General features: G+C 43.0%; 2 protein-coding genes and 1 long non-coding RNA gene across 8 annotated transcripts; 1 reads left to right on the top strand and 2 right to left on the bottom strand.

The window, feature by feature from the left end:
* Window positions 1-11,920: 11,920 nt before the first annotated feature.
* Window positions 11,921-33,862, top strand: SIAH1 (siah E3 ubiquitin protein ligase 1). Of its 4 annotated transcripts, none has more exons than XM_081870291.1 (2): window positions 11,921-12,240; window positions 31,797-33,862. In XM_081870291.1, exon 2 carries the CDS (start codon window positions 31,799-31,801, stop codon window positions 32,645-32,647), a length of 849 nt encoding a protein of 282 aa, XP_081726417.1. In that variant the 5' UTR covers window positions 11,921-12,240; window positions 31,797-31,798; the 3' UTR covers window positions 32,648-33,862. The 4 variants fall into 4 exon arrangements, with proteins under 4 accessions (XP_081726417.1, XP_081726415.1, XP_081726418.1 ...); XM_081870289.1 differs by lacking the exon at window positions 11,921-12,240 and adding an exon at window positions 22,782-24,925; XM_081870292.1 differs by lacking the exon at window positions 11,921-12,240 and adding an exon at window positions 22,802-24,593.
* A 9,591-nt stretch (window positions 33,863-43,453) lies between these two features.
* Window positions 43,454-93,841, bottom strand: LONP2 (lon peptidase 2, peroxisomal). 3 transcript variants are annotated; one of them, XM_081870204.1, is made up of 15 exons: window positions 93,810-93,841; window positions 88,079-88,313; window positions 86,240-86,371; window positions 85,033-85,155; window positions 84,399-84,562; window positions 83,782-83,876; window positions 83,359-83,617; window positions 76,059-76,200; window positions 65,090-65,240; window positions 64,718-64,844; window positions 63,870-64,003; window positions 53,807-53,949; window positions 50,141-50,348; window positions 47,913-48,103; window positions 43,454-44,653 (listed from the first exon to the last, which is right to left on the bottom strand). In XM_081870204.1, the coding sequence occupies exons 1-15, from the start codon at window positions 93,824-93,826 to the stop codon at window positions 44,432-44,434; spliced, it is 2,343 nt and encodes a 780-aa protein (XP_081726330.1). In that variant the 5' UTR covers window positions 93,827-93,841; the 3' UTR covers window positions 43,454-44,431. The 3 variants fall into 3 exon arrangements, with proteins under 3 accessions (XP_081726330.1, XP_081726329.1, XP_081726331.1); XM_081870203.1 differs by lacking the exon at window positions 93,810-93,841 and adding an exon at window positions 89,617-89,887; XM_081870205.1 differs by lacking the exons at window positions 43,454-44,653; window positions 47,913-48,103; window positions 93,810-93,841 and adding exons at window positions 48,126-48,280; window positions 89,617-89,889.
* LOC309346525 lies at window positions 74,721-76,046 on the bottom strand. Its single transcript, XR_014158669.1, has 2 exons — window positions 75,770-76,046; window positions 74,721-75,525 (listed from the first exon to the last, which is right to left on the bottom strand). It is a non-coding gene; the product is annotated as an uncharacterized lncRNA (long non-coding RNA).
* Window positions 93,842-101,326: the final 7,485 nt, after the last annotated feature.

Below are 101,326 nucleotides of genomic sequence, written 5' to 3'. Positions count from 1 at the left end.
CAAGTTAAGTACTTAATTTGTTCCAGAGGTCCTTTCTTAACCTGAAACTGTTCTTAACCTGAAGCACCACTTTAGCTAATGGGGCCTCCCGCTGCCGCTGCACCCCTGGAGCACGATTTCTGTTCTCAACCTGAAGCAAAGTTCTTAACCTGAGGTACTATTTCTGGGTTAGCGGAGTCTGTAACCTGAAGCGTATGTAACCCGAGGTACCACTGTAATATTTTTGTTATCAGATGTGGCCAAGCTCAAAATAGGAGATGATGCCAGACAGCTAACAACATAGGACTTCCTTGTTCCTTTATTTCATTTCCCTTCCTTCCTTTAAAATATGTACACTAGAGGTTGTGAGCCGTAGGCCTAGGTCCAAATATGGAACTCCAGGCCCCTTCATCTGACCCTCAGGTATCTCATCAGGCAATGCCCACTCCCCAGGCCACACCCTTTCTCTCCAGGCTGCATCCCCACACTGGCCTAGATGATGTGTTTCTCCTCAGTTTAGATCAAGGGTAGGCAACCCAAGGCCCGTGGGCTGGATCGCCACCTCAGTCCAGCCCACGGATGGTCCGGGAATGAGTGTGTTTTTACATGAGTAGAATGTGTGCTTTTATTTAAAATGCATCTCTGGGTTATTTGTGGGGCATAGGAGTTTGTTCTCCCCCCCGCCCCCCAAAAAATATAGTCTGGCCCACCACATGGTCTGAGGGACGGTGGACCAGCCCATGGCTGAAAAAGGTTGCTGACCCCTGGTTTAGATGGATGAATGGCCTGCCTCAGTATCAGGCAGCTTCCCTAGGCAGAGCCATGCCTCATTAGTAGAGCAAATGCTTTGTAGAGAAAAAATCCAAGGTTCAATCCCAAATGACATCTCCAGGTATGAATTGGAAAGACTCTGTAGGAAGCCCAGGAGAATTATTGCCAGTGTCTCAAGATAGTAGCAGACTTTGGTAATATGGCACCCTGAGCGAGGACAAAATTTGGCACCCTCCCCCAAAATACTTCTCATTTTCACAATAATTCCTTTTAAAAAAATTATTATTATTTTGTGCCCCCTTGGCTCAGTGTCCTCTGTGCCCACACCACCCTAAATCCAGTACTGCTCAAGACAATACTGAGTTAAATGGACCAACCGTCTGACTCACTTAAAGGCAGCTTCCTATCTTCCAAAGTCATCGCTGACAATTACTTCTCATCTGCCTTCAAGTACAGAGTCATTTTGTCCACATTATTCTCTGCACTCCCAAAGTGCTGCATTAACTTGCTTGCTATCAGCCACAGACACCAGACGGGCTCTTTTTCTATTAAAAGACTGCTCATAAATGTGAGATATAGCATCATTTAAAATCCATGCAACATCTTCCTACCTGGCAGTTTAAATTTAGAATTTTATGCCGTCAATAAAAAACAAACAAAAAAACCACATACAATTGTTTATCATCTGCCTTGCTTCAGGCATTTGTAAGTCAATCTCAGATGTAGCAGGTGCTTGCCTCTTAAATTTGGGAGTATAAAGATATAGTGGATTTTTGCCACTCTCTCTCTCCACCCTCCACTGCAATCAGCTATCTTGGTAGTTTGGGTAACTTTTTCACTGTAGCAAATAATAGCAAAGTTTTGTGCAGCAACTGTCTTAGTTCTAACACTTAATCTACAGTGTGTAGTCTCTCTTTCTTGGAACACTAGAGATGGCAAAATAAGCATACTTTCCTACACTCTAGAATTTTGCAGGAAGATCATTTGTACTCATTCGCCCCTACAAAAAACCCTCAAAATTGCTTCTAAAATGTACTGTTGCATTACAACAGTATTGCAGTATTTTACTCTACAGTAGTGGTCTCTAATTTGGCACCACAGTGCCTTTCTTTGTGGCTGCCAAGGCCCCCTGCTCCTCTCACATTTTAAGAATTGTGTCTTGGTTTGGTTAGGGAGGGTTGCCTATTGTTTTTGGGGTAGAGTGGCTGTTTATGCCTGTATTTTGTTTTGGCACATATGTCTTGCCTTGTGTAATTTTGGTTCCCCTCCTTTTCGGGGGTGGGGTTTTTTGAGCATCTTCTTGGAAACGGGTATTTTGTGGTGTCCATGATAGTTTCTTAAGATTTCCAGATGTGCCTCTAGTCCCCAAAAGGTGGGTGTCAGGGAACTGCCATCAGGGCCGGAGGGAGAGAGCAAAAGCCAGAGGGATTCCAGAGAGCGTCCAGGGATCGGGAGAAGCAGCCCATCTTCTGGGGAAGGGAATCAGCGTAGCACCAGTGGAGAAGGGGGGCAGGTGGGGGAAGTGGCGAGGCGGTCCCATGACTCCTTGCCTGGGACCAGCGGGGAGAGTAGGGGTCCTCCGTTGCCCATGCCCTCCTTGCGCAGAAGGCTTTCGCGCAGAGAGAGTAGGAGGAGACTAGGCGTCAAAGAGCTTCTTTGCTGGAAGAAGTTTAAGAAACGCCCACTGACGGATGCTGGCAGCGACTGAGACAGCCACGGGTGAGTGGCTGTCCGGACAGAAAAGGTTCACTTTGGCAACCCAGCCAGGTGTTTGCACCCAGCCGGGGAGATAGGCACCTGCTTACGCACGAGCAACCCCTAGAACCATTACAGTGGGGGACTGATTTTTACACACACACACACACACACACACACAGTCTTGTTGCTGAGCAATGTGCAGGGCTCAGTGGAGTGCGAGGCCAGCCAACCAGAAGAGACTCTGAGGTGAACTTGCCTGGAGGCAGAATCCACATCCAAAGTCAGGTCCAGTCCTAGGGTCGGGCAAACAGTAATCCACGTGGCAGTAGACACTCACACATATACACTCATACACACACACACACACACACATATATATATATATATATATATATATATATACACACACACACACACACACACTCATATACGCTCACATATACAGTGGTACCGCGGGTTACATACGCTTCAAGTTACATACGCTTCAGGTTACACACTCCACTAAGCCAGAAATAGTGCTTCAGATTAAGAACTTTGCTTCAGGATGAGAACAGAAATTGGGCTCCAGCAGCATGGCAGCAGCTAAAGTGGTGCTTCAGGTTAAGGACAGTTTCAGGTTAAGTACGGACCTCCAGAAAGAATTAAGTACTTAACCCGAGGTACCACTGTATTGACAATGTGTGGCCTCCAGGCATTGTTGGACTACAACTCATAGAACCATATAATTGTAGAGTCTGAAGTATGGGGGTGATAGGAGTTGTAGTCCAAGACATCTGGAGGGAATGTGTTTGGAGAATTTATTATTATTATTTATTAAATTTGTATACTGCCCTTAATCTAAAGATCAAAGGGCAGTTCACAAAATAAAAATATAAATTAGGAACACAAAACACATTTAAAAAATAGCAAACCAATAAAACCCTTCCTACAAACACATTTAAAAGGCCATAGGTAAGGTTACCAGATTTTTTTTCAATGAATCCAGGGACACTTTTCAACTTCAATGGATTTTGTATGGGGACTGATTTGTAAATCTGGGGACTGTCCACGGGAAACGGGGATGTCTGGTAACCTTACTATAGGGAACCAAGTCAGAGGGGCAGCATATAAATAAATTATTGTTATTGTTAGCAGCCGAAAGCCTGGTTATAAAGTAACATTTGCACTGGGCACCTTAACATAGCTGTCAACATTTCCCTTTTTTAAAGGGAAATTCCCTTATTCCGAATAGGATTCCTCTCAAGAAAAGGGGAAAGTTGACAGCTATGCACCTTGAGATATGTAATGAAGGCTCCAAGTGAGTCCTTCCGGGCCCTGGTGAGCAAGTTACGGTACTTTATTCAGTAGTTTACTACATGTGTCCCCCTGCCTGCCTCTGCTGCCAACCAGTACAAACTCCTTCTCATACCTCTTTCAATGGGAATTAATCAGCAGAAATTCTCTGTATCAATGGTTAATAGGGTAAGGCCGTGGCCTGATGACATTTTCATTTCCCAGATCCATTTACTCCTTACCCCTACTAATTCATCAAAAGTGCTCTCTGCTTTCTTTTCCCTTCCCTTTCCTACTTCTTTTACCCCTGTGGAGCATCTCATTAACATGAGGGCTAGAAGTAAAGAAAAGACAAATCATGCAATATCAGCGAGACTGAATTTACAGCCACTTCAGCGTTGGGCTTTATTCCCTTTGTTGTCCTACAGCTATTTCAGAGAAAATTTGGGATCCTACATATAAAATTGAAGATATTCAATTCTAGTTAAGAATCTTTCTTTCTTTCTTTCTTTCTTTCTTTCTTGTTGGGAGATTCAAAGTTGGGTACTAATTAAATTTGTCTACTAGGTTCAAGGAACTCAAGGCAGAAATGTGGAGATTTTGACATCCATCATCTCCAGGCTTTACTCTTCTGAGGGGTTTCCAAACTGAGCTTCTGTAATAATCAGAAAGGTGATAAAAGGAATGGTGGGTGGACATCAGTTATTTGCAGACTCAAGCTGAAGGATCTGCTTGTCAAAATGACAGCTGAGGAATTACATTTGAGCAGACAGGCATTAAAACGGATTGACTTCCTATCTTGGAAGTGCAAAACCTCCCAATGACTCACAGAGGAAACTAGGGACATACTGGTAAAATCCTTGATCTCACTGGAAGCGTTACTGCCCTGGCTGCCTCATGATATATTGCCGAAGGCTCTACTCTCTGTTACTAGCCTGCAATGATAGGTCAGAGATATACTAGAAAAACATAATCAGGTCCAGCGTCAGGTAGGGATGTTGGAGAATTCAGACAAAAATGGAAACAGGAATGAAAATGTTGCTGATGTTCACTTATTCATCCCATGCCCAGAACAGAAATGAATCCAGTGAATACGATTGGTATTTGCTGCTGTTGTTGCTTTCAGTCCACAAATGTTAGTAATTGATTCCACACACCCATTTGCATCGCATTTCCTTAGCACTGAAAATAATAGGGTGGAATATCATCAGTTACATTTTGCCAGTGTGGAGAGTGAATCAAATAACAGAGTTTTTGGCGAAAGATGAACTGCAACAGAACAGAAACTGTTCTGCATGTGGCAACTATGGGGTAGAATGGGAAATGATGCCTTCTTGCATCCCTAGCACCAGGGGCTGGCATAATTGGGAACATACTAAGGCTAAACCACTGGAGCCTCACAGTCTTGCCTTCTGCTGGGCAATGGTGCAGATCATGCCCAGAAGGAATGGAGAACTCAGTGAGCAGTGATGACAGTCGTGACTTGTGAGCAATAGGGGCCCCATTGAGCATTTTCTAGAATAGTCTCATGTCCTACTTTATAGAGGACAATCTACTGTTTGAAGAAGCGTAGGAGGGCAGTTCTCTGTTTGAAGATGTCCTTGATTTGAAGGGCTGCCCAGTTCATGTCCATTTTAAAGATAAAATGACCCCTAAGAAGGGAGATCAGGAGTCTTATTGTCAGCCAGGAGCAGTGAGTAGCTGGACAGCAGACTGAGCAGGCACGTGTGCTACCTGGTCAAAGTCTTCCTCACTGTTGTGAGACAGGCTACATTTCTATTTGAGCTGCAGTCATTATTTCTAAATTTGCACATAGTCCTTAGCATATGCTGATTTTATGCAAATGCATGCCCTCTTTTCTCTATGGTATGTTTCCTTTGGGTGGGTAGGGGGGAAGCTAACGCATAAATGGTTACCCTAAGTCCCTGCACACCTTTGAGCTAGCACTGCATCCAACTGTCCTACCGTCTGTTATTAAGAGTACAAAATGAGCCTCACTGGCATAGGAAAAAGTAGGCTATCTGAGATGTAGCTGGGGCTTTTGGTTCACAGACACAGCAAGGCGCATTTGTACAGGAGCAACAGTGCCTCGGGCTGCACGGCATAAATTGAAAGCATGTTCTCTCTTCATGATGCAATCGGTGGTGTCCAGATCTGGCTGGCAGGAAAAGTGCATGCCCCATCCCTTGCTTGAGGATGTGCTGTGTAATGCTTCTGTTTATCCCCTCCAGGCCAGCTCGAGCAGGATTTATTCCATACATTATTGAAATGGATGTTTATTTTACTCTGTGCAGATGTCCGGACAATGCGCCAGCTTTAGCTCGTTTATAGAGAAAATTCACTTTTCAGCAGTATCCACCAAAAGCACTGACAGAGCTTACAAAAGGATTTCAGTTGACTGCCTCACTGCACACTGTGGTCATGTCATTTCCTCATGTGTATACAGGCAGACATACAGATCAAAATACTTTGGAAGGAGGGTATCTTTATGAGCTGATGAGTGATAAATTTTCTTCCAGGCAGAGCTCTGAATGTATCATCTTCCATAATACTTTTTTTGTTTATGTTTTTCAAGAAGAAGGTGGTGGTGGGGCAGGAGGCTTGAGATTTATTTCAAACAGAAGAGCTTAAGGGATTTTTGTATTTAATTTTGTGTTTACTTTGGGGCATATATTTAACCTTGCACGGATGAAATCTAGAGCACTTTGGCTCAAAATCAAGACAGCATATTTCCTATTTTCTAAGGAGGACACTGGTCACAGAACCAACTCTCTGAGAACAAAGTAATAGAACACCACAGCCTATCATGAATGCAGTGGTTTTAATAAATAGAATTAAGGAGACACTGCTGGCAAAGCTCAATATTACCATACCAAATTGGATAGCTAACATAATCCCGCTGTATTAACTTTCTTTGAATGATCCTGCCGCAGAGGAGACAACCCTTTCCAAATGCATCTCATGAGACTCAGAATAATATGATTATGGTGACTTCACCAATGAAAAAGAAGCTTGTAGGCTCCAAGGTTTGTTACGTAACAGTAGAATAGGAGGAGGGAATCTCAAGCCCAGGGCTAGAATGCAGTGTTCAAGCCTTTGTTATCTGGCCCTTATGACTCACCATAGGCCCAGGAATGGAATGTAGTTCTCCAAGTTTATGAGGCCCTTGAGACTTTTCCCAGGACACGCCCCCCCCTTGAGTACTTTGCCTGGCTGGAATATGTCTTTGAACTGTGATAATGCTTCTTGTTTGCCTGGATGAAGAAATGTGTGTGTATATAGGGACAAGTGAGTGCATACACGCATGGAAAGCTGATTTTTGCATGGTTGAAGCATAGCTTACTGTACAAGATCATATATTTTGCTCAGTTCACTTTTGCCTCTGGCACCGCCCACCACTAGCGTGGACCCTTGGGAGGTTGCCAACAAGGAAATGCAACCTTCATATTGAAAAAGGTTCCCTAGCCTAAAAGCAGAAGTGACAGGCTTCTAAAACGAGATTATCTTCCTTGAATGAACTATTGTCACTGTAGGCATTCATCTCAATGAACATCACGCTTCTTTGGCACTCAGATGTGCAACATGACACAGCCTGCATTCAGACAGTACCTTATTCCATTTTCCTGATGTTTCCTTATCTGATAATTTACATGTTTTATGTGATCTTTTGTGTGACTTAAACACTACTTCTAGAAATCTACAGGAATATGGTGGAAGTTTAGCCTTCATTTCTGTGCTAATTGCTTCCAGAACAAAATCTGTTTGCAACCCCATTAACCCGCAAAATCGTGGGAGGTTTGTAAGATGCAAGATCCCTGAGGTTTTCATGGATCACACACTGGGACGAAATTTGGGGTTGTATTCCGGCATACAGTTCTTTCCTGTCGTTTTCTTGGAGAAACCGTAGGGAAAACAGAAGTGCACATCTGCATACACAGTGGCAATATGCCCAATGACGCTGGCTGCTGTGTCACACCATAGTCAAGGGTGTGAATGAAATTTAGGGGGACATGGTGATACATCAGTAAAAAAGCCACAGTTCCATAATGAAGCAGGTAGTGAAGTGTAAAAGGAACATTAGAAAATGGCACAGCATTAGCATTATAACTAGGAAAACTAATGCAATAATCCTGTCTGGATGCAGCCATTAATGTCTTTTTTACAGTCCCCTCACTGCTCTGTAAAATCAGCCGCATTAGGGTAATACACACACCTGACTCCTCCCCCCCCTCCTTCCTGCTCCTTAACCAGAGGACTGTTCCTCTTATCCTTTGACTCCTAAGTGTACTCAGACAGCTTTAGAGTGGGACTTTGTCAAAAGCTACTTGGAAGTCCAATGCATAATGGACCATCACTATTACATTCTCAAAGTAACTCTAAAAGGTTAATGAGAAATCAGTAGACTTTGCACAAGATTTTTCTTCAGCAAGACTTGCTCTGCATCTGCATTATACATGTAAATCAGTAGCATAATATTTTAAACTGTCATAGCTTCCCCAAAGAATCCTGAGAACTGTAGTTTGTTATGGTCTGTATTCCTCTCAGAGAACAATAATTCCCGGAGTTCCTTGGGAATACGGATTGACTGTTAAATGACTCTGAGAACTGTAGTTCTGTGAGGGGAACCAGGGTATCCTAATAATATTCATAAACTATCTTTTCAGTTAGAACCCATTTCCATTTTAAGTGGACTGCCTTGAGTGGCCACCCCACTCTACTTCAAAAACACTTCCAGGGTCCTGGGAATGTGGTCTTTCAGAATATGCAGCTCAGGGAAAAGAAATGATTGGGAATCCCAGACACAGTGATTCAACAGCATTGTAAAGATGCTTAGCATGAATGGCAGGGAGCATTAAGAGTATTAATGGCTGTGCAGTCCAAGGTAAGGTCTTACTTTCCATAGTGCAGGCTGCATTTCATCAAATATTGGGAGCACTGCTGTCTAGTTTCCCAACAATTCTCAACCTCAGAATGAGTGAGGAACCTCCACTCATGTCTGCCAAATCTCAGTCACAGTTGGAAAGAGGCTCATTCATTTGGCCTCTGTTTCTTGCCAATTTCTGAAGTGTTGTACTCTCATGATAAAAGGTTTTGCAATTGGTCTCAAGCAGGGGCATTTAAAACATTGCCTAATTTTGTAAATATTTCCCCTCGTTTTACACTTGTTGCCCAAAGCCATATTACACTAGGGTGACTAGTGAGCTATAGCGGAAGGAGAAGACAACAGCTTCGCAGGAGGTTTTGGAGGAGTCATAGAGGTTAGTCCAATTATGAATATGCAAATCAGATAGGCTAAATGAACAGGCTATTTGTATTATAGCCAACAGGAGAGCAGGGTTTTGTGCATAAAACCCAGATTTCTAACACAATAGTTCGGATAAACTGGTGGGATGAAAGAATGATGGGTTGGATTGGAAGAAGAAAGAGGGTGGAAAAAGAAGGGAAGGAAAGACAAGAGTTGTGATTATTGTCAATTATAGCTATTGTTTATTGCCAATCATTTATATCTCACTTTGCCGTCTAAAAGAGGAGTCCCCAAACTGGTTTGCAGACCTTCAATGGTCTGTGAGTTTCATTCAGGTGGTCCGCAGAGCATCTGTGGATTTATGGTTGAAGATGGCACATTTATCACATTAAATATTCCTACTAACTTTTAATTCATATTTTTATTGCTTCTTACATCGAGTTTTTATTTTATTACAATTTGAATTCAAATTTGAATCCAACAACATATGGAGGCACACATCCCCTACCCCTGACAAGTAACCCATGATCTGCTGTCATCTTGTCCAGGAGAGGCTAGTCCAATACATGTAATCTTGTCCGGAAGAGGCTAGTCCTGACCCTCTCTGGAGGGTGGCAACATGAGAACAGGCCTTTTAGGAGAAATGGAATAAATTGTTGTGTGAATGCATTCCTGCAGGCATGTAATACATGTATTGGACTAGCCTCTCCTGGTCAAGATGGCTGCAGATCATGAGTTACTTGTCAGGGGTAGGGAATGTGTGCCTCCATATGTTGTTGGACTATAAATCTCAACATTTCTGGCCGTTGGCCATGCTGGCTGGGTCTGATGGGAGTTGCAGCCCAACAACATTTGGAGGGCCACATGTCCCCATTCCTGCTATTGGGAAAGTGATCTAACAACTGTTAAGTGGCGGCAGAGAAGCAAAACAAAGCCTTGGGGCTATTGCTCACCTCCAGAAACGCTGTCAATAAGAGAATATTTAAGTACATGGGAAATCAACATAATAAATGAATTATATAGCTTAGATTGTAGAATTTAATGACAATAAATTCATTATCACGAATACTGATTTAGCAGATAAGCAAACAGTTCCTTATCTAATGAAATGGCACCCAAGGTAATTGGCACCCAAGGTAATTAATGACTGTATCTACTTTACTGCACCTAATGTACTGGAATGCAAAAGTAATTGTCCTCCAGTCTCAGGAAATTATAAATCATCAGAGTTGATTTACATTATTTAGTATTACTAAATTTAAGAGCAGAATTTATGAAACATTTCCATAATTCAAAACAAATGTCATTTATTACAACAATTAATAGATAATCTAATACTTAAAACAGATAGTTCACTTGAATGTTTCCATTACAGTACTTTCATTCTGGTTAAATGATAATTTAAATCAGGAATGGGGAAATTTTTAGGCTAAGAAGCATGGGAAGGCATATTCCATTGGGCAAGGCCAGACCAGCACACACGAACACATGCCCTTAAAACACAGTTATTACAGCAATGGGGTTTGACTATAATTCCAGCCAGTATGACCAACAGTCATGGATTATGGGAGTTGGAGTAGTCCCTCAGTGATTATGAGAGTGGAGGGTTCTCTATCCCTGGCATATAATGTGGGTGGGTTCTTTGTTAATGCCTGATTGGTGGGTGGGAGAGAGAGAGAGAGAGAGAGAGAGAAAGAAAGAAAGAAAGAAAGAAAGAAAGAAAGCGAAATAAGGTGGTGTGGAATTCTAACTCAAGAAGATAATATGAAGCACCCAACACATTATGCCAAATTGTGGTTGGTTGTGGTCTGTTGTTCAGTGTTAGACACCCAGACCAAGACGTGAGCCAAACAAAAATATGATAAATGTATACGATGTGTTCTGGAGCCTGATATAATAACAGTGTGTGTGGATGTATTCACTGGTGCAACCACCTCTTTTTCCACTGCCCATGTCAACCATTTTGTGCTGTATCTTGTACCAAGATACAAGTACTGTACCAGCACATTTTATTTTTAATCAAAAAAGTACTGTATGTACGCGCACGCACACACACATACACACACACACAATTATGGATCATATCCAATGTTAATCCAACTCAGGACTACTCAAAGTAGGTTCACTGAATTTAATGGACTTAATGTTACCCATGTTTATTGATTTCAATAGGTCTACTCTGAGTCAAGCAAAAATGGAATATAACCCAACATAATAATCATTTCAGTCCTCTTTCAAAAAGCCTTTAAAAATATTTCTCAGTCAGTATGCGTTCTTTTAAACTGTTTCTAGATTTGCTGCTGTTGTCCCTAAAATTGTTTTTATATGCAGATGCGGTTTCTGTATACATAACTTCTACACACGTCATTACTGCACATTGCAAATCGCTTCTAGAGGCCTCATGGGAAGCAAATAATAATAATAATAATAAATAAATAATTTTGAAAGTTTATTAAAATTAGCTTGAAAGTTAATTTCGTAAACATTTCTGCCTTAAATGGTTATTTCCTGTTATTTAAATATCACAGGACATTATCATTATTATTATTATTAAAGGAGATCCCAAGTTAACAACCATATATTTCAAGATTAACTAGGTGAGAGGAATAAATCTTGTCTCACCTCAGTGAAGGATGAGGTACATCCAAAAGCTGAGGAGGCGGCGCCACAAATCCATCTAATTCCAGCCTCCCTCCACCTAACGCCGCTCATTCCCCGTCAGGCGGGCGAGGTCTCGTGCGCGTGCGCAAGGAGAGCGAGCCAGCTCTCTCTTTCTGAGCTGCAGCTGCTGCTGCTGCTGCTGCCCTTAGCCGGGGTGCGCGCGCACGCGCGAGGGAGAGGGCAGGGTAGGGTGTGTGTGCGAGCGCGCGTGCGCGCGCAACCGCTGGAGAAAGAGAGCCGAGCGCGCTCCCCTCCCGGCCTAGCGCTGGTGGTGGCGGTAGAGGGAACGAGCGAGCGAGCGAGCGCGGGGTCGCTCGGCCGGCCGCCTATTTAACTCCCCCCACCCCCACCCCGCTTTCTCCCAAGGCTGGTTCTTCCTCCGTTTTATTTTCGTGTGTGTGAGTGAGTGTCGTTTTGGCGGCCATCGTCGAGATAAGCCCGCCCGCCTCTTTTACTCCTTCTTTTAACCCCCTTTTTTAAAAAATCCCCTCCATTCCCCCCCCCCCCCGGTGCTCGCTTCGCCAGCTCATAGCGCCCTCCTCACACGGTCCTCTCGCGGCCCGTCCGGGGGTGGGAGCCAGGCCGCGGCTCGCCGCCCAGCCCAGCGCCCACAGGTGAGGAGGCAGAGTGAGAGGGAATGTGTGGTGTCGCCGCCGCCGCCTCATGCCGGGCCCGAGCAGGCCTCGCCGCGGCCTAACGGGAGTCTGAGGAGAAGTGGCGGCGGCGGCGGCGGCGGCGGGCCGGAGTGCGAGCGGGTGGGGGGAGTCCGGAGGAGGGGAGGCCCGCGGCTCGCCTCCTCGGAAGGAGGGTGGGTGGGCTGACTGGCTTGGTCGGATTCCCAGGCCCCGCCGCGCGCAGGCCCCGCTCCGCCTCCCTCGTCTTCCTCCCTTTGTAGTGGAAGAGAGAGGGGCTGGCTGGGCGGCCGGCGTCGCCTGCTTGGCCTCGGGTGTCCTTTTGTGCTGAGTTCGGAGGGGAGGCAGGCCTCGGCGGCACCAGAAACAACAGCCTGGCTTCGGCGGCGGCCTCCTCGCAGCCCTCAGCCTCGTCTTCCACAGTCACCGCTTCAGTGGCGGGGAGGAGGAAGTGCGAAGGGGGGGGGAGCGGCTTCCTCGGGAGCAAAGCCCCGCAGCTTTCAAGAAGCGGCGCTTACTCTTGAGGAAGTCTGACAGCCACGGTGTAGTCGTGTTGCTGCTTAGGGAGCAAGCCCCGCTGCCTTCAGATGTAGCGCTTGCTCCCGAGGAAGGCCGGCAGCCACAGTCTGTTGCTGCTGCTGCTGCTGCTGCTGCTGCTGTTAATGTTTCTAATAAGGACTAACAACTAAGTAGGACTGACGCCAAAAGGTCGTGCAAAGCCACGTGCAAAGTTTTCAGGTTCCCCAGAGCTCTTCCTCAGTCAAGATGTTAAAAGGAAACAAGTGGCAGTGGGTGAGAAAGGGGGAATGGTGATCCCAATGATGCTTGCTGCCCAAAACTTGTGTGCAATTTGTAACGGTCTTTCAGGTGGAATGCACGTGGTGGCTAGATAGATGTAATGATATTAGCCACACTTGCCACCGTACAAGATGGCAGCATGCACGGGGGGGGGGGGGGTACTTGGGACAAAAGAAGCAATGAAGATAGTTCCCCATTTTTGGGTGTTTGGAAATACACATTTCACTTACTGGGTTCTGTCTGTAGCCCTTATTAGAGCACACTGGTTCTTTGGTGTGTGGGGAGAAAACAAGAAGAAAGAGAAACAGGTTAATTGTGGATTGGAACGTTAAATGATGAGTGTGACACTGGAGGGTTAAGCTTCACTTTCTCTCTTACCTTTCTCTCTAGTTTTCAAAACTTATTGGGAGCTGATCACATCTCTCCACCCCCACTTCCCTGATCCCCAGATGTTTGACATCCCTTATATGGAAAATTCCTGACATCAAATAAAATTGGAAGGGATGCTGATCCCCTTCCCTTCTAACAAAAATGCAAGATCTGCTGTACAAGTGTTTACTTAAAACTGCCATTATATCCTGTATGCCTTACTCTCACTCTTACTGAAGTGTGATTAGGATGCAGCCCAATATCATAATCCACTGTGTTCAAAGTAACTCCCATGGTTTTCAGTAGGACTTAGTCCCAGCTAAGCATGCATAGGATTGTAGCCCCAGTTGTAATTGCTGCTCAACTTTATAATCTCCCTACCTCTCCTTACCAATTTATTACACCAGAGATCTTAAGAGGTAGGGACATTCCTCATCTTGTATCTACAACTCTGTTGATCTGTTTATGGCACACTTATTTTCCCTGTTTAAATTCCTAGTTTGTGATGTTTCTGCTTGTTTGTCTCCGCCCTTTTTTTGTTCTACAATGCATCACCATGCATTGTTATATGTACATAATGATATGTTATTACTTTACCTGTGTAGAGTGAAGGCATTACATAAAATATGGAAAGGGCTGTTTATGTTTAGTGTACATTTTTTACTGCAGAAGTGGTTCCTGTTCTTGTGTAGTGTGGGGAAGTTCAAGACTGGTTTTGAACTGCGGAAACTTGATAAATTAGGGGCAATGTGGCCTTAGAGAAACTGTGTGCAAGTGGTAAAGATAGGAGTATGGAAATATATAACACATCTTGCCACTTTCAATTTCATGTTTCTTTTTTTAAAAAAAATCTTTAATACATGTATCATGAAAATTGCCTGCGTAGGCTTCCTAGCTGTATACCAGGGGTTGGCAACCTAAGGCCCATGGACTGGTAGCGGCCCACGGGGCTCGTCTATCCGGCCCATGGTGCTGCCTGCTCTTACTGGCGCGGCGCGGGGACCGACTTCCGGGTTGATGGTGCCTGTGCGCACGGGCTCTCCTCCGACCCGGAAGAGCACGCGTGCGTGCACACACTCTCCAGCCCATCTGACAGACAGAGTGTGGACCGGCCCATCATTCGGTAAACTTGCTGACCCCTGATGTATACAGAGAAATATGGTATTTTCCAGAATAAAGAATAAAATCATTATTTGCTTTAATCATATATGACAGAAGTGGACAATTGTGTAATAACACTCTTTAAAATGCAAGGTTCTATGCTGTTTGTGGGTTTGTTTTTTACATGTTTGAGCCATGACCTAGTTCTTCATCTTCTCCCTATAGATGCTGTATGCTTACTTTTAAATCACTGCTTTTTCGAGTACGGAATAGTTGATTTGGTATTGTGACATCAACCTTGCATGATGACTTGGTTCATGAAGTTAAATAACAGTTGGAAAAGCAGAAAGCATTGGGCCACCTGTGTATAAGCAGACTTCTTGTGAAATAGCTAAATAATATTAAACATTCATGTAGTTTAATTCACCTGCTCAAAACACCTGGCACATTATTTGATAATCCTTAATATAACATTGCAGGATAGTATAGTCCCAATATTATTATCCCCATGCTGCATATGGGTCTGAAGCTATGAGATAGTGGTTTGCCTAGGGCCACTTTTTAATCCCATGGCAGAGGTCAGATTTGAACCTGGGTCTCTGACACTTAGTTACTGAACTAAACTAGTCCTCTATAATTAAAGCTTGGATTTGTGAGGGTCATTGTGATGAAAGAGTTGATGATTTCTTAAATTTAGTATAAAAGAAAGGTTCTAGAGAAAGATAGATAAGATTGGATGATCACTAAGCAAATATGGACTCTGCATACATTACAACAATTTTAATTGCTTCTTTTCATGTGTCTGAATTTTTCCCCATCTCTTAATTGGGTTTAAAGAAGACTGACATATTGTTCCTTTCCTGTGTTGAAATAATCATTATCTAAGAAAATAGGAATTTGTCATCATGTGTGAAACGGTGCTGTGAGTAAAAATATGAAATGTGCCAGAAACAAAAAAAAGTCTTCCAAATGCCATACTGCAGTTACCGGTGGTAGTATTGGCACGTTTGCTATAAAATATTTTCATTGATTACAAAATAGTTCAGAAGCCTAGGGCAAGATAACTGCAGTCCTGTACTCTGTTTTTCTTGTACTAAAATTATAGAGAAACTGAACTTTTGGTAGTCCAATAAATTAGTTGTTTGTACTAATCAAGAACTGAACTAGCCTAGCATAAGATGGTTAGGATAGTGTAACCTAAAAAAACTGTATTTAATGTGGGTCTTATTACAGGGTTAGTTACAAAACTTTCTTTAACTGACATCAAAGTGATGAACAACCTTCACTCAAATCAACACTTTCATGTAGTTCAGAGCAATATGCAGAGATGCTATGATTTTTGCTATATTAGGTGAGAGAAGTAAATATGTGGTACATGTTTCCCACATCCCCTAGTGATGATAAAAAAAACTCTGTGGCAGGACTTATCTGGGATCACTGGAGATTTCTGGTGTTTTCTGTAATAATTTGATTTATTGTTCAGAGACTGCAAACAGAATAGGTGAGTGCAGATGGCATAAATGTTTCCAACAAGCAGAATATGCACTATCCCATTAGTCCCCAGTGAGAAGCACCCCTGCACCCCAATATACTTTCAGCTCTTAACAAAGTGCTGTCAGATAGTTGTAAATATCTTATTTAAGTGTTTATACATTTATAAAACACTGATTTAGCAATATTTTTTTAATTGCAAAAGGGCACCTAGAAACTCCATTGTGGTGACCATAGCCTACGGTTAAGGCGCCATTTGACTTTTAGCTTACATATCTGAGTTTCTAACACTGCTGGAAGGGGAAGGGTCTGCTTTGCCACCACAGGAAAGACGCTGGTGAAGCAGCACCCAACAGGATTGAACCCTGCTCATCTGATAATAGGCAGATGTGGTTTGAGGCAAGTGGCCTTGCTGGTGAAATTGCATCCCTGACAAAGATTTGGCCCATGGGCCAGAGGTTCCCTACTTCTAAAGTAGCTCTTTTTCAATTCAAGGCTTATAGTTGCCTTTTAAAATACTTTAAAGTATATTTTATGCAAGTCCCTTTTAGTTTTTTTGATTCATTTTGCCTTACTAGCCCTGCTTTTTCTTGGGGAGATTATGGCATGAAGTTACATATTTTCTCCTAATTGTTTTTTCTGTTTGTTTGGTGTATGTCGCATTTGCTGCTCACATAGCTTAAAATGAGAAAAGCCTGAAAAATCCTAATGGAGCAATCAAACTATGTTAGATGGACAAGGGACCATGCAGGCAGTAGTGGGGATTAAAGATTTCCCAGTGCCTCTGCCAATTTTTTCATGAGCAGCATTTGGTTTCATGACATTACTTGCACAGGGGTAAAGAAAAAATGTTTCTGATTTTTAGGTACCTGAGGAACCAGGCACTCAGAATACTGAGATTTTAGTCCTGACTTAAGTTCATTTCTGATGTTAACCATCATACCTAAGGACAGATAGTTTCAATAATAGATTCATGTAATAGACGGTGATCACAGAAGTTCAAATACATAAGCCATATTGGGATAGTTGTGTGACTGAATTTGAGCACAATTTTCAGCGCTTGAAAATGTCGTTGAAAATATTTGCTATCCCATGTTAAAATGTATGCACAACTTTAAAAGCAAGTAATCTGGTGCTCTTGGGGGTCTAATATGAGAATGTGTATCGCCTGCTTTTATTCCACAGTGCTAAACAAACGTAACTGGGAGGAAGTTGCACACAGTAATGGAACTTGCTTGGAAACAAGTGCAGTTGGGATGAAAACTTATTGAAGTGAGCACTTATAAAATGGCATTCTAAGCACAAAAAAACCCAACAACCCCACCTCCAAATTATTTAAGAGCCCTGGGAATTGTTGCTTGTAGTCATTGTAGTGAAGTGGATAGAGTATCTGACCAGGAGCTGGAAGAGCAGGGTTCAAATCCCCACTCAGTCATGAGGTTCACTGACCTTAGGCCACTTATTGCCTCTCAGACTAATGTACCTCACAGGGTTGTTGTGGGGTTTGTATGAAGAGGGGGACAACAACATAATCACCTTGAGCTTCTTGGAGAAGAAAAGGTGGCCTTTAAATGCAGTTTAAGAAACCGCAAAGCTGCCTGAGGGTTATTTTCAGACCATTGTAGCACTGTTTTTCATGATTTCTTGCTGCTGTAAAAATGAAGTTACAGTTGTTGAATCTGTGAATCCTGTGCATTTAACTGAACATAATATGTCTAACACCAGAAACCACTTGAGCTCACGTGTCTCTTGAAATCTATCCATTTTTTAAAATTATTATTAGTAGCTAGTCATTTTAATGATCTGTACTGCTTTTAATACAAGGGACGTGGGTGGCGCTGTGGGTTAAACCACAGAGCCTAGGACTTGCCGATCAGAAGGTCACGGTTCGAATCCCCACGACAGGGTGAGCTCCCGTTGCTCGGTCCCTGCTCCTGCCAACCTAGCAGTTCGAAAGCACATCAAAGTGCAAGTAGATAAATAGGTACTGCTCCGTCGGGAAGGTAAACAGCATTTCCGTGCACTGCTCTGGTTCGCCAGAAGCGGCTTAGTCATGCTGTCCACATGACCCGGAAGCTGTACGCCGCCTCCCTCGGCCAATAAAGCAAGATGAGCGCCACAACCCCAGAGTTGGTCACAACTGGACCTAATGGTCAGGGGTCCCTTTACCTTTACCTTACTGCTTTTAATTGCTTTTATTTTACTATTCACAGTCCTGATACCTTATGAGAGGGTGGTATAGAAATAAATAAATAAATAAAATATGGTGTGGGGAGAATTCTAAGCTCTTGGAGAATGCTTTTCTGCTAGCTCTTATGGTTTTGGTTTTGATACATAGATGGCATAATTCAGAGTTTCTTGTTGACCTTAAGAGGTTGTGGTTCATGCTGGGCCCAAGCTGTTTAGGACTTCAGAAGTCCTAACTAGCTCTTTGAATTGGGTCCCTGTGCTCTCTATTATCTGTTAAGTCAGTTTGTTTATCATTCTAGCTGTGATGCAAGGCGAAGTAAATACTTCTTGCATCATGTAAGCCACTAGATTAGACTAATAGCATTAATGTAAACACTCTTGGCCCCAAGTACTGAGAATTTCATGTTGCATTTCAAGAACTTTTCACAGAAAATGTATTTATTTTAGGAAAGGAGCATTCCAGAAAATACATGCAATATTTAAATGAGTTCTCTTATTCATAAATCTAGTTTAATCTTCTTCTTTTTTGTTCACTTAGAATACCCATGCACTTGTATAACAATATGGGGCCCTTATTGCATCTTAAGTTTTGAAGTGAACTAGAATAGACTTTTAAGATTCATCTTGGGATTCCTGAAAAGGCATCATACCTTTAAATGAAGAACTGAAATAACTATTTTACATTTTTAATTAAGGTGCCTTTGAGAATTTAATAACCCAACCACAGTCTTCAGTGGAGAAGTTGGTGAGAGACCGCAGATTAACATGATTGGTGTCAAATCTGCATCATGCTTGATATTGTAAAGATATGTAATATCCAGTCATGGCTTTTTCGATAGGTGTCATCTGTATCGTATTCCATACTTTTTCAAAGGTGCAGTAGTTTTTCTAGGTGTGGGTGGGCTTAAGTGGGTAGGACAGATTGGTGAAAATTGGGTGCTACACTTTGAAGATGTGTTTCCCAGGTCTAGGGTTGCAATATTTTGAAGAGCGAAAAAGAGGACATATTTGCCGACTTCTGCTTTTAACTATGGATCACTAAAATGAAAAAGAAGATGTGTCCTGGAAAAAGAGGAATATGGCCACCATTAGATACTATCCAAGATGGATGCAAATACAGTGGTACCTCGGGTTAAGAACTTAATTCATTCCGGAGGTCTGTTCTTAACCTGAAACTGTTCTTAACCTGAGACACCGCTTTAGCTAATGGGGCCTCCCGCTGCCATCGCCCCGCCGCCACATGATTTCTGTTCTCATCCTGAAGCAAAGTTCTTAACCCGAGGTACTATTTCTGGGTTAGCAGAGTCTGTAACCTGAGGCGTCTGTAACCCGAGGTACCACTGTAAGGTGTGTGCCACTGATAGGCAAGGGAAGAGTCCCCACCCACCTCCCCAGTCCTGACTGTATATCGTATCTAGGCCCAAACTTCTGCCTGCATCTGTACAGCTACATGTACCTTTGGCTCAATAGGCTAGTGGTATAACCAATCAAACAGTGCTCTTGGGATCCAAATAGGCATTGCAGTGTACACTAGAAAAAGTCTGTCTTGTACTCTGAACATGATTTATAGCAAGCTTTCCAAAAAGGTTGGACACTTCTGTGCTATAAATTGCTAGCAGTCTGTTGGAGTTTGAAGGTTCTTTGCAATGGCTGTAGTCCTGCAAGCACTGCTATAGCCACCATGCAGGTGTAATTCTCACTAACAGCATCAAGCTTATTTTGTACTTTGTATATGCAGGGCTTGAAAATGTTGCCTTTGCCCAGGCCTATGCAGGCAGAGCATTGCTGCATCCAGAGAAAATGCAGCAACACTACTGTGACATAAGTCACAGAAGGAATAGCATGTCCTGCCCTGGCACTGTTGTGTCATTTCCCCTGGGGTGGGATAATGGTGTCTACATTGCTCTGTTTTCCCACCCTGTCTCGTCTCCTCCACCCAGAGCTTGTCCTCACATGCAGGGGATGTACCTAACTCACCAAGGGTTTGAAACCCATCTGCTAAGTATTGCCCTATGTATTTGAATATTATGATATAACTTTCCTTTTTGATCTAATGCATGTACTGAAAACTGGAACTTGATGCGAAGTTTCCTGACTGATAGGAGTTCAAGAAAACCCATAATTATCTCTCCTGAGGCTGAAAGGAAAATTAGTAGGATATATAGTCTTAAATAAGACATGCATTAAAATTTAAGAGTTGCAACAATCCATACCCATTGTAGTCAGATCTGTCTTGGTCTATTATTATACAGACTTCTGGATAGTAGGCGGATTAAAAAGAAATCATTACTATTTTGGCAAATATTTCTTACTTATTTTCTCCATTTCACTTACAGTGTGTTGATATATAAGTCAAATACATTTGGACTAGGTTTAAAATATTGGCTTAACTTCTATTTAAGAGTGGGGGGAAGCACTTAAGATTGTTTTTATCTAGTGGTATACATGGCACCCCTCCCCGATCAAGTAAAACAATAGAAATACTTAACTAATAGTCCAATCATGTTAGTTCTGCCCCCCAAATCCTGGCTGCACCCATGGTGTTATTTTCATTTTGTTAAATATTTTTTTCTTTTTTAAAGCCTGCACATGAATAATTGTGAGAGTGTGTGTGTGCCAGTGTGTATTAGTGAGTGGATACTTGCATTTCCTAGTTCCATCTTCTTGAACGTCCTCGGTTGTGTTTTGATACAGAGTTAAGGTAGTTAAATGTAGTTGTTTTTATTTTATTTATTTAACAAAATGTATCTACCACTTGAATATTATGAAACCTCTAAGTGCTTTAAAGTAACTATTGTTTTTTTCAATTATAAGAAGCCCAAGATGCCCTACATAAAGAATGCATTGCAGTAATCCAATCTTGAAGTCACCAGTGCCTGAACTACTATGGCCAAGCTCTCCCAGCCCAGGAATGATCATAGCTGTAATACCAGGTGTGGCTAGTTAAAGGCACTTCTAGCCTTTGAGGCAACCCAGACTTCCAGTGACAAAGCTGGATTAAGAAGCCCTCCAGACCCTCCATCAGGAGGTGTGCAATCCTGCCTAGAACAAGCAGTTGACAAATTTCTTGGACACAGGAACCATGTTTCCAATTTGTCAAGATTAAAGCCCAGTTTATTGTCCCTCATACTTGGTTCACTTTTTAAATACCTAAGAGGTGAAAAAATATACAAACAGTCACAATTTTAAATTATCCTAAAAGAACAAGATAATCAAAACTCCTAGTATAGAAACATTATGACTACAACTATTGAGCTCTTTGATGTAGAAGATTAAATTGAATTATTTATATAATTATACATTGTGTCTGCAATCCCAATGCCACTTATCTGGGAGTAAGCTGCATTAAATTCAGAAGGACTTACATTTATTATTATTATTACTAGTAGTAGTAGTAGTAGTAGTAAAATTTGTATTACTGCCCTTCATCCTTTGATCTCAAGGCAATTCACAACATAAAAATACGAGATAAAAAACACAAAATAAAGAACAAAAACAAACCTTGTCTTGTGTGGGGAAAGCCTGCAGGAGACTTTTGCTCACATTTGCTTGAACACAAACAGCCTGTAAGGCCTTGTGGTGGCAGCCTGCAAGGCCATGTCGCAGCGGGAGGCAGATGCAGCAGCGGCCTGCAAGGTCATGTTGTTGCGGAAGAAGTGGCGCCAGCCTGGCACTAGTGGCACAATAACCAGCAGCCTGTGAGGCCTTGCCCAGCAGCAGGAGGAGGAGGCCTGTGAGGTCATGTTGCTGTGGCAGCAGAAGCAGCAGCAAGAAGTGGCAGCCTGCAAGACCTTGTGGTAGCAACGGGAGGTGAAAGCGGTGGTCAGGCGGTGACAGAATCAACACTGCCATGGCAATTCAGTAGTAGCGGTGGCAGCTTATGAGGCCTTGCGTCAGGGGCGCAAAAGTGGCGGTTTGCAAAGCTTCTCAGTGGTGAGAAATGGCAGTGGCCTTAAAGGCCTCACCAAGGCAGGCCGCTTCTGCTGCCACCTCCCACCTCAGTGACATGGCCTCACAGACTGCTTCTGCCATCACATCCCATCACCATCATGAGGCCTTGCAGGCCAACCCCAACTTCTGCCACATCATGCTGCCACAACATGGCCTCGCAAGTCGCCTCCATTGCTGCTGCTGCCTCCCACTGCCATGAGGCCTCGCAAGTTCCTGATTATTGTACCACTGCTGCCAGGCTGCCACTGCTTCTACCACCACTTCCTGTTGCCACGACAAGGCCTTGCATGCCACCACAACTTCTGTCGCCACCTCCCACTGCCATGATATGGCCTCACAGGCTGCTGCCACTTCTGCCACTGGCTCCCTGAGGCCCTGCAGGCCACCTCTGCAACAAGTAGTAGCAGTTGCCAGGACATTACCCTGTTCGCCTTTGCATAGTTCCATTCTTATTTCAACATCACAATATATTGGTGTATCACAATTTTTAGCTAGTGATATATCACAGTTTTGAAAACCAGATATCCTCTAGCCCTACTCATTAGAAGAAAAGAAGAAAAGCATCTCTGCCCACTTTCTCTACACCGTGCATCGTTTTATACATCTCCAACATACACCCCACTTTTTTTCTGAAGCTCAGTATCTCAAAACATAACATTTCCTTGTACTGTAAATGAGTTGCTCCAGTCCCCTGATCATTTTCGTTGCCATTTTTCACACGCAGAAGTCCTTCATTATCTTGCCCAGCTTCTTGAAATAGGTGATCAGAACAGTAAATGGCAGCACAATTTGGGAGCTAGACAGACACAGTGAGCAGTATGGAGGTCTGAAGGAGGAAATGGCACTTAAAGCTTTATTGCCTTAAAAGGAGAGGGAGTGTGGCTATCCTGATCATTAGCTGGTTGCTGGGAGCCCTCAGCCCCCTTTTAAACTATGTAAAGAGCTCTCTAGCAATTTGTAACAAGGCCTGAAGTGGCTTGCTAGCCAGAAATGTGCTTCTAGCCCCTCAAATCCTCACCATGCTGCACTTGAGCTTGCAAGACAATTAACACATTCGTTAGCTGTTTGCCAATTTTCTTATGACTTAATTAGTTGATCATATACATTCCTTAAAGTGTTTAACTAGGCAGGAGTATAGGCCTAAAGATGAACCTGTTGAGCTTGGAGTGGTTTCTTCCATGTGTCATTGCTGTGCAGCATTGTGGTCAGTACTATCCCTGGCATTTTGTGCATAGTAATTGTCCTGTGTTGACTACATGGTCTGTGTCTCCAGGCTGCAGGCACTATCCTCCCTTTCCTTGGTACAGAATTTGGGTTAAGGCTAGACACTGGAATTTTGTCAGCAGAAGTTCCTCAGTTTAGTTTAGGCTCATTCCTCTATTGGTATCTGTTAAATCTCCGTGGAGTTTCCTGCTCATGCTATCCCAGTTTTTTAAAAATACTCAGGGTGTATATAAAGACCTTTTATGGGAAGGTCCATAGTTCAGTGGTAGAGCACATGCTTTGCATGCAAAATGCTTAGGGTTCAGTTCCTGGAATCTTAGTAGGGCTGGGAAAGATTCCTGCATCAAACCGGAGAGTTCTGCCAAGCAGTGTGTAGACAATATTGAGTTAGGTAGACTAATAGTATGATTTGGTAGACGTCAAGATTCCTTTGTTTCAAAACATCAGCTGTGCAAATTACCAACATTCTTAAGAGTTAAAGGGGCAGATCCAAATCAGATACGTAGTAAACTGTTTTACTAGATGGTTCAAGTCCATTGTTTTGACTCTGCCTACCAGCCTGTCAAGTTTGACTCATTCACTCGAATTTTGCTCCATATTAATCCTGCTGTGCAGGAAGGACATTAATTGAACTCTGTCAGCTGCTTTTGGAGACAGCTTAATCGCTGGAGAGGGAGGGGCTGGGGGTGGCTGGGCCGGCGCTCGTTTGCCTCCCGCCTCGAGAGCGTCTTCCGGGCGAGCAGTGACCAGGATCGTCCCTTCGTAGCGAAGGAAGGACCAAGCCTTCTTTTCCCGGCGCGACCTTTGCTGCGCTAAGCAGTCTCCCTTGGCGGATGCTTGCTTTAGCTGGCTGCAAACGGAGTCCGGCTGATCATGTGAGGCAGATCTGCCCGCCCAGCCTCCTTCCCTCTCTGGGCCCAAGCAGGATACCGCCTCCTCGATCTCACTGGCTTTAGGAGGAGCTGGCGGAGAGTGAGCTCAGGCTTTCTTCGGCGACCAATAGCTTTGCCACACGAGGCTTCGGACTGAACTCGGGAGTTGCTGCTTCTGCTTTTGGATGTGACCGTGCGCCTCCCTCTTGGGTTTGGGCACAGTTGTTTCCAGTTCAGATTCGCGGGGGCTCCGGAGATCGCGCAAGAAAAGGAGTTGGGTGGGGGTCGAAATTCGGGTCTCCATCTTAGGAGGCTTCCTAATCAAAGTGGATCTAATTGGTGAGACTTTCTGCAGCTTCTTCACACTAGCACGTCTTTCACTTTGGATTACTTCGGAAACTTTCATGAAAGGAACGCCCTTCCCTTGTTCAGGGAGCTGTCTGCCTCGCATGGATTTGTGCCCCCTTCTGGGTATTGTTTTCGCGCTGGCTGTCTCTAAGCCTTGGCGTTTCCAGGAGGGGCCTCTGTTGTGGATTGTTTTTGTTTCTATGGAGAAACGCAATGAGCTGTTCTACTCCTCATGACGGGGAAATCCGCCTTCAGTTTTTTATACGCATGGAAAGGAGTCCTTGATACATGCCTGCCAGGAAATAAAACCAGCAAAAGAAAAGGTAGCATTTCTTACACTGGCATTGTTAGGCGCTGGACCTCAGTGAGATTTGTGAAAGCCAGCAGTTGCTTGGGATATCGCAAATGGTCAATTTCCCTTGTTTGGCACTGTATCATAAACATCTTTAGTTTTTCACTTGATGAGTACACTAGCTTATCCTGTAATCTTAAAGAGCTATCAGAAATAGGTTTGTTGCCCATGTTTTATTTTTCTTTATATTCACTACACGTTTGGAATGTAGCTCCCCTTCCCCCTCAAAATCCAACTACTACTGGGGGAAACATACTGTAAGAATGCTCATCATATAATCCATGCAGGTGTTTGCCCTCTTTTCATTACCAAGGCATCTGTTAAGGAAATCAGATTTGGAGGCTGGATTTGAATGCATTTTCCTTCTTGAACCCCTACCAAGTTTTGATCCAACATTCAAATGCTTCTGTTTACTCAGCATGATCAAAATATTTTGGGGAAACAAGGTACGGAATTTGTTTGTTTGCCTGCACCTGAACTTTTTATAGAGTTTTTCCTTTCAGCTGGAGCAGACATTGTAGAAATACTTTGCACAGTGGAATTTGGGGGTGTACTAGTGAGAAGTTGGGCTCCTCGTGATAATCTGATTCTGACATGGATTTTTGTATTGCGGGTATCAAGACACAATATGAAACTTTAGTGCAATCAAAGAGCCACATAAAATTTATGGATGTTAGAGATTGTTGCAGAATTGGGCGGGATCTGGCAGGCTCCATGATGGTGGGACAGGATCCAGCACTTACCCACGTGTGTGTGTGTGTGTGTGTGTGTGTGTGTGGTGTGTGCAAAACATACTTAGTGACTCACAGGCTACCCTGGATTTCCTTTGTTGTGTAGAGATCCACTTTCTACCCCAAGCACCCCAGGCTGTTGCATATATCTCCACTTCATATTTATCTGTGTTATTCTTGAAGATGTGTGTAAAGGTTTATGTGGGTGAAAAAGACCTTGGTTGTAACTTCAGCTGTAATTAGTTGGTGTGAACACTGCTCACTTTAATTTTTATTCTATGGAATTAATGTAGCAGAACAATTAACATGGCTTTAAAAAATAGACATAATGAGAGTCAACTTGAATGTCTTTTTCCTCTTGCACTATTTGCCCTGTGTTAATAAAGGAGATGGTGACAAAGTAAAATAGGTTTTATTTACTTCTTTGAATCACAATATAGTGTCCAAGCCTGCAGCCAGAACTTTGTCAAGAGCGAGGGCTATCATTCCAAGCTGGTGCTGATGAAAATAGCTATCACTACTACTTTTTCTTTTCTTTTTTAAAACAGCAGCCTTGTGCATTGTAGTAGAGTAGCAGAGGTGAATAAAACTCTCAGATGGCTATCAAAAAGTACAGCAAACTCCAACATCTGGTTGTGTTCCCTTGGTGACTTCAGGATTAACTATTTCACTGCAGAAGCATCTGTACACACAGTTCTGTTGCAGTTTTGTTTATGTTGTTCTTTCCCTCCCTCCTCTACTCCATTTTCTTCTGGTTGCTCACTACTTCACCCTGCAAAAATGTTGTGTTTACTATGCAAGCCCTTGTAATGCAAAGGAGGCATATGTACTTAGAAAATACATGACTGTTGGTCAGTAGCTTCAACACTTTAATTCTGGTCTCACAGGGATGCTTACAACTAATTCAGATTTAACACCAAATTACCTGTAGTAAAGTGTGGACACTGTGATAGCTGTCAAACAGTGATAAGGTATTCTTGTGAGCACAGCTGTAGTTTAAAAAATGGGTCATTAAGGGGGGGTGTTTTTTTTTAAATCAAGCTTTTAGATCTTAACAAGTGACAACTCAGACATAGGTACAGTATACCCAGTAGAAATTGAGAAAGGTGCATCAAGGTCTAATACTTTATGACTGAACTGTTAGTTCTTTGGTTCTTAGAGAACAAAGGAGACAGGCTCTATTAATTGAATTGCAGTACATTTGGTGCTACTCAAAGAGATAATTTGAATCTTTCAGGCTTTTATTTTTTTTTTTGTGACAAAATTCATACGATTTGAGTTTTGTTTGGGGTTTACAGATGTCTTATGAAACATATAACAAGTCAAAACAAATTCTCATATTAACTCAAATTGGAGGTAAAGTTTGCACAGTACACTTGGTAAAACCAGCAGTTTCAGTTAGATCTTGCCTAGTAGTCAGAGCATTATGGTGTTGACTTCAGTGTTCACAGAACAAGGCTGCTTCTCTTCTAGCAAATCCTGCCAAAAAGGAGAGATGAGACATTCTGAGTAACTGTAAGCAAAAACTCGTAAACCTTTTGTACTAATATATTCAGTATAAACTATAGGTGTTTTTGGTGTTCTGTTGTGAGGGACCACCCAGATGCAACATTCTGAACTGGCATAGGGTAAATTTTGATTATTTTTTGAGGTTGTGGGTTTTAAAAAAATAAAAAATGAGTTGTCCGCGTTAATATTATAGGCTCCTGTCTTATTGATTGATTTTATATATCAAATAATTTCAAGCATATTCATTTCATATCATACCTTTTGTCCTAAATCCCAGGATAAGTTGCAACAATGAATACATAAAACAATCAACCATGAAAAAAAGAAAGTCAACTGTACATAAAATAGTATTATGATTATATATTTATATAATTATATATGATTATATATATTATGATTATACTTGTAACTTTTTGCAATGCAGCTTGCAGTACAAGAACAAACATTAAAACCAAACAGAAGAATAAGACTAAAACAAGAACCTAAAATGCTCATTCATAAAAATATATAAAAAGGACATATCCAACCTACCCCACTAAAAGGATGAGCACAAAAGTTGGCTAAAAACAACCACCACCTTCCAATTTAAGAGTCAAAAGCCTGGGCAAATAAAAACAATGTGATAGTTCCAGGCATAACCCCCTGGGGAGAGCATTTTACAAGTGGAGTCTCTACTGAAAAGGCCCATTCTTTGTATCTTCACTCTGCATCTCCCTTAGAGGGACACATAGTGAAAGGTGATGGAATGCAGGGTCCAGGTTAGTTCATGTGGAGAGAGGTGGTCATTGAGGTATTGGGGTACTGAACTGCCTAAGCCTTTATAGGTCAAAACCAGAGTTAAACTTGGCCACCAGTGCAGTTGTGCCAAAATTGATGTTATGCTCAAACTGTCCTGCAATTTGGCAGCTGAATTTTGCACTAGCTGTGGTTTCCAAATCATTTTAGAAGGAACTCAACCACACAACACATTGCACTAATCCAGCGGTCAGCAATTTTTTTCCACTGTCCCTCAGACCTTGTGGGGGGCTGGACTATATTTTGGGAAGCCCCTCCCCACTGACTCCCCTCCCTTCTCTACAGCACTGGATGAGCCCCAGTGGCTGCTTACCTATGCCTTGCAAGCGGCAGGGGCTGGCGGCAGGACGATGAGTGGCGCGAAAGGGCTGGCTTCGGAGAGGGGCTGCTTAAAATGGTGTTCAGCCAACTGCGGCTCAACAAAGCCCAGCCCCCTTCCTCCTCTAGGCAGGGCGGGGAGAAGCCAGGAGGAGGGAGGGAGGAGGCGCCTCCGTGGTGTGTGTGAGGGGAGGGAATGGCGCAGCCCGAACGATCAGAATCCCCACCCCGATCCACTTGGCAATTCCCAGACCGTCCATGGGCCAGATCCAGAAGACAGTTGGGCCGAATCCGGCCTCCGGGCCTTAATTTTGCTGACTCATGCACTAATCTAACCTAGAAGTTACCAAAGTGTATGCAAAACAAGTTAGCCTATCTGGCCAGAGAGGGGCGTAGATAGTTCGCACCACTGAGGCCACTTGTGCCTCAAGCTATGTTACTGGAGCCAGAAATACCCATGAGCTACATGCCTCCTTCACTGAGAGTATATCCCTACCCAGATCAGGCCAAGCCCCACCCATGCAATCTGGGAACAGTCTGTCAGCATTAGCATGTTCTGGGTCCTTGTTGGATATTGTAATTTTACTCGTATTAAAATGTTGTGAGAGTTGGCCCATAGTGAAACTAGTTGATTTCTCTGGTCTTCCAGGAATAAGTTCCATAGATAACTGAAGGTTCTGATTGGGCCTGTAAGATAGTTGGGACAGCCTGGTATTTGTCAGTGGATATATTTATTGCATTGCAGATTAATTTGGTAAAAAGTGAAGCAATGTGCTTATGTCTAAATGGTCATTCAGAGTTGAATGTGAATTGTTCAGTGGTGTATTCAAATGTGTGAGGTAGCTGAGCTTGCCTGTTCTGGTGCCCAGCTTCTAAGCATATGCGTAGTGGTAATTACCTTGCAAGGCTTACGAGATGGGAAGATGGGGATGCCGAAATGAACATTTGACTCTTCCCACATTGGATTATCTACATGTGTGGGCTGTCAGGTGATTTAAAGGTTTAAAATGGTTTGGTCATAAATTGTAATCTGTTGGTTACACCTGTGTACAAATAAATTATTCTGAAGGAAATGGTATTTTGTTTTTAGATGCGTACATGTGTCACAGGGGGCAGCATATGGAAAGAGACATTCCTTACTATCTGAGATAGAAGAAATGTCTGTTCCAATATGTTTTTGTCAGCAAAAATAATTAGCTCAGTGTGCCTATATGCATGTGTACACAGAAGCAAGGCCCACTGTGTTAATGGGCATTACTCCCTACAAAGTGTGATTAGATTCTTGAAAGAATCTGCCTATCAATTAATTGGTGGCATATTTTTATTCAAAATATTTTAATTGCTTGATCCATACCATTAATTTAAATACTTGCAGTTCTATGTTCACTAAAAATGCACCATAAGCTTCTCAGTTCCCAGTGAACCTTTTAGCAGGCTATTAAGGTTAGCTATAGTCTCTAAGGTATGTAATAGCATTGCAACCACACACAAAAAATGTAGCCAGATGGTTAGAGACTTTGTGAAAATATTTTGACTAATGTGAAAAACCAATTGTAAGCTATTACCATACTTGAAGTGTGAATAGTACAAAACGTTTCTATTTTAGTCTGCTTATTTATTTTTTTTAAAGATGTTGTTCTCCTATCTTTAAAACAACACTATATGCAAAGTATGTGTCGATACATACACCAGGAATTTTGTCATTCTTTTTCCTTGTAACGTTACCGCTTGTCTTTATGTGAGGTAGAGATTTCTGTGCTACAAATGGCTAAGCAAAATTGCTAATTGCTGCCCAGAGTATATTGAGTAAGAACTTTGAATGTATCAAGGATAAGGTTTCCTGAATAGCACAAAACTTAACTAGAGAAGCTGTTATGTTTTTAAGTAGACACTAATTAGTCTGATTTTTGAGATGGTGGAAAAAATCACCTCATCTCTGAGATCATTAGCAGTTGCCCACTGTTGCACGCCTCAGGGATTTTTCTTTGTGGGGTAAATATATGCAGTAAAACAAACCATCTTACTGGTCACTTACAGGTTTTGCTTGCAGTTGTTATGACAGAAGGATTGTGACTGCAGTCCTGTGTTTTTATACATTGTTCAGGGTGTGGCTACAATCACAGGTTTGATGTATCCTACATGTAGAGAAGCTCTCTTGGCATTTGAGTATCAGGAGCATTTTAACTCCGAGATACTAGTTACAGATAGGTAGCCGTGTTGGTCTGCCATAGTCAAAACAAAAAAATTCCTTCCAGTAGCACCTTAAAGACCAACTAAGTCAGTTCTTGGTATGAGCTTTCGTGTGCATGCACACTTCTTCAGATACACATCCGAGATACTACTTACTCAAAACAGACTGTGTTACTCCATACAAAACCAGCACCTGAATGTCTGTACTACTTATTAACGCCATATGACTAGTTGCTATATAAGACTTTTTAATACCCTGTTTAAACTTCATTGGTGCTTTGGCTGTAGTCCAGACACAGTTAAACACACTTAACTTCCACTGCTTCCACTGAGACCTAGACGCAGACATGAGCATGAACTTGATGGTGGGTTTTATGTTTTAAAACAGATCACATCAGGTTCTGTTTTCAGACATTGTGAAATGTGGTAATATTTAGCATTTATTGGGTCCCCTGGTGAAATTAATTTCAGGGGAGACAAAAGAAAACACTTTTCACACAACAAATTAATGTATGGCATTCCCAACCACAAGATGTGGTGTTGACCATGGCTTAGATGGCTGTTAAAAAATAGATTAAAACTCATTTACCTTAAACCACCTTATTAGATGCTCTAATTAAGCAGTATTCCTTTACAACTATCTCATCCATTTCTTTAGTTACAAATTATTAATAAATATTTGTGGTTAAAATGCATATTCCAATATATTATATATAGATTGCAATTCAAGTAACATGTGATGGTATTATTATTATTATTTATTGAATTTATATACTGCCCTATACCCGGAAGTCTTAGCAAAACCTCCCCAACATCCATCCTCTTAGATGGCTTTGAAAAAGGATTGGAAAATTTAATGGAGAATTGGTCTAGCTAAGTGGAGTTTTTATGATCAGAGGCAGTATCACTGTAAATACCAAGTTTCTGGGGAAGTTGGCATATAGGATGGGTTGCTGTCTTCATGCTGTGCTTGTTACCCTTCTGGAAGCTGTGAGAAATAAATGCTGGACTAGATGGACCTACAAGCCCTGTTGAATTAGACCAAGCTTTCCTAAACTTGGATCTCCAGCAGTTGTTGGACTACAACTTCCATCATCCCCAGCTAGCAGGACCAGTGGTCAGGGATGATGGTTCAGAAACCACTGGAGACCTAAGTTTGGGAAACCCTGGATTAGACCATTTTTACATTTAGTAAATGTGTCATATTCTCCCCCCCCCCAAAAAAAAAATAGGCTTGGTTGTTTTCTTTTGAAAGAAGGGGCTTTACAAATGTGCTCATTTTGTTTTGCTTTCTTACAGAAATGAGTCGTCAAACTGCTACAGCGCTTCCCACGGGTACCTCCAAGTGCACACCATCACAGAGGGTGCCTGCATTGACTGGCACCACCGCTTCCAACAATGACTTGGCTAGTCTCTTTGAGTGTCCTGTCTGTTTTGACTATGTACTGCCACCTATTCTGCAGTGCCAAAGTGGCCATCTTGTTTGTAGCAACTGTCGTCCCAAGCTCACATGCTGTCCGACTTGCCGAGGCCCACTGGGTTCAATTCGTAACTTGGCTATGGAAAAGGTTGCCAACTCTGTACTGTTTCCTTGTAAATATGCCTCCTCTGGCTGCGAAATCACTTTGCCCCACACTGAAAAAGCAGACCACGAAGAGCTTTGTGAATTCAGGCCTTATTCATGCCCATGTCCTGGTGCTTCTTGTAAGTGGCAAGGCTCTCTAGATGCTGTCATGCCTCATCTCATGCACCAGCATAAGTCAATAACGACGCTACAGGGAGAAGATATAGTTTTCCTTGCTACAGACATTAATCTTCCTGGTGCCGTTGACTGGGTTATGATGCAGTCTTGTTTTGGCTTTCACTTCATGCTTGTATTGGAGAAACAGGAGAAATATGATGGTCACCAGCAGTTCTTTGCAATTGTACAGCTGATAGGAACACGGAAACAAGCTGAAAATTTTGCTTATCGACTTGAGCTAAATGGTCATAGGCGACGATTGACTTGGGAAGCAACTCCTCGATCAATTCACGAAGGGATTGCAACTGCCATCATGAACAGTGACTGTCTAGTCTTTGACACCAGCATTGCACAGCTTTTTGCAGAGAACGGCAATTTAGGCATTAATGTGACGATTTCGATGTGTTGAAACCGCGATCTGACGTTTTCAGGCCAGTGTCTAAAAACAACCCACAGCATTCAGTTTCATAGAACAAAGGTAAACATCTTTGACTGCCAGATGTGAACAATTTGGTAGGGAGAGGTTAGCATATATGAAGGTAAATTAATAGGAAGGCTGTTAAAGTACAGGAAACAGTTGCATGTAATAACACTAATATATTTAAAATAAGTCAGCAGTAAACCACTGAAAATATATATATATGCGTGTATGTGTATATATATATATATTCTACCCAAAATGGGCATCTTTTTGTATTAAGAACTGATTGAATGAAATGTGTTGTAAAATAATTCTAAACTTGTTTGTAGATTGATTGTATGTTTGGAACAGATACTGTTTTGTGTTTAATTTGTATTCTTTTCCTTTGACTGACAAGCCATGCAAGGCGGTCCAGTCTCTGGCCGCTACTTCCCCCTATTCTTCCTCCCCTCCCACTGCGTAAGTCACTACATAGTATTGCTGCTGTTCTTGTGTAAATTTTCTGTGTATTTGCTAATTTTTATTAACTTCTAGTTTTTCATTAAATAAATGATTTTTTTCTTTTATGTAATTCAGGTTTTTCCTTTTTCCTTTTTTTTTTTTTTGACCCTTTGAGATTAATTACAGGTGTCCATTTCCTGATACTTATAATTACTTATGATAAAGTGTATACTTCTGTATGTTTGGTATCATTTTTAGGGGGGTGCAATCCTGCCACTGGTTATATAGTACAGATAAGTCCTGTGGACCTATATGGAACTTAAACCTGAGTAACTCTGCAAAGGATTGAAGTCCTTAGTCTCTTTCCAGTAGTTCATTCAATGATACTGTTGTTCATTCAGCTATTTTTGTGAACATAACAGTGTCTAAAAAGGGGCAACATTGAACTGATTCCTAAAACGGCTTCTTTTAAATTGTAGATGCCATTGTATTTTGAGTTCAAGCATAACTGCAGATTTGTTTGAGAATGTTCTAATTTAAAAAAAAGTGGAAGGTCAGGCACATTTTCAAATGACTTTAGAGACCTTTAGACATTTTGAAGTCATTCTTGTATTTATTGGTTGTGCAGTACAAGAAGGCATTGTCTATACAGTATTTGTAACTATAAATTACAGACCATTTGTTTAAATGAGGCAGTTGAAATAAGCTGTTTTTGGTCTTTTTTAAATTCTGTCATTAAAAGAATTCCTGGCAAACTGAAAACTCTTTTAAGTGAATTTTTTGCCTTAACGGAATAGAAGCTCACTTGAATGCACCATTGCTCAGAATTCCTTGTTCCTTTGTCCAAGGATATGCTGCCTGTTCTTGCACAAGAGGAACACTAATAGTGTTCCTAGCTCCTAGAGGAGTTCTCAGTGGTGGTGGTGGTGGTAGTAGCAGCCATTCTTTGACCTGACCTTTTTTCTGGAACATTAATGGTTGGGATTTCTGGGATTCAACGTGCAGGGCTTAGTGCTGCATCTACTTTTCAGAAATGTCAACCAATGTGATATTTCTTTTGTGTATACTTTTGTTTTGCCAATGGGATCTGTGCCAAGGCGCTCTGCATGTCTTAAAAGTTATCCTGAGGGAAGTGCTTGTGAGAGATAAGAATTCCTTTAATAGAAGGGTTAGGCAGGAATCAATGCAAGAATGGGAAATATTCTATCTATTCAACAGCTGGAATAGCACTGTGGTGGGAAGGGGGTCTAGAAGGCTGCTGGATGCAGATAAGTGAGGCACAAAAAGAACCTCATTTCACCAAGACCCACAAGGCATGCTTCAGCACAATGAATGCAGATACGGAACTGGGAGGAGAGAGGGTTTGAATACACTGTATGAGGGGTACTTCTCCATGTCTGCTGTGGCTGAATCAGTCTTGTAACTAAGCTCAGGAGAGTTACTAATCTGTCATAGGCTAGCAGAGGGCGGCTGTAGAGCTTTCTGTGCTAGGTGAGGTGGCAGTGGGATTTCCTTTTTCTGGCAGCCCAATGATTTCTATACTTTGTGTAGAGGAAGAATGAAGCACTCTCCTTGGTAATCAGCCCAGTCACTCTCCCACATGCAATTCCTTGGTTATCAAAGTACTTAAATACAAGGCTGATCCTGCCCATTTCCCCCCCAAAAGCTGCTATGTTATATGTAAATATTTAGTTGTAATCTAGAATTAAATAGATTGCAATTTGCTTTAACAGGATATTGACTGCTACTAATTAGTTTTGACTTCAAAGCAGGTGTGAAATGAGCAGCTGCATTAAGGTAAGTGCCATTCAGCCTGTTGCCTATTAAGCTTGCTTAAAAATACTATCTTCTACCTAAAATACTCAAACCAGGAAATCCAGGATACCACATCATCTCAGGTATTGGCACTATTACTGTGGGTGTTTCCGGTTATATGGACTCTGTTCTGAAACAATATGCCATCAGTGCTCCCAGCTACGTATGTGACACCACAGATTTTATGAGGAAAATACAATCTTTGAATAATCTTCCTAAAAATATATACTAGCCACTATGGATGTGGAATCTCTGTATACCAACATCCCACACAACGATGGTTTACAAGCTATAAGGAACACCATTTCAGATAAAATCACAGCGGACTTTGCTACCAAACTCTGCCATTTTGTCCTTACCCACAACAACTTCAAATTTGGTGATGACCTGTTCCTCCAGATCAGCGGCACAGCAATGGGCACCTGCATGGGCCCACAGTATGCCAACATCTTCATGACAGATTTAGAACGTTTCCTAAACTTGTACCCACTCAAACCTCTCTTGTACCTGCAATACACTGATGATTTTTATTATCTGGACACATGGTCAACAGACTCTGGACACCTTCCTCCAGACATTCAATGACTTTCACCCACCATCAACATAACAGTGAACCAATCTATGCAAGAAATACATTTTTTGGACACTATTATAAAAATACAGGATGGGTGTATAGACACCACCTTATACTGTAAACCAACTGACCGACAAACATATCTACATGCTTCTAGCTACCATCCCAAACAATCCATTGTATATAGCCAGGCCCTACGTTACAGCAGCATCTGTTCCAACTCTACAGACAGAGACTCTCTAGAGCAAACCCTTTTAGAACTAAAATACCCACCTGATGAAGTTAAACAACAGATCAACAGAGCCAGACTGATACCCAAAGAGAACTTGCTGCAAGACAGACCCAAAAAAGAAAATAACAGAACACCACTAGTAATCACATAAAGCTCCCAAGTTAAAACAGTTCAATGCATCATCAGAGATCTACAACCTCTCCTAGACAATGACAGTTGTCTTTCTCAAGCTCTGGGAAGAAGACCTTTCATTGCCTACAGATAGCCACCCAATCTTAAACAACTCCTCACTCACAATAATACAACAACCAGACTTAACATGGGCACTGGTACCAGAGCCTGCAATAAACCCAGATGCCAACTTTGCTGCCACATATACGTGGACCACACCATTACTGGCCCCAACAACATCAAACATACCATCTCAGGACTATTTAATTGCTCATCTAACATTGTGTATGCCATCAAATGCCAACAGTGCCCTTCAGCTCTCTATATTGGACAAACAGGCCAAACCCTATGCCAAAGGATAAATGGACATAAATCTGATATCAGGAATAACAAGACAGAGAAACCAATAGGAGAACACTTCAATCTCCCAGGACAATTCTATACAAGATCTCAAAGTAGCTGTCTTATTACCAAGAATTTTAGAAATTGACTGGAAAGAGAAGTTGCTGAAATGCAACTTATTACCAAACTTAAAACCATGGAGAGACCTGGTCTGAATAGAGACATTGGATTCTTATCTCATTATACCTGATAAAGCTATTTTTAGCCATCTCACCCCTTGCTTTTTCCTGTAAGACCAATTGCAGTCGTTAACAGGTTTACCACACCTATCAGCCAATCACCCATTCCCACCACCCTTCTGAGTAATACCCCTCCCCACCCTCTCACTATATATCGGGGTCTGGTGACTTCTGTTTCAGTGTATCTGAAGAAGTGTGCATGCACACAAAAGCTCATACCAATAACAAACTTGGTTGGTCTCCAAGGTGCTACTGGATGGAAGGAATTTATTTTGTTAAAAATACTAGTCACTATTGCTTGGTTCTGTCTCTGATGTTGGAGGCAGTATGTCTCTGAATACTAGTTGCTGGGAATTTCAAATGGGTAAAGCACTGTTGCATTTTATTCCTGCTTGAAAGTACTGGACTAGTTGGGAAATTGTCTTGATCCAGCAGGGCTCTGCTCACTTTAAGGTGTAATGTACACATAAGCAATCAATGTATTTGCATAAATACTTTTTTCTGATTTTTTGTTTTTGTTTGGGGGCGTCATTTAACTCTGAAGTTTAGTTCTGAATGTTTGCCCCTCTTTCCCCCTTATATTTAAGGAAGGGCATTGAAACTGAGTAAGAATTATGCAGATATTTTAAGATAACCTTGCTTTTGGACAGTGATATGTTTCAGGGCATCAGTGAAATGGCATGCAATTTGGATGGCATGCATCTTGGCAGCTGTATGTTTTCTGAGAACTGTGCCCTGCTGTTCTCTGTGATATTGCAAATATACTTAGAGAGCACCTTGGAGCATTGTGCATACTGCAGCCAATTATGCTGGATTTGTTTGTTTATTTAAAGTATTTCTATTCCACCTTTCCGCCAAGTTGGGATTCAAGGCGGCTTACAACAGTTTTAAAAACATTTTAAAATGTGAAGTAATAAAAGCAATCTAGTTAAAAACAATAGTTAAAATACGGTAAAACACACTTAGAGCCAGTATTAACCTACTGATTGCCCTGATAACAAGCAGCCCAGTAGTGAACATAAACTGCACCTGGTTTTTAAAGCTCTGACTAAATAGGAAGTTCTTAACCTGCTAACAGAGATCTGGTCTAACCCCTTTTGTGAGGGATTCCCACAATATAGGAAAAGGCTTGGCTCTCCTGTCACCACCAACTTTGATGGGACCAAGAGAAAATGCTTACCCACAGATCTTAGCACCAGGGCAGGTTCAGAGAGAGAGATAATAATCTTTCAGGTAACATGGATCCAAGCCATATAGGATTTAGGTGTTGAACTGCTGCACTACTGACTTTGCAAAGGTTTTTCTTTGACTTACCTGAATTATCTTGTGTTCTGGGAATGTTTGCAAATCCACTTGGCAGTATAAGTAAGGTTACATATATTTTTAATATGTATATCTCCCCTGTCCTCCGGGATGGAACTCAAAGCAATGAACATGGAAGCTTTTCAGACCCTGCCCAGATCTAAACTTGCTTAGCGTCAGCAAATTAGCTGCACTATGTGCCTTCAAACTATGTGCCAAGACACAATGAAGCTGCCCAGAGTCTGTCTAGTGTATACCCTGATCACCAGCAGCTCTCCGGTGGATTTTTCTTTTCTGAAAAAAATTTAAAAATCCAGATCAATTGGGGAGCAATTCTAGTTGACATGCACAGACATTTTTTATTTTTTAAAATCTTTTTAAATGGTCCAAGATGAATGCCACACGTTTGTTTAATGAAACAGAAAGTAGCTGCTGATTTGTTCTTGTTGCCCTGTGGCTTCTCACTCTCATGCAGCTTGAAGTGAGAGCCTTTGCTGCAGCATGAGAGGCAGACTACTTACCAGGTTTATAAAAATGGTTTTGAGGAGTGAGGCAATATTATTACTGCCTTAAAAAAAAAAAAAGCTGAATGCACTGCAGTCAGATCCAGTTTGTCCTCGTGTGCCCTTTTTAATGGAGAAAATAGACTGCCTATGTAACAGTTTAAAAAATGTGTGCAGCCCTCTTCTTCACATCTTCACCTGTAAGTAAAACCAACTGTTTTCAGTAAGAACTACTTCCTAGTAATGGTGTGTTTAGGGTTGAAATCTTCGTGCTTAGAAGGTCAGAGATGTGAGAGAACAAAAGAGGTAAACAAATCTCAGATCCTTTGTTCATACACTACACTTAACATCCTGGCTTTTGATGTGCAAGTTAGACTGGTTTGAATCTCTTTTGTTACTGGAGACTCCTGTTATACTTGCTGGGTTAAATTCAGAAATGGGCTATGGAAATGAAATATTAGCATATGGGTGTGGGGCTTTGTAGGAGTCTATGTTGCTATGACATGTAACGAGAGAATGAAAAAAGTGGGTTTTTCCAGAGCATCAATTTTATTCTGTGTCACAGTGTTGAGGGCAGTCCCTAGGCCCCAACCTTGGCTGCTTTCAGCTCATGTATACATGCAATAATTGGAGGGAAAGCATTATGCATGTTTCCCCCTTTGTGAAATACCAATTTCAAGACAGGACAATGATGCATCCTGGCTGTATTAAAAAGGAAGTGTTTACTTGGTTGCTTTTCATTCTTGAGCCCCTACAGTGGCTGCCTGCACAGGCCTTTGGAAGAATAGGGTGGAAACAGTATTATGGCATCAAATCCTGCTGAAACAGAATTATGACCACATATTCAATAACCAATGGGACAGGAGATGTGTATTCATTCTTCCATTTTGGAGTAATATCTTGGAGCCGCCTCCCTGGTTGGAGATGTCTCCCTATGAACTTTTGGTTGTAATGTGGAATTTTTTGGGGGGTTGGGGTAGTGAAGTGTTGATCCCTGCTGCAACCTTCCTTTACTGAAATTCCATTTTGCTTTCTACGAAGCTTACTCAAGTATAAGACTGTAGCTTGGCATCAGTGACAATTTAACTACAGCTCTGATATTTCAGCTGCCTTTTGTAATGTGCTGTGCTAGATGCTGTACCATTCTTAATCTATTTTTATTGCTGTTTTTATTTCTTACATTGTATTATACTGTACAGTGGTACCTTGGTTTGCATAAGTTTTGGATTACACATGTCAAACCCAGAAGTGCATGTCCCGGTTTGCAACCTTTTTTTGGATTGCAACCCATTATTATTTTTTGGGGAGGCCCCATTGGCGAAAGCGTGCCTTGGATTACAACCTGTTTTGGTTTACAAATGGACCTCCGGAACGGATTGTTGTTGTAAACCAAGGCACCACTGTATTATAGTTTGAATCGTAGAATTCAGATTATAATACAATAAAGTGCATTTAGGATTACAATAAAAGAAGCAACAAAAGTATAATTAAACACATGATATCAAATGGGACTATACCATGGACCACCTGAATGTGGCTCATGGACCAGAATTTGGAAGTTAGAGTTGATGCACTAAGGAATACTTCCCTTCTGGTTCAAGATAATTTTTTCATGCCCTGGATTTGAAGTAGATGGAAAGGATGGTTTCATAGCAATCCCCAGCAGCTTGCTTTGAATCATGACTCAGTGATGTGTTGGAAGGGGAGCTTAGAGAGCTTTTTCAAAGGGGAAGTTCAATCAGTTCTCCCTCCCAGTTCTCCATTAACATTTCCTGCTTTGGCCAGTGGCTTCCTATAACTTCAGGCGGGGTAACTTCCCATTCCAGGAGAGGCAAGGGATGCCTGCAGGAATTTCTCATCAAGTGTCTCCAGACTGGCTAGCAGGAAGACAAAGGGTTGCATTCCTTAGCAGTGAGGGTCGGAGGGCAAAATTTCCCACAAAGCTTGCTCTACAGGAGCAAAGGAGGGAAAAGATTAGCTGAGGAATCTCTCCGCTTCTGAGCCAAGGAAGAATCTCCCACTGACAAATACAAATTGAGCAGGGTTCAAGAACAATAAAAATAAGCTGGTTAACGGTAGCCAAGGGAAAGGAAACTCCAGGAATGACGTGTGTGTCCTCCCCTTAGGGTTTCAGTTATCTGGAGAAAATATATTTAGGAAGAGGAGGGCCTTCATCTATATGAATTTGCTACCTGGTGCCCGTATTGGATACCCTGCTTTCTCCCTTTTAAATAAGACTTGTCTAAAAAGTTCTAGTGAGGGCCTTTTCTGCAGTGGCCCAATACAAATTTAATCTGATGATAATGGAGCATGGTCAGCAGTCAGTATGTTGACTGTCAGCTGGGAAGGAAAAATAGGGCAAGAAGTGGGGACTTGAGTACCTAACAGCTTACAGTATCCTCACATGGCTGTCTAGGTTTTTAAGCATCTGTTAGAAGGTGAGGATACACTGCATAAGAAGAGCCCCACTGACTTGGTCCAAAAGGCCCATCTAGTCCAGCAGCATCCTGTTCTTACAATGATCACCAGATGGCTGTGGGAAGCCTGCAAGCAGGCCCTGAGTGCAACAGCACTCTCTCCTCTTGTGATTTTCAGAAACTGGTTTTCTGATTGCTGCTGACAGAGGAGGTAGAATATCACGGCTTGCCTTGTCTCTTATCACTACAATAATCAAATGCCATCCTCATTTTTGTTTAGTGTGTATGAGAACTAAAGCTTTTAGCATCATGGTGCTAGTACTTTGGATAACTGTTCCCATGGAAATTAAACAGGCAGTTACAATGTTTTGTTGCCAAGTGTTTTGTAGAGAATTACTTTGATTCAAGGTTGTTTGTTTGTTTTGTGTTTTAAATGATTTTTAAATGATTTTAATCAGCCGCCAAGTCAGATAGATGCGGTACAAATAAATTATTATTATTATTATTATTATTATTATTATTATTATTATTATTATTTTACACCACAATATATATTTTTTTAGTTGGTGGTTCATCAAACACATCTATAAATGAACATGTTGAAAAGCACAGATTGCAATACTGAAATGAAGGGGACTTCACTATCTCACTCTCCATTAGGAGGTCCTCTTATCCCATAACTACGAAGCTTACTCAAGTATTTTTGGTGAAGGGTTTTTTCAAAGTATGAGTTGTTGCCAGTGTTTTTCCTACTTAGAGCAGATCCTTTGAAAGTAATGGATATACCTAACTTACGCCCATTTATTTTATTGGGTCCACTCTTGAATTGGATACAACCCTATGTACACAGTGTTGACTGGATCACCTCTATATGTTGGTTGACACTCAAAAGTAAAATATTTACTAGGAGTTCTAAAACATCTATTGTTCTTTTGCAGGACTTAGTTGTCTTAGGGTGAGGGTTGCTGTACTTGACTAGATTGTTTTCAGTTGATGTCATGATAAACCTGCAATCCTACGTTTGCCTGCAGAAGCAAGCCTCATTGCTTCTAAGTAAGTGCACTGCACTGTGCAGCCCTAAGTTAATAAAAATTTCCCATTGGCTTTGAAAACGTTTTTAAAGAGCAGTACTGAATATATGAACCAAAAGCTGGGCTTGTGTGGGGCAATTATGATAGCTTATTTTGAGAGTGAACAAAAGGAATTGCAGCTGGCCCATTTAAACACACAGTTTGCAACAGGGAGCATATTTCCAAGAGTGTCAAAATAGTGGGTGTGTCAAAAATGGTTTAAGCAAGCTGACCCCTAACAGTATAGCTTGCAATCTTGCATTGATCAAATACCTCTGGGTGTGATGAGGTTGTGACTTCAGAAGCCCTGAGCTATTCATGACCAGAATAGATTTGCCCTGCTTGATGTGGGAGAAGATGGGGGAGGGGCAGGAACAGCTGAAAGAGCAATAAATAAAATGCAGTGGAAATTGATCCAACACCATACTGCGTATCTGAAGTGCCTGCCTGTAACTTTGTATGTTTGTAAAACAAAATTCCCACAAATACTAATTGTACCCACAACTTTGTACAATAAAGTAGTGCTGCTCGTGTGTTCACATCTATCAATCAAATCAAAGTGCCTGTGGCCTGTGGTGGGTTGCAGAACCCCATGTCCTTTGTGCACCGGGTAAGAAAGACCCCCTTCCGTCTGTATGGTATGATTTTGTACACTAGTCAAGTAGTGTGTTGCACATGGAGTTCTTAAAATCCAAAATTGCAGCCATATATTAAGCCCTGTGAAGGATGTGTCTCTCGCTCACATGCCCAAGCTACATTCCATGGAACAAGGCCAGGGCTAGTGCTGTCTTGCATAGAATCATATGACATTTAAGCACTGTCCTTTATTCATGCCATGCTACATGGATGGACGTTTACTAGAACTTCTTTTATGTGAAACAGAATGCTGAAAATGTGTCTGTGCGAAACGTAAGGCTATATAACCTTTAAAAGGTTATTTAAAATGTAATTTAAACGGAAGTCATTGTGTGCGGAATCTGTGAAACAGAAGGTTTTTAGACAAGCAAGAACTTCAAATAACCCAGGGGGTGGGGAACGTGTGGTCCTGTGGATGGTGTAGGACTCCACCTCCCATTAACTCCAGCCAGCAAGGTCAGGGATAATGGGAGTTAAGAGTACAGTAACGTCCAGAAGGCCACAAGTTCCTCATCCCTGCAATAACCAATAAGCATTATTTAGGTAACTGGGTTGTGTAAACGACCCATTTTGTATTGCACGCAAATGGACTCCTTTGTGGAAATGAATGAATGTGCTCTGAAAACACCCTATGATGACCATCCACAACATATTTTGGGACAACAGCTCCCATTATCCTTAGCCATTGGCCATGCTGGCTGGGGCTGGCTGATGGGCGTTAGAGTCCAACAGCCGGAGGGCTGCTCAGGGGGAACAGTTGCTACAGCTCAGTCTGGGAGACCTCGTTCTCTTCTGTGTGTCACATCTCTCACAGCTGTTATGTCACTAACAAGCCTCTGTTCAGAAATGCCCCTGTGAGCCAGCTGGCATCTTGAGATACTTCAGGCAATCAATAGATAATTATTTTTCCCCTTTTTTTACCAGAATGATCTCCTCTCTCTTTCATATACTTGTTTCCCTAACTATAACCACTGCAGATGTGGCTTTCTCATTCCATGTAGAAAGTGTTATCAGTGCTAGAAGAACCTTCAGCCTGAAAGGAAAGTTGGCTCTTGTGTACCATCAGCTCTTTATTTTGTGTCTGATCTCATTACAACTTTTCAAGGCAATAAAGTCTTTTATAATAATCAAAGTTAAGTTTCCGATATTAAACACTATTTTAACAGCACTATTATTAGCAAATCAGCCAGGCCATATATTGTCTAGAAAGGCTTTGCTTCTTCCTCTACCATTTCAAATGAATCACTTCATTAATTTAAAGCAGTCAAAAGAGCAGCAGGGCAGCAGACTAAATTTGATGCAGTTACTCTCTAAAGCAGGAGTGGAGGAGCCTTTGGACCCCAAATGTTGTAGGACTTATCCCAGCCAGCAAGGCCAATGGTGAAGACACAACTCGCCACCTTTGTGGCAACACTTCCTAGACTGTTCTAAATTAGACTCTTCTAGTTTCAGAGACTCTCCTATGATTCAAAGCTGCAAGTCCTTGGTCTATTGTAAGAATGAGACCTCAGGACAATCCCATGTGCAAGACCAGAACTAATTAATTTGCATACCCATTCAGCTTAAAAACCCGAAGTGAACAATACTGTAGCTTGGCATCAGTGACAAGTGACAGTTTAACTACAGCTCTGATATGAAAGCAAGGTAAAATCTCAACATTTGCATCAGGCTCTTGGTGGGTGGGGGTGGAAGAAAGCAGGCTTCAATAAATTAACAGGCAGATTTCATGAAGGCTCATGTGATTGGATATTCTGCTGCTGTATCAGTCTACCCCTTAATTGCACAGGGGTTTAACAATTAAGAGCTTAGCATTCAAATCTATCTCTCTGGACTCCTGTCCACTAATGCACATAAAGACCAGTAAGAATGGGCAGCAAGTTAGTACCGCCAAATGAAGAAGAGCCCTTTCACACATTCTAATCTCATCCCAGTGTTGGCCACTTTTAAACACTCTCACATTTTTTTTTGCATCCTGCCAGATGAACATCAGCTTTGCATTTTGTTCCTTGAGTGAGCCCAAGTCAATCTGCTTAGAGTTTACTGTTGAAGTGATCAAGTTTTGTCTTGGCTGAAAATCCCCCATCAAAAGCGGCATTAAGAACTTCATCCAGGCAGCTTGTCATCACAAAATTCAGATCCTGCCGTACATTGGCGGCAATCTCCTCAAGATCCTTTTCATTTCTTTGAGGAATGATAATTCGCTTTAGTCCAGCTCGGTGTGCTGCTAGAACTTTGTCCTTAATTCCTCCAACCTGTTTAAATACACAGAATGAAATGGGGAGAGCGGAGAGAGTTTAAGGAAGATGCTACTGGCAGAAATAAGGCATTGTGTTATTACTATGCTATGTGCAAATAATTTTCTCAACTTGTTTTGTTAATGTTTTCGCAAACCACTGCATCAGACGCCAGTGTTTTCTTGCCAACTCTCTTGTCTCCATGTCCATTTGTTCCCTTCATTCCTTCCTTAAAGAATCCAAGTTATGTGAATGTTTGTCAAACAGATAAAATGTATTAAACATATACATAATTTGGGTTTGCCACGTGCAGATTTGAAAGGGGGGGGCACACAAAAACACATGTAACCCTGGACTATGTGTTATTTAATCAAATTTATATTCCACCTTTTCCCATCATTAAAGACAACATACATGAGTTTCCTAGATGGTCTCTCACCTAGGAACTGAACAGAGCTGAAGCTATTTTGCTGCAGAAGGCTTGCTTTGTGATGTGTGTGAGCCTTCAGGTCATTCCCTGGGATCATTAACCAACAGGATTGCCTTTAACCTGAATCACAAAGCAAGTGTAACAGTTATGCAGATTCTGGTTTTTGTTTCTTGTGTGTATTGGGGATGAGAGCAGTTAGCCATATTGGTTCAGCCACGCCATTTTGGCCCCAGCCTGCAAAATGAGAACACTTAAGACTACAAATACTGGATTTGCACAAGACCTGAAACCAACCTCAAGGGAGGGAAAGGAGCAGAAAAGCCCCATCATCAGTTTTAGCCCAATGACCAATCCTGAAAAGGTCTCGATTGGAATAAGGGCTGAAACTGGCAAAGGACTAATTCCTGAGATTAGTCAGTTTCTGGTCCAGTGCAAACTTGCTCTTTGCAGGCTGAATGGTGCCTTGCGATGTCACATGGAAGAGGGAGTGTTTTCTTGCTTGCTGTTGGTGACGTCAACCAACACTATGCACATTCCATAAAGCACTTCAGATCACAATGGCCTGGGCTAGCTGAGGCATGAGTCAGTTTTGTATTTTTATTTTTGTAGCAAACCTATGATAGATGATTTTCAGCAAGTATAATGAAATCCCTGCAGAAGTAGTGCCTTTTTAAAAGGAATATGATGATTAAAATTTCTATACCACCCTTCCATCTGAGGTTCAGAGTGGTTTACAGTTACATAGATTGTTTAATTTTGCCTGGCATCTAAATCAAAGTTTGATTTATTACGGCCATTGGCCCATATCGAAAACAATACATCAAAATTTATCCATAAACAATACAATTTAAACAGTATAAAATCCAAGTTAAAACACCCATATAAAACCAATTTTACTTCAATTAAGTAAACACTATACACAATAAGCTCCCTGAATGTAAACCGCAATTCAAATCCCTCAGATTTTGGGAGATATGCGTCTTAGTTCTGGCACTTATTGATGGTTCTTAAGTTTAGCTAAGCTGTCAGAGTCATACACTGATCCATTTCTCCTCTTTTGAAATAAGACATTAATCAGGTATCTAGCGACTGCAAGGGATCTACTTGTGTCTTCGTCGTTTAATAAGTATATTATTTGGGCTTCCTGAGGTCTGTCAGCAATTTTCGATAAATATGGGGCCAGAAACTTGGACCGTGAAGCCGAATGTAATGGACAACAGAAGATTAGATGATATAACGATTCTATAGATCCACTTTTACAGTCACAGAGGAGTGAGATCTGTCCGTTGGAGAGTCTGTTACCCAACACATTTGATGGGAAAACATTGAATCTAGCCTTTATAAAGGCATACCTGTGCATCACCACAGATAAGGTAGTTAGATAAGATGGAAGTTTCGTTGGAGGTGTTAAGCCAAGGTTTATCGGCGAACAGGTGCCACCACCTGTCGCAATATTAAATTGTAAATCCATCTCCTCTAATTTGTGAGTTATAATTCTCTTGGCAGAAATTAAATCCAATTCTAGTAGTTCAGATGGAGATAGTCCTAAGGACACAAGTTTCCCATGTATTATTTTTACCCAAGGGCTAGGGAAGTCATCTCTCCAGAGACACTGTATCAAGTGGAGATTTGGAAGTTTATGCCATAATGCCAACCAGTGGCATCTAAATATATGTAACAAAGGTGCCAGGTGAGTCCCCCTGGGGAGAGCATTCCACAAGTGGGGAGCCACCACAGAAAAGGCCTCTCATATTCCTACCCCCGGCACCTCGTGGAGGAAGCACATGAAGAGGGGCTGAAGGTCGGTTCATGTGAAGGTCGGGGCTGAAAGGCAGTCCTTGAGGTATTGTTGTCCTGAGCCAATTAAGGCTTAATAGGTCAAAACCAGCACTTTGAACTGGACCCGGAAACTAACCGTCAGCCACTGCAGTCAGGCCAGGATTGGCATCATATGTTCAAACCATATTGCCCCAGTGAGCAACACTTCCAGTTCTTGGAAGTGGTGTTTAACCAAACATCTAGGGCAGGCACATCCAGCTCCCAAGGGACTGCGATCTACTCCCATCGTAAAAAAAACTGACTGTGATCTACCCATTGACATTAGAGGGAGGAGGAGCCAGAGTTGTTGAGCTTTTTTTTGGGAAATGCCATACATCTCTCACCAAAAAAACCCATAAGAAAACAAATGCACGCACTAATTAAGTCAATGATCATATCCACGATCGACAGCAACAAACGCCAAACATACGAACACTTTACGTGACGGAGGAACAGGGGGAGGGTGTTGGAAACATTATTTTAATCCCGAGATCGATAAGGGTCCCGCGATCAACCACGATCTACCAGGAGCACCCAGGGATCTATCTGTAGATCAGGGTCGACCGGTTGAACATGTCTGATCTAGGGGTATTCCTAGCTGTCATCAAGACAGAAGTGGGAAGGAAGTAAAACTGGCTGAATCTGGTAAAAGAATTGCTTCTTCAACAGCTCCCCAAAGAACAAAGTGATGATGCGACCACAGTTTTCAATTAGGCAATATCTGACAATATAAGCCCCACCCGCTGGAATAAATTACTATTATCTTCTCTGTTGTCTTGCAAATGTCGCCTGTGGCAGATCTCTAATGTAGAGCAGATCTGAAAAATAAAGTATGTGCTAACTGTTTGCTTTGTAGAACTGTGCTAACTTTACCAGACAACCTTCAGTAGCGTGACTAGATTAAAGAATTAGAACTAGTATTGGAATGTGCGGTGTGTTGGGTTTTTTTGTTTTGCAGGGGGTGGGGCAGGGGATGAGATAGAGAGATAGAAAGCCTCAACAATATGGTTATCTGCAAAGAATACTTACTGGAAGAACAAGGCCTCTTAGTGTAATTTCTCCAGTCATGGCTACATCTGAACGCACGAGCCGCCCACTGAACAAGGAGGCAAGGCAGGTTACTATGGTAACACCAGCAGATGGTCCATCTTTTGTGACAGCTCCAGCTGGGAAGTGCAGATGGATGTCTGTGTTGTCAAGGAGATCAAAACTTCCAGAAGCTTTAAGAAAGAGAATTGGGGAGGGGGGATGTTCAGTGTGGAAAATTCAAACCTGCGGTGCTTCTGGTCTTTTGTTCTTTGGGGAAAAGCAAACAAACAAATAAACAAACCACATCACTGGAGGACTTGCATTCCAGACGCTTGTTCCACTTGGCAGCAGAGCATTTGAAAGGAGATCTGTGCCGGGTGGTGGAGGAGGGGGAGGAGGAGGAGGAGGGGGAGACAGAAGGATTAAGGAAAAAAACACCTGTGTCAATATACTCTGCTACACTTTGAATCTGGAAACACTTTCCCAGATAAACCGGTTTAACAGCAGTAGGGAACACTTTCCATGGTACTAAAATGAATTGATTGGATTAAAAATGGTGCCCCCCACTTAACTGGGCAGCAGATTATTATTTTTTTAAAGTTACTTTTAAATTTTTTAAAGTGTTTATAAGAACTGTAGCTGAATAAGGTCCATCTCAGCCCTTCTGCACATGTGAGAGGAGAAATGCTTCTTAGGTGATAATACGGGGTTGCAGGCAATAAAAGCACTGGTTTCTTTCAGAATTGCTGGTTTTGATCAGGCAAAAATGTATGCTGTTCGAAGTAGTCAATAGTAAATTCACTTGGATAAATCTGAATGATAAAATTAGTTAGGACTGTTATCTACTGTGGCTTGCAGAAGGTGGGACACCCAATTTTTGCCAATCATACCTACCTGCCTAGGCACCCCTCCCCTCAAAATTCCTTGTTGCTGAGGTTGGGGGACACTGAAATAGTATGAGCTATGGCACAGAGGGCTGCACTAGGCAGGGCCCCAGTGGTGAAAATCAGCTGCCCAGGTGGAGATGCTTTTTGCTAAGCCTAAGGCAAAGTTGGATAAACACACTGAGCATCGCTAGGAAGTGTCCTGAGTTTTCAAAGCATACTTTGAAAACACACACCACCTTTGGGATCAGTAAAGTGGATCTGGACTGTAACTCACGAGTAGAGCACATGGTTTTGCATGCATTCAATCCCTGGCATCTCCAAGCAGGACTGGGACTCACTATAAGGTAGCTTTCAATGTTTTCATGTGCCTAGTATTATCTCCATATTACAGATGAGGGGCTGAGGCTTAAAGCACATCTTTAAAAAGCAGCTAGAGGGAAAACAGCATTCTTAGCCTTTTGTAAAAGCAACCTTAAGAAACCAAGGTGCAGTTCATTCACACGAAGGCAAGTCCCTCAAAGCCAATACCGTGCTGTTTTTAATAGCTGCACTGTTCTTAAATATGGAATTTCCAGCTGAGGCCATTTACAAATTCTTCGTTTATTTGGAAACATTTCTATCTGCTTTTCAGTTTATGTATGTCCTGAGAACGGGAGTTAAAAAAATACAATCAAAGCAATTACTGCAGCAAGAAGAAAGAATTCCCAGACTAATTTAACCAGACAGCAGTTTCAAAATATACAGTACTAATTCAATTCCAAGCACTCTTAAAGATCAAACCCTTGCCCAAAAGAGAAATTTAAAAAGAAAAGCTTCTGTTTTACATTGGCTTGCTATAAGGCTCTTTGGGTTAACCAAAGTGGTGCATTAAGATATTTAATATAATAAAATGGAGACATGTCAGCGCCTTTCTTAGCCAGCCTACTGTGTTTCCAGCCTGCTAATCATAAGCCTGATTTTAACTGGTAAAGGGTTGGTAAAGTTGGGACAGACTGCCCTGTTTGTTCTCTGCCAGTTCTTCTTATGGGTAAAAAGTAGGCTAGTAAAAAACTGAGCAGGCTAGTATTGTTTGGCGGCTTATTTACATGGGGTGTGCTGAGGCCCAAACCTGGGACCTTTTCCATGCAAAGCACTTGCTCCCCCACTACTCAACAGTCTCCTTTTGCAACTTGCCCCAAGCTAAAAATGCCTTCCACCAAAAATGTATGGTGTCTGCCAGAGGCTTGATGGCCTCCACTTCTATAGTCCGAGGCAGGCAGCAAAAGCCAGACATGTTCAAAACCTATTCTATGCATGCATGAAGCATGCACCAGATCTTTCCATTCATGCCTTCTCACATACCATTTGTCAGTAGGTATTTCTTTGCGTTGCTGCGCAGCCAGCTGATGGCAAGATGTGCCGACTCCTTCATGACATCGCCCAGCTGCCCGGTCAGAGTCAGCTGGCCTTCCCCATCCATGCGGCTGGCTTCTACAAACATGATCTCCCCTCCTAAAGGAGTCCAAGCCAAACCTATTGCTACGCCAGGTTGATTCAGCCGCTCGGACACCTGAAAGAAAGAAGCACAGTATTTCTATTGAAAAGGACAGCTCGGAGACGAAAATAAGGCTCCCACTTGAAATAGGTCTTCTGATTTCAGTACTGCAGAAAGGCCAAGATGGGTTTCTCCGAATGACCCTAATAAGTGGTTTCATGTAAATGTTAAATAGCATAAGCATGGGTGAAGCTGCCCTCCCGAATCAATGAAAATACATAGCAAACTAAGGTTCTGCTCCCCTTAACAAAAGGTCAGCCCCCCTGACAAAAGCTAAAGAGCATCTTGAACTGAGCCCAGAAACAAAAAGGGAGCCAGCAGAGACAGTATGCCCATGCTATTAGATAATTATTGATAATTAATAAAAAATTATCAGAAATGGTTCCTAGTTCACAGGCATTATGGACAAGCTTCTAGGAACATTTCTAAGAGGATTACAAGAGGGAATCTCAGAAATGACTTCTGCTTATTGACTTCTGCTTATTATTGGGTGCAAAATAACAATAATAATAATAAAGTTTTATTTATACCTCGCCCTCCCCAGCCAGAACCCGGCTCAGGGTGGCTAACACCAATAAAATTACAATAAAATGTAATGGGGGGGGACAGTTAATTAAAATACGGCTTAAAATACGGGTTAAAATACAATTTAAAATGCAGCCTCATTTTAGTAGTAGCCCATAAATCAAAACCATAAGGGGAGGGAAACATAAGGGTTAGACTGAGTCCAAACCAAAGGCCAGGCGGAACAGCTCCGTCTTGCAGGCCCTGCGGAAAGATGTCAACACTTTTGCAGCATGGATCATTTCCAGAATCCTAGCTTTTAACAAACAAAGCAAGCAAAACTTCAAGTGAAATGTTACCCTTTCACTACACACATTAATATTTTCCGGCTACACATATTTTTTCTTCCCTGCATCAGGCCAACGAAGCTAAAGATTGAAACAGCACTGACAACAGCTTTTTGAAAGGGTGGAGCTGCAAACATATACTCTGAGGAAAGTTTCCTAAGGCTAGGGTGCATGTGGGTGGGGGCTTAAAATGGGTGCTTCATAGAGCAGAGAATAGAGTACTGTTTTTTTGTGTTTTTTGGTAACAGCAAAAATGAGTTAAAGTTTTTTGAAGTTGGCAGATGGAACTTTTCATTTATGCAGCAACCCAGAGATCTACCCTGTTCTTCAGTTTCTCCAAGTAAGGAAAGGTCAGCTCTTATACCTTCAACTTTAACTGCTATACAGGAAGATGCTTTTTAAAAAGTGTTCTATCAAACCTTCACATGGGCCATGATCTAGCCAAAGCTAAGTGCCTTTCCATCTCCCTGAATTAATGGGAGAGTTCTACAGAACTCAATGGGATTCAGAAGTGTTCCAACTCTGGTAGGTAGTGTCTGCACCCACAGAACTTCAACTGGCCCAGGCAGCTGTTGTACAGCTAGCTGTGAGACTGTTGACTGAGGCTGGTTGAATAGAACACATCTCACTTACAGAGCATCACTGCCTAATAGTTTGTCTCCAAGTACAATTTGAAGTGCTGGCTTAAAACCATTTAAGTCCCATATGGTTTAGGATGTAGATATACAAAGGGCAACCTACTCCCAAATATAGAAGCCATATTTAGAGGCTCCCCACTACACACTTCTGAGACAAAGGGCCTTTTCAGTGGTGGCACCTCAAGTGCGGACTTCTCTGTGAAATTCTCTCCCCAGAAGGGCACACCTATTGCCAAGACTTGTGTCCTTCTAGCACCAAGTGAAGACTTTCTTATCCACCCAGATAATTCTATCTTAAAATTTTAGTGTTAATGCTGCAGACAAACACCCCACCCTGATTTTTAACCTGTTTTCTGTTTTGCTACACCAATGGGAAGTTTAGCTTCCAAATGGTGGGATGAGCTGCCACTGAATGCTCAGAGGAGTCCATTGTTGTAAACCTAAGGCAGCATTTTTCAAGCAAAGTGCTAGGTGAGTCAGCCTTACCCCCCCCCCTAAGTCTGGGGGTAAAGCCTGCGGCTTCCCAGCTGCTGTTGGGACCCCCATCAGCCCTAACCAGCATGGCAATGGTTAGGAAGAATGAGATTGGGCTCCAGCAACATCTAGAGGACTACAGGTTTCCAACTCCTGCCTTCACCTACAGCTTCCAGGTTGTCAACAGTCCTATGCACCTGCTGTTTCCAGTGGCTATTAAGCAGCCCAGGATGCATCAACAGTGCTGTAAGAAAACATCGCAGTTGGGACCAGGGCAGCAGCAGCCCTTTGGAGCAGCAGAGACAGATGTGAGAAGAGGCAGGCCACAGGGTATTCCTAGGCACACAAAGGGGTTTCGCATTTCAGGAAACCATCATGAGTTAATCATCCTCAGCCAGCACTGAGCCATCTCTCTTGAGAGAGGCAAAAGGGTGCTTTAGATATACACACTCAGACTCTGCCAGGATCGGATTTCGAAATTCCAGTGAGTGACATGTATCCGTCTGGGGTGTGCCATATTCTGATTCCACCAAAAGAGGTTTTGACTCTAAAAGCGAACTGTGACTTTGGAACAGCTGATTGAATTGATTCTTTCCAAAGCACCCTCGCTTATGAGATTATAGGCCTAACTTCTCTCTAATATATATATTCATTTGAAAAGGGCCTTCCCCTTCCGGAAGGGCCAGTCAATTCAATTACAGGAGGTTTTCAATTTCTCTCTGCCGGGCCTCCTCGAGCTGAGCGCTGACATGTGACTGGCCTTTGCAGGGTCTTGATTTCCAGCTAGTTATTGATGGCAGAGCGAAGGTTAGAGGTGAGGCTTTCTGAGCCCGGGGTGGGGTGGGGAGGGAGAGAGGCCCCACTGCAGACTGCAGCAAAGAAAAACAAACGGAACCAATCTGGAATGTTTTTCACAGAGACGGAAGTTCAGCGCTCCTCACTGCAGAGAGAAGGGCAGCAGCAGCTTAAGAAGAAAGAAACCCCTTCAAGCATGCCAAAGCCTCGCTTCTTTTATGAGGCTGCCATCCGGTAATCTTGGTCCCTGGATGTGGCCAGATCCTGGTGACAAAATCGCAAGGAAAAACACCCCAATGGTTCAAAGTTGCACACACAGCTACTGGAGGTTTGACATTCCATCCCTAGGTCTTTTCACTGGCCTTATAAGACCTACAGTTCAGTGGGAACTACCTGCTACTGCATGTAATAAGAGGGGTTTTACACTTACGCCTGAGCAGAGCTCAGAGGCTTCAGATGTAGTCTGGATGTAACCAAGTAGCTTCTGGAAGAGCTTAGATTTCGTGCTACTAGAATAAGGTGGAGAACAGCAGGCCTGGGACCCAAATTCAGGCCCCACCCCAGCCTTTCTATCTGGCCCATGGGACTCTCCCCAGAAGTCCCTTCCCAACCTGGCTGTTCTGAAGGTGGGGAAGCAAGCAAACCACCACCAACAACTAATTTATACAAGCTACAAAATAAAAAAGAGCAAAGATATAAAATAGTCAATAATTACCTCCAGTTCGTACATTGGTGGCCCAAGAATGTCCTTCAAGGCATCTAAGTCAATTAGAATGGGCATTTCAGGTGGTAGAGCCAGATCGGCAGTGTCGCTGAGAGAATCAGGTTTCGCATCTTCCGCAACATGCTCTCTACACTCTTAAGGTTAGAAAAAAGGTCACTTCACAGATATGATTATAAGAAACATTTTCTGGCAACTTCTAGAGCAGGTATAGGCAAACTCAGCCCTCCAGATGCTTTGGGACTACAATTCCCATCATCCCTGACCACTGGTCCTGTTAGCTAGGGATGATGGGAGTTGTAATCCCAAAACAGCTGAGGGCCGAGTTTGCCTATGCCTGTTCTAGAGCAAATCTTGACTGGCTCCACTAAATGGATGGGCAATCACTTGATGGAGCTACTCCTAAGGATCAATAATTCAGTCACATCACTTAACACAGCTACACACACACACCCAACCATTGTAGGGAAGCTGCATCTTCTCTCAAACACATATTCGTCCGAATGTGTGCGCATGAAGACTGTGCAGAGTGCGCAGCCTGCCACTACTCCCACAGCAGCTGGTGAGGTGCAAGTGAACACAAAGCTGTTTTACACCAAGTCAAGACCACTGTTCTCATTGAGTCTATTACCATCCACTTTGATGAGCAGCAGCTCTTCAGGGTACAAAAGGCAGGGGTCTTTCGCAACACTTGCTACCTGATCCTCCTTTAACAGGAGATGCCAGCTATTGAGCATGGGACCTTTGGCATGCAAAGTATGTGTTCTGCCACACAGCAATAGTCTCTCCCTCACGCATGTTTTGAACAATGGATAACACATTGTAGGAGATTTTAAGTTCTTCGAGAAAAGAAGCGGAGAACCTTTGCCCCTGTTGCTGGACCAACTTCCCTGCTCCTTGCCCCCACTGGTTGGGCTGATGGGAATTGGGAATCCAACAACATTTCTGTGTGTGTCACAAGCCCCCCCCCCCCCATGTTCTAGATCAATATTTTTAACCAAAAGAACAAACACGTTCTTTGTATTTAAATCAACAAGGGAGAGAATATAAGTCCATGAGGAAGACCCTATGGGAGAAAGAAGCAGCTAAGTGGTTGGGCACATGACTATGCTTGCAAAAGCCCCCAGATTCAGCCCTGACATCTCCAGGTAGAGTTGGGTAGATGGAGAGCTGCTGCCAGTACGTGTAGACCAGGATAGACAATGTGCGTTGTTGTACTCCAATGCTCATCAGCCCCAACCAGCATGGAAGTTCTAGTCTAACAACATCTGCAGGACCCCACATTCTCTTCTCCCTGCCTAGACGATAATGAGATAGATGCACTAAAGATCTGTAGAACAAAGTTTCCTGTGTTCTTAGACCAATAGAGCCAAGATGGGAAACCTGTGGCCTTCCAAATGTTGTTGGATTCCAACTCCCATTAGTCATCTCCAGCATGGCCAATGGTCATGACCAATGATGGAGCAGGAGTCTGACCACATCTCCTCCACCACTGCAGCATAGCACACAGAGTGAGTAGAGTCTACAGCAAGGGGTACTGGCAGCAGGAGGCAAACTTTGCACATGGATCCTTAGAATGACAGAATGTATGTTACTACTGTGTCCCGCAGTGTCCCTCATCAGTACAATGGTGGAAGGCATGGGAAGGAAAAGTGCGCAACGAAAGACACCAACGCATACATAACAACATAGGAATACTCTCTAAGTCTTTTGCCGGAAGACTTAAGAAGCTAGTTTATTTGGAAAACCCATACATGCCTACTCAACCATTAAGATAGGAGGAATTAGCACTGTTGCAGGTGTTACATAATACTCATTCCACATTTATAAGAAATCAATCTTTTAGTGTGGCAGCACCTACACTCTGGAACTCCTGGTCTATTGACGTCACGCAAGCATTTCACTGTATTCTTTTTGGCGCCCACTAAAATAATTTTTGTTAGGCAAGCCTAGCCAGACATGTAGAATGTTGACATAAGTCTTAATCTGTTTTTAGTTTATTGCTGGTTTTACACCAAGAGTTGTTTCTACTGATATTCTCATTCTTTAACTCTCTTTGTAAACTGCTTTGAGGGTTTTCTTTTTTTTTTTACAATCAAGCAGTGTATAAATTTTATGAAATAAAAATAAATAAATAAGAAACCAAAAGCATACAGGAAACTATTCATATTTTAACTGGGACTTAGTCCAGTTTTATTTCAAACTGCTCACTCTGCAGACAGCAGTTGGCAACATGGGAGACTTGTAAATGATTCTCTCCTGAATTTGTGAGGGGCATCTGTCCTATTGAGAAAAACACGTTTCTTTCTTTCTTTTTTTTGCTTTATACTCAAATAACCCAATTAGGAAGGCCTGTTTCATAATACGTCGCAGTGACAAACAACAGTGTCCCGTCTTTCAGCAAAAATTTATTCCACTCTCTGACCCCCTCCCCTACTGCCCCAAATCTGATGCAACACAAAATTTGCAACTTTGCATACCAAGTTGTGCAATTACAGCTAGCCTTGTGGTTTCTGCTTCAAATAATAAGCTCTCTTAGCTCATTCTGATTACAATAGAACACAGGCCGGACTGAAGCATCAAATAATCAGATTGGCGTTTGTTACATAAACATACAAACCTCACAAGAGGCTACAGAACCAAGCAGGCTGAAGCATAGTAATAAAAAAAAATCACCTACAAAACAGGTTGGCTTCTTTTAAATTAGAAAGATAACAACTAGATTAAAAAGTATGATGTTAAGATTTCACAAGAGTCCAGTGAGGGCAGGAGGAGACGATCCTAAATTGTCCATTGAACTAAATTTGGTCCTGAATGGATCTGTCCACGAGGAAGGCTTGGATAGGACATCTTTCAGAGGATGGGGAACCTGTGGCCCCTTCCACATGTTGATGGACTTGAACTCCCATCACCTCTGACCATTGGCCATGCTGGAGGGGCCTGATGGGAGCTGGAGTCCCAAGACAACTGAAGGGTCTCAGGTTCCCCATCTTAAACTGTGTGGGGCTTTTGGTCTGAAGGGAACCTAGAGAATCTTCTCAGAAGATTTGGGCTCAGAGAGTCTTGTCTCTGAGGGTCCCAGTTAGCTGTGGGGACCTGCACTTGGATATGGTACTTCCACAGTCTGTGTTGCTAGGAAAGAGGGGCAAAATACTGTGACCCAGATTCTTGGAGGAAGCCCCACTGAACTCTGTGGGACTGACTGCCAAACATGCAAGCACAGGCTTGGGGAGCAAACTTATGTATAGTTTGGGGGAGTCGACTGGGTTCCCTTCCTCCAGTCCCATTCAGCATTCCAGGAGTTGCATTCCATGAACATCTGGAAGGCACCAGGTTGCCTGCCCCTGCTGCTGATATTACTCCTTTACACAGAGTGTTTGGGACATAAGCTCTACTCTTAACCAACTCCTTGCCATTTTAGTGGGCCCAGCACCAGATAATTTTCTGGGCAGATTGTGCCAGTAGACTTCAACTTTTGCAACAGGGCAGAGTGAGGATTCTTTTGCCTTCCAGATACTGTCAGACTCCCATCATCTCTGATTGCTGCCCATGTTGGCAGAGCTGATGGGTCTTTGAGTTCCACAACATCTGGAGGGCCACAGGTTCCCTTCCCCTGCTTTATAAGCGGCGGCGGGGGGGGGGGTTGGAGAGAAAAGAGAAGGTGCCAGAGACTGGGGGCCCCATCCAAGTGCTACATTTTTGCTGACATTCCTTTAAGTGTGTTAACCACAGTGCAGCTTTATTCAAAGCTCACAGCTGCCTGTAGCCGTATCACCTTGGGATTTGCTCTCATCAGATTTTCGTTAATGTTTCTGCAGCAAGATTGGCTGAAGTTGAACCCTGTGCTCTTTAGAAGGGAAAGGGGGTAGAAAGCCCCAAGGCAAATAAGAGAGACTGGCTACTTTTTGTTAAAAGCCCAGGTGTTTTAAAGCCACATGCTTGCTATGCAAACAAATGAATTTAATAATAAAAAAATGAGATCCCGGGATTTTATACCCTTCTCATAAAATTCCACATTTTAGCCAAAGCAGACCTGAGACTGACAGCACTTTAAAATCCTAAATATGAGGCAGTGTAGGTTATTAAGAATGGTGCCTAACTCGCTAGAGGATTTTTGCCTGGAATTTATGCTTTTCAGATTTCCTTTCAAATTAGTCGGGTCAAAAACACGATTGCAACAAATAATTCAGATCTATATAGTAACTACTTTGTTATATTTCTCTGGCACACCAAACAGGGAATCTCATTTCGTTAACTTTTTGTTTTAGTCATGCAAAGCTAAGGGTAGTTTGTGATATGAGGGATCTGGCATTTGGCTGGCTTGGAAATCCTAACACTCTCATTCATCTGGGTCAGGGGTGGGTCCTCCAGATATTGCTGGACTACAGCCCCCTCCCCCATCACCCCTAACCACTGGCCATGGTGGCTGGAGCTGGCGGGAGTTGGAAGACTATAGATTAGCTACCCCACCCCAGGGCCTGCTTCATACCATCTGATTTTAGGTAGCTGAACCCACTTCATCCTTGGATTTATCAGGGTTAAATGAAAGTAATGATGATAAATTCCACACCTTACATTTTGATAATGTAGCTTAAATAGTAAAAAAAATACGATATTTTCAAAAGAAAAGAAAGAAAACGTTGTTGTTGTTGTGTCTGACTCTTTGTGACCCCATGGACCAGAGCATGCCAGGCACTCCTGTCTTCCACCCACAGTTTGGTCAAACTCATGCTGGTAGCTTCGAGAACACTGTCCAATTAGAATCATAGAATTATAGAGTTTGAAAGGAACCCCTGCGCAATGCAGGAATTCTGCCTACAGCTGTCTCTGGGTGGTGCTCTGAATTCTGCGCTACACAATTTAAAGTGTGCCATTTGTCCAGTTTCCTGACCTCTCTATCATTTTAGGAGAAGGACAGGCACTGTATAAGAAGTCAGGCAACCTCTATTTGAGCTTGAATACTGTATGATGATATTTTGAGAGTCTCTTACAGAAACTGCAAGGTTTGGCCCCTGCAACTGGGGGCCTGAGCTGAAGGCTTCCTACCAACTACCTAGTACATACTGTTGGGTGGGTGGGCTTGATAAATCTCCTGGCTTTTGGCTGCTAGGTCAACGAAGACTGAAGAAACTGAAATGTCGCCAAGGACCCAACAAGTCACAATACATGGCGGGTGGCTTGCATTGGGCTAGGTGTTTTGAAGCTGGGCAGGCCTGAGCAACGTTTTCCAAGACGGCTTGATTCATTACAGCTCCTTACAATTGCAGAGCTTGCATGCTGCAAAGCATTTGCCCTCCTCCTCTGTCTCTCTTTTTTTTTACAAAACAACCCACCTCCTTCTGGGGCTAAAGCAGTGCCATTCTAATTCCAGCGCAGCCAAACATCAAGCCCTTTTCCCATTTGTCAGGCTCTCTTTTATTTTGCATTGTTTTGCCTGCTGTCAATTTCAGGCCACACAAAGACAACTGTTCACAGATTAGGATTTCTGGGTTCTCTCCAGACAGCCAAAAAAGAAAAAAAGGAAAAAAGAAAAAAGACAAGCCTTAACAAACTGGAGTTTTACACCATTTGGAAGCACTCAGCTTGCTATGACTTTCCTAGCTGGCAGCAATTGCCAGCTCTAATTTTAACACTGTAAATAACTCCTTCGCTGGATTAGCTGGAATGCTGAAGACAGCCTCCCTTTTGTTCTGCGTTTAATAGTAAACAAGTCACTGTATCATGTGAAGGGAAGAGCTTCCAAACTGCTCTGCTAGAAACACAGGAAGCTGCCTGCCTCATAATGCTTCCGACCATTGATCCACGTTGCTCAGTGCTGTTGTCTACACTGTCTGGGAGTGGCTCTCTGGAGCTGCAGTCAGGGAGTCTCTCCAAGCCCTACCTGGAGATGCTGGGAACTGAACCTGGGGCACCTTCTGCAAACAAAAAAGATACTCTACCACTGAGCTTTGGCCCTCTCTCTAGTAAAACTAGATAACTAAAATGTTATCTTTCCTCAAGTCACAAAGACTTCAGGGCTCTTAAACTGATTACCAACACTACATGTGAGTTTTTTTTCTTTATGAAATATCTTAGTTTCTTTATCTTCTCCGGGGCTCCACATTTTAAACTAATTAACTGGGTAGATTAATTACTTATATTAAAAAAAACCACTATAACAAAAATCAGTACATAGGCTACATAAAACCAAAAAAGTACAAATAATGGCATTCAGTAAAATCTTCTGAAAGCAGTTAGAAACAGAACAAAACTCTATCACCAATAAAACCAATCAATTACTCCATTTACATTATTTTTAAATGGACTAAAGAATCCCCAAACAAGCAGCATACTTAAAAGGCAACGGTTTTAAAAATGGTTAATGTGCTTTAATATGCATGCTTCATCATAGAAGAGTCACTCTCTCATTCTCACCTAGGAGAAGATGCCTTTTTCTAAGATGACACCCATCTGTGACTTACACATCAAAGCAAGCATGTTTACCCACCTTCAAAACTTTTTTTTTGTTATATGTAGATTTAATTTAATATTTGATTAACACATACTTTTTATTGACTAGGATTTCTTTAGACAAGATGTAGCCCTTGCCTTGCATTATTGGAAAGCATGTGGGCATTCAATGAAATCTGAGATGACTGCAAAGATTAAACATATTTGAGGTTTTCCTGCCTCTCTCTTGGGAGTGCTAAAGAGTACACATACACGGGGATCCTCCAATGACAGCATTCTGCAACTTAATACCAACCAAATTGTTTGGACTACAACTCCTATCAGCCTCAGCAAACATGACCTTTCAAGGGAAAAAACTGGCCTTTTTAAGCAGGGATCATGGAGCCAAAAAAGCCACACAAACAACTTTTGACTTGAGCAAGGATGCACTAAAAAGGTTTGACAATAAGCGTTCTGTATAGGTAGTATAGTTGTATCAGTTGAGACTATTTGTGCATTTACCTAGCCTCCAGTATCATCTATTCTGACAGTTAGGGAATCTCAGGTGGGAGGCCTGTTCCACTACTTGCTGCCAAATCTCCAGGCATGGCCAAACTTGGCCCTCCAGATGTTTTGGGACTACAACTCCCATCATCCCTAGCTAACAGGACCAGTGGTCAGGGATGATGGGAATTGTAGTCCCAAAACATCTGGAGGGCCAAGTTTGGCCATGCCTGTAGACTGAACTTGGGACTTTTGTCATGCAAAGCACGTGTTCTGCCATTGAGCCATGATCCCTTCCAGAGTCCAGGCTGCAAGGGGAGAAATGTGATGGTGAATGCTGCTTACCAGAGCTAGGTCTGTATGTGCAGTTCTGGACTACAAGGCCCAGCTATCATATTCCTAGTCTGCTCTAGCAGGCACTTTGGTACCTGGGAAAAACCAAGCACTGTCATGAGCTGTGACTTAATGTTCTCCGAGGCTCCAATGCACGCAGAGAACTTCAGATGAGCCTGCGCTTCACTTCAATTTTGGGAACACTAAAGAGAAGAGAACAGTGTGCGTAGCAAACTCCTGATACAGGAGCTCCAGCGTACAGGACAAAATTTTGCAAATCAGCATCACTCTCTTGAAGCAGCCCAGAATATCAACATGGGCTACCAAATACCAAAAGGTTTTTACTGTATGCCTTACATAGGTCATCCTGCTGCTATGGATATATGGCCTGTATTCAAAACAAATATATATATATATATTAAGCACATCCACGGACTTGTTCCCACATGGGGAATTTTCTATTTTTCCCCTACCAGCTCCTACTATGAACTGGTTTTTTTGAAACACCCCTTGATTCTAAACAGAGGTTTGCCATGTGGTGGTGACAGACACAAGTCCAAATGGTTTGGGACCTTCTGGAATTAGTTGCATTGTTCTTTGACTCCTGGTTGAGGTATTCATAGAACTGAAGAGCTGGAAGAGACCCAAAGGGTCATTTAGTCCAACCCCCTGCAATGTAGGAATCACAGCTAAAGAACTCTGACAGATGGCCATTCAACCTTGATTTAAAAACCTCCAGTGAAGGAGAGTCCAGCACCATCCAAGGGAGTCCGCTCCACAGCTCTTACTGTCAGAAAGTTCTTTCTAATGTTTAGTCAAAATCTCCTTCCTTGAAATTTGAAAACACTGTTTCGGGTCCTACCCTCTGGAGCAGCAGAAAACAATCCATCCTCCATGTGACAGCCCTTCAGATATTTGAGGGTGACTATCATTGCCAAAATACTTCTTGTTTTACATATCTTGTCTCGAGGCACATACAGGCAGCCCCTGGATGTCAGCTACATCCTTTCTTAAATTACAATAGTGCAGGGTTTCAGAATCTGAATGCACCAGCCATGTAAGATGTCGGTGGTACATTATCTTTTTAAAAGGTGTATTAACTGTTCAATTTTATTTCTGATTATTAATAATAAAACAGTAAACAGAGGGCTGCTTTGGGGGGGGCGGGGGAAGAGTATGAAAAGCTTGTACAGACATCTGGGTCTCCCCTGTTCTCAGATCTGAAAAAAAGAAATTGGCATAAAACCCTTAGCTGGCAATCACTGTATCAACAACTCAGCTGCCAATAGAGCCCCCGCCACAAGCTGTTAAAGAAACCTGGAAATGAGGTAAAAGTTCAAGGGCGTAAGGCTATTCTACACTGCACAGATGCCTCAAAAAACATGCCTTTAAACTGCCATGTGGTAGGTAGAATGGTGAAGAGTTCTCCATAATGTCTTTTTGCTATCACCCAGACAAGAAGCGAGTGCTGGATGATCATATTTAAGTCAGCCAACCAACACAGAAGCATCTGACTCATCAGCAAGACTGCAGTCCCTGATTATGTTTGTTGTGTAGGCGGTTTATAGCAGGTATGCCCAATTGTAGTACTAATGGCCTCCTCCTTGACAACAGCACGTCGGTGATTTCATGCAAGCTTTTAAAGGATTTCTGAATGGCAGCATCATAACCCACAAGTAAATATCCACCGGAGTCAAAGTTAAATATCTACTGTCACTGATCACTTCTTGTTGCTTTCATTACTCTAGGTCAGGGATGAGGAACTTCAGGTCTGGGGCTCAGCTGGAACCTGCCCTCAGGACTCTCCCAAGCCACACCCCTCACTGCCCTGCTTCGCACCCTCAAGTGTTTTAGCCTGGCTAGAACGCATCCTTCAGTTCTGATCATGCCTCTTGCTTGTCTACACAGAAGACAGAGAAGGGTGTGTGACTGTGTGTAGGAAACTATCCCACTATACCAAGGTAAAATTCATATTCATTGCTCCACCTACTTTTGCCGCTGCACCCACCCACCACTGGCATGTGGCCCCTGAAAGGTTGCCCAGAAACAAATCTGGCCCTTGGGCTGAATAAGGTTCCCCACCCCTGCTCTATGCAGAAATCCTTTTGGTGCTACTGTTACAGGAAATGATCTGGCCACATTGCTCTGGCAAAAGGACTCAGGGCCTCTTTTTTCACATGACCGCATCACAGCATAGGTGATGCTTCTGTTATTGCTGGAACCTTATTCATCACACTGGAGGGGCCTGGCGATGCTGGTTTATCTGCATCCTTAACTGTTCCTTCCCATGTTATCTCCAAACTCCCAACATCACCCAAGCAGCAAAGGGTGACTGCTCAGGCTCTATAGTGTATTCAGGTGTTCAATGACTGCGGATAGCTCTCTGGAAACTCCTCTTTTTCTCCCTGGCTTTTTGGATAGCACTTGCTATGGGGGAACATAACAGGATACAGGACAGGAACAGCTTTATCAAGGATGCTAGCCCCAAATTATTAACGGCTTCACAGTTTAAAACATGGTCTGAGCAGCCAGTCCTCACTGTGCGCCCATTTCTCAGCCACAGACTTGGCTTGAGTTTTCCTTTCTCCCCAGAGATGCACTGCAAATAATTCTATCGCTCATCATGAGCGATCGAAATGAAAAACAGTGCATATTTATTTCAGTCGAGGACAAAACATATGCAAATCTACAAACTCGGAAATGTTGACGGCCCCCTTCCTTGGGCAACCTTCCAAGCCAGAGAGCTGGCAAAGGCTTGCGACTGGCAGAAGGATATAAAAGGCACACAAACCTCCTCCTTCTGTCACTTCAGAGCGATCTGGCTTTGCCTCCTTGTGCTGGCCTTCTGCCACTTTCACGGCAACTGCTCGGCAAATGGCTCCAAATTTGCGATCCAAAGAGCGGACTCCTGCCTCCCGAGTGTATCTAGTACAAAGAAGCAGCCAAGATTGTCCTTTTCAGTGCCCGTCTAAACTGACACAATCCTGGATCTGTCTAAGGGCCCTGTTCCACAACAAGGGAAGTTATCTCTTAGTTTGGGGAACATATTTCTATGAATTTGCAAAAAGGTATGCGGGAAAGGCTTCGTTGGACATTATTGCATCCTAATGAGGGGATGAGGAATCTGTGGCTCTCCTTGTGTTGTTGGACTCCAACTCCCATCAGCCCCAGCCAGCTTGCACAATGGCTAGGGATGATGGGAGTTGGAGTCCAACAACATCTGGAGGGCCACACAGCCCCCATCCTGGCAGGAATGAATCCAGGTGCCATGGAACAACATTTTCAATGCAAACCTAAATTTATCGATTTTCCTAGGCAGCTGCAAGAACATAGCAGAGCAACTAAATATACCAAACAGAAAAATAAACACATACAGTCGTACCTTAGAACCCAAACGCCTTGGTACTCGGACATTTGGCTCCTGAACACTGTAAAACCAGAAGTGTGTGTTCCGGTTTGTGAACATTCTTTGGAACCCAAATGTCTGACGGGGCTTCTGCAGCTTCTGATTGGCTGCAGGAGCTTCCTGCAGCCAATCAGAAGCTGCACTTTGGTTTCCGAACGTTTTGGAAGTGGAACTTCTGGAACAGATTCCGTTCGGCTTCCAAGGTACGACTGTAAATACCTTTTTAAAATTACCGGGTGATGATTGCCAGGGTTGCATCTTGAGGAATCTGAATCTGCTGAGGAGTCAGTCCATGTTGCTCAAGCTGCTTTGGAATCAAGTGGCGATGTGCGATTTCTATCTTCTCTTCTTGCGTGTATCCTTTGAAACAAGACACATCCTTTAGAAGAACTAGGATATAGAACTCAGATCAGAAGTCACATACAAAGCCAGATTTTTAAAGGAAATGAAGTTTTAGCCTCAGCTGGAAAGAGAGCGAGATGGGAGAAGATACCGGCAGTGGCCATCTATGATATACAAGTATGGCAGGCAGTGCCGACAAGCAGCAGGAATCATTGATACATTCTGCCTTAACATCACCCACACCCTGGTCAGTTCTACATCACCTGGAACTTGGATGATCTCCATTCTATCCAGCAAAGCAGGTGGAATGGTGGCAGTTGTGTTGGCTGTGGCAATGAACAGTACTTGGGACAAGTCAAAGGCTACATTTAAGTAATGGTCTGTGAAGCTGTGGTTTTGCTCAGGATCCAAGACCTTAGAAAGCAAATGAAAAAGATTTGCAAATTTAATTCCTCTCAGAAAGTATGACCATAGTTACAGCTATATAAGCAGTTACATTCTCTAACAGTTATATTTAGTTACATTCTCTAACAGTTATATTTAGTTATATTTTAGAAGACAGTTGGCGGGAATTTTTTTTATATAAAAAAAAGATAACGGACCCCTGACCATTAGGTCCAGTCGTGACCGAGTCTTGGGTTGCGGCGTTCATCTCGCTTTATTGGCCAAGGGAGCCGGCGTTTGTCCGCAGACAGCTTCCGGATCATGTGGCCAGCATGACTAAGCCGCTTCTGGCAAACCAGAGCAGCGCACGGAAACGCTGTTTACCTTCCTGCCGGAGCGGTACCTATTTATCTACTTGCACTTTGATGTGCTTTCGAACTGCTAGGTTGGCAGGAGCAGGGACCGAGCAATGGGAGCTCACCCCGTCGTGGGGATTCGAACCGCCGACCTTCTGATCGGCAAGTCCTAGGCTCTGTGGTGTAACCCACAGCGCCACCCGTGTCCCATAGCTACACTTAATTATTATTATTTATTAGCGACCATCTACACAACAGTCTGAAGGTGATATACAATAAAAACAGTAAAAAACAACAACATTTAAAACACAAAGAACAGCCAATACAGTTAAAACAAAACTGAAACAATGCAAAATAGATGCTCATGGCAAAGACCCATTTCTCCAACTGGGAGAGCCTGTCGGAACAAAAATGTCCTTCCAATTGTTTTCAGGAAGTGTAGATAGACGGTGCCTTCGTATCTTGATGGGAATGCTATTCCACAGAACAGAGGAAGGCGCACCAAATGTATACAGGTTCTCCATTTGTTTCACTGCCGTTATTCCCTCACGCCACATTCCTCAGAATTTCAGTTTTATGAGGATGGGAAGAATTCTCTGCTAGAGCTACCTAAGTGCCACCACCTGAACTTCAATTCCCAGAGCTCTCAAGGCAGAAGAGTGGCTCAGGGAGAAACCATAGATCAGTGGTAGATTAGTAATGGAACACATGCTTTTCCTATAGAAGGTCTTCCAGCTTGATGTCTAGCATCTCCATTTAAAAGAATAGACATGCATGGTGCTTTGAACAATTGCAATATGCCATATAAATGCAAAGTATTATCTTAATCTCTAATTCTAATATTCCCTGGGTTGTAGCCAATGTTAGCTCCACTCCAAATAAATCCATTCAGATGAATGGACATGGGCCATTAATTTCAGTGGGTCTACTCTGAGCTGGTTACCTCCCATTATTATTATTATCATTATCATAATTGTCATTATTATTATTATTATTATTATTATTATTATTATTATTATTATCCTCTCATGGTCGAGAGCAGGAGAATCAACAGCCAGTGAGAAGGTAGGAGTGAAACTAAATTGCACTTGTGATTGGACGGTAGAGCTGCCCATATCAAATGTAACCCCGCCCTATTTTCTGAGTGTGGTCAACTGAAGGAAGTGGGATGGGCAGAAGCCAAATGAGCGGAGTAAAGTGTGAGCAACAAAATCCAAGTGTCAATAATCAATTGCTGTTTTTTAAAATGACTTTTCAATGGGTACATGTGAAAATTTAGGGTGAAAAGGGCAATTAGAGAGCATCGGAGAAGCTAGTTTGACTGTACACAGCTAGGAGGGATGCATTTAAGTCACTAGCTCTTATTCTGGCTGAGTGCTCGCAAGCATGGATCTCTGTTGAGGCTATCAAGAAGGACACAGCAGGGTAATTTACCATCCATTAAAGGATGAGTTAGTGTCACTGATACAAACACTTACACTCCAAGCACCTCCCTTTGCTTATTTCTCTGTCAAACAGCCACCAAGCAAAATTGCCACTGTCACTTGAGCAACAGGATGTTAATTAAGGATAAATTAAAATGGGCACTCCACTCTGGTTCCTGCTGCATTTCAGGGTGAACACTGGAGCTTACAAGCGCTCACCATATGACACTTGTTTCAAGCGGTCACTTGGTGAATTATTTAGGAGTGTGGGGCCATTAGGTGGCCGATGGCACAAGGGCTTGCCCGTTTAATTCTAGGCACGTTCTCAGAGCTGACCTTCACATCACAGGCGATGTTGGGAGTCTAAGACTCCTGCGTGGAAGATATGTTGCACCTTGCAAATAATTAGCAGATTGCTCTGAAGAGAAGTGCCACTTCCGTAGGGGTAGTTGTGGTTGTCTGTGGCAGCCCAAACATGAAAAAGTGTTGAGGCACCTTAAAGAAATGCAGCATCTGAGAAACTGCAAGTTATGTGAGCCTGCTTTTCTGGAAGTCTTTGCACTATAATGTTTGGATCAGTCTCAACGTTGCTGCAACCCAGTGATTTGGTTCTGTTTTCAGCATGTGTGTTAGCCCAGACTTTTCTCTTTTATTTTCTCCCCTCCACCGTTCCTTCTCTCTCTTTTCCCTCTCTCGTATCCTTTCTGCTGGGAGGGATAAGCTTCAGGCTGGGTAGGTAAATGAGCATATGCTGGTGAGAGGGCAAGGATTGGGAATTTTTTTTTAAAAAAAGTAGATCCTTTTGTTAAAAAACACTGATATACAATTTAAGTACATTTTTTTTTTTTTTTAGAAGAATGGGATAGTGGAATTCTGTACTATTCCTGATGGGAGCAGAGTTTTGTTAATGTATAAGGGCTTATTTATGCAGAGGGGGGAAAAAAACAACAAGGGACACGGGTGGTGCTGTGGGTTAAACCACAGAGCCTAGGACTTGCTGATCAGAAGGTCGGCGGTTCGAATCCCCGCGACGAGGTGAGCTCCCATTGCTCAGTCCCTGCTCCTGCCAACCTAGCACTTCGAAAGCATGTCAAAGTGCAAGTAGATAAATAGGTACCATTCCAGCAGGAAGGTAAACGGTGTTTCTGTGCACTGCTCTGGTTTGCCAGAAGCGGCTTAGTCATGCTGGCCACATGGCCACAAGCTGTACACCGGCTCCCTCGGCCAATAAAGCGAGATGAGCGCCGCAACCCCAGAGTCGGTCACGACTGGACCTAACGGTCAGGGGTCCCTTTACCTTTATGCAGAGAAAAAGGACAAGTAAAAGTTAGGTTTGCTGGATAATTTGGGGAGTGTTTGTCCTGCACCTGCAACTAGTTTAGGGTTGCCATGCACCCAGAATTTCCTGGACATAGCCAGGATTCGGCCGTCGGAAACTGTGCCTGGGTGGGAATCACTTAAATGTCTGGGAAAATCCGGACATATGGCAACCCATGTTGGCAGTGTAGATTTTGGCAGCTTTCCGTTAAAACAGCTCAAAAAATTCCTCTTTTTTTGAGATTTTGCTCAACAACTTTTGTGTCCGAATTTCCACCTTTCGAAATATGGCAAACCTAAACCAATTAAGCATGTGAGAGTGACTCAGCACAATCTAAAGCACGGGTGTCAAACACAAGGCCCGCAGGCTGAATCCGGCCCGCCAGACCTCGTCATGTGGCCCGTGTAGCCGCCGCCGGCCGCCAGCCTTCACCTTTTATTCTCCCCCCCCCTTTTTTTGACACAAGAAAGCTGCCTCTTCAGCGCATGCGCGGCAGCCTACAAGCCAGAGAACGTCTGCCCTCTAGCGGCGCCGGCTGTTCTACACAGGAAACCTCCACTTTACATGCATTCAGGAAACCTCCACTTGTTTTTATATTGAGCGCATGCCATCCTGTGATGTGACAGATCCAACGGCTGCCTGAACCCTTCTCTCCTGTACTGTAAGTACATATGATGTATAGTACTACAGATACAACCGGCCCTTTGAGGGTGACCAAACTGCTGATGCGGCCCCCCGATGAATTTGAGTTTGACACCCCTGATCTAAAGTATAAATATACTTGTGTTTGAAGCAAGCTTGCTCTTGGCCCTTGCCTTTGGCCAGAGCCTAGTTTGTGCTGGAAACCTGCAAGGAGACTGGAAAGACTGCTATAAAGACTGTATACTACACCAGTAGGTAACTGCTAAGCTGTGAAACTGCATTATACTGTCAGTAACAGAACCGACCCTACCCAAACTAACTGGTGCTTTTTTCTGTTCCATTGACACACTCCACTGTCGTGTTGAATGGGCACTCAGTACACGCCTCAACAAGTTTACATTTTCAAAGGCTCTCCCACATTAAACATTCCCTGCACATAGTAAATTCATACACCGGAGAAGAAGCTTTAGCATAGGTGTGGGGAAACTTTGGCCCTTCGGATGATGCTAGGCTAAACTTCCATCAACTCCAGCAAGCACGCCAGGAGGGCTAAAGATTCCCTGCATAATTCTCTCTCTGGTTAATTATTACTAACCATGAGGACTGTATTCAGTATTAAGAGGTGCCATGGATCTAAATACCAGTTACTGGGAAACATGGGAGAGTGAGTGACATTGTGCTCATGTTTTGCTTATGAGTTTACCAGAGACGTCTGGCTGGCCACTATGGGAACAGAAGGCTGGACTAGATAGGCTTGGGCCTGATCCAGCCTTCCTATGTTCTCTTATGAGGCAAGTTGACTATAAGGAGTTTTTCTCTGCAAAGGAGCATCCAAGATTATTAGCAATCCACACACACATAAAATATACCTGTAATCAGAGTGGATACTACTCAGAATACTACCGCCTCACTTTACCACCTCATGTCAGGTATTGTGCAGAACTGCACTAAGAATCCCAGGCTTTGGGGCACCAGGATAAAACACTACCGTACATGCTTCTGCAACTGCTTATGCCCACCTAAGGGCAGGTGGAACACAAAAAACTTGAAATAAAACGTTAAATCTATTCATAAGGCACTGCTGTTCTTCACGGTGTTGGCAGAAAGGAACTTCTTAATCATTTCCAAGCTTTCTTTTGCTTTCCTGAGTTGCTGCCAGAAGCATCAGTTAAAGCAGAAGGCAAAAGCCCAACTAATGTAGTACAGAGGAAACAGCAGAATGATGCTGAATGAAGGAAACAAACTGTCTTTATGGAGGTGCATGGCACCAGTCATCTTTAAAATGAGATCCGTTTCCTAAAAAGCAGCACAGCTTTCCAGAAAGCAGCCTGCAGTATCCATTACATTCCAAAACAACATTCGAACTTGAAGGAGTAGGGCTGGCACTCAAAGTGAACATGCAGAGCATAGAAAAGAAAATCCTGTAATTAATGTAATGAGGGAGGGGGATTTAATTTGTGGGTGTGGCTGAAGCAGAGTTCCAGCATGTCTGAAGTCGAGCACCCTCCATTTCACCAAAACAAAGACTCACTAATTTCTGTATGCCTCGGAGCGGGTTGGACAACCCTTGAGTTGGTCCATGCCGTATACACTGGGCTGTATATTAAGATAAGGCTTCAAAGGAAAACTGATTTTAGTTTCTTGCCCTAAAAAATAAGGAAAGTCGCTTGCGTGTGCAAACCTAATTCAGTTAGTGAGATACTTGCATAGTCTAGTTTTACTATATGATAGTGCATTTGAATGGAAGGCAGTTCTACAGTACTCTCCTATAAATGATGAAAGACCAGTGCAGAAAGGACAATGTGATGTTGAGGAAGAGTTACTCAGCAGGGAAGAGGGCTGGGGAAGAAGGAGTGTGAAGTACCTCTGATCCCACCCACTGCCATTTCTGGCACAGGCTGGCAATTTTCTGAAGATTAATAACAGTACGGAAGAGCAAAACAAAGTTAATATTTATCTGGAGGCCTCCCTTCCTGCCCCTTCCTGCTGCTTGGCTGATCAATGACAGGGTAGGTTGTTGGCCATGTAAAATTAAGCAGTGGGCCAGAAGCAGCCCAGGGGGTGTATGCTGCACAATTTCTGAACAAGAAATGCAGAGTGGGGAAACATGTTTTGTGGAGACTATGCATATTGACTGGAGAATATTTGCATGTTACCCAGAGAATGTACAAAATTCAGCTGAGATATGCACATTCCTCGAGGCTATTCCATAGCTGGAAAATGTACAGAATTCAACTGATAGATACACATTTCCCAAGGCCTGCTGGAGATTATGTATACAGATGGGGAAATGTGCATGTTTCCCTCTTCATGGAAGGATTATATGCATATTCTCCATGAGGGCTGGTGAATGGGCACAGCGACTGGTTGTTGTGCACATTAACTACTCAACTTGCATTCCCCTTAACATATACACTATCTAAAATTAAGGGCAGACAGAGGATCATACAATGAAGCTCTTGTTATATAAACCTTGATATTTGTGGTTTCCTAGGTATCGAAAGGCAACACAACTCCCCTTCCTTAATCACCTTCACTCCATCTACAAAGAATTCTGTGATCCACACCTGTCGGCAACATCACACTCAGCTAGCACCTTTCTTCCACCACCCTTCCCTTGAACTCTAGAGCTCTTGCTTGGCGCTTGATAAATTATCAATGTGGCTTTGACATGAAAAGTTCTCACATAACACATGACAGGACCTCTGTGATGCCCAAGCAATTGCATGCTGCTGTCAAGATAATTTATCCTTTCCATTATGGCATGAATACATCCCTTTTGCTTTAGCGACTTGACTTATGGACCCAGAAGAGTGCTGCTAATTAAAATTATATATCACACGTACACACAGAGAGTTTGAACATTTGTCAAGAATAGAAAGCCATCTCACTTAGCTTTCATTGCTGAAACTTAAAATATATATATTGAAGAATGAGGTAAATATGAGTGAGAGAGTGAGTGGGGGGGGGACCTTTAACCCCACGTGAATCTAAAATACTGTAGTGTGGAAGCTTCTACTAAGGGAGTTTCTTCTTTCTTGTGCTGCTGCTGACCCATTTTGAAATCAGAGATAAAGCTATAAGGAATGTCTACAGCCTGCTTAACAGAAAAGGCTTGTTACATTCACTGACGGCTGGTGGAGGAGAGGGTGGGGGATTAATTATGAAAATGGTGCTTGGATTTCAACAGGTAAGACTGGGAAGGATCATCATTTAAAGCAGGTAGCCCATCTGTCGTAGGAAAGCAATAGGCAGCTCCAACAGACATCTGTTGGCATTGCTTAACCTCTTCATGTCCTCATTTGAAACCAAAGCTTGAACACTTCAGTCCTCGGTGGATGGAAGCCCTCCTCTACATCCCAGTCCTGACGCAAGGGCCTCCAGCAATATGGCCCCAGGCTCTGGTATTAACTGCTGCAAGATGCCTGGATGACCCTTCTTTGGTGATAGAACATCAAACATTATTCCGTCAGGCCTTTGGTGGCATTTTTTATCTTATGTCATTTGGCCAAGGGTAGGGTGTTTGTGGCAGCCTAGATATTGTTTGCACTGAAACAAATGCATTGGAGGGGGCTGGACTAGATTACCTTGGGGTTCCTTCCACCCCTGCAACTCTAGGGTTCTGTACATTGCTGTGAGTTGCCTTGGGGTTTTGGTCAACAGTTTCGTCAATAAACGAAACTTACCATATCTGGTGAAGATTAAAATGTAAAATGATCAAAAGCACCAAAAAGGAGAGCATACATGGTAATGGTAATGAGACCCCTGACCATTAGGTCCAGTCGTGACCGACTCTGGGGTTGCGGCGCTCATCTCGCTTTACTGGCCGAGGGAGCTGGCGTACAGTTTCTGGGTCATGTGGCCAGCATGACTAAGCCGCTTCTGGCAAACCAGAGCAGCGCACGGAAACGCCGTTTACCTTCCCGCCGGAGTGGTACCTATTTATCTACTTGCACTTTGATGTGCTTTCGAACTGCTAGGTTGGCAGGAGCAGGGACCGAGCAACGGGAGCTCACCCCGTCGTGGGGATTCGAACCGCCGACCTTCTGATCGGCAAGTCCTATGCTCTGTGGTTTAACCCACAGCGCCACCAGCGTCCCTTAAGAGCATACATAGTAAGGGTGAAAGGGAGAGTTTTTATGTATTAAAAACCTCTTCTGTATTACATTGTTAGGGAAAGTACATTATGTGCAAAGGAAAAAGATATTTTCTCTGGGGATCGCCTGATTGCGGAATGCTTTCCAGAGGAAGATATGCCTGGCATTGACCCTGTATTCTTTTCAGCACGAGGTTAAATGTTTATATTTGCTTAGGCATTTTGTATTACCTTATCTTTCCCACGTGACCCGGAAGTGTCTGCGGACAGCGCTGGCTCCCGGCCTCTAGAGTGAGATGAGCGCACAACCCTAGAGTCTGTCAAGACTGGCCCGTACGGGCAGGGGTACCTTTACCATTACCTTATCTTTAGCTGGTTGAATGGTTTTGATTTCACTGTACCATTGGTTTGTGTTATAATGTTTTTGTAACTTTAAATTTCTTTGTATACTGACCTTTGCACTTTTATGGAAGAGTGGTTTCTAAAGTTTTTAAATAAATTATTATTACTATTTTAATTAAGCTCCTTCATTTCCACAACATACATAAAAACCCCAAGAACACTTAGTGGCCTGCCCACTTGCTTTTTGCTTCGTATCTGCCTACCAAGGTTTTCCATCGAGACACACTTGGAACCTTTTCTGTCTACTCCGACCTTCAGTGGGGTCATCCAAATATAGAACAAATGTTCTCTTGTTGATGGACAGTAACTGGAAATAGGAAGACGTTCTGCTTTGCTCAAGCAACACGGCACCTCAGTCCCACCATCTGAACTACCAACATTACCCAGCAATGGACAAACTGGGTCTTTCTCCCTCCAGTGTATAAGGCAGGGAATATTTGTTTTATCACAGAGGGTTGGAAAAAAAGGAGCCCCAGGCAATGCTGGTGCCAACATATCTGGGGGATCTTGTTCAATGCTGGTGTCTACAAAATGAAACATTTCTTCAGCCCTAGAATACGAATTTGTTCCTCAGTGAGAAATATTTCAGCACAATTTAAGGAATGGCCCAGCCTGAGGCATGGAACTTTGAGCTGATGGTGGACTCCATCTCCCATCAGCACCAGTAAGAACGTTGATGGGAGTTGCAGTCCAGCAAGATCTGGAGGGTCACAAGTTTCCCCAACACCAGGCCCAGCCCATGTTAACCTGCCCTGGGAAGCTTTAAGGATAAAAGAAACTCAGGGATGTCTTGAGATTGTAATCATAAAATCGTTTCATTCACAATCAAACTAACAATCATCCAAAGCTAGGTAGCAACCCCAGGTTACACAAAGCTGGCCTTCTCTTGTCTTCAGTCACACTAAAAAAACAAGAGTTTTGCCACAGTACTAGTACAATGCAGTCACAGCGCTTGGGGATCTCCATACTATATGAAGACAAATTCCTTTGCACAGCCTCTGCCACGGCAAAGCATTTGCCATTCTGCAAATGGAGCCGGATCGTTCTGCCTGACTTCCTTCCTGTTGTTGCATGTTATAAATAAAAATGCCTTTTTGTAAGAATGTCAGCTAGTCCCACGGCAATCAGATGAAGGATCCAGCAGCTGCCCAAGGACTCTCCCTTGTGTTGTTGTTTTATTATCTCAGTGCTCCAAAATAGCTACCAATCTCAACATTCCAGAAAGTATCTCTGATATCATCATAACACACACACACACACACACACACACACATATCGAAACAAAGCAGCCACTTTACTTTCAATAGCTCTTCAAACACACAGGGCCCAACATATGGATGCAACACTGGCTTCATGTTAAACTTGGTTAAAGGACTGGAAACCAGCCTCAAGAACACAGTCGAGTCGCCTCATATGATGGGGTTATGTTCCAAGGGTAGCATGCCTATGTGAAAATTGTGTATTGCCAAAATGACCTTTTCATGGCTGGTTACTGTCTGGCAAGCTCCACTGGGACACCCTTTCCTGGTGTACCCACTGCCTCTCCTCACTCCTCCACCTGCAAGGGAGGAGGACGGAGAAGGGCAGAGAGAGAAAGCATGGCAGATCAAAATGGCTGGAATAGATCCTGGAATGGAGATGCAGCCAAGGGCATACAGTTGAAATTGTGTATTATTATTTTTTTAAAAAATGAATTTATATACCACCCCATACCCAGAGGTCTCAGTAAGTTTATGCACATTAAGATGTGACCTGACTATATGCCCCTGTCCCTACAGCACCCCCTTTACCTGGAGCAAATCTCCACCCCCACCCCCTTAATGGTAGTTAAGCCATTGACTCCTGATGTTAACAGCAATGGGGCTAACCGGAGTTTCCCTTTACCCTGGATCTGAAGCCCATATCAAACATTCAGATTAATATGCTGTCAAAAAGCAAGTCACTACTTTAGTTTTTGATGCAGAAGCACACAAATCCCCAGTTGTTAATACAACAGTTTTATGACTACCAGAACCTGGGGACAAAACAACATGAGATGGTTCTTGTTCACTCCCTGCTAATGCATCTACAGTGGTACCTCGGGTTACATATGCTTCAGGTTCCATACGCTTCAGGTTACAGACTCCACTAACCCAGAAATTGTACCTCAGGTTAAGAACTTTACTTCAGGATGAGAACAGAAATTGTGCTCTGGCGGCGCGGCAGCAGCAGAAGGCCCCATTAGCTAAAGTGGTGCTTCAGGTTAAGAATAGTTTCAGGTTAAGAACAGACCTCCCAAACAAGTTAAGTACTTAACCCGAGGTACCACTGTACTTGGTAACTGAGGGGAAAACAAGATGCTGAGCTAGACAGACTTTGGTCTGATCCAGGAGGGCTCTTCTTATGCTCTTAATCATTAAATACCACAGTTATTAAGCAACTGATGGCTCCACATACACAAATGGAATTGGCTTTCTTATTTTTTTGTCCAGTGTTATTTCCATCTCCAAAAGCCCTACACTGTGATCAGGAAAAATGATATCTCCATTTGTCAAGCTCAGAATTAGACAGCTGATCTGAAGAAAAAGGTGAGCTACATGCAACAGAGAAGGAGCTCGTTTTACTTCTTACCTCAAGCAAAGCAGCCGCAGGATCCCCCTGCAGGCTCTTTCCAAGCTTGTCAACCTCATCGAGCAGGAACACTGGATTGTTAACCCCAACAGTCTTCAAGCCATTGATGATCCTCCCAGGCATGCTGCCAACGTAGGTGCGCCTTGTGGGGAGCAAGGGATGAGGTTGAAATACGGAACAGCAAATTGGAAGCAAATTGTTTTATGTTCTCTTTCCAAAGTCACCCAAAAAACCCCAATCAGATAATCATCAGCCTTCTGCAACCTGTTGCTCTCCTTCGTCCCCAACCATTAGCCATACTGGTTGGAGTTGATGGGAGCTGCAGTCCGTCTGGAGGGCTCTAGGTTGCAGAAGGCTGATTTAGATATTGGCTGTGTTCTGATGTTTAAAATCAACCAAAGCCAAAATACAAAGAAGCTTCAGACACACACATGCATATGGCTCCCTACACCTTTTGAACAAATAGGGAAACAAATGGCAGGAAGTCACAGTGAGCTGCCCTGTTATGTCTGGCTTGAGAAGGTGTTTAATGGCTTCCAATGAAACCTGGAAGCCAACTTCAAACTATGGTTTCCCATTTGGGATCTTTTAGAAGCCATGAACCATATTTCCTGGTTTGGATGTGCGCCAACAGAAAAAGTGGAAGCTGTGCCTGCAGGGAGGAGCCAACAGGGGGTGTAGAAATCCAAAACAAGGGAGGGGCAGAGTTGAAAGGAGGGACGCCCCTGCTACTAGCCCCAGGTGAGCAGGCACACGGCAAGCTCTGCACCTAGTCCTTCTATTTCAAATTCATCGCTGCTAAATTAGCCAGTGTCACACAACCCTCAAGGAGTTTTACATGATACCGCGGTGCCTTTGATGATTCTCCTCCTACTACTGCCCAGATACTGCTCAAGGCACCTATGAATCAAAAGTTTTTAAATAGCATTCGTGGAGCATTGTTAGGGAAAGGCCCTTAATCAGCAAAACATTTCGCCTGAATATCAAGTAGCTGGAGAGAAGCTTCAGCCTCCAGCGTTGAAACTAAGGGGGCAGAGGCATGATCCCCATGACTTCTTCACTCACCCTTCCCTCGGGCCCTGGATTCTCAGTGCTCTGCCTCCTCCCTCCTCCCACCACCTCCCTTGCCATGGTGAGTCCTGGAAAATGTCAAGCAATAAGGAAATAGGTTTCTTTCTGCACTGGCCTGGCTGTTTACAACCACACACACACACCAAAAACCTTTGCTTGGAATCTTCATGTTGGTACTATTCCCAATGAAAAAATAAACTGTTCACCCACACTGCATCCAAACTCTAATATTTCCACTGTCTCTCCAAAATAAATAAAAGTATTTAATACATTTAGACAATTTAAAGGAACAAACTGTGAGCAAGTTTCTAAGCTCAAAGCAAAATCATTTAGTTTCTGCTTCTGCATGGAGGTGGGAATTCTTTGATCTGGAAAACAATAGTAATCAGAATTAGACTCAGTAGCCTGTAATGACACTCTTATTTGCAAGAGATCTCCATAAATGGATGGCATCAGCTCTCTCTCTCTCTCTCTCTCTCTCTCTCTCTGCCTGTAATTATTCTAATCTTGAAGACTGGTACTACTCTAGCCATATTAAAGCACTACATTGGCCTGATTCAGATGTTATGACTAAACCAGGGTTTGGTTTGTAGGAATGTGCTGGGGGTTCATTCTCTCCATTTGTCTCCATACCAATTCCCTGCTCCGTTTCCTGGTTAGTGGTAAACACCATTTGCCAGGGCATCCAAACTGGGAAAAGTATGGATACAGCTATTATTTACCACCAAACCAAATCTGAAAACCCACTTCAAATTACTGTTTTCAGTTTCTGGTTTGTAGAGAAACTCTCTGTAGCTTGCTTGATTTGGACATCACGGTGAACTACAAGTAAAAAGGGTTGGGGGGTGAGACAAACGAAGCCAGCCTGAGAGTCTGCTCCAGCTGGACAGCTCCCCTCCCCATCACAGGACAAGTCTACCATCAACCACCCAGTGGGAAGGATCCTGATCACTATTCACGTATTGCTGCTGCCTATTGCAGCTTTTAAGAATAACAAATGCCTTGGAAATATCTGCACCATGAAAAGCGAGAAGGTTGGGTAGGCCTAAAGGGGGTGTACAGGGGGTGGGCGGAAGACAGATGAACAGTGGGCCCATTGGCAGTCATTCACAGAACAACTTTAGCACACACAAGTTCAAAGGAATTTGCTCCCTTAAGTCAGTTCCACAAAAAATAAAAAATCAATGGGACTTCAAAGTGCTTAACATCAATAGAACTGTGTTCCTGGAAAGTCAGCAGGATGCAGTGGACACAGGGTTGGACCTTGACCAGGGAGATCTGGGTTAAAGTCCTTGCTAAACCATGGGTTACCTTGGGCCAGACACAGGCTCTCTGTCTCTCGGTGTAAATTACTTCGCAGGATTGTTACGATGATAACCATTTAGGAAGGGGAAATAGCAATTTTGTAAGAGGTCTCCTTAGAGGCAGGGTGGGATAAAAATGTATCTTCTACGTTTATACAAAGCTGATTTGTTGAATCAGAAATTTAAATAAGGAGTCTTAATATATTGGCACAGTGGACTTGATCTGTATCTTAATTAACCTATGCTGATTTCACTTTTACCCAGCCAAATAAGGAGATGCCTGACTGTGTGGCTTTCTTCCAAAGCCTCTAAATCTGCCCCCAGAGTATTTCTTTTTAAAGAAGGAAGATATATGCTAAGAATGAAGCAGAAATTCTGAAGCTGTCGCCAGTTCTATTTTCCCAAATAAGCTTGGTCTCTAACATGATGGGGCAAACTTTTCACACACAAGCACGGAACAGCTGCCCAGCGAAAGCAAAGGACAGCTGGAAAGTGTCAGTTTGGGTTCTCTATTATGAGACTAACTTTGTTTGCAGAATGGAAAACAGTAGTGAATCCTCGGAGCCCAAATGGAAGGCAGATTCACATGCACGGCAAACTCTAAGCACGTGAGCTGCCCTTACATGGCAAGTTCTGGGTGTTCCCTTCTTTCCATATCTGAATATCACATGAGATGGTACTTAAAAACACACACACACACACACACAACTTCTGTGCAACACAATGCTATAAAGAGCTCTCATTTCCTTGTTGATACTGTCATTCACAGTGCAGATTTAGGAATAGACCTCATCAAAAATGCTAACTCAGTGAAGATCCAACCTATCTTTTACACAAAAGAGGGAGAGCAAGGAGAAAGCAAGCAGATATCATGTCTTCATTAGCGGATGAGGGAATAAACACTTTGTTTTTACTTTATTTATTTTGTTTATATCCCACCTTTTCTCCAAGAAATTTAGGGCAATGTGCACGATTTCTTCCCAGCCCCTCCATTTTATCCCCATAATAATCCTGAGAAATAATTGAAGCTGAGAGTAATTTTCCCAAGGCCACATAGTGAATTTCACAGCTGAGTACAGATTTCAACCCAGCTTTGCTTGAGAACTATCCCAACACTTCCAGGAATCTGGCTTATGCTGGTGTCAGATCACTGGTGCACTTAGCTCACTACACGGATAGACCTAGCTCAGCTCCTAAACATGTAAACTTCTCTCCAGGGTTCCAAACAGATGCCGCGGACTGAACCTGGATCATCTGCATGCAAAGCATCTCCTCTAACACTGAGCTACAAGTCCTTCCCCAAATACAACGCACTGGCATGCCTCTGGCAACTCTTCTTTCACTTTTGGCAGAATCAGCTGGGTTTTCCTAGAGGCTAGCTTTGCGCAGGAGTGACACACATAACAAAAACAGGTCGAAGGGTATCAGCTGGTCTTGCTGCTTATCAAACTCAGTTCTAAAGAGGAATTCTGGTGCTGTCAGAGCACTGGGTCACAAGCCAGAGACTGCTGTGAAGAGATCAATGGTGCACAGTGAAGCGACAAAGTCTTCTCCTGCCATCCCCCAACAGCAGACTCAAAATTGTTTGCTGCTCTTAAAGCTGAACATTTTTTTAAGGGGGCTTAACGAAACCCAAGAGGAACGCGGGTGGCGCTGTGGATTAAACCACAGAGCCTAGGACCTGCCAATCAGAAGGTCAGCGGTTCGAAACCCCGCAATGGGGTGAGCTCCCATTGCTCGGTCCCTGCCCCTGCCAACCTAGCAGTTCGAAAGCACGTCAAAGTGCAAGTAGATAAATAGGTACCGCTCCGTCGGGAAGGTAAACGGCGTTTCCGTGCGCTGCTCTGGTTCGGCAGAAGCGGCTTAGAATCATAGAATCATAGAGTTGGAAGAGACCACAAGGGCCATCGAGTCCAACCCCCTGCCAAGCAGGAAACACCATCAGAGCACTCCTGACATAATAGAATCATAGAATCATAGAGTTGGAAGAGAGTTGGCTTAGTCATAGAATTCGCTTAGTCATGCTGGCCACATGACCTGGAAGCTGTACGCCGGCTCCCTTGGCCAATAAAGCGAGATGAGCGCCGCAACCCCAGAGTCGGCCACGACTGGACCTAATGGTCAGGGGTCCCTTTACCTTTACCTTTACCGAAACCCAAAAGGATACATGTGGAGGTGGGAGATGAGAACTCCCAGAAAGAGCCACAAGTCCTTTGTGGGGACACAAAGGTGGGGAGCTATTTATTGCACTGTGCTCTCTTAAAACTTTGCTAGCATGTGTTCTGAAACTAGAAGGCTTCAGCTGGAAGTCCAAGCTGCCACTCTCTTCATAAAAATATGTTCCCTGCACACTTCCTAAACATTGGACAACCTCTAGTGGTTTCCACGTGAACAGCAGCATGCTGTTACCACTTTGGTAGAGCACTGTCAACAGCAGAGAGATATATATACTGTCAGGTTTGCCTGCTTCAGCCCCACATCAATGGCCAACAGGGGATGAGAACATCATATCACCTAGATTTAGTGCTTGATATATGTAACAACAGCAAGTCAGTCCCTGGGGGGGGGGGGCGCTTGGCCACTCCCACGTTTAGCATGCTAAGGAATATGCTGTATTTGGACGTCTAGAAACATCGAAGTATATTCCACAATGCCCAGATTGTGCAGGAGGCCTCCTCAAACACACACAGGAGGTTGCAATGACTAATTGTGCTGTCCGGGCCTATTGTATTAATCCAATTATAACAGGTAGTGGAAGCTGTGAAAAGAGCCTAACAAAGCTAACCTGAAGCGGAGTGATTTGCAATCAACTGGCGGATGTTCTGTCTTGGTGTCTTAATTTAAATGCATGGAAGAAGCAGGTGGGCCAGGTCATGAAAACTGCACAAAAATGTATGCAGGACTGCCTACAGTGCCATTTTGAAAGTCTATGTGGGGAAGGACTAAGGACCTTCCATTGCTTGGTAAAATTTGCCTTTTCATGTTGCATAAACACACCATTTCCCAAGAAACTACCCACAGTAAATTCAGGAATTTGTATTCTAACAGGCCCCAGATATATGACTAAACAGGAAGAACACATTTTGATGTATGCTTTTCCAAATCATTTTCTTGAACATAAATCTCAATTTGCTAGGCAACTTTGGCAAAGCCCTAAATTTTATTTGTTCATTTGAAGTGTCCCATTCCAACAAAGTACAGAATGGCAGTTGTCACAACTTGTTGCAGACAGTCAATCACCACCTTCAAATCTCCTGTAGCAAATATGTTTCCGCTACTCTTTTTTGCTTGATGGTTTCTTAATGGCCCATTACCAAACACCCTGAGGGTATATTCCTCTACTACTAGCCACTACAACTTGGTCCTAAAGCTGGTTCCTGCCTAGCCTTCTTCAGGGCTCTCCATAATCCTGGAACCACATACCGTAGGTATTTATTTTTGAAATGAAAGGCAATATATAAATCATCATCATTGCCATCAACACTGTTTTTTTAAAGAAAGGGAGTTCTATAACAGGGATCAGCAAACTTTTTCAGCAGGGGGCAGGTCCACTGTCCCTCAGACCTTGCGGGGGGGCCACACTACATTTTTTTTGGGGGGGGAATGAAAGGAATTCGTATGCTCCACAAATAACCCAGAGATGCATTTTAAATAAAAGCACACATTCTACTCATGTAAAAACATGCTGATTCCCAGGCCGTCCCTGGGGTGGATTTAGAAGGCGATTGGGCCGGATCCAGCCCCCGGGCCTTAGTTTGCCCAGCCATGTTCTATAAACTGCAGGTGGAAGGGAACCATCTTATAAGAGGCACCCCCCCTTCAATGTCACCCACAAAAGGGGATGCCTCTTCGGAGAAGGGCCTCCTGCAACATATGCATGCACAAAGGAGTTTTAAACACAAAGTTATGCCCATTTACCTTTCAGAACTGTGTTTTTTTTTAGTCACATGCATATTTAAATTGAATCAATCTGTCAAAACCCATCTGACTAGTTGGCTATCATTTGTTTGTTTCGGTGGCAGGACTCACTTCCAAGTATCTCACCCACCTTTCCATACACTCCTGAATTCAGTTTCGTCACAATCGCCAGTCACTTCCGAACACTGACTCCGGACAAGTGCATACCAAAGTCTCCCAGTGAGGGTGGGATACAATATATCAAATGAGGCGCAACTTCCAAAGATTAAATAGGATGAACAGATGCTGTTTTTGAATACTGCCTTTGTGTACCCCACTATAAATAAATAATATTATCTGCATCTATATTTACATGCAAAGAAACACCCAACCCTCCTGAGACATTTAAGATTCATTTTCAGCCTCCCAATTAAAATTGTTCCCCATTTCTACAAAAGGAAATTAACAGCACAATCCTATGTGTATCTACTCAGAAGTAAATCCAGTTGAGTTCAACAAAACTTACCTAAGGCTGCAGTCTTAAACACACCCACTAGGGGAAAACTCCGACTGAAAACAGTGTGGCTTGCTTCTGAGTAAACTTGCAAGGATTGCACTATAAATTAAGACCGTTTGTAGCAGAGTTTAAGGATGCTGACCATTAATTTTTCCCCTGCTGCAGAGACTGCTCCCTGTGGAGAGCGCGGGGGGGGGGGGGAGATGTATGTAGCAAAGCAGACTTCCATAACCTGAGCCAGATGCTTTGGACTACAACTCCCATCAGACCCAACTAGCAGAGTGGTGCTGGCTGGGGCTAATGAAAGTTATAGTCCAAAACACCTTGAGGGTACCAGGTTGGAGAAGGCTGTTTGTAATGCATGAGCTGAAGTGTTTTTCCCCATTGGGAAGACAACACTGATGTCAAGGTAAAAAAAAAAAAAAAAGGAGGGGGGGAAGAGCTGGGAACAACCTGAACACTCATCTGTGGTTTGTAAATCAGCAGTTAGCAAACGAAGCACTAAAGATACCTGTGTCCTCGGATGTCGGACTGGTCACACACTCCGCCGAGGGCGATTCGGTGGAACTCTCGGCCCAAAGTCTTTGCCACGGATCTTCCTACACTAGTTTTTCCAACCCCAGGAGGTCCCACAAAGCAAAGGATCGGGCCCTTCAAGTTGTTCTTAAGCTGTCTGACTGCCAAATACTCCAACACCCTCTTCTTCAACTTCTCCATAGCGTAATGGTCATTGTCCAGAAGAATCCTGGCTGCACGGATATCCAGGCGATCTGTTGACCAAACGTTAATTGTGTTTAAACGCCAAGCTTAAGCATCTCTGCTGGTCAAATAGCCACAATAATGTATAACCCTGGTAACACCACCAATATTCCCTCCCTTTGCATTTTTCAAACAATTTGTAGTAGTCTATGGAAGCCCAGAAGACTCCCTTTACCTTTTGTACTTTTGCTCCATGGCAGTTCCACCATCAGTTCCAAGTAATTTCTAGTTAAGGCATATTCTGGCATTGACTGAGGCATTTTCTTTAATCTAGAAGGGCAGATAAAACTGAAATATGTAACTTAAGCATATTTGTTCCTAAAGATGTGCGCTCATCAGTTCTGTATTTTAAAATCCTAGGAAGTAATCTGAACATGCTAAGCTTCACTTCCAACTGTGCTGCACATGTTAACTGCTTTTAAAGCCACAATTACTGGGTTCACCACTGATTCTATATCTCCAACACTTTGTGTTCCCATGATTTTGCCTCTTCTCTCAAGTACAATTTATCAGTCATAAGTGTGGTTCCCTCCAGATGATTTGGACTACAACATCTGTAAACCATGAACATGGGCCACACTGGCTGGGGTGGATGGAAACTGGTGTCTGAAACAGCTGGAGGTCACTGACTTCGGAAGGCTGGATTATGCCGTATTAAAAGTGTGGTATTCAAGAATACAGAAAACATGAGAAGTCAAGTAATAGCTTCAAAGATTGTAAAACAGATTTTAAAATCAGATTTTAAAACAATGTTACAAACTTAGAGCTTCAGAATCTAAATAAACTACCTACCTCTTTACCTCTTTTACACACACTTTTAGAGCCTGCTCAGGCATACTGGAGGTTCGAATTTTCTTTTCAAGGATAACAATATCGTTGTGGTCTTCATCCTCCTCCTCATCTTCAGCAGTGCCTGGAAAGTGGGTGATCCTTCGAATGGGACGTATCGCCACAACCTACAAAGTTTGAAAGGCTCTAAGATAGCAGGAACTTTCTCTGTGTGAGCTTGTGGCTACTGCACTAAGCAACCACTTACCCAATTCATTTATTCACTTTATTAAAAGATTCCTATACCACTTTTCATTCACAAAAATAAATATTAAAGCGGTCCACACAATAATAAAACAAAAATCATCACTGGGAAAAACCATAATAATGACCTGCTAAAAATTAACTGCTAAAATTGTTGCTATTTAAGGATGTTTTAACTGCTGGCTTAGTGATCTGATAAAAATCACATGGCTTTATATTCAGGTGTACGTAACCCACCCTGGGACCAGCTGATAAATGCCGATGGAAAATAAATAAATATTTCATAAAATACATTTAATAATGCTTTTGTCTTTATCACCTACTCTAACGTTATGTCAGCCTCCATACAAAAGCCTTAAAACACATTATTTAATTATAATAATTGAGAGATTACCCTCTTGTCATCATCCTGTTTGGATTTTCTAGTTTTCTGAAGCAGTTTCAAGCCTTCAATCTGCCTAACAAGCAATGGTATGGTCATCTTGAACCGTTCCTCCAGCCCAACAGCATCTAAAATCTAACAGAAAGGCACAACATCATAGGTGTTTTTCCTCACCTACTACAGTTTGCAGACTCTCTCCCACAAAATACATTTGCTCTATTTGAAATGTGTGTGGAAAAATCAACAGGTGGTTAGCTTCAAGGAACGTATCGGAATGCTTGCAAGGATGTTCTCCTGGGATAAAGGAGCAAGGAAGCCACGTTGTAATATGGAGATGCTGAAATGAAAACCTGTCCTGTCTGCTGATTCTGTTTTTTAATCTCATGTGTATCTCTGAGTTTAGCCACTGTGTGTCTTCCTAGTGCAGGGCTGGGGGAGCTGTGGCATGCCAGAGGTTGCCGGACTGCTCCCATAATCCCTTCCTATTGGCTATACTGGCTGGGGCTGATGGGCGTTACTAGTCCAGAGACACCTGGAGGCCCACAGGTTCCCCTGCTTTACCTGGAGATTGAACCTAGGGCCTTCCACATGCACTTTACATATTCGCCATTCCTAGTGGTAGGGTAGCCAGACTTCCCCTAAAGAAGCAGAAAAACCTATAACCCATGACCCTAAAAGAAATGCGCTATACTTAATGTACAGAACAAATCCACTTTTATTTCTTTATAAACTATGCATTGCTTAACTCCAATTGTCCAATGGTTTACAACACAAAAATATAAATCAGTTAAAACTGTAAGATCACGCTACAATTTAAAATGCCTGCGGGAATAAGAAAAAACATTCAATAGGCACTGGAAGTTCAGTAGGGAGGGAGGCTGTCTGGCCTCAGCTGGGATTTCCATAGAATTGGGCCCACAGTACTAGGGAGAGGGAGTGTTTGCCAAAGACATAAGTTTAGAACGGATGTTCCATGTCAAAATGTATGAGAACAGTGTGGTTTTCAGGATGTAGGCATAAACCACTTTATCACCAAAACTACACACTGTGATGGTTTATACATTTTTTTTTATTTATGGCAAAGGGCTCAAGGCATTTATTTCTGTGCCAGCATATTCATCCTTTTGATAGATGGAACACTTGGAAACTGAGCAGAGTTGGCTAGAACAGGAGACACTCTTTTTCTTTGTTCAGTCTGTGCAAAGGCCGCACACCCTACCTGAAGCTTCTCCTGGTTGCTGGTGCGGATGATGGAGGTTAATATATCTGGTAAAGCTTCCCTAGGCAGGTTGTCTAACAGGCGTCTCAGTTTAGCCACTGCAGGGATTGACATATCCAGCATCTCAACCAGCTTCGTCATAGAAAGAAAGAAAAAAAACATATAGTGAATTTTCAGAACAGATATCATTTTCGATAAGCTGCACAAACCTATACCATTACACAGCTCAGAAAGGAATCTGTCTGAAACTTTCTCAATTGCAGCAGTTTAAAAAAACCATTTGTCTTCAGGCAAATCTCCTCCATGGATCTACCTGAACAAAGAAGGATGATTGGCATCAAGAAGTCTGTCAGCACTGCTGACTCAAGAAGAGCTTGAGGGGCTTTTCTGCTGTACAATTTGACTGTCTTTCTGATGCAATTATCCTCAGGAGTTCATTCGCTTTGCATAACATGCACATCTATTACTCAGGGCAAGCAGTAGCTTGCAGCAAGCCCTACAGCCCTGCCAGCATGAACCTCATCTTAAAGCCATGTATGGAAGCACTTAGCTTATGTGCTCCTTTGCTGAGTCCAAAAGCATCAGCAAAACAAAGAAACACAAGCCTCTGTTTCTGATTATCAGGTAGGCAAGCCCTTAGGTGTCCAAAAGGATTCCCAGCAAAGGACTAACGAGAACCTTAACAGCATGAGGGGCGAGGTAAGTCACCACATACCACACAAGGAATCAGTTGTACTGAATTTTCCCATCACTTCTTAAACTGCCTCCACATGAGTCCCTCTTCCTGTTAAGGGTTTTTTTTTATAGAGAACTTTGCAAAAGCAAAAATGGTGCTTGTTGGGCCCACAAAACCAGAAGTGGTGGTTTTGAATATCATCAAAAGCATAATTAACAAGAAGTTACTGCCCCTGCTTATTCTACTCACCAACTCAGCCTACGCCCTACGCCCATCCCCAACAGCTGACCAAGCACCCTCCTTCTATACCACACTCCCCCACCCAAAGTCTCTCCCCTCTTGCCACAGTTAGTGTGGTCACCTACCGGCAGCCTCATGAACATGATGACACCTTTTTATGTGTATAGGAAGAAATCCAATTATAGTTGGAGAGTAGACACATATAATGAATCTCTCTTTCACAGCTTCAGAGCACCTGTCTACCTAGACAAATACTATTCATTCTGGCTGGCAGCAGCTCTCCTGCTTAGTTCTGTCCTTGCTACCTGAGGCTGAAATGCTGTTAACTAGAGATACCAAGCCCCCAATGCATGTGGTCTACCAGTGAACTACAAGTCCTTCCTCTATAATCAGACTGGCGGGGTACAAATAATAAAATTGTTGCTGCTGTTTATTAAATTTCTATACCACCCTTCAGTCAAATATCATAGGGTGGTTCACAACATAAAAATAGAAAATGAGAACATAATACGTACAAAGTTTTTATCTTGCCCTTCCTCCCTATGGAAGCCAGGGCAATAAACACACAAATTACAAAACAACTGAAACATCTAAAAGCAATTCCAGTACAGATGCAGACTGGGAAGTGTCTCTACCTAAAAGGCGAGTTGGAAGAGTAAGGTCTTCAGCAGGAGCCAAAAAACATCAGAGACAGCATCGGTCTAATATTTAACAGGAGGGAATTCCAAAGGGCAGGCGCAGATTGTGAAAAAACAGACCTTTTGATAACATGGTATCTGCAAGAGGCTCTCTCCTGCAGAGTAGAGTAATTGATTGGGTATATAAGGGGATGAGACAATCTTTCAGCTATCTACATTCAACACCCAGGGCAGTTTGCTCAACAGCCACTATAGATCAGCATTTCCTACTTCCAGCCACCTAACCTGCAATGCATATTTATAGAACTGCTCTGAGAGCTCTCCCAATTCCTCCTCGGATGTAGACTTGTTGGTGAACTGTTCCAGCCGATCCAACTGTTCCACGTCAGCAACAGGGTAGGGCTTCTCCTTCACCAGCTGCAAAATCTGGAACCTGCAGAGGCCCGTTATCAGCAAAGTGTAATGTGGCTTTGGCCAGTTGCTGCCAACCACCTGGACTGCCAGTGCTGCCGTGCCGATCCTGGAAGCATTAAGAGGATGAATTACTTGCTGTGACACAACAGGAAGCGTGTACTTTGATTGGAGCAAAATCTCACGATTTTGTTGTTATATTGCCATTGTTTTTAAAAACTATTGTTTTAGCCACTTCATTGTTTGCCACACTAGGATCCTTTGGCAGGACAGACATAAGACATCTGATAAAGAAAGCAGTTTTATTGACTATAGGTGCAGCTAAGATTCATTTTGTAAAAACTGAGTTATTAGACCAAGGAGTGCAACACTACCTTACCACCTTCTCTTCCCTCATTGTCACATTTCTTGTGCCATGGGAATGTCCTGACCCTCGTGCCTAAAATCCTGAAGAGCTGCTGCCAGTCCATGTAGACAATGACTGTAATATATCATTGTTCTACATGTAACAAAATGCAGCAGAATTATCTGCATGTATTAGGGCGGTGTCTTTGATTGTACAATTACTACCGTCATGCTGCAAAGTCAGCCCAGTGATTGGCCAGGGAGTGATTAGAGCTGGTGAAAGAGCACAGTAGAGCACATGACTTGCATGCAAAAGATTCAGGTTCAATCCCTGGAGCCTCCCAGTATGGTTGGGAAAGTCCCTGTGTTTGAAGCCCTGGAGAGCCACTGCCAATCAGTGTAGGCAACACTGACCTAGATGGCCCATGGTTTGGTTCAGTACAAGGCAGCTTCCTCTGTTCCTCTTTGAACCAGCTTTGCACACAGAAGGTCTCAGGTTCAATCCTGGGCATCTTCAGGATGGGCTATGAAATACCCCCTGCTGAAACCCCGGAGAACTGCTGCCAGTCAGTGTGTAGGCAATACAGAGTTAGATGGGGACAAATAGGCCTGACTCTGTCCAAGGCAGCTTCCTATGCTCCTATCGTGGCTCAGGGTGGGCAGCTAACAAGGCAAGTGCAGGGACGGACGACTCAACATATAATAATAACAACATTTATTATTTATATTTATTACTTATACTCCGCCCATATGGCTGGGTTTCCCCAGCCACATGAGGGAGAAATAGCTGTGGCCAAGAAAAGGAGGGCCGTCGGAAGTAAGAGGGCGCGGTTGCCATGGCGACGAAGACCAGGCCCTTAACAGGCAGTGAGATTCTCACTGTGAGAAACAGTTCCCATGGCGACAGGGGGCGTATCTCTGGGAGGGTGGGCAGCTACCATGACAACAGGGGGTGCACCGCGATAAGGAGGGGAAGGTAGCCATGGCGACAGAGGGTGGGGCGGGGGGATAAGAGGCTCCCTGCGGTTGTCGTGGCGACGGGAAGGGAGAGTGGGCGGGGCTCCGACCTGTGTAGCGGGGGCAGCGCGTCGAGGTCGCTGGGCGGGTCGCTGGTGTCGGGGATGACGCCGATGATGGTGCTCTTGAGCGACGTGCCCTTCAGCAGCCGGCTCCGCACCAGCTGCATGTTCCGCGGCGAGTCCACGCTGGCGCGCATGGTGGAGCCCGGCAGCAGCACGGCCTCCGGAGTCAGCAGCAGCGGCAGCCGGCTCGGGATCTGGATGGCGCTGCCGCCCGACGACTGGGACGACGCCATGGCGAAGCGCTCGGCTCGGCGGGGGCAAAGGCCGCGCGTCGAGCGTTTTGCAGGCCGCGCTACGGCGGCCGGCGAGGGCTAAGCGCGCACGCCGCTGTCCCCTGCAGGCTGCAGGGAGCGCTGCGCTGTGCCGTTTTTCCCCCGCGCTGTGAGAACTAGGTCGTCAAAGGAAGCGAAGGAAGCGAATAAAAACGATTAAGTGGGGAGAAAAATAGTCAGCTTAATAGAACCACCTGGCACTGGATACATAACTTGAAAGTTTCCTAAAAAAACCCCAAACTTTGGTCTACAATGCTTTCTTTTAAAGCACTTTTTATTAATTGTTTTGTCTTGCAATCCTGAACACACTTAGGAGACAATAAACGTTTGAGACTCGCATCTGAGTAAACTTGCATAGGATGGTACTGTTAAGAGAATGCTTAATCTCACCAGTGTGGTTGCATTTAAGTAATAGTAAAAACTCAAACCTCCATGTGTATTAACTAGAAACTTTGCAGCTAAGATTGATTTTCTAGGAATCTGCCAGAAGAAGGCTAGATCAATGAAGACAAATATTCCTTGCCTTTATCACAGGGCAGCTGTCATGAGGCCTGCATAGGAAAACTAGCACTAAAATGTATTGAGCCAGTCCAGAACAACATAGAAATATTCATCACATAAACTCAGTTATAGTATTTCCTACCTGGCCATTATTTCCGCCTGGGAAATTTGTCTTGTTTTCTCCATTTATATGTTGGAAGGGACTTATTTCAGGCAGCTTATTCTGCAGCTGAAAACTAGAAATATTTGTTCCGCTTTGAATACTTTGGTTGTCATCCACCCTGTTGCTGTGTCTACTACATCCACAAGATGTCAGGACAGCACACAAAATTTAATTTCTGGAATTTGTTGTTGTAAATAAACTATATTTTGTGACTACATCTTTTACAGCAGCCTTTATATATATATATTTAATGAATAAAACATTTCCTTTGCTTAAAACCCCATCAAATATTTAAAATATATATAGAAAATAAAGCAGTGGTTGAAAACAAAATAAATTGTGCACAGGTGCATTTAGAGCTAGCTGAAATCCTTGAGTCTTAAGGGCTACTTTGAAGCTGCTATGCCACTGGAAATTTGCCATCCCCTCCCCCCCCCCCATCATCTACATTCTGAAATGTGTGAAATTATGTTTGGCAAGTCATTTAGTCAGTTTATCTCTCTTGCATTAATGACAGCAAAGTGGCACATCCCAGATTAATAGGTGCTTGTGAATCAAAAAAGCTTTGTAGCATCACTTGTTGTGAAAAGCCTCTCAGCCTCCTCTGCTCACTTTTTTGAATAAGGACAGTAATTATGAAATGCTGCAAGCTTTGGGAGATTTTATCACAGCTTTGCTCGTTGCTGTGCTTGTGGTGTGAAGTGATGCAATCAACTAATGCCATTCAGCACTTGAAAGTTGCATCAGTTTATAGTCTGGAGGGGTAACCTTCTTTCTCAATTGCAGTAAAAACTTCTCTCCCCCCTCAACCCCACATTGCCTATGACAAGAATGTCTCAAAATCACTGTAACTGACCAATATGAAGGACCCTATGACTTGAAAACATGCTGAATGTACTTTTGTTACCTATGAAAAAAATCTTTAAATAAAAAATAATTTTAAAAATGAAGAGTTTTGTGGCACCTTAAAGACTAACATATTTGTTATTCCCGGGATGGGGAACCTCAGGTCTGGGGGACAGATCTTTCCAACTACAGTAGTCCTTGGAACTGTCCCCAGACTATATACCTCAGATGTTTTTCACACCCAAAGGGATTTTTTAATTTTTTATTGTCTAGAATGTGCCCTTGAATCTTGATGGTGCCTTTTGCTTGTCTGGATGCTGAATGGGGGGGGCGTGTTTTGAAATTAGCATACTATACAGTGGTACCTTGGGTTGCATACATTTCAGGTTACAGACGCTTCAGGTTACAGACTCCGCTAACCCAGAAATAGTGCTTCAGGTTAAGAACTTTGCTTCAGGATGAGAACAGAAATCATGCTCCGGTGGCGTGGCAGCAGCAGGAGGCCCCATTAGCTAAAGTGGTGCTTCAGGTTAAGAACAGTTTCAGGTTAAGCACGGACCTCCGGAACGAATTAAGTACTTAACCCGAGGTACCACTGTACAAAGGTACCATTTGCACCCATTGCCTTGCCCACTTTTGCCTCTGGCTCCACCAAATATTAACATGTGGCCCCTGAAAGGCTGCCCTGAAGGAAATGTGGCCCTTGGGCTGAAAAAAGTTTCCCCAATTCTGATGTATGTGGACTGCAGTAAACACGAGTTACAGGTGATTTGCAGGTAAAGGAATACTTGGGAAGCATCCTGATACCAGTGCCCCATCCATACTATACATTAGTATTCTCACAGAGCTGCAGTTTTCAGTGATTCAATCCCTCTTCTCAGTGAACATTGGGAATTGTAGTTCTGTGAGAAGAATAGGGGCATCCTAGCAAATCTCAGTGTCCTTAGGAAACTACAGCTCCCAGGATTCTTTGGGGGGAAGCTATGGCTCTTTAAAGTGGTATGATAGTGCTTTAAATGTACAGTGCTGACGGGGCCAAAATCAGATTATCAGTCCATCTAGCTCAGTATAGACAACACTGACCAACAGCAGCTCTCCAGGGATTCAAGAAGAAGACAATCTCGGCTCTGAAGGTGTCAGGAATCAAACCACTGATTTACCGGTCTAACTAGTGTGTGTTATTTAAGGATCCCCTGAGATCTAGGAAATGTGAATCAGCTCCTAGTTACAACTATACTGGTTCCACAGTGTTCTCTCACAGCTGCACTTTTTTAAAAAGCTCTGGAATCAGAGAACCCGCAGTTCTCCCCAATCTGACTTATGAGGAAAAGCAGCAGTCAATGGATTACTCTAGTTCTCAAAAAGTCAGTCGTTGCTTTGCTACTGTTTTTGATAGAATGAGGTCCCATTGAGTATTCAGGACTCCAGGTAGCCCTTTCCAGGGGAGAAACTTGGCTTTATTTCACACAGGTCAAAGACCCAGTTTGGCACCCCCCCCCATGTGCATTTCCCTGCACACAAGCTGGGAAACTCAATGGTGCCCCCTTGAGGCTTCACCTGGGGCAAAAACCCTGGGCTAGTCCCACCATAGCTACAGCTCTGCCCTTTCCCAGGATACTCCATTCCATAACACACCTTGCCTGGATTTCTGTTCCCTGTCCAACAGCATTCTGTGCTCATTGAGCATGCTCATTCTTACTGAAGGGTAGAGTGTCCCAATTTAGGATTCTCCTCTCTATTTTTTTCTTTATTTCTGTTTGCTACATCTGATTGATTACCATGGGAAATGGATGCCGGACTACGTAGGCTTTGGATCTGATCCACCAGGGCTCTTCTTAAGGGGTAACATTTTCAATCCCTTTGCCTTCTCCAAGGTTACCCATTTCCTTCAACCAGAACTCCCATTTTAATCCAGAAATAAATAAATGCAGACATGAACCAACCATCTCAGCTATCAGAAGTCTGACAAATCTTGGGGAAATTAATTATTCCTAGCTGTGCTATGTCACCAGGGGCAACAGCCTTGTCATGCAATTCTTAAGGGGGTGAAGGGATCTCAAGGTCTTGATCTGGAGAGCCCTCATGCACAACTGAACATCGTGCATCTGCAATCAAAACGAACCTTTGGACTAATTACACTGGCAACTGTTAAAACTTTTGGACATGGAAAAGTTGTTTGTTAAAAGAACTTCATTCTTGGACTGAACGGGAGAAGGAAGTTAGCTGGATCTCACATGACACGGTAGGTAAGAGGTTAAACTTCTATTTTATTCTAGCAAGTTGGGTAACCACTTAATTCTAGCACTTCCTCACCTACACCCACATCATCCAAAAATTATTGTTATTTTGGAGCCCGAAACCTGCAAGAGTGAATTATTGATTCTGGAAATACTTACCAAATGAGTGTTTTCATTTGGGAATACCTTTGATGTGTAGCCAACACAAGTAGATTCTTGTTTTCAGTTGTTCAAATCTGGAGTGCCTCATTAGTTCTGTCTTAGTCCTTTGAATTACTTTCTCTAGAAATAATAATTATCTGAAAGCGCTATAGGAAAGTAAGTTAGGAAATAATGTGCTCTTCTCTGTAATTCTAAACTCGTCTAAGATTGTAGTAAATCTGAGTACTGAGTATGCTTCAAAGAAACACACACTTTCAGATTATTCCTCAGCACCTCTCATTACGCTGCTTATATTGAAAACATTTGTTTATGAATGCTTACAAAGGGCCATTGCTTAGTGGCAGAGGAAATGCTTTGCTTCTACAGGGTCCCAGGCTCAACCCCTGACATTTCCAAGTAGGGCAATGAAACACTGTTGTCTGAAGGCCTGAAGAGCTACTGACATCCCCTTATATAGACTAAGGGAGGAGGAATTGCAGCCCTCCAGATGTGTAGCTAAAATAAATGTTCCCAGGTCCAGCTGAAGTGAGGAGATGATTCGTTCTCACCTGCTTAGGGAGCCTGGGTAGGGAAGGCATTCTTGCTCACCTGAAGATACAAGCCCTCTCCAGGTTTCTCCTGCAAGGTCTGACAACCCTGTGATCCACTTCCAAGCAGTGTTGAAATCCTGTAACTTTTTATACCGCAAATGTTCCAGGTGGGGCTGTTTTTATGCTCCACTTTTCCTAAGACCATATAACACCAGTCCTGAAAGACCTACATTGGCTCCCAGTATGTTTCCGAGCACATTCAAACTGTTGGTGCTGACCTTTAAAGCCCAAACGGTCTCGGCCTAGTATACCTGAAGGAGCGTCTCCACCCACATCGTTCAGCCCGGACACTGAGGTCCAGCTTCAAGGGCCTTCTGGCGGTTCCCTCACTGCGAAAAGTGAGATTGCAGGGAAGCAAGCAGAGGGCCTTTTCAGTGGTGGCTGTAGAATGCCCTCCCATCAGATGTCAAGGAAATAAACAACTACCTGACTTTTAGAAGACATCTGAAGGCAGCCCTGTTTAGGGAAGTTTGGTTTGAAGTTTTATTCTGTTTAATATTCTGTTCCGAGCCTCCCAGAGCAGCTAGGGCGGGATAAAAGTAATAAATAATTTTAACTAATTAATTAATTACTACTAAGTCATAGTGAATGAGTGCCTCTCTGAGAAGCAGTTACTATTCCCAGGCCACTCAGTAAGCTTCATGGCCAATTGGGGATTTGAACCCTTGGGGATTTGAACCCTGGTCTCCCAGGTCCAGCACTTGAACCACTGCATCACACTGGCTCTCTAATGTATAAAATCCTACCCATCTGGAGGAGTCTTGCTTAATGACACTTTCCATGCAGGGCGGATCTTGCCCATTGTTTACAAGCAGCCAGCCCCTGGGAACAGCTGCTAACTTCATGTGAACATTTTTGTTCAATTACGCTTGTCCTGTTCTAACACTCAGTTAACAATGCCCTTTTGCTCTGAGGTTTTGCTGCTTCTCTCTATCAGGCAGTTTTTGCTGCAAAACACATCCACAAAACCGACACCTTTTTCTTTTTTTTCTTTTTTTTTTGCTTCACAGCAGCGTGGGGTTTATTTTTGCTTTCTTTCTCCTTTTTTTTTTTTTGCTAATTGTCTTGCAGACATTTTAAATAAATATCCTCCATGTTAATGACCAAAGTGAAAAAGACAAAGTATGTAATTTCCCAAATCAATATGAAGAAAGCGAAGAATGACTAATAACACTAATTTCACACTCATTTGCTAATCGGCATGCTCTGTACCCTGTGCCAAAAAGATTTGCTTCTTGTCAGTCAGAATAAAGTGTGCAATTTAGCCAAATTTGCATCTCCTTTGCATAATTTGTTGTTCCACTTCCAAAATGTGGGAGTTTCAGTCGATTTAGAAAGATTTGTCAAGAAGTGAGGATGTCAGAATTAAGCACGGAGGTTCAGAGATGCTTGTGGCAAGGATGTTAGAACCCCGTGCAGAACCCCCTTTCAGAACCTTCACTCTTATAGTTAATTAAGAGATCCTATGAAGGAATCTGCAAATAAGCAGAAAAAATCTGTTTACAAAGGAACACAAGAAGAGTTTACATAGGAACATAAGAAGCTGTCACAACAAAAATACATAAATACTGTATATGCAGTAAAAAAGAATGTTTAAAAAGTTAAAAACAGACATCAATTTACCATTGTGGGAGGATGTATTCTTAACTGTCTGCAAAGGCCTCGCAGAATAGAAAAGTTTTCAGCAGGCATTTCAAAACAGAAACAGAAGGCACCTGCTGAATCTTTATTGGCAGAGTGTTCCACCGAACTGGTCCAATGACGCTAAGGATTTGGCTTATTGTTGTCATCAAGTGAGCCTTGTGAACTTGGGGAATGACCAGTGATGCTCCTGCAAATGATCTTAGTGATCAAGCTGGGATAGAAGGGTTCAGGCGGCCCTTCAAGGTACTGGTACCCAGAGCCTAAGTTATTCAGGACTTTGTAAATTAATACAAGGACCTTGAACCTGGCTCGGTAGTAGATTGTTGGGTCACAATACATACAAGATAATGTAGGAAATGCAACAAGTGATAACAAATGCAAGAGAAAAGCAAGGCAAATATTTAGTGCAATGGATGTGCCATTTCTCATCCTCAACCACAAATCCACAGCCACACCACTGGCTACCTAAATGAAGCTGGTAGAGCATAGTCTGGGACCCCTCGCCATAGACGAAAATGGGCTCACACTTGAATCATCTCTCTTGTCTTAAAGGATCATTGCCTGAGCTTCTCTTCTTAGCATTTGGATGAGTTCCTTGGGAAGAAGGGTTGGTTGTTAAACCACTCTGAGAATGGTAGCTCTGTGCAGGGAACAGGAGCTTCCCAACCACTGTCAGCACCCTAAACATTCTCCATTTACCCAGATACTTTGGGAGAAGTCACTTTAAATGTAGAGTGCAGATCATGTGGCCTGGGTGGGTCAGTGGCCTGACTCAGAATAAGGCTGCTTTCTCTGATCCTAGATGCAACAACCAGTAGATCAGGCAACTGTTCTATCTGGTAGAATGCCTTTCTCTTACAAGTATGAAAAGCACTGATGCTGCCATCATCTCAGCGCCAAATTACAGCTTATCTGTTTTGCGCAGGCGTTTTAGGTGTTCTTAAGTGGGTGACTGTTTAGCCTACCCCTGCTGTTTTTAGCAGCCTCCATCTGTGTTTATTCCTATCTATCTTTGACAAGCTCATTCTAGCGCCTTGTTGATTTTTATGTATGAATTTGGCTTTGTAATTTATTTTACATTGTATACCCCCCTTGGTACAAATGTTGAATGGTGGGCTGTAAATCTTCTAAACAGAATCATAGAATTGTAGAGTTGGAAGGGACCCCTAAGGGTAATCTAATCCAATCACAACTGAAGGATCCCTGACATGGCCTTTTAACCTCTGTTTAAAAATCTCCAGTCAAGGTGAGTCGAACACCTTCTGAGGAAGTCCATTCTACTATCAAACAGCTCTCACCAGAAATAAAGTTCTTCCTGATACTTAGTTGAAATCTCATTTCTCATTTCACTCGGGTCCTACCCTCTGGAGCAGAAGAAAACAAATTTGTTCCATCTTCCATATGGCACCCCTTTAGATATTTGAAGATGGCTATCATACCTGTTCTCTGTCTCCTCTTCTCCAGGCTAAACATATCCAGTTCGCCCTCAACCGTTCCTCATAAAGCTTGATTTCCAAACCCTTTATCATCTTGGCCACCCTTCTTTGCATACATTCCAACTTGTGAATATTCTTCTTAAACTGTGGTGCCCAGAACTAGACACAGGACTCTTGGGGAAGTCTGGCCAAGGCAGAATAGAGTGGTACTATTACTTCCTTTGATCTGGACACTATACTTCTGTTGATGCAGCCTAGTATAGCATTAATTTTTGTTTTGTTTTGTCTTTGATCTGCTGCTGCTGCATCACACGGTTACCTTCTGTTATGCTAGGGGTCTACTAACACACCTAGATCCTTGCATATGTACTGCTGCCCTCCACCCCATATTTCTGCATCTGATTATTCCTGCCTAAGTGTAGAACCTTTGTCCCTAATTAAATTAGTTATGTTAGCTTTGACCCAGTTTTCCTGTCCATTAAGGTCATCTTGAATTCTTATTCTATCTTCTGAAGTATTAGCAGCGCTTCCCAGTGTGGTGTCATCTGCACATTGGGTGAGCCCCCGCCCCCTAATTCCTACACCCAAGTCATTTATAAAAATGTTCAAAAACACCACCAGGCCCGGGACAGAACCCTGCAGCACCCACTTTCCCCCAGGATGACAAGGAACCATTGACAAGCGCTCTTTGGGTTCGGTCAGTCAAGCTTCTTCAATCAGCTGGAGCATGTGCAAGGAGGAAAATATATGAATAACCTAATAGAAGGGAGGAGTTTCAAATGCATATCAAGCAACCACACCCACCTTTGTGAATGGCAAGATTCAGAATCAATCTAGAATGAAAAGCAGCACATTGAAGATGAGCGAGAATGATTATGGACTGAGCAAAACTACCCCCCCTTTTTTCCCTACAAACAGGCTAGTGGGCAGGCAGCCTACTCATACCAGCTTCTCTTTCTCGATCTGCCCAGTTCAGTGGTTACTCTAAACCAATTCAGCTCCTTTTCAGTAACAAGAGCAGCAGCAACCATTACCTATATTGTGTAGTTGAGCCATCCGTGATTCCTTAATCAGTTTTTTTGCCCTGGCTTGAAAGAATCTCTGTTCATTCCTCTTCAGATGGATTGGGAATTAGTGCCAGTTGGTTGTTTAAGCTCTGGGCATGGAATTTGTGCCAAGACCTGCTGGCAGCTGCGGATACTCATCAACTGGCAAGAATAAACCCTCAGAATGCTCTTTGCAGCTAACACAATGCCACAGAAAGACATCTCTCTCCCCCCTCAAGGCCCTACCCTTTCAAAATCATTCTCCAAAGCTTTATAGATTTCCTCCTTATCCTGTCCGCATATTTGTTGGCTGAAGGATGATCATTCCACAATAGGTACATGCTAGGAATATCGGTTTATGAACCTCACACAAAAAAGACACAATAGAAATGTAGACAGTGATGTTTTCTCTACCAGGAGAATTGAGAGATCAACAGGGAGAGAGTGTCCATTGATGATAATTTCTTTTCTGAATTGTGAATTATTGGTTGTGCTGAGGCAACGGCAAAACAGTCTGATTGAGGGGTGGTATTAATTGCGCTAACCTGAAGTTTTTATTTTTATTTTAGATGCAAAGATTAATCAGATGCAAACCATTCCATGGCAGGGAATCAACTGCATTGATTTATTCTCCCTGGAATTTGCTGTTTGAGTGCAAACCTCACCATTTTCCCTGGGCAGTTCCATCAATTGATACAGATGAATATGCATTTCTGATCTTTTGTAAAGTGTTTGCAAATAATGTTTATATTTAATTTTCTCCCTCTGCAGAACCCAGAGCTCTGATTTCATAAGACAATGTCCAGGAAAATTTGTACATGTGTTTCAGAATCCAGCAATAACAAGGCTGATGAAGATAAGAATGGGGTCACTGGTTTGACCTATGTGAGTAAAATTATTGTTAGGGCAGCTATTACTTTGCTAGTCAGATTATTTGTTAAGTCTGGAAAGGTCTGTTAATGTTCTATTAAATGGAGTTTATAGGTCACAGAATGACTCCTAATACCTAGGAATCTCTCCCTCCCTCCCTCTCTTTCTCATGAGATGATCAACTGATCTCAGATAATATGACACCCCTTCACCTGAAAGAAGTAAGCAAATGTGTACCCCCAGGCTGGGTGCCCCAGACTCTTACTATATTGTTAAAGGGATTTGATTTATGCAATTAAAGTGGATTAAAGCATCACTAGTACAATAAATCCACTTGGGAGAAAACCTGACTTTCTGAGGTTAGAGGAGTGCTGAGCAAATGCTCCAAAAAGCGTGAGATGAACAAATGATTAATAGGAAGATGCAAAAAACAAAACAAAACCCTGCACTGTTGTATAACCTCTCCTCCATAAACCAAACAGAAAAAAATGCTCAATAAAGGCTGGGCATAGTCTAAACTCTGCATTAGCTTTGTTCAAGCAAATCAAGATGGATGCTCCATAAACAGCTCAGCTGGAGGAGGCCAAACACAGCTGTCCAAAAAGTCAGAGAGAGAAAAAGCTGAATGCTTTCAGTTGGAGTTAGCCAGAACTGAAGGTGCAGCCTCCAGGGCTCCACAACTTGCTCCCTGGGGAGGATGTCCTGCTTTGGATAATCACCCTTTTGCCTCATCTCATGTTCTGCCTGCATATTTGTAAATAAGCAAATGTTAAAAAGACGCCTTAAGCCTCTAGGATATGGGGCTTCAGTGCCTGTCATCCCCCAGGCAGCTGCTTGGGGCCATTGCTGATGGTGACATCCAAGGGGCTCCTTAATTCCAGGTTACCTGCAGCTGTGTTTGTGGCCACCTTCTAAGTCCCCCAAAATGTTATGCCCTGGCTCCATGGCTTTGTGGGTTAAACAATGGTCATTGTCCTAAAAACATGCAGTGCCCCAGAACTTCCATCATCCAGGAACTGGGGCAGGTTTTCAGTACTCTTTTACTCAAAGGAAAGTGCAGTGGTACCTCGGGTTACATACGCTTCAGGTTACATACACTTCAGGTTACAGACTCCGCTAACCCAGAAATAGTGCTTCAGGTTAAGAACTTTGCTTTAGGATGAGAACAGAAATTGTGCTCCGGCGGCACAGCGGCAGCAGGAGGTCCCATTAGCTAAAGTGATGCTTCAGGTTAAGAACAGTTTCAGGTTAAGAACGGACCTCCGGAACGAATTAAGTACTTAACCCAAGGTACCACCGAATATTCAGTAGCAGAAGCTTTTGGAAACGTTGGCCACTAGAGGGAGCAGGAAACAATATTTACGTTAGAAACAAGAGGCTGTACCTGCTGAGATTTTCCATTCCTCACACATATTAACTTGGGCTCCATGTAGGATAAAAGCCCAAAACTAGGGACAGGGAGTAGAGTGGGGGGTGGAACTGGGTTCATTTTGCATATAAAGGGAAACTTGCTTAATTACCACTTTCCGAAGTGTAATGGGGTTTGGGGTTGCTTGTGCGTAAGGCACAAACTGCTCCAAGCTGAGTAGTTTGGTTAAAACTTTCCCCTGGCTGGACAGTCAGTACTCTGTCAGTACATTTTATTTATACCCCGCCCTCCCCAGCCAAGACCGGGCTCAGGGCAGCTAACACCAGATATAAAACAATTGATTGAAATACAACTTTTTAAAAAAGATTAAAATACATTAAAACACAGCCTCATTTCAGCAGAAACTCAAAAACTTTTTGGGGGATGAAAACGTCACGTCTTCACCAAGGCTAACTATCTAGACTAGTCCTATGTGGGCCAGAAAAAAAGCCAGGGAAGTCCCCAAGTAGGAGTTCCATCACAGAAGGAAAAAGGAAAAAAGAAAGACGGGGAGGGGATC

The sequence above is a fragment of the Podarcis erhardii genome, assembly GCF_964252035.2.
Source record: "Podarcis erhardii genome assembly, chromosome: 7".
Taxonomy (NCBI): domain Eukaryota; kingdom Metazoa; phylum Chordata; class Lepidosauria; order Squamata; family Lacertidae; genus Podarcis; species Podarcis erhardii.
The sequence above is the reverse complement of the archived record's forward strand: the minus strand, read 5'-3'. Positions and strand labels throughout refer to the sequence as shown.

What these genes read in the sequence shown, in the direction of transcription:
- SIAH1 (XM_081870289.1), top strand. Translation starts at nt 24,835, where the DNA reads ATGACGGGGAAATCCGCCTTCAGTTTTTTATACGCATGGAAAGGAGTC. An exon ending in TAAAACCAGCAAAAGAAAAG is followed by an intron (nt 24,926 to 31,796) that starts GTAGCATTTCTT and finishes GCTTTCTTACAG; the next exon opens with AAATGAGTCGTCAAACTGCT.
- LONP2 (XM_081870203.1), bottom strand. Translation starts at nt 89,864, where the DNA reads ATGGCGTCGTCCCAGTCGTCGGGCGGCAGCGCCATCCAGATCCCGAGC. An exon ending in ACCCTGGCAATCATCACCCG is followed by an intron (nt 64,004 to 64,717) that starts GTAATTTTAAAA and finishes TCTTTGTACTAG; the next exon opens with ATACACTCGGGAGGCAGGAG. An exon ending in CACCAATGTACGAACTGGAG is followed by an intron (nt 50,349 to 53,806) that starts GTAATTATTGAC and finishes TCTTTCTTTCAG; the next exon opens with GTGTCCGAGCGGCTGAATCA.